General features: G+C 43.5%; 1 protein-coding gene, 1 long non-coding RNA gene and 2 pseudogenes across 2 annotated transcripts in view; 3 read left to right on the top strand and 1 right to left on the bottom strand.

Moving 5' to 3' along the window:
* The first annotated feature begins 30,120 nt into the window (after positions 1 to 30,120).
* Positions 30,121 to 34,664, top strand: LOC115138639 (zinc finger protein 770-like). The gene is made up of 2 exons (XM_029675703.2): positions 30,121 to 30,261; positions 30,739 to 34,664. Exon 2 carries the CDS (start codon positions 30,808 to 30,810, stop codon positions 34,321 to 34,323), a length of 3,516 nt encoding a protein of 1,171 aa, XP_029531563.2. The 5' UTR covers positions 30,121 to 30,261; positions 30,739 to 30,807; the 3' UTR covers positions 34,324 to 34,664.
* Positions 34,665 to 45,369: 10,705 nt separating this feature from the next.
* Positions 45,370 to 129,281, top strand: LOC115138817 (RNA helicase aquarius-like; annotated as a pseudogene).
* On the bottom strand, positions 104,769 to 105,578 carry LOC115138637 (voltage-dependent anion-selective channel protein 2-like; annotated as a pseudogene).
* A 13,964-nt stretch (positions 129,282 to 143,245) lies between the features above and the next one.
* The window catches only part of LOC115139002 (uncharacterized), a 4,414-nt gene continuing 3,480 nt past the window's right edge, over positions 143,246 to 144,179 (top strand). Inside the window, exon 1 of the long non-coding RNA XR_003865051.2 lies at positions 143,246 to 143,478. This is a non-coding gene — a long non-coding RNA (uncharacterized LOC115139002). The remainder of the gene's footprint in view (positions 143,479 to 144,179) is intronic.

The following is a 144,179-nucleotide window of genomic DNA, read 5'->3' as shown; positions in this document are numbered from 1 at the left end:
GACAAGTTTGGCAGGAAAAACAAAGTCTGGAAGTTTAGGTTTGTCAGAATATCTGCAGTAACCTGCCAGAGGCTAGTGTACCGTAGCTTAGCGTCGCATTAACATCGACGGTCTCTGTCGTCTCGTTGGGTACGGAACGGTACCTTAGCCCCATGGGCCAACAGGATGGCCTTTAAGCTTGGTTAAGCAGGGCTCTTGTCCCCTTTACCACCCCATCCCTCCCCCTCCCAGAGCATAGAGTACTGACAAGTGTAGGCCTGGGCCCCTCCAGGAGAATACTTAGCCGTGCGCTAAATACTAATCTAACATTCATCAAAGCAGAGGCCATGTATTTGTATTCTGTCCCACCACTCAACACCACACAGGTCTGCCCTGTCTGATACACTCTTCTGTTGTCTGCTGCTGTTGTTATTATACACCATCACCACTAGCTAGGCCACTCTCCAAGGCAAGAGGTTGGTTGTTGATACACAATCAGGCCTTAGCTAAAGTTTAATCTGGAGGTAAGTGGGGCGGGCGTTTGTGTAGCTGGCGGATTGGGCTGCGGCGGGTTCGTCCGTCGGGTGGACAAAGAGGCCGCTCATCTGCACTCGTCAAAGATTTTTGTGTGAGTGAATTTCAAAATAAAGTGTATGTAACCTGTTATTATTCTGCACTTACGAAGTGGGGTGTAAGTGGATGAAAATTGATCCAGCAAATTGAAAAGAGGGTTAAGTGTTTTTGCCCTATCGACTCCAGCCAAAATGAATGTTGTATAAAACACTCATTTCTCACCCATTAGCAGATGAGGGTCGCAGCCAAGTATTATCAGAGGGCTACATTGAGCTGGAAGAAGACATTTTGTAGCTGATAATGGCACACTGACACCGTCTGGAGGGGGAAAACAGATTTTAACTCTGAAGATTTAATCATTTGTAGCCATCATGGCAGTTTTCTGCTAAATGTGTGTGGGGTGATTGGTGAAAGTGTGAAATCGCCACAACATGTCTGGAATCATGATATTCTTTGAAACGGTGAAAAAGGATTCTCTGAAAGAAGCGGTCATGTGATCAGATAAACGTCAAACACTTTATACAGTATGTGCTATTGTTGATGGACTGCTGTGTAGGCAGCATTTATTTATTTGGACAGTGAAGCTAAAACGTTTCATTTGGCTCTATACTCCAGCATTTTTGGATTTGAGATCAAATGTTTTATATGAGGCGAATGAACAGAATATCACCTTTTATTTCAGGGTATTTTCATACATATCTGTTTTACCATTTAGAAATGTATGCACATAAAATATCTATATATACACTTATAGTGAGTAACATTTTGTAAAAATATTAGTATTCGGTCCCATATTCCTAACACAATGACTACATCAAGTTTGTGACCCTACAAACTTGGATACAGTTGCAGTTTATTTTAGTTGTGTTTCAGATGATTTTGTGTCCAATAGAAATGAATGGCAAATAATGTACTGTGTCATTTTGGAGTCACTTTTATTGTAAATAAAGTGCATCCATGGCAATTCCCCTCCATACCTCAAAGAACTGCTCATATCCCATACACCCACCTGCAACCTCAGATCGAGCAACAGTCTGCTCCTCCATGTCCCCAGGACCAAGCTTTACTCCATGGGGGATCAGGCTATCTGACATGCCATACTATTTTTGGCCAGACATCATTAGATACATGGATTTCACATACATGTCCTCTGCCTCATCGACGATGGCAGTATTATTAGCAGCATCTGTCTTTTTACTGAAGACATGCGTTAATTTAGAGAGCCCTCACTGCAGCTCGATAATCCTATTTTTCCAACTCAATTGAGGACAATAAGAACAATCCAAAATTTATTTTTGATACTGTGGCAAAGCTAACTAAAAAGCAGCATTCCCCAAGAGAGGATTGCTTTCACTTCAGCAGGAATAAATTCATGAACTTCTTTGAGGAAAAGATCATGATCATTAGAAAGCAAATTACGGACTCCTCTTTAAATCTGCGTATTCCTCCAAAACTCAGTTGTCCTGAGTCTACATAACTCTGCCAGGACCTAGGATCAAGAGAGACACTCAAGTGTTTTAGTACTATATCTCTTGAAACAATGATGAAAATAATCATGGCCTCTAAACCTTCAAGCTGCATACTGGACCCTATTCCAACTAAACTATTGAAAGAGCTGCTTCCTGTGCTTGGCCCTCCTATGTGGAACATAATAAACGGCTCTCTATCCACCGGATGTGTACCAAACTCACTAAAAGTGGCAGTAATAAAGCCTCTCTTGAAAAAGCCAAAACTTGACCCAGAAAATATAAAAAACTGTCAGCCTATATCAAATCTTCCATTCCTCTCAAAATAAATTGAAAAATCTGTTGCGCAGCAACTCACTGCCTTCCTGAAGACAAACAATGTATACGAAATGCTTCAGTCTGGTTTTAGATCCCATCATAGCACTGAGACGGTGGAAAATTACTTTTTAATGGCGTCAGACCGAGGCTCTGCATCTGTCCTCGTTCTCCTAGACCTTAGTGCTGCTTTTGATACCATCGATCACCACATTCTTTTGGAGAGATTGGAAACCCAAATTAGTCTACACGGATAAGCTCTGGCCTGGTTAAGATCTTATCTGTCGGAAAGATATCAGTTTGTCTTTGTGAATGTTTTGTCCTCTGACAAATCAACTGTAAATTTCGGTGTTCCTCAGAACTGTTTTAGGACCACTATTGTTTTCACTATATATTTTACCTCTTGGGGATGTCATTCGAAAACATAATGTCACTGCTATGCGGATGACACACAGCTGTACATTTCAATGAAACATGGTGAAGCTCCAAAATTGCCCTCGCTTAGAAGCCTGTGTTTCAGACATAAGGAAGTGGATGGCTGCAAACGTTCTACTTTTAAACTCAGACAAAACAGAGATGCTTGTTCTAGGTCTCAAGAAACAAAGAGATCTTCTGTTGAATCTGGCAATTAATCTTGATGGTTGTACAGTCGTCTCAAATAAAACTGTGGACCTCGGCGTTACTCTGGACCCTGATCTCTCTTTTGACGAACATATCAAGACTGTTTCAAGGACAGCTTTTTTCCATCTATATAACATTGCAAAATTCAGAAACTTTCTGTCCAAAAAATTATGCAGAAAAAATTAATCCATGCTTTTGTTACTTCTAGGTTTGTAATGATAGGAAGAGTAGTCAAGATTGGACCAAAATGCAGCGTGGTACGTGTCCATGTTAAATTTATTACAACTGAACACTGAATAGAAAATAACAAAAGTGAAACAACGAAAGTCGAAACAGTCCTGCAAGGTGACAACACAAAACAGGAAACAACTACCCACAAACACAGGTGGGAACAGGCTACCTAAGTATGGTTCTCAATCAGAGACAACGAGAGACAGCTTCCTCTGATTGGGAACCATACCAGGCCAAACACAGAAATACAAAACATAGAAAAAATAACATAGAATGCCCAACTTAGTCACACCCTGGCCTAACCAAAATAGAGAATAAAAAGCCTCTCTATGGCCAGGTGTGACAAGGTTAGACTACTGCAATGCTCTACTTTCCGGCTACCCGGATAGAGCATTAAATAAACTTCAGTTCGTGCTAAATACGGCTGCTAGAATCCTGACTAGAACCAACATTTTTTATCATATTACTCCAGTGCTAGCCTCCCTACACTGGCTTACTGTTAAGGCAAGGGCTGGTTTCAAGGTTTTACTGCTAACCTACAAAGCATTCTGCCTATCTTTCCGATTTGGTCCTGCCGTACATACCTACACTTACACTACGGTCACAAGACGCAGGCCTCCAAATTGTCCCTAGAATTTCTAAGCAAACAGCTGGAGGCAGGGCTTTCTCCTATAGAGCTCATTTTTTATGGAATGGTCTGCCTACCCATGTGAGAGATGCAGACTCGGGCTCAACCTTTAAGTCTTTACTGAAGACTCATCTCTTCAGTGGGTCTTATGATTGAGTTTAGTCTGGCCCAGGAGTGTGAAGGTGAACGGAAAGGCTCTGGAGCAATGAACAGCCCTTGCTGTCTCTGCCTGGCCGGTTCCCCTCTCTCCACTGGGATTCTCTGCCTCTAACCCTATGACAGGGGCTGAGTCACTGGCTTACTGGTGCTCTTCATGCCGTCTCTAGGAGGGGTGCGTCACTTGAGTGGGTTGAGTCACTGACGTGATCTTCTTGTCTGGGTTGGCGCATCTCCTTGGGTTGTGCCGTGGCGGAGATCTTTGTGGGCTATACTCGGGCCTTGTCTCAGGATGGTAAGTTGGTGGTTGAAGATATCCCTCTAGTTGTGTGGGGGCTGTGCTTTGGCAAAGTGGATGGGGTTATATCCTGCCTGTTTGGCCCTGTCCGGGGGTATCATCGGATGGGGCCACAGTGTCTCCTGACCCCTCCTGTCTCAGCCTCCAGTATTTATCCTGCAGTAGTTTATGTGTCGGGGGGCTAGGTTCAGTCTGTTATATCTGGAGTACTTCTCCTGTCTTATCCGGTGTCCTGTGTGAATTTAAGTATGCTCTCTCTAATTCTCACTTTCTTTCTTTCTCTCTCTCTCTGAGGACCTGAGCCCTAGGACCATGCCTCGGGACTACCTGGCATGATGACTCCTTGCTGTCCCCAGTCCATCTGGCCGTGTTGCTGCTCCAGTTTCAACTGTTCTGCCTGCGGCTATGGAACCCTGACCTGTTCACCGGACGTGCTACCTGTCCCAGACCTGCTGTTTTCAACTCTCTAGAGACAGCAGGAGCGGCAGAGATACTCTTAATGATCGGCTATGAAAATCCAACTGACATTTACTCCTGAGGTGCTGACTTGCTGCACCCTAGACAACTACTGTGATTATTATTATTTGACCATGCTGGTCATTTATGAACATTTGAAGATATTGGCCATGTTCTGTTATAATCTCCACCCGGCATAGCCAGAAGAGGACTGGCCACCCCTCATAGCCTGGTTCCTGTCTAGTTTTCTTCCTAGGTTTTGGCCTTTCTAGGGGTTTTTCTTAGCCACCGTGCTTCTACACCTGCATTGCTTGCTGTTTGGGGTTTTAGGCTGGGTTTCTGTACAGCACTTTGAGATATCAGCTGATGTAAGAAGGGTTATATAAATACATTTGATTTGAACGTAGGTATTTTCTCTGCCCAGCTGAAAGCACCTCATTGCTGCAGTTTGCAATTATATCACATCAAACAATGCACGGGAACTCTGTCAGGGTGGAATAGTCCATTACTATGAACCAGTCCATGGGTGATTAATGACACTTGTTGCTAATATTATGAACAAACATATCTGGGGTGGCATATTTTGTATATATTTTTTATCCAGTTGAATAAACACTCCAAACAGCCTACCTGACCGCTCGGAGGCGTCCACATGGTCCTAAAGCACACCGTTGCCTCGTTTTGTATCACATTCCAATGATAAATCTGGGGGGGACAAAAACGCAATTTCAGAACGTGAAAATTGCGCCCATGGATTATATTAATATTCATATTAGTGTATAAAACAATTAGGAACACCTGCTCTTTCCATGACATATACTGACCAGGTGAATCCAGATGAAATCTATGATCCCTTATTGATGCCACCTGGTAAATCCACTTCAAACACTGTAGATGAAGGGGAGGAGACAGGTTAAAGGAGGATTTTTAAGCCTTGATACAATTGAGACATGGATTGTGTATGTGTGTCATTTAGAGTGTGAATTGGCAAGACAAAATATTTAAGTACCTTTGAACAGAGTATGCTAGTAGGTGCCAGGCGCACCAGTTTGAGTGTGTCAATAACTGCAACGCTGCAGGGTTTTTCACACTTAACAGTTTCCCGTGTGTATCAAGAATGATCCACCACCCAAAGGACATCCAGCCAACTTTACACAAATGTTGGAAGTATTGTAGTCAACATGGGCCAGCATCCCTTTAGTACGATTTCAACACATTTTAGGAAGGTGCTCCTAATGTTTTGTACACTCAGTGTATGTAGATGTTTTAGGAATTGTGTTCGGTTGTATGGGTATGGGGTCGGGGGTGGGGGCTTCGAGCAGAGCATAGGTCTCAAGCTGAGAAATGATAAAAAACGAATTACTAGTATTATTATTTGGTATTATGCCCAGCTCACGAGGCTTTGATGGTATGAGGCCTGAGACAATGGCCTCTTCTGCCTTATGGTATGCCCAACGCTGATTCTGTACTGGCGCCTCATATGAAACATTTGATCTCAAATCCAAAATGCTGTCCAAATAAATACAGTTGAAGTCGAAAGTTTACATACACCTTAGCCAAATACATTTAAACTCAGTTTTTCACAATTCCTGACATTTAATCCTAATAAAAATCCCCTGTCTTAGGTCAGTTCGGATCAGCACTTTATTTTAAGAATGTGAAATGTCAGAATAATTGTAGAGAGAAGAATTTATTATTAATTTCTGCTTTTTCTTCTTTCATCACATTCTCAATGGGTCAGAAGTTTACATACACTTAATTAGTATTTGGTAGCATTGCCTTTAAATTGTTTACCTTGGGTCAAACGTTTCGGGTAGCCTTCCACAAGCTTCCCACAATAAGTTGGGTGAATTTTGTCCCATTCCTCCTGACAGAGCTGGTGTAACTGAGTCAGGTTTGTAGACCTCCTTGCTCGCACAAGCTTTTTCAGTTCTGCCCACAAATGTTCTATAGGATTGAGGTCAGGGCTTTCTGATGGCCACTCCAATACCTTGACTTTGTTGTCCTTAGGCCATTTTGCCACAACTTTGGAAGTATGCGTGGGGTCATTGTCCGTTTGGAAGACCCATTTGCAACCAAGCTTTAACTTGTGTAAAGTTAAAGCCATTTTGCCACAACTAACTGATGTCTTGAAATATTGCTTCAATATATTCACATAATTTTCCTTCCTCATGACGCCATCTATTTTCTGAAGTGCACCAGTCCCTCCTGCAGCAAAGAACCCCCACATAATGATGCTGCCACCCCCATGCTTCGCGGTTGGGATGGTTTTCTTCGGCTTGCAAGCCTCCCCATTTTTTCATCATTGAACTGGAATCTGTTACCTTTCGTCAGCACGCACAGCCCCAGCCATGACCTGGGAGAGGGCCTGTGGCCAGGCAGCCTTCATGGGTCACAGCCCTAGCTCCCCTCCTAATGCCTCCTAAAAGTCAAAGGAGGAAAAGTAACACCTCTGGCACTATCTGTCACAGCCACAAACTGCCACTGTCGGAGCGCAGCGCAAAGCCAGTGACGAATTTGACTGCACACCTCCCACCAAGAGTCACTAGCGTTGAGCTTCATGCTGATAGACAGACATATGCTCCAGATGGAACCTTTTACATGTTGTCTCAAGGTATTACTTACGTTAGGCAGACTCAACAACTCCACATATGCCCTACATTTGTCAGATGATTTGCACTTGTAATGAAATGACTTGTCTACTATTTCAGAATATTTTAGTTCCGCAAAAAATAGGAAAATAATTACATTATTCCCTCCAAGAATTATGGTGAAAGACATGAATTGTTTTATTTAGAGAATAATAATAAAAAAGAGAAATCCCCTTTTCAATCAAACACCCAAAATGGCCACCGTCTGACTGGGACTGGGTGACACTGCTATAACAGGCCACTGTTTGTAGACTAGAGCCCCTCTTCCCTCTCGTCTTAGTGGGACATCTTCCCTTCACTAAAGAGGAGCCTGGCTGCACCCGCTTGGCCTCTCGGCCACGGTGTTCACTCACCTCAGCCGAAAATAACAGTTTTCAATTACGTCCTCGTTTAGCGGTTAATTTGAATCATTTTGGGATGCAGTGTAGCACATCTAAAAACCATGGACGCAGCTTTGGGCTATCTCTCTCCCCTGCTTAAAAGCCCTGCAAGTCCAGCAGGCATTGGCAATTTCACACAAAACACCCCTCTTTTCTCTCTCTCTCGCTGTGTCCCACCATAACTCTAATAATCTCTCAGCTATCCACGCATGTATATATGCATGATTTATGCATTGATTGTTAAAACTAAGAAAGGTGATGCTAATCGTTAATATGGTTGGCATTAATGATAGACCATTTTTGCTTGTGAAAACATAGAGATTTAATGTAAGCACACAGGTGTTTTTTTACCCCATGTGTTGGATGTGAAGCAGAATAATGGCCGGTACCCTGGGGTAGATGGTTTAGTTCCAACCCATTGCTAATGTGATTGCTTTTAGGTTCCTGCTTAATGGCCTCCATTCACTGTGCCTCACAACCAGGCTCCCACTTTGCTGGGGGGGTGGGGGGTTTCATAACACTAGAACCGCTGGGCCTCAAGGGACCCCCGTCACGCTAATGAGCAGTCATTCTGACTGCAACATCTAACAGTGTAATTAATACATTTTATCGCAAAAATAATAATTTGGTTGTGTTTATGAAAGTCTTAGAATACAAATATTTTTTTATTTTTGTATAACACAATTGCATTTTCATTAGATTATGTTACTGTCGGCTCAGTGACGTCCCATCATTCAGGGCAGGTGGGGCTTGCTTATTTTGGCATGATATATCAATGATATATATATCATTGAGTTAATAAAGCTGCATACAAACATGGTCTCTTTTTTGTTTTCTTGAGTAAGGCAGCGCCAAAATGCAGGTGTTTCTGCCTAGCTCAGTGCTTTCTGTGGTGGTAGGGCAAGCCAGCAGAAAATACCGAGCGTTGTCCCATGATTGGCTCAGTGTTCTGTCACTTATGGGGACACTACGTCACCGCCAGGTCTAAGGGTAGACTTAGAAAATTCTAGCCCCTTGGGTGCTGCCATAGAGTTACATTAGAAGTGCCCATGCAAGAAGGCTCAAGGTTATTGGCCACAGATAAAATGACGTCAAAACATGTTATATGTACAGTAGCTTTGATTGAACTGATCATGTCAACATCATACTTTCACAAGTTGGAAATCTCAAATTCAACAATGAGTGACAGTGGCTTTGTGGTCCAAAATCTGGAATTAAGGGTCTCTTTTCCAAGTTAAAAAAGGATAAACATTAGCCATGATGTCAATGAAGCATGAATTGTGCCATGCTCAAAAGAACTGGAAACTCGGGAACTGTGAAAACTTGACTTCAGTGAGTTCAAGATAACTGGTAAGTCGGGAATAAATGAGCTATGACTGGGAAAATACATTTTGAACGGTCATTCAAATGCGGAATTGTAAATCAGGCCTCTTTCTAACGCTACGACCTGAAGATGAATGACGTCATCATGATTGGACCTTGTTTTCTTTCCCGAATTCCCAGTTGTTTTGAAGGCACCATAAATCCAGAGAATGCCAGATTTTGATGACAAAATTTGCCCACGAAGGACCGCCGTGAGACCTTCCTGTACAAGTGAGCACGCACAAAAAGGTCCAAAAATATATTGTATGCTACTACATAAAATATGTAATATGCCAGGGAGATAAGTATACCTTAGCTAAGAAAGTAATACTAAGTGTATGTCGTGTAGTAAGATGTTAGTAGCCCATATGCCTCACCATAATAATTTGGTCTATTTACCCCTCTTAATTTCACCTACTGTTCTGACTTGGTGGTAAACATGTAGCCTATAACCTGTTTTAGAGAAATGTAATCACTGAATATTGTAAGAGCTTTCATTGTCTGCTTACATGCCCCCTTTATTTATTCTACAATTCTGACTTGGTTTACAGGGAGAACACTGTAAGAATGGCCCATGTTCTGAATTCTGTCGCTGTACCTTTCAAAAGTGCTGAACAAATAGTTACAGTATATCAACAACGTCCGTCCTAGCTTGCTCATTAATGTCTTAATCGAAATTACAGATTGCTTGTCGTCCGTCCCCTTATGCCATAGTTTGTACATCTCAATTGTCATAAGAAACCACATTTGGTTAAGCAAGTCAGCCATAACAGCTACATTTTTTTAAAGGCAGTAGATGAGGCTGAATGAACTGTTTTGCTGCCAGACAAGGCTCAGCTGATAGCCAGGTGTAGCGGTGGTAAGATGTTGGGACTGCTGTTGGGACAGCTTTATGTAGGCCCAACAGTTTGTGGGCACCGTTTGTTACCGTTATAGTGCAACTAATGTATTGTTTAGTGTTGTGTTGTGGCTTTGCTGGCATGCATCACACGCATTTAATTTTTCCCCACCAAGATGTGCATGCTAAAATTGCGACTGCGTAGAAAATATGTAAAAACAAAACAATCAAGTGTTCAATCAAAGTTTTTGTGGAGTGCCTTGGTTACAACTATGACACATATTTACATGTTTTTATAACAACATTTTGTTTTGTTTAATACCCCAACCACCAAGATACGGTCAGCAAGACATGCGGTCAAATTATGAAAACAGTAGCCTAAACATCATTAAAGCGCCAACTGTGCTTGATAAATAGTAGAAGTCAGCACAAAAGCAATAATGGCATTATAATGAATGTATCGCTATGACAGCAGTCAACAAAGTCAATTACTGTCAGCTTGTGCTACATGGTATAGCTTTTTGTGCTTTGGCCTAGGAGAAGGTGAGGTGTAGGTTCAGGCTGAGGCTCAGAATCAGATGAATAATCATGAAAGATGTAATGATTCATTTCTTTCCCACCATCTGATTAACGCAGGATGTGCATCCATTCGTCTTGGTCTTCTTGCCATTGTAAATTACGCTGTCATGTATTGTCATGTTATGTCTTGTTCCTGTTCTTTCTCTTCACTTCGTTTCCCCCTGCTGGTCGTATTAGGTTACCTTCTCTCCCTTTCCTTCCCCCAGCTGTTCCTCATCTCCTCTAACTACCTCGTTTACTCTCTCCCACCTGTTCCCTTTTTTCCCTCTGATTAGGTCTCTATTTCTCTCTCTGTTTCTGCTTCTGTCTTTGTCAGATTCTCGTTTGCTTCACCCTTGTCCCGTCCTGTCGTAATCTGCCTCTTCATCAGATGCTACGTGTGATTTGCCGCTAACCCTGCTATTCTCCTCTGCTGCTAGAAGGGGACTCTCCTGTAAAGATCAGAGGACTTTATGATTTATTTGTCGCCCTCTCTGCGGGTTGTCTATTTTGTCAACCGATACATCTGAAGAGGATTTATGTCTTCCCTGTGTTTGGACATTAAAAGACTCTGTTTCTGTTAAACCGCTTTTGGGTCCTCACTCACCTGCATAACATACGCACGCTCTCACTGTGTACTCCAAGTAGGCCTAGTGTAGACTGACAGGACAGCTTTGATTCAGTGGACTGATATAGGGTACACTGTTTTGAGATTATAATTAGAATAGATTAATATAATACAATGGCCCACCCTGTTCTTCATTCACAATTCATTCCCCTTACTCATCAACTCACCCATTCTCCCCCATCATACTATTCTTCATCTTTTAAATCTGTTGTCATATGTGTGAAATTAGTTTCGGTATAGTTTAGGTTCAGTATCAAGGCAATTATCAGGGTGATTATGAACTGAGCATGGCACCTTCAACTGCCGGTATATTTTTTGTAAAAAAAAATGTATGAGCAGTCCAAACGACTGCTTTAGCAGTTCTTGTGTTAAGGGTCTCTGAGGTTGAGAGACAGCAGCATCTGGCAAAGGGATTTCTTACAGCACGCACAGGCACACAAATGGATGGTCACTCCATATCACATTCATCCCTCTCCCTGGTCCCAGTCATACAGAGATGAAGATGCCTGCCCTGTGAGCTCAAAGACTAAAACGTCCTGACATGAAACAAGCCTTGTTTCAGAGGTGTGATGAAGGCTGCCCAAATATCAAAAGCAATATGTAACATTTTCAAATATTCTGCTTAGTTACTGTTCATCTAAGGAAATTAGTCAATTGAAATAAATTAATTAGGCACTAAAGGATTTCACGACTGGGAATACAGATATGCATCTGTTGGTCACAGATACACTACATGACCAAAAGTATGTGGACATCTGCTTGTCGAACATCTCATTCCAGAAGCATGGGAATTAATATGGAGTTGGTCCCACTTTGCTGCTATAACAACTGTAACGCTCGTCTGATGAAGAAGGAGTGGACCAAAGCGCAGCGTGGTAAGTGTTCATGATTTATTATCAAAACACTTGAACATAACAAAGAGCAAAACGACAACGAACAGTTCTGTCAGGTGCAGAAACACGAAACAGAAAATAGCTACCCACAAAACACAGGTGGGAAAAGCTGACTAAGTATGATTCTCAATCAGGGACAACGATTGACAGCTGCCTCTGATTGAGAACCACACCCGGCCAAACACAAAGAAATAGAAAACATAGAAATAAAGAAACTAGATTGCCCACCATAGTCACACCCTGGCCTAACCAAAATAGAGAATAAAAACCTCTCTATGGCCAGGGCGTGACAACAGCCTCCACTCTTCCAGGAAGGCTTTCCACTAGATGTTGGAATATTGCTGCAGGGACTTGCTTCCATTGAGCCACAAGAGCATTAGCAAGGTTGGGCACCACATATTGGGAGATTAGGCCTGGCTCTCAGTCTGCATTTCAATTCATCCCAAAGGAGGTCAGGGCTCTGTGCAGGCTAGTCAAGTTCTTCCACACCAATCTCAACAAACCATTTCGGTATGGACCTCACTTTGTGTACTGGGGCATTGTCATGCAGAAACAGAAAAAGACCTTCCCCAATTTGTTGCCACCAAGTTGGAAACACAGAATCGTCTAGAATATCACTGTATGCTGTAGCATTAAAGATTTCCCTTCACTGGAACTAAGGGGCCTAACCCGAACCATAAAAAAACAGCCACAGACCATTATTCCTCCTCCACCAAACTTTACTGTTGGCACTATACACTACGGTGTATGGTAGTAGGTGCCAGGCGCACCGGTTTGTGTCAAGAACTGCAACGCTGCTCTGTTTTTCACACCCAACAGTTTCCTGTGTGTATCAAGAATGGTCCACCACCCAAATGCACATCCAGATAATTTGACACAACTGTGGGAAGCATTGGAGTCAACATGGGACAGCATCCCTGTGGAATGCTTTCGACACCTTGTAGAGTCCATTCCCCTGACGAATTGAGGCTGTTCTGAGGGCAATAGACTAAATATTATGAAGGTGTTCCAAATGTTTGGTATACTCAGTGTATATGTGGTCCATTAAGGACTCAAACCCACATCCAAGCACCGTACTCCTACCAAGATTGACTCTTACCGCACCGGCTTGGATGCTCGTCGGATGTGGCAGGGCTTGCAAACCATTACAGACTACAAAGGGAAGCACAGCCGAGAGCTGCCAAGAGACACGAGTCTACCAGAAGAGTGAAACTACTTATATGCTCGCTTCGAGGCAAATAACACTGAAACAAGCATGAGAGCACCAGCTGTTCCGGAAGACAGTGTGATCACGCTCTAAACAGCCGATGTGAGTAAGACCTTTAAACATGTCATCATTACCAGGACGTGTAATGCGAGCAGCGCTGACCAACAGACAAGTGTCTCCACTGACATGTTCAAACTCTCCCTGTCCGAGTCTGTAATACCAACATGTTTTAATTAGACCATCATAGTCCCTGTGCCCAAGAATACTAAGGTAACCTGCCTAAATGACTACAGACCCGTAGCACTCACGTCTGTAGCCATGAAGTGCTTTGAAAATCTGGTCATGGCTCACATCAATACCATCATCCCAGAAACCATGGACCCACTCCAATTTACATACTGCCCCAACAGATCCACAGATAATGCAATCTCTATTGGACTCCACACTGCCCTTTCCCACCCGGACAAAAGGAACACCTACGTGAGAATGCTATTCATTGACTACAGCTCAGCGTTCAACACCATAGTGCGCTCAAAGCTCATCACTAAGCTAAGGACCGTGGGACTATGGGACTAAACACCTGCCTCTGCAACTGGATCCTGACAGGCCGCCCCCAGGTGGTAAGGGTAGGTAACAACACATCCGCCACACTGATCCTCAACACAGGGGCCCCTCAGGGGTGCGTGCTCAGTCCCATCCTGTACTCCCTGTTCACTTAAGATTGTACGGCCAAGCACGACTCCAACACCATCATTAAATTTGTAGATGACACAACAGTGGTAGGCCGACAACAACAAGACAGCCTATAGGGAGGAGATCAGAGACATGGCTGTGTGGTGCCAGGACAACAACCTCTCTCTCAATGTGATCAAGACAAAGGAGATGACTGTGGACTACAAGAAAAAGAGGACAGAGCACGCCCACATTCTCATCGACGCGGCTGCAGTGTCGCAGGTTGAGAGCTTCAAGTTCCTTGGTGTCCACATCACCAACAAACTAACATGGTCCATGCAAACCAAGACAGTTGTGAAGAGGGCAAGACAAAACCTATTCCCCCTCAGGAGACTGAAAAGATTTGTCATGGGTCCTCAGATTCTCAAAAGGTTCTACAGCTGCACCATCGAGAGCATTGGTTGCATCACTGGCTTGTATGGCAACTGTTCGGCCTCCGACCGCAAGGCACTACAGAGGGTAGTGTGAACGGCTCAGTACATCACTGGGGCCAAGCTTTCTGCCACCCAGGACCTCTATACCAGGCGGTGTCAGAGGAAGGCCCTAAAAATTGTCAAGGACTCCAGCCACCCTAGTCATAGACTCTTCTCTCTGCTACCGCACGGCAAGCGGTACCGGAGCGCCAGGTCTAGGTCCAAGAGGCTTCTAAACAGCTTCTTACCCCAAGCCATAAGACTCCTGAACTTCTAGTAAAATGGCTACCGAGACTATTTGCAGTGCCCCCCCCCCCCCAATCTATGCATAGTCACTTTAATAACTCTGCCTACATGTACTGTACATACTACCTCACCTAACCAGTGCCCCCGCAGACTGATTCTGTATCGGTACCACCCTGTATATAGTCTCTGTATTGTTTTTTAAATTTTATTATTCTTATCCATATTTTTTTGAAACTGCATTGTTAGTTAGGGGGCCCCGTAAGTAAGCATTTCACTGTAAGGTCTACACCTGTTGTATTTGGCGCATGTGACTAATAAAATTTTATTTTATTTGAACGGAAACATTGGTTCCAAACTACTGATGCTCTAGTAGCTACCACATCCGACAACATATCACATGCCAGTGACCACACCATGACACACTGACCACATTGTTAGACCTATGGAACTAACAAGCCCACATCAGCCAACCATGATCGGCCAGGGGAACACTTGTGACCAATTAGAGGCTGAGGAGCAGGAGTGGACGTGGCGAAATCATCCCACTGGGCTGCTGCTAAATGGACAGGCTGTCAGCAAGGAGACGGCCAGAGACACTCAATGAATTCTCACACTGTAGTACACACACACGTTTACACACACACACCCACCCTCTTGAACAATCTCTGAGCTCCACTCAAGCGGAGAGTGGACCGTCCCAACACAGCTTCCTTACATCCCAACACGACAGGGGGCACAGGATCTATTCCAATGGATCCCACCACAACAAGCTGGTGCTCATTTGTCCAAAAGGGTTTGGACATTGGTTTAAGTGTGTGTGGGGAGTTGGGGGGGGTTGTGTGTGTGTGAGTGTATGCTTGTGTGTCCGTAAGTGTGTGTGTTAGTGTCCCTGTGTGTATTATGTGTGTGTTAAGAAGGGGGTGTATGGTTTCAGTAGCTTAGAGTCCAGCCCTTGCTGACCATATGTCTGCACTGCAGGGAGTTGAATGGGGGGCTATACAATCTGCCAGGGAATTGAGAATGTCAATACTCAGTGAATAGGCCTATGTTCCGTGGTCGAAGGGTTAAGTGCAGCCTCTGTCCTGGGGCAGCCCCACCGGGACGGACATCTTAGAGCCTCGTGCCTGATCCTGAGGTACAAGCAACTTTACAGCTTTTCAATGGGGAAGTCCGATAATATTCCCTATTTTTTCTCTCTCTCTTACTCCCCTGCCTCTCTCCCTCACCTAATCCCCCCCACTCTCTCTCTCTCAGGACTTGAGGAATGTTGAAGTACCACTCTAGGCTAGGCCAGTCTATCTGTTGCCAAATCTCATTTCAGGGTTTTGCTTGTTGACTTTTCTTCTGCCTTCAACACAATCCACCCTTAGATTCTGGCACAGAGACTCATTAGGGACTTCTCCTTAGATGGGGGGCTGGTTTTGTGGCTGTTAGACACCCTGAGCCAGAGGTCACAGCGGGTTAAAGTAGGTCCCCACGTGTGGGACATACACACCACCAACACAGGCTATCCTCAGGGATGTGTTTTCTCCCCACTCCTGTACATCTTGTACAATAATAGTTGTACTAGTTCCCATCCTGACAGACACCTCGGTAAGTTCGCTGATGACACTGCCTTGATAACCATGTTACATGATGACGAGGAACACCATGGCCTGGTCCCAAATGACTTTGTAGAATGGTGTGACAAATCACACTTGGTCCTCAATACCAACAAGACCAAAGAGATGTGCATAGACTTCAGGAAGCGTACAACACCTACCTCTACAACAGCTATCAGAGGTCAGAACTAGAGGTCAACTGATTATGATTTTTCAACGCCGATACCGATACCGATTATTGGAGGACAAAAAAAGCCGATACTGATTAATCGGACGATTTTGTTAATGTATTTGTAATAATACAACAAAACTGAATGAACACTTATTTTAAAAAATCAATTTAGCCTCAAATAAATAATGAAACGTTCAATTTGGTTTAAATAATGCAAAAACAAAGTGTTTCGGAAGAAAGTAAAAGTGCAATATGTGCCATGTAAGAAAGCTAATGTTTAAGTTCCTTGCTCAGAACATGAGAACATATGAAAGCTGGTGGTTCCTTTTTACATGAGTCTTCAATATTCCCAGGTAAGAAGTTTTAGGTTGTAGTTATTATAGGAATTATAGGACTATTTCTCTCTATACCATTTGTATTTCATTAACCTTTGACTATTGGATGTTCTTATAGGCACTTTAGTATTGCCAGTGTAACAGTATAGCTTCCGTCCCTCTCCTCGCTCCTCCCTGGGCTCGAACCAGGAACACAACGACAACAGCCACCCTCGAAGCAGCGTTACCCATGCAGAGCAAGGGCAACAACCACTCCAAGTCTCAGAGCGAGTGACGTTTGAAACGCTATTCGCGCGCACCCCGCTAACTACCTAACCATTTCACATCACATCGTTACACCAGCCTAATCAGCCTGCTGCTGCCTACCATCGCTGTCAGACTGCTCTATCAAATCATAGACTTAATTATAACATAATAACATACAGAAATGCGAGCCTTAGGTCATTAATATGGTCTAATCCGGAAACTATCATCTCGAAAACAAGACGATTATTCTTTCAGTGAAATACGGAACCATTCCGTATTTTATCTATCGGGTGGCATCCATCAGTCTAAATATTCCTGTTACACTGCACAATCTTCAATGTTATGTCATAATTACGTAAAAATCGTGTGACGAAGGTGTTTGTTTAATTTTTGTATTGTCTAGGGTTTTTTGTATGTCTAGGGGTTTTTGTGTATCTAGGTGTTTATATGTCTATGGTTGCCTAGATTGGTTCTCAATCAAAGAATTATCGTTGTCTCTGATTGGGGACCATATTTAGGTAGCCATATTCCTTGGGTATTATGTGGGTTGTTAGTCTATGTTTAGTTGCCTGTTTTGCACTTCTCATATTAGCTTCACGGTTCATTTTGTTGTTTTGTATAGTTTGTTCAGTGTTCTCTCTTTCATCAAATCAAATCAAATCAAATCAAATTTATTTATATAGCCCTTCGTACATCAGCTGATATCTCAAAGTGCTGTACAGAAACCCAGCCTAAAACCCCAAACAGCAAACAATGCAGGTGTAAAAGCACGGTGGCTAGGAAAAACTCCCTAGAAAGGCCAAAACCTTCTGGCTGTGCCGGGTAGAGATTATAACAGAACATGACCAAGATGTTCAAATGTTCATAAATGACCAGCATGGTCGAATAATAATAAGGCAGAACAGTTGAAACTGGAGCAGCAGCACAGTCAGGTGGACTGGGGACAGCAAGGAGTCATCATGTCAGGTAGTCCTGGGGCACGGTCCTAGGGCTCAGGTCCTCCGAGAGAGAGAAAGAAAGAGAGAATTAGAGAGAGCATATGTGGGGTGGCCAGTCCTCTTCTGGCTGTGCCGGGTGGAGATTATAACAGAACGTGGCCAAGATGTTCAAATGTTCATAAATGACCAGCATGGTTGAATAATAGTAAGGCAGAACAGTTGAAACTGGAGCAGCAGCATGGCCAGGTGGACTGGGGACTGCAAGGAGTCATCATGTCAGGTAGTCCTGGGACATGGTCCTAGGGCCCAGGCCAGTTGAAACTGGAGCAGCAGCATGGCCAGGTGGACTGGGGACAGCAAGGAGTCATCATGTCAGGTAGTCCTGGGGCATGGTCCTAGGGCTCAGGTCCTCCGAGAGAGAGAAAGAAAGAGAGAAGGAGAGAATTAGAGAACGCACACTTAGATTCACACAGGACACCGAATAGGACAGGAGAAGTACTCCAGATATAACAAACTGACCCTAAAAGAAGATGTACGCTTACCACGCTGCGCCCTGGTCTCCTCTATATGACGACTGTGACCAATTACAATTTAGCAATTAAACACTGGAGTGATAGATGTGCAGAAGATGAATGTGCAGGTAGAGATACTGATGTGCAAAGGAGCAAAAATAATAATAATAATAATAACATTATGGGGATGAGGTAGATGGATGGGCTATTTACAGATGGGCTATGTACAGGTGCAATGATCTGTGAGCTGCTCTGACAGCTGTTGCTTAAAGTTAGTGAGGGAGATATGAATCTCAAGCTTCAGTGATTTTCACAATTCGTTCCAGTCATTGGCAGCAGAGAACTGGAAGGAAAGGCGGCCAAAGGAGGAATAGGCTTTATGGGTGACCTGTGAAATTTACATGCTGGAGCACGTGCTACGGGTGGGTGCTGCTATGGTGAGCAGTGAACCGAGATAAGGTGGGGCTTTACCTAGCAAAGACTTATAGATGACCTGGAGCCAGTGGGTTTGGCGACGAATATAAGGCGAGGGCCAGCCAACGAGAGTATACAGGTCTCAGTGGTGGGTAGTATATGGGGCTTTGGTGACAAAACGGATGGCACTGTGATAAACCGCATCCAATTTGCTAAGTAGAGTGTTGAAGGCTATTTTGTAAATGGCATCGCCGAAGTCAAGTATTGGTAGGATAGTCAGTTTTACGAGGGTATGTTTGGCAGCATGAGTGAAGGGTGCATTGTTGAGAAATAGGAAGCCGATTCTAGAATTAATTTTGGATTGGAGATGCTTAATGTGAGTCTGGAAGGAGAGTTTACAGTCTAACCAGACACCTAGGTATTTGTAATTGTCCACATATTCTAGGTCAGTACCGTCCAGAGTAGTGATGCTGTACGGGCAGGCAGGTGCGGGCAGCGATCGGTTGAAGAGCATGCATTTAGTTTTACTTGCATTTAAGAGCAGTTGGAGTCCACGGAAGGAGAGTTGTATGGCATTGAAGCTCGTCTGGAGGTTTGTTAACACAGTGTCCAAAGAAGGGCCAGAAGTATACAGAGTGGTGTCATCTGCATAGAGGTGGATTAGAGAATCACCAGCAGCAAGAGCGACATCATCAATGTCATTGATGTATACAGAGAAAAGAGTCGGCCCGAGAACCCTGTGGCACCCCAATAGAGACTGCCAGAGGTCCAGACAACAGGCCCTCGGTTTTGACAAACTGAACTCTGTCTGAGAAGTAGTTGGTGAACCAGGCGAGGCAGTCATTTGAGAAACCAAGTCTGTTGAGTCTGCCGATAAGAATGTGGTGATTGACAGAGTCGAAAGCCTTGGCCAGGCCAATGAATACAGCTGCACAGTATTGTCTTTTATCGATGGCGGTTATAATATTGCTTATGACCTTGAGTGTGGCTGAGGTAAATCCATGACCAGCTCGGAAACCAGATTGCATAGTGGAGAAGGTACGGTGGGATTCGAAATGGTCGGTGATCTGTTTGTTAGCTTGGCTTTTGAAGACCTTAGAAAGGCAGGGTAGGATAGATATAGGTCTGTAACAGTTTGGGTCTAGAGTGTCTCCCCCTTTGAAGAGGGGTGTCACGACTCTGACCGAAGGACACTCCCCTTCCCGTTCGGGTGGCGCTCGGCGGTCGTCGTCGCCGGCCTACTAGCTGCTACTGATTATTTCCTCCCCCTCCTTATGTGTTGATTGAATGCACCTGTGATGAGTTAGGTAGTAAGGCTTTATTAGTCAGCAGGCCCGCAGGGTTCCTTGTGCGGGATTAATTATTGTGATCGTCTGTTTGGTGTACTTGTGAGCACGTCTACGGGTTTTGTGTTTTCCCATTTTGTGGGTTTCTTCCTGGACAGTTTAAGCCCCCCTGTTTGGGGCATATGTTTGTTCAGTACGCCCTATGTTTTTGTGAGGGTTGGCTTATGTTCAGCGTTTCTCAGTGCATTAAAATAGCACTCCCCTGAACTCTCTGCTTCCTGCGCCTGACTCCTCACCCACTACACTCAGACCATTACAAGGGGGATGACCACGGCAGCTTTCCAATCTTTGGGGATCTCAGACGATACGAAAGAGGTTGAACAGGCTAGTAATAGTGGATGCAAAAATTACGGCGGATAATTTTAGAAAGAGAGGGTCCAGATTGTCTAGCCCAGCTGATTTGTAGGGTCCAGATTTTGCAACTCTTTCAAAACATCAGCTATCTAGAATTGGGTGAAGGAGAAATGGGGGGGGGGGGGGGGGTTGGGCGAGTTTCTGTGGGAGGTGCATGGCTGTTGACTGGGGTAGGGGTTGCCAGGTGGAAAGCATGGCCAGCCGTAGAAAAATGCTTGTTGAAATTCTCAATTATCGTGGATTTATCGGTGGTGACAGTGGGGGGCTATTCGATGCTAATGCAGTACGTCACATGATGTTTTTGTGCTGGTCAAGGGCAGTAAGGTCTGGAGTGAACCAAGGGCTATATCTGTTCCTGGTTATACATTTTTTGAATGGGGCGTGCTTATTTAAGATGGTGAGGAACCACTTTTAAAGAATAACCAGGCATCCTCTACTGACGGAATGAGGTCAATATCCTTCTAGGATCCCCGGGCCCGGTCGATTAGAAAGACCTGCTCGCTGAAGTGTTTAAGGGAGCATAGAGATTGTAGAGGAATACAAATATCTGGGTGTCCTCTTGGACAATAAACTTCAGTGGAGTAAATGTACAGACCTGATCTACAAAAAGAGTCAACAGAGACTGTACTTTCTCAAAAAGCTGGGATCTTTTCATTTTAATTGTACTATACTGACTCTGTTTTACAAATATTACATTGAGACTATATTTACTTTTTGTATTGTTTGTTGGTTTGGCAATGCCACTGTCAGCCAGAGAAATATGCTGAGAAGGATTATCACCACAGCAAACAGACAGGCTTGGATAAGATTTTTAATGTCAGGGCCCTTCGCAAGGCTCACAAAATAATCTTAGACCCAAGCCACCCCCTATATCCGGACTTAAACTACTCCCTCTGGTTGCAGGTATAGGGCACCCCTCGGCAGGAAAAACAGAACTAGACAATAATTTTTGCCAGGTGTGATATCCCTCCTAAATAGCTCAGGCTAATGTTCATATCGACCCATTAAGGCCAGCAGGCTAGTCTCCTTTTATTGGTATGCAACTGTTAAGAAAGTTGTACTGTCACTTTGTTTTGTTTTGTATTTAAACACCACCTTAAGTGTGTACATGACACTGCAACAAAATTTCACCATGGGGACAATAAAGTCAGTAAAGTAAAATAAAGTTAGTTCCTGTCCTGGACTTGCCTGACTCTGCTGGCCATCCACTTGTTCTGCTGGCTCAGTCTGTAGAGAGAGAGACCTATCTGGAAAAGAGAAACTACTCTCTCCCATCCACTGCATGGAGCTACAACTCCAGAACAATGCTGAAGGAAGGTCCATCCTGGGATCAGTTAGATCCACGCAGAAAAGAAGAGGAACTTGACTGTTCATACAGACTACATCTGGACGCACACCAACCCTTTAGTTGATGGCTTTACTATTTATCATTGTGTGTTGTGTGAATGTGCTGATGTAGTACATTTCTGTAAATATGTGTATAATTGTGTACATGAGTATGGGGGCTTCCTCAAGACACCAGGCCAGTAATCCACTGTATCCTCCACCCAAGCCTTCCAGCAGCTGTCACTCTGAAACAGAGAGCGCCTTTATGAGACAAATCTACTGTTCAGTACAGGACAGTACAGCCCACATGCCAGAGCACCAGGGCCCATTAAAGACCAGCAGTCAGTGTATCCCAGACTGCAAGCTAAGAGCTACTATATATCCATGGATCTCCTGCGGTTAGCGATAGAGTTATGCTTAGCACGCTAACACCCATAATAAAAGCTTTGTGTGACAGAAAAGCTATACATTGATTTGTTTTTAGGGTGTTATGTTTTGTTTTTCTCCCTCATGCTTGGCGGGCCAGAAACGTGTTATTATTGTGTAATAGGCAATCAGAACCAAGCACCTGAAAAGATGAAGCCTCTTTACGTTGCCCATCGATTCTAACTCAGTCTGGTTAATAGGAGATGGTCGTTTCCCTAGCCTACACAGCTGCAGTGCAGGTGTCCACACAGAGAGAGTGTGTGTGTGTTTGATGGGTCTGGCAACAAGTCTATATCTGGTGTTTGTGTGTGTGGCGTGTGAAGAAAACCATGCCATGGTTTTGCTCCAGGAACATTTATTTTCTCAAAGATCTTGAACCATATTGAAGAGCTCAATTGGAATGCATCTTTACTCAAGCTCTATTCTCTCTGTTGTGTTTGTGATGGAGGGAGCAGAGTGGGCTATTGATCTCAACCCATCTATCTGTGGTTTTCATTGCGCTTATCAAAAATTTGACAATAGAAGCAAACGACAGATCCTGAAGGTCCCAAAAACAAACAAGCAATTATCTATGAGGCTGAGCAAAACAACACACCAATAAAATAGTCTACATGTTAAGATTAACCATGTGGGTTTAGCCTACCTAACGGAAATGCAAGGGCACAAATGTGGAATAACAGCAGCACTCAGTTTAGAAATGTGTAATAAGATCCTTACTAAAATGCTGAACACATGTTAGAAGTTTTGACTCTTCTCAGTTTATTTTTTAACTGTGAGTCCAAAGCATTCCTGTGCCTTACTGAAATACCAAGCAGATCTTTGGGTAGGCACCCCGAGGTAGGAATCTTGTGGTCTGTACAATCCTACATCTTTTTTTTAATACACCCTTTAATCTGAATGTGGTAGGCCTACGGGGGATGGTGTCAGCATTTCAGAATGCCCCAGCCACAACATTTGGTGCCACACACAGACAGACTTTGTGCCACACACAGACAGGCAGACAGACTTGTCGATCACCACAGAAAACAATTATGTCTCAGACATGCAGACAGACAAGCAGAGACATCAGACATGTTGTCACTTCCCTGGACATGGCTGTACACATCTGTAAGGGCTACAGTTCGGGCTGCAAATTTCCAGGAACTTTCAATAAATGCAAATCAAATCAAATCAAAGTTTATTTGTCGCGTGCGCCGAATACAACAGGTGTGGACCTTACAGTGAAATGCTTACTTACAGGCTCTAACAAATGGTGCGGGGAAAAATGTGTGTGTGTGTGTGTGTGTGTGTGTAGGTAAGTAAAGAAATAAAACAACAGTAAACAGACATTTGAAAAAAGACTACCAAGGCTATATACAGACACCTGTTAGTCAGGCTTATTGAGGTAGTATGTACATGTAGGTATCGTTAAAGTGACTATGCATATATGATGAACAGAGAGTAGCAGAAGCGTAAAAAGAGGGGTTGGCGGGTGGTGGGACACAATGCAGATAGCCCGGTTAGCATTGGTTGGTCGGGCCAATTTAGGTAGTATGTAAATGAATGTATAGTTAAAGTGACTATGCATATAAGATAAAAAAGAGAGTAACAGCAGCGTAAAAGAGGGGTTGGGGGGCGGCACACAATGCAAATAGTCCGGGTAACCATTTGATTACCTGTTCAGGAGTCTTATGGCTTGGGGGTAAAAACTGTTGGGAAGCCTTTTTGTCCTAGACTTGGCACTGCGGTAGTAGAGAGAACAGTCTATGACTGGGGTGGATGGGGTTTTTGATAATTTTTAGGGCCTTCCTCTGACACTGCCTGGTGTAGAGGTCCAGCTTTGCCCCAGGGATGTACTGGGCCGTACGCACTACCCTCTGAAGTACCTTGCGGTCGGAGGCCGAGCAATTGCCGTACCAGGCAGTGATGCAAACGGTCAGGATGCTCTCGATGTTGCAGCTGTAGAACCTTTTGCGGATCTCAAGACCCATGCCAAATCTTTTTAGTTTCTTGAGGGGCAATAGGCTTTGCAGTGCCCGCTTCACGACTGTCTTGGTGTGTTTGGACCAATCTAGTTTGTTGTTGATGTGGACACCAAGGCATTTGTAGCTCTCAACCTGCTCCACTACAGCCCCGTCGATGAGAATGGGGACGTGCTCGGTGCTCCTTTTCCTGTTGTCCACAATCATCTCCTTAGTCTTGGTTACTTTGAGGGATAAATTGTTATTCTGGCACCACCCGGCCAGGACTCTGACCTCCTCCATATAGGCTGTCTCGTCGTTGACGGTGATCAGGCCTACCACTGTTGTGTCGTCAGCAAACTTAATTATGGTGTTGGAGTCGTGCCTGGCCATGCAGTCGTGGGTGAACAGGGAACACAGGAGGGGACTGAGCACGCACCCCTGGGGAGCGCCAGTGTTGAGGATCAGCGTGGCAGATGTGTTGCTACCAACCCTCACCACCTGGGGGCGGCCTGTCAGGAAGTCCAGGATCCAGTTGCAGAGGGAGGTGTTTAGTCCCAGGGTCCTTAGCTTGGTGATGAGCTTTGAGGGTACTATGGTGTTGAACGCTGAGCTGTAGTCAATGAACAGCATTCTCACATTGGTGTTCCTTTTGTCCAGGTGGGAAAGGGCAGTGTGGAGTGCAATAGAGATGGCATCATCTGTGGATCTGTTTGGGCGGTATGCAAATTGGAGTGGGTCTAGGGTTTCTGGGATAATGGTGTTGATGTGAGCCATTACCAGCCTTTCAAAGCACTTCATGGCTACGGACGTGAGTGCTACGGGTCTGTAGTCATTTAGGCTGGTTGCCTTTGTGTTCTTGGGCACAGGGACTATGGTGGTCTACTTGAAGCATGTTGGTATTACAGACTCAATCAGGGACATGTTGAAAATGTCAATGGAGACACCTGCCAGTTGGTCAGCACATGACCGGAGCACACATCCCGGTAATCCGTCTGGCCCCCAGCCTTGTGTATGTTGACCTGTTTAAATTCCCTGGTTTTCCATAAATCCTGGTTGGACAAATCTGGATTTCCTGCTTATTCCCTCCTGATCCGGGCTACGTCCAACCGGGATTTTGGGAAAACCAGGGAATTTAGTAAAAGTTCCTGTAATTTTGCAACCTTATCTACAGACTGTGGTGTTTGTCGAAGTTAACTGCTCAAAGTTATTACCATTGTATCTTCAGAAAAATGTATAAAGACATGGTGACATTTTATTTTTTTATGTAAAAAAAAAAAACATCCTCTACTCAAGAAACCTGCAGCCAGCCCACACAAACTAGTAGTTGTTGTGGCTAACATTGTCCTTTGTGTGCAGTGTACCACCCTGCGGCCCTTGTCATTGTGGCCAGGCACATGGACTTTGACTGTGTGCTAGCTCCTTCAGGCTACCCAGGCTGGCTTCGCAGTTTTCCTTCCCCCTGGCAGTTTTATACAGTGGGGGAGACCGTGTTAGGATGTCTCTGGGGCTTCCGTCACTGTGGCCTCTAGTTTAAAATCCATGGGGGCTGATACGATTGTCATGTTTTGAATCTTTTTGAAAGTGTTCTTATTTGTGTTTCTTCAAGAAAAGGTTTTATTTTATTTTTTACAACTGTGAATACCAGCAACCATCATATCAGACATGTATCACTGACATGTTGGTGCTTCCATGTATTCCTTTATGTAGCCTCTACGACTCTGAGAATGGAATACTTCTCTCTGGTTTTTAACATGTAGGCTCACTTTTTGTGAACAGTCCCATCACAAGTCAGACTGTTGAATAAACGTTGAACGTACTTTAGCTGTTGTCTGCTGATTTTGTTCTTATATGTATCCACAGATAATTGTTTATTAACCCGACCTTCAGTACACTGGTTGTATTTTCAATGCTAACGCAAGCAACTTGCGTATGTCAACAATGGCCGAGTTTAACCGAAGCACAGACCAAACTTTGTCCAATGCAATCAGCTGGAAAATTTCACAAGCACTGCCATCTGATTGCAAGGGGGTGCACTTTGGTCACAACATTCGGTTACATTCGGCTATTGTTTAGATATTGTGTGTCACGTGTAATGCGTCAGGAGATGGAAACCAATGCTCCAGCACATTGGCTAACCGGGCTATCTGCATTGTGTCCCGCCACCCACCACCCACCACCCCTCTTTTAAGCTACTGCTACTCTCTGTTCATCATATATGCATAGTCACTTTAACCATATCTACATGCACATACTACCTCAATCAGCATGACTAACCGGTGTCTTTATGTAGCCTCGCTACTTTTATAGCCTCACTACTGTATATAGCCTCGCTACTTTTATAGCCTCACTACTGTATATAGCCTGTCTTTTTACTGTTGTTTTATTTCTTTACTTACCTATTGTTCACCTAATACCTTTTTTTTTGACTATTGGTTAGAGCCTGTAAGTAAGCATTTCACTGTAAGGTCTACCTACACCTGTTGTATTTGGCGCAAGTGACAAATAAACTTTGATTTGATTTGAATACAAGCAACAGAACCTACCGTTACCGTAAAAAGTTGAGTAAGCAACACTTTCCTGTGGTTACCCTATCTCCACTTCGCTTGTAGAGACTATTGCATATTTTTTTACAGTGACTTCTTTCAGACTGATATCATGGAGTAACCATGGCAACAGTCTGATTTATAGACAATGCTTTATAAGGCTTCATGATGAAGCAGGTTATTGTGTGGTGTATGCAGCCCTCTTATGGCTGATTGTATGAATTGCAGCCAAATAGCAGCTCTACTAGAGCTCACTGGAGGCCTTCTTGTTAATTCCATTAAAAGTTTGTTTGTTCATTCTTTTGTGTATTTTTGCATCTCTTAAAGTATTTAGTCAAACATCTAATCCGAGGGTGACTGAGTACAGGCAGTAAACAGTAAGCTTCTAGAAAGCTCCAGCGCTAGAAAGCCACTAGGTTAATTTGTTAATCTTTAATTACACTACAGGATATGAGACATCTAAGTTGAGGCTGAGGCAGGAACAGACTGGTCCATTTTTAGCCCAGTAGGCCTGTCTAACTTGGGGGTTTTGTGCAAAATAATAATTACCTGGCTAATAATAGGGCCCTCAAGGAACAGGTAAACATATACTTCTATAATTGTATTTCCAATAAAACTTAGCAACCCTTTCTCCGTTTCTGACTAACTATACCTCTGACAGACATGTATTTTTATACATGTTTCACCTTTATTTCAACAGGGAGCCTTGCATTTGACAATTGACACATTTGATAGAATACAAGCAACAGTTAGAATACACAAAAATCTGAAATACAATCATTGATAAATTCTACATCTCTCAGCTACCAGGTCTTCAATCAATACCTTACACTGCCTGAGCGGTACCAGAACATCCCATTTCAACGAGATCTGCAGATTGTTCCAGCAGTGGGCCGCATCAAAACTAAAAGCGGATCTACACAATTCGGTGGAGTCCCTAGGAACCTCAAGACTTAACCTACCCTGTCAACGTGTTTAGTAACTCATGTCTTTATACTTAAACAACGAAGTGAGGTATGTTGGAAGCTTGTCCAGTAGAGCTTTGTAACAAAGGTAAATAAGTAACAATGTGACCAACGGGACTTTAATAAGAACCAGCCAACCTTTTTATACTGGATGCAGTGATGCATATTAAAACTATCACCAGAGATAGGGCACTATGATAGACAGCATACAAAGGTTTAAGAGTAGTGGCTGCTGCATTCCGATAAATGGTGTCGCCATATTCAAGAACTGGCAGGGAAATTGTCAAAGACCCCAGTCACCTGAGTGGCTCCAGAGTGACGTAGCGGTCTAAGGCACTGCATCTCAGTGCAAGAGGCATCACTACAGTCCCTGTTTCAAATCCAGACTGTATCACATTCGGCCGTGATTGGGAGTCATATAGGGTGGCGCACAATTGGCCCAGCGTCGCCTGAGTTTGGCTGGGGTAAGCCGTCAATGTAAATAAGAATTTGTTCTTAACTGACATGCCTAGTTAAATTTAAAAAAATATAAAAAACACTGTTCTCTTTGCTACCGCACGGCAAGCAGTACCGGAGCGCCAAGTCTAAGACCAAAAGGTTCCTAACAGTTCCTACACCCAAGCCATAAAACAGCTGAACAATTCATCAAATGGCAACCCGGATTATTTACATTGACCCCCCCCCCTCCCACCCACCTTTTGTTTTTACCAATGCTACTACTCGCTGTTTATTATCTATGCATAGACACTTTAACCCTACCGAATGTACAAATGATCTCGATTAACCTGTACCCCTGCACATGGACTCGGTACCGGTACCACCGACGTATACCCTCGTTATTGTGATTTTATTGTGTTACTTTAATTTGTAAAATTACTTTAGTTTATTTAGTAAATATTTTCTGAACTCTATTTCTTGAACTGCATTGTTGGTTAAGGGCTTGTAAGTAAGCGTTTCACAGTAAGGTCTACACTTCTTGTATTTGGGACATTTGGGCTCCAGGATGGCACTGCATCTCAGTGCTAGAGGCGTCACACCAGACCCTGGTTCGATCCTGGACTGTATCACAACCGGCCGTGATTGGGAGTCCCATAGGGCAGCTCACAATTGGCCCAGTGTCATCCGGGTTAGGGAAGGGTTTGGCCAGGGTATGCTGTCATTGTAAAATAAGAATTTGTTCTTAACTGACTTGCCTAGTTAAATAAATGTGACTGTACAATCTGCTTCCTGCTACTTAGGGAGAGGCAAGTTATATTTAAAAAAAAAAACAAGACACTTGAAATTTTTGCGTTTCAACAAGCTCATCCATATGTTTTTTAAAGAATAAGTCTTTGTCAATCCAAATGCCCAGATATTTGTAGGTGGGAATCCAATCAATGGGGGAACCATCCAATGAATAAATATGTAATTAATCTTAAATATTATTGTGTGAACTAGAGAACAACACGTATTTAGTCTTGCCTGCATTGAGTACAAGTTTTAAACAAACCAGGGCTTTTTTGGTAAATGAACAAGGTCAGATTGCAGCTCTAACGCATATGGCTGATTATGTCCTGATGTACAGGTTAGTTCAATGAGTTCGGAGGAGATTTGGATTGTGAATCTTAAATTTGCACTAAAATTAAGCCCAGAGATGAGGCAGTATAATTAGAGTTCGTGTCACAATTGGCGTGCTAAGCCAACCATAATCATATTACAAATAACATCGTCAAAGAGTGTTTCTTGTGCTAAGCCAACCATAATCATATTACAAATAACATCTTCAAAGAGTGTTTCTTGGGTTTTCAAATGTGAATCCATGTCCAAACAAATGGATTTGATGGATGTGTCTGAATGTCCCCACTAACTGGGTCTGTGAATGAAAATACCGGAAGAGTTTGGAAGCTGTTCCTGCACATTTGGTTATCCTTTTATACAAAAATGACTTTCTAGGCTGTAAGTAATTGGCCTACTATATTAGCACATATACATGAAATACATAATCACATCATCTATTTTTTATTTTTTTATTTCACCTTTATTTAACCAGGTAGGCTAGTTGAGAACAAGTTCTCATTTGCAACTGTGACCTGGCCAAGATAAAGCATAGCAGTGTGAACAGACAACATAGAGTTACACATGGAGTAACACTTTTAATTTTGAAAACGTTTTTAGGTATTCAAAACTAATATAAACAATTTGCTGTGCACTTCATTGACTACAATACACCACAAACTGGGGGAGGAATTCCGCAAAGTTTATTTATGTATGTATTTATTTTACTAGCGCCTAGGATAAAACTCATAGATAGATACTGCCACTGCGGTAGATGTCAGAACAGCAGTGTAGGAACCTTAAATAAGTAATACTGATTCCATCCGAGCGTTATTGAGAGACGGACACAGTTGTTGTTTATTTTGAAAATTGTTTTCACGTAATCTACATTTTTCGTCGTTTTTGTACCGCACTAGCATCAATTTTACTTGTATTTCTTATTCTTGAGAATTACCATCAACTGGACTCGTGCATGGTAACTATTTTAAACATTTATCCTGGTGAAACTGGCAAATTAAACATTATGTAAGGTTAGCTAGCTAAGCTAGCTAGTAGCGCTATCCTTTTCAGTTTGCCATTCTAGCTTGAATGTTACGTTAGCTAGCTAACTCAGTCCTAATATGTGTTGACTGCAAGTTAGGCCTAGTTTATGTTACATAGGAGTTTGATGTATATATAGCTATGAATGTAACGTTAGCTAGCTATCCCGTAATATGTAGCTAGCTACGTCTCAACAGGCCTATTTTATGTTACTTACTGTAAGGGAGTTTTATTAATCAGGTGAAATATTTTATTACGAAATCGCGCTAAAAGAGCCATGAATGGATTTGCAATATTTTTTTGTTGTTGCTCATGCTAGGTTGAAGAATGCCGTTGTTTTTGATTCAATCAATTATACATTGCACCTTTTCTATGTGTATTTACCCACATCATATTTGATATTTTTTCCTAGATTGCTCAATGAAGGAGAATCATCAAGCATTTGTCGAACATCACAGGAACGAAGAAGACGACGACGACAATGCATCAGTGCAGCGTTTGTTGTAAAGGTTTCCCGAGTGCCTCTAAACTCCAGAGACACTATCTCATACACACAGGCCAAAAGCCATTTACCTGTTTGGTTTGTGGCAAAGCCTTTAGACAATCTGTACATTTAAAAAAGCACTCCGAGACCCACACAGCGAATTACCACAATTGGAGTCCACCCACAGACAGTTTGCAACATACTATACCAGTACCTTTAAACCCTGATCCATCTCTTGAGAAATCTGGACATGATTTAATTACAGATACCCCACTGTTGCCTGCAGCATATTTTCAAAGAGATGGGACCATGGAGAGGACACCACCAGAGCTGTACACTACAGCCTCAGAGATCAAACCGCAACTTGAACTTATCTCACCTGCTGATAATGGTTTATTTAGCAGCCAACAAAACACCCAGCCAGGAGGCCATTTCTTCACAGATTTGCTGCATGATAACATGATTGTCTCTGATGGAATGGAGAACAGTGCATGGCACACAGATGATGTCTACACATGTACAGTGTGCCTGATGTGTTTTAGTTCCCCTCACCAGCTTCAGAGGCACTTACCAGTTCACAGTCAGCCAAAACCTTTTGAGTGTAACATTTGTGGGAAGGCTTTCAGACTAAGGGCCCATTTGAAAATGCACTCTCAAATACATGAACGCAGGCCTACTGGGTTTTCTAAGACTATCCCCATTCTAGGGTCTCAGCAAAGCTCTTTCAGAGGTAGAATGAGGGTGAACCACGAATGTCCAACCTGCTCAAAGACATTCTGTTCTCCATCCAAACTAAAGCGTCATTTTCTTACTCACACTGGCCAGAAGCCTTTTTCCTGTGAGGACTGCGGGAAAACATTCAGGCAGGTGTCACACCTGAAAACCCACCTATATGCCTCGCATAATAAATCAAATCTCCAAAATGTGTGTACCAAACAAAAAGAAAAGCGAATAGATGCTAGGAACACAAATGTAGATATGGAACTACAGTGTGAAATAAGCGTCGGTGCCCCGCAGCACCTGGACAAGTTAGAAAAGTCTTCGCTTCCTGTCAAAGTAGAGCCGAATGCTAGTGGTACCAGTCAATTTGAGTGTAGCATTTGCTCAAAAACATTCAGCAGTTCAATTAGACACAGGCAGCATTACATGATGCATAAAGAAGTAAGACCCTTTCAGTGCCGTGTCTGCGGCAGAACCTTCCGTCTTTCGACCCATTTAAAGAGGCACCAAGTCAGTCATAAGAACCAAGATGAATCTCAGAACACAAGTCAGGTGGATGATCCAAGGGGTGCCGTGTCTGTGTCGAAGACTGAACATGCTTACCAAAATTCAGACAAAGGTATGACTTCTCCAGAGCCTAATGAATCGAAAGCTCTTGAACTCAATATTATTGTTAAACCAGAGCACTGGAAGCTGAATGTGAAAGATGATAAAGACATTCCAGTTTCCACTCTGCAGGAATCTGAATCAACTGCAAAATCTCACCTGAAGACGGCGGTATTTGGTCAAACCAGCAGCCAATGTAAGATCAGCCAGAAAGCAAAGAATCAGCAACTGAACCATCAGTGTCTTGCATGCCTTAAATGTTTCCCTTCTCCATCCAAACTGCAGAGGCATATGTTGACCCATACTGGTCAAAGACCCTTTGGGTGCCACACGTGTGGGAAGCGATTTCGCCAGCCAACACATTTGAGGATCCACTCCCACACTCATCTGTGGTCCAAAAATGGAAAGCAAAGATATGCTCCACGTTCTAGACCTCCATCACTTCGAATTACTGAACACCGAGAGTCTCCAGTGGGTGTCCAATTTCAGGAAAAGCTTCCTGAAAAGCACAATTCTGATAGGAACGTTCACCTCAAGTCCCCTACAGAGAAACAGCCAGGTCAAGGCAGTACTTTTGCTTGTGGACACAGTGAAAGCAATAAAACAATGCATTGGTTTCAGCATTCAACATCCTCCCTATCCAAGCCTCAGCTCCCTCTCCAAATGCCACCAGAAACAACACTGAGTCAAAGTGGCCAGTTGCAATTGAAAAATCAAGCAATGCCTTCAACGGGTAAAGTAAGTGATGCCCCTTTCCTGAGTACAGGTCCAGAATTGGCTTTGAAAGGCGCTGACGCCATCTCTGTGGGGAGTACAAGCCAGACGAAACACCAGTGTTTGCTATGTTTCAAATATTTCCCATCTGCCTCTAAACTACAAAGACATAACCTTGTACACACTGGCTTGAGACCATTCCAATGCCTGGCATGTGGAAAAACATTCAGACAGGCCACACACCTGAAAGTCCACGAGGGAACTCACAAGTGGAGACCCTTCAGACCTGCCTCTCGACAGGGAAATAGAATGAAAGTAAGAAGGCCGCAACAACTTCAGTACCCTAAAGTCTGTGTTCAAGTTCCTGTAACGAGTTCTATGAAAGCAGAGACATTCCATTCTAATGGTGTGAATGAATGGAGACCATTCCAGGACAATTTTGAGGATACCTGTAGTAATCAACCAAAGGCACAACAGGACAACAACATTAACAGCACTTCTAAACAGTCCATACCAAACAAGGTGACCTGTGCTAAAAGAAAAGCACACCTGTGCACGATTTGTCAGAAGGGCTTTGACACGCCATCAAAACTATCTAGACACTTTCTCATACACACTGGGATAAGACCATTCAAATGCAGTTTATGCACTAAAACTTTCAGACAGCCTTGCCACTTGAGAAGTCATGAACGACGAACACATGAGATTAAAACATGTAGTGATGTCCAGGATAACAGCACATTTAGGGACCCTGACCATGAAACTCTTGCCTCTGCTCACGGAAATAAACTGAGAGACATGCCACAGTCCTACGAAGACAGTTCTGATCACTGCTCAGTCACTGATGAGGATTTAGGTCATTCTTCAGAGGCAAGAGACCCAAGCTTTGTGGCAATACAAGACATAAGCCTACCAAATGATATGGAATCTGGGAGTAGACAAAGCGAGGACTATTGGTGCACTGAGTGTCACAGTAATTTCTTGTCCCCATCTGAACTTGCTACTCATCTTATTGTTCACAGACATGCCCTAAACAATGAGATGACAGGTCATAATTCATTGCAACAGGAAATGGGGGGTCACATGCATTCTATGCAAATGGAATTTCAAACCAATCAAGTCATAGCAGATGCAGACAGTCATAATGTTATCCAAAATGAGAGGCTTGATCATTACTGGCGTGAACCAATTCACATGTCATTTCAGTGTGATAAATGCATCACATCTTTTGAAACAGAAAGGGATCTTCAGCTCCATAAATGTGCCTCAAGAAATCAAATTGAGGTTACTCAGTCAAGCACATATCGGTGTGCAATTTGTTTCAAGGATTTCAAGACTCCTTCCAAACTCCAGAGACATTATGTCACCCACACAGGCGAGAGGCCATTCCAGTGTAAAGTGTGTGAGAAGACCTTCACACAAGCGTCTCATCTAAAAACCCACCAGCGCACACACAAATCAGACATGGACTAAACATATATTTCTGTTTTTATTGACCTATATCTAATATGATTTCTTTCTCATCTTTTCTCCGTTTAGTTTAATATGCCCACATCACTATTCAGAAAGGACTAAATTACCATATTAATGATTTAATAATTATTTATTTAACTGCCTTGTGTTGTAATTGAAATTATTGTGAAATTACTGTTGTGAAGCCAAGCCATTTGTGGAATCGTATAACGGTGTGCTTGTTATTTATTGGTTATTTATCACCTGTATACCTGCCATAATTTGCTGTTATTAATTCAAGTTTTAGATGACATATTCAGAACAAATAAATGTGTAAATAAAAGTATTTCTCTGCGATTTTATCTTGATTAGTCAATTGAGTTATGCAGAATTCTACTTGACATCATAACTGGTTACTTAATCATTAACATGCTATCTTGATACACTCTAAAAAGTAGGGGTTCAACAAGGGTTCTTATTTGAAGAACCTTAGGGTTCTTGGCACTGAAAATGGCACCCAAAGGTAGGTGGGGTTCTTAAACCCCATAGGTGGGGTTCTTCGAGGAACCTCCTTAGTTGGTGGGGGTTCGTGCAGGAACCTAACTCCCCAACTGAAACATTTGGATTTGAAAGGGTAGCAGGTGCAGGCACTTAACTGAACAATCTAAAGATCTCAATTTAAGGGAAGGTTTGTCCCTTGTATGATCTAAATTGATATTGTTTTATGACGATCTATCTTTTCATATTTATGCAAATCTTTCTAAAAACAGAAAAGGGACACAATTCAATGGATATCAATCAACAAAGAGTTAAGAATATGTTGAAGGCTTGGGTGCAGATGACTGAACTGCTCACTTTTGTGTCTGCAGGTATACCGAAAATGAGGCATACAAAGGTATGTCAATCGGTATTGGTATGTTATGCAGATCACATTACCTCGTCAATGAATATCCCATAGGCATCTATATTATGGACAAGGTATGTGTATGAAAACAATTATCAAAACATTTTTTTTCATTCACATTCACCACAAAAACCAAGGTACGAATACCGTCAGGTGCATGTTTTGTTAACCATCTGTACAATTACTATTTTTGGGATTCAGACTTCCCCCTCCCTGTACCGCTGATGAATATAACAGGAAACCTGTTCGATCACCATGCACTGCAAAATCATTCTGCTATGGATACAGAGATCAACACATTAGCATCAACACGCCAGAGGATATGCCCTAATCAGTTATTGTCAAACCACAAACAAACCACAAACAAACTCAGCATACTTTTACAACCTTTGTTTTGAGTAGAAATTCCAGTTTTGATTTGATAGAAATACATCATTTCAAATATTGCATTTAAAGATGAAGAAATCTAATTCAGTGATTGTCTCATAAAAAAGTGAAAATAGGCTTTTATTTGCAATAACATTAAAGAAATGTTATATATGAAGTTAGACAATGTTTACATAAAGTTGTACAATGTTTACAATCAAAAAATTGTTTGCCAAATCAATGTTTGCATTTTTAGTGCAACAGTTCCACATTTTAAAGTAGTTACAAGACACAACAGTCCTTTATTTATACACCTCTAATTTAACAGCAAAGAGGCCCCTTCCAATCATTTTCTATTTTGGCTTTGTTGAAGTGCTTCATCCCCAGACAAGCTGAATGGGATCTTTGGCACACAAAGCATTCTATCTACAATATTAAAAACATAAAACAGGGTTATGTTTATTTACATGTAAATTACAGTTCTGAAATACCCACATTCTGTTACATGCTTTTGAAATTAGGAACATTTCCAAATTGAATTGGATTTTTGTTCAATTGCTAAATTGACTTTAAATGACATGCATTTGACCACAACTCTGACAGAAGCACACAACTGAGGTGTTCATCATCGTTGAGTATTCAGGCAATATAAATCGTATAGTAATAAAGGCATGCATTTGCAAAAAACGTATGTGTTGATAAAAAAAGATATCACACATCAATTTTGTTATATCAAACATTACAATAATGGCAGTTTTTGAAATCCAAATCAGTTTAATCGTCACTTGTGCCAGATACGTGTGCACCTATTACAGTGAATTGCTGTCATAGTATGTACAGTTGAAGTCGGAAGTTTACATACAGTCGTGGCTAAAAGTTTTGAGAATGACACAAATATTAATTTCCACAAAGTTTGCTGCTTCAGTGTCTAGATATTTTTATCAGATGTTACTATGGAATATTGAAGTATAATTACAAGCATTTCATAAGTGTCAAAGGCTTTTATTGACAATTGCATGAAGTTGATGCAAAGAGTCAATATTTGCAGTGTTGACCCTTCTTTTTCAAGACCTCTGCAATCCGCCCTGACATGCTGTCAATTAACTTCTGGGCCACATCCTGGCTGATGGCAGCCCATTCTTGCATTATCAATGCTTGGAGTTTGTCAGAATTTGTGGGTTTTTGTTTGTCCACCCGCCTCTTGAGGATTGACCACAAGTTCTTAATGGGATTAAGGTCTGGGGAGTTTCCTGGCCATAAATATTGATTTTTTAAAATTTTGTTCCCCGAGCCACATAGTTATTACTTTTGCCTTATGGCAAGGTGCTCCATCATGCTGGAAAAGGCATTGTTCGTTACCAAACTGTTCCTGGATGGTTGTGAGAAGTTGCTCTCGGAGGATGTGTTGGTACAATTCTTTATTCATGGTGGTGTTCTTAGGAAAAATTGTGAGTGAGCCCACTCCCTTGGCTGAGAAGCAACCCCACACATGAATGGTCTCAGGATGCTTTACTGTTGGCATGACACAGGACTGATGGTAGCTCTCACCGTGTCTTCTCCGGACAAGCTTTTTTCCGGATGCCCCAAACAATCAGAAAGGGGATTCATCAGAGAAAATGACTTTACCCCAGTCCTCAGCAGTCCAATCCCTGTACCTTTTGCAGAATATCAGTCTGTTCCTGATATTTTTCCTGGAGAGAAGTGGCTTCTTTGCTGCCCTTCTTGACACCAGATGCACTCACACCTGCCTGCTGCCAATCCTGAGCAAGCTCTGTACTGATGGTGCCCTGATCCCGCAGCTGAATCAACTTTATGAGACGGTCCTTGCGCTTGCCGGACCTTCTTGGGCGCCCTGAAGCCTTCTTCACAACAATTGAACCGCTCTCCTTGAAGTTCTTGATAATCCAATAAATGGTTGATTTAGGTGCAATCTTACTGGCAGCAATATCCTTGCCTGTTAAGCCCTTTTTGTGCAAAGCAATGATAACGTCACATGTTTCCTTGCAGGTAAACATGATTGACAGAGGAATAACAATGATTCCAAGCACCACCCTCTTTTTGAAGCTTCAAGTCTGTTATTTGAATTCAATCAGCATGACAGAGTGATCTCCAGTCTTGTGCATGCTTTAGTGTCTAATAAGCCAAGACCACTGGACTTGGTGTATGTAGGAGCAATTTATTTTCGTGAATAGGGTGGTGAACCTAATAAAGTAGCAAATTAGTGTAGATATCACAAACAACTCCTTTTGAGCAGTGTCTATCTTTTATACTGGTATAATGGTAAATCTGATCCCCAAGGTCCTCATAGGCTCACTTGGTTATATAGAGTTGGAGGTAAAGAAACAAATATGTAACTAGGACATTAAAACAATGGCAGAATTCATTCACATCCATTCACATAAAATATGTATTTTAAAGTATAAATACCCTTCTAAGACAACTGTCTTTCTGGACGTTATAAAATGTTTGCAAATTGTTCTTTCTGCAAGGAATATGAACTGAAAAGGATTTGGTAATACCTATGTAGGTGACGTAGTTTCTACACTGGTGTAATTAGTATAATGTGTGGTAGTTGCACACCTCCCTGCTGAATTATGTAGAGCTGATTTGGGACAGTTGATATTTATTTTCATGATCTTTTGTGGAAAAAACACATAGGCTTTGTGCTAGCAGTTTAAGAGAGCATATAGCATAGGGACAGCCTGGTTGAAGTCCTAGTTTTTAATGGTTAGTGCCAGTAGATTGCAGAGGAGTTCACATACAGTTCAGAGGCAAATCATAATGTATACATTCAGCCCAAAAACCAAACATGTACCATCTACTTCTTATATTAGTGCTTTTTTATGTTCACCCTCTGGTATCGTTCAATACCCATGCTAATATATGGTTATGGATATGGTTCACTCTTAGTTTTCTTTATCTCCACTGTGGAATGTTGTCCATGTTGATCTTCTTGGTTACCTTGGTTTCTCTTGATCCATCCACCTGTCTTCTTTGTTAGTCAGGCCTGACCCCTTCATCACTTAGTTTTTTTCTGTCATCTAATTTAATATGACTGAAGATGCAAGATTTTTACCAGGCCCCTTCTAATAGGGTATAACAGACTCATCAGAACTTTGACCACGCCCTCTAGACCGACTACATGCCCTCTATCAAATCAAAACTGGAATTTTTCCTCAAAACAAAGGTTGTAAAGGTATGCTAGACATGTATAGAATAAATCATACATAGTTTGATGTTTCTGTGACAAACAGTGCATTAGTTATTGATTTATAGCACTTTAAATGGCATTTAATAGATTTTATGAAGTCAAATCTGGAATTTCTACTCAAAAAAGGTTGTAAATGCTAGACATTTATAGAATAAATCATATCTAGCTTGATTCTGTGACAAACGGTGAATCAGTTATTGATTTTTACATTTTTAAGAATTCGGTCAGGGGGGACATTTTCTGCACATCTGTCCGGCACTGCTATCATCCTCTTTTACCACTTCAACAAATATTTTCCAAACATTACTTTTCTGACCCTTCCTTCTCTTTATTTTCAACTCTCTTTCGCAGCTTTTGTCTTATTGAATTATACTTCGACAATATCACTTTTTCCTCCGTGGATTGAGAATTTTTTCTGCGGATTGTCTGTATGCTATTTGGCGCGCGTACAGTTAAGCCCTACAATTTAGGCTAATGCAGTAATACCAGATAGCCTACAGCAATGAAAGAAGAACCTCAATGTAGCCCATATAATTTTCTGAATAATAATACATTTATGGATTGTTAAGGTATTGTGTATCTTTATTCAACCCGCCCTTGAGCCACACAATGTTTAATGACCTTAACCCCGTCCTTGGGTTATCGGTCAACCTGCGCATTACTAGTAGGAGCCATTACGTTTACACCCCTTGTTTCACTAGGAATCTAAACATGGCGAACCCGGAAATGTGTCGCACATAACGTGTTTCCTTGTGTACATGCGTAGCGGGAATCACACAGATGTTGTGAAACACCAAGTTTGGTTTCCACAATTATTTCGCCTTGTTGATAGCCAGTTACAAAAAAAATCAAGCCATTTGTTTTATTAGCTAATATTAGTTGATACCATAGCCAGCTAGTTGGCTACTACTATAGCTGACGTTACTTGGCTGTACTTTGAAGTCAACTTCAGTTGCCACTTTGCCAATGTAGCTAACATGCTGGTGTGTTAAAAGGAGCAATGTTAGTGGGATATGTAGTTTTCCATCGTATTGTTAACATACTGCTACCATTTTTAATTAGGAAAGTAAGCTAGCCAACTATAGACAGACATGGAGAATCAAACCTATGCGAGGTAAATCAACGCAGAATATGTAACACAGGTAACTAAACAAAAAATAAACGTCATCGCACTGTCAACTGCGTTTATTTTCAGAAAACTTAACATGTGTAAATATTTGTATGAATTTAACAAGTAGCCTAATGGTTAGAGCGTTGGACTAGTAACCGAAAGGTTGCAAGATCGAATCCCAGAGCTGACAAGGTAAAAATCTGTCATTCTGCCCCTGAACAAGGCAGTTAACCCACTGTTCATAGGCTGTCATTGAATATAAACATTTGTTCTTAACTGACTTGCCTAGTTCAATAAAGGTTCAAATATTTTTCTTAAACTGAACAAGTTCCACAGACGTGACTAACAAAAATTGAATAATGTGTCCCTGAACAAGGGGGGGTCAACATCAAAAGTACATTTACATTTACATTTAAGTCATTTAGCAGACGCTCTTATCCAGAGCGACTTACAAATTGGTGCTTTCACCTTATGACATCCAGTGGAACAGCCACTTTACAATAGTGCATCTAGGTCTTTTAATTGCTGTGAGATGTTACCCCACTCTTCCACCAAGGCACCTGCAACTTCCCGGACATTTCTCACCCTCTGATCCAACAGGTCCCAGAAGTGCTCAATGGGATTGAGATCCGGGCTCTTTGCTGGCCATGGCAGAACACGTCTTGCAGGAAATCATGCAGTATGGGTGGTGGCATTGTCATGCTGGAGGGTCATGTCAGGATGAGCCTGCAGGAAGGGTACCACATGAGGGAGGAGGATGTCTCCCCTGTAACACACAGCGTTGAGATTGCCTGCAATGACAACAAGCTCAGTCCGATGATGCTGTGACACACCGCCCCAGACCATGACTGACCCTCCAGGGTACAGGCCTCGGTGTAACGCTCATTCCTTCGATGATAAACGCGAATCCGACCATCATCCCTGGTGAGACAAAACCGTGACTCGTCAGTGAAGAGCACTTTTTGCCAGTCCTGTCTGGTCCAGCGACGGTGGGTTTATGCCCATAGGCGACGTTGTTGCCGGTGTTGTCTGGTGAGGACCTGCCTTACAACAGGCCAAAAGCCCTCAGTCCAGCCTCTCTCAGCCTATTGCGGACAGTCTGAGCACTGATGGAGAGATTGTGCGTTCCTGGTTTAACTCGGGCAGTTGTTGTTGCCATCCTGTACCTGTCCCGCAGGTGTGATGTTCGGATGTACCGATCCTGTTTAGGTGTTGTTACATGTGGTCTGCCACTGTGAGGATGATCAGCTGTTCGTCCTGTCTCCCTGTAGCGCTGTCTTAGGCGTCTCACAGTACGGACATTACAATTTATTGCCCTGGCCACATCTGCAGTCCTCATGCTTAAGGCACATTCACGCAGATGAGCAGGGATCCTGGGCGTCTTTCTTTTGGTGTTTTTCAGAGTCAGTGGAAAGGCCTCTTTAGTGTCCTAAGTTTTCATAACTGTGACCTTAATTGCCTACCGTCTGTAAGCTGTTAGTGTCTTAACGACCGTTCCACAGGTGCATGTTCAGTAATTGTTTATGATTCATTGAACAAGCATGGGAAACAGTGTTTAAACCCTTCACAATGAAGATCTGTGAAGTTATTTGGATTTTTACAAATTATCTTTGAAAGACAGGATTCTGAAAAAGGGACATTTCTTTTTTTGCTGAGTTTATAAGAAAATTATATTTCTTATTGCTTTATATGAGTGCCTCAAGCGATAGATCTGGAAGCACTCTGAATCCATTCCAGCCATCCTGCACTCTCAGAGTTTGATCTTGTTCAGAACAGCCAACTTGTACCGCCTTTCAATGAAAAAGAGGTGGATGTATATTTTACTGGGTTTGAAACGGATTGCTAACATTTCATCCCTAAAATGGCTGTGAGATATTTGGTAACTGCTCCACCAAAGTGGTGTTATGGGAAATGCTCAAGAAGTGTAGGCAGCTTTATCTCTTGACCAGAGTTCAGATTATGACACTTAAAGCTTCTTGCTGGGGAACGTAACAAATTGGGACTCGTTCGGGTTCTTGTTTACCATGAGTATGGTAATTACTCTAATCACCTACTCTAAAGCTCTGCTGTGTCTAGATATTTGAGTGTTCATAAGACAATTCTGTGGTAGAGTTTCTGTCATTGATATCCACCTGAAAGTCTAAGCTTGGGGGAATCATTTTGAGAGTTTCATAAACACACAGGCTAATAAAAGAAAGCCATGGACTTAGATGCATCTGTGTTAAATCTTACATGGGATATGCTAGATAAAAGTACAATGGCAAATCTGCTCATCGCAAAGCATTATGACATCAAGGTGATATCTGGCAATCCAAAAGCAGAAGTCAAAGGAGGAAATCCTTCTGGAGAGGGAGGTTGATGAAAAGGCTCCTGTGGGTTGTAGGGTGAGTCCTGTAGATGTGCAACTGCGAGAGGTAGAACTAAAGGCAAAATGGGAACAGAAGTTAGAACTTGAGCAGCAGGAAGAGGAAAGAGAAAGTGAGGAGAGATTGGAGCAACAGAAACTAGACCTTGAGCACAAGGAAAGGGAACAGGAATGTGAGCATGCCATTCCATGAAGAGCGATAGATCTGGAAGCACTCTGAATCCAGTCCAGCCATCCTACACCCTCAGTTTGATCTTGGTTAGAACAGCCAACTTGTACCGCCTTTCAATTAACAATTGTTTGGATGTATATTTTACTCTGTTTGAGCGGATCACTACATCCCTAAAATGGCTGTGAGATATTTGGTCACTGCTCCTCCAAAGTGGTGTTATGGGAAAGGCTCAATAATTGTAGGGAGCTTTATCTCTTGACCAGAGTTCAGATTATGACACTTAAAGCTTCTATCCTTTTGGCTTACGAGTTGGTCCCAGAGGCATACAGACAACATTTCTGTAAATTACAAAAGACAGAATCACAAAGGCATGTTGAGTTTGCAAGGGAACAGCATGTCTTTTTGAGCAGTGGTGTGGTTCTCAAGAGATCAAGGACCTTGAAGATTTAAAGACACTAATAATTCTCGAGCAGTTCAAGAATTGCCTTCACAAAAGGGTTGCTACCTACATTTATGAGCACATGGATCTCACTCTTGAGAAGGCTGCAGTTGTTGCAGATGAGTTTGGGTTGACACATAAATCTACCTTCACAAACATAGCACCTAGTAGTTATCCCTATGAAAAAGTCACCACCTACTGCAAGGTTTGTCCATTTCTACAGTGCCCAAAGATAAAGATCGGCTGAACAGATTTTTCATATCCGTCAGCTTGTCATTACTGCCATGAGAAAGGACACATTTTCTCTGTTGAAACAAACATTTGAGAGATAAAAGGAGTTTTTTTTGTGTGGGAGCACTCAAATCAAATGTATTTATATAGCCCTTCTTACATCAGCTGATATCTCAAAGTGCTGTACAGAAACCCAGCCTAAAGCCCCAAACAGCAAGCAATGCAGGGGTAGAAGCACGGTGGCTAGGAAAAACTCCCTAGAAAGGTCAGAACCTAGGAAGAAACCTAGAGAGGAACCAGGCTATGAGGGGTGGCCAGTCCTCTTCTGGTGGAGATTATAACAGAACATGGCCAAGATGTTCAAATGTTCATAAATGACCAGCATGGTCAAATAATAATAATCACAGTAGTTGTCGAGGGTGCAACAGGTCAGCACCTCAGGAGTAAATGTCAGTTGGCTTTTCATAGCCGATCATTAAGAGTATCTCTACCGCCCCAGCTGTCTCTAGAGAGTTGAAAACAGCAGGTCTGGGACAGGTAGCAAGTCCGGTGAACAGGTCAGGGTTCCATAGCCGCAGGCAGAACAGTTGAAACTGGAGCAGCAGCACGGCCAGGTGGACTGGGGACAGCAAGGAGTCATCATACCAGGTAGTCCTGAGGCATGGTCCTAGGGCTCAGGTCCTCCGGGAGAGAGAAAGAAAGAGAGAATTAGAGAGAGCATACTTAAATTCACACAGGACACTGGATAAGACAGGAGAAGTACTCCAGATATAACAAACTGACCCTAGCCCCCCGACACATAAACTACTGCAGGATAAATACTGGAGGCTGAGACAGGAGGGGTCAGGAGACACTGTGGCCCCATCCGATGATACCCCCGGACAGGGCCAAACAAGAAGGATATAACCCCACCCACTTTGCCAAAGCACAGCCCCCACACCACTAAAGGGATATCTTCAACCACCAACTTACTATCATGAGACAAGGCCGAGTATAGCCCACAAAGATCTCCGCCACGGCACAACCCATGGGGGGGGGGCAACCCAGACAGGAAGATCACGTCGGTGACTCAACCCACTCAAGTGACGCACCCCTCCTAGGGACGGCATGAAAGAGCACCAGTAACCCAGTGACTCAGCCCCTGTCATAGGGTTAGAGGCAGAGAATCCCAGTGGAGAGAGGGGAACCGGCCAGGCAGAGACAGCAAAGGCAGTTCGTTGCTCCAGAGCCTTTCCGTTCACCTTCACACTCCATGGCCAGACTACACTCAATCATATGACCTACTGAAGAGATGAGTCTTCAGTAAAGACTTAAAGGTTGGGCCCGAGTCTGCGTCTCTCATATGGGTAGGCAGACCATTCCATAAAAATGGAGCTCTATAGGAGAAAGCCCTGCCTCCAGCTGTTTGCTTAGAAATTCTAGGGACAATTAGCCCATTAAGTCTCTGGTTGGGATTGGTGTATCTCCTAAACAAGATTTTAGATCAGATGTGTATGAACCCTTTGTTTCATACAGGTTTTTGTCTCTGCAGAGTGGCGATGCTGTTAAGCAGCCGATGAAGATAATGCGAGACACTGGGGCAGCCCAGTCCTTCATTTTGTTTTTCCTTTGTCTAACATTTCAGCAACTGATTACAGTGTGTTAGTACAAGGCGTAACAAGCACAGAGAATTTAACCAACCTTATCGATGCAGTCTTCGTTCTTGATTCGGGGAAACAGGAGTCTCGTAAAATGTCCATGCCCAGTTGCAGGGGGTCGGTTTCAATTTTAAAAAATGCTCCTTCATAACATTCTTGTTGAATACCCAGTTCTCTTGAGTTAACTTTAAATAGTGTATACTCCCCTGTATTTTTGAATTTGACAAACATTATTTTGATATCTAATTGTCTAGTATCTGTTTGAAACTACAGAGCCCTGTACAGTTTATATAAATATCTTCTGCGAATCCATAAGGGCAGACAAATTTCAAAGATTGATTGAAAATATCCATATTTTTTTCTGGTGGTTCTACATCAGGGCAATTGAACCCGGTTCATGAAGAAATACCGTCCTCTAAGTTTTCATGCCAACTCTAATCTAGAACACCTGATTCTAATAATTAGCATGTTGATAAGCCGAACCAGTGTAACCGATGTGAAATGGCTAGCTAGTTAGCGGGGTTGCGCGCTAATAGCGTTTCAATCGGTGACGTCACTCGCTCTGAGACCTTGAAGTAATTGTTCCCCATGCTCTTCAAGGGCCACGACGTTTGTGGAGCGGTGGGTAACGATGCTTCGAGGGTGGCTGTTGTCGATGTGTGCAGAGGGTCCCTGGTTCGAGCCCAGGTAGGGGTGAGGAGAGGGACGGAAGCTATACTGTTACACCAGGTTAGTTACACCAGGATAGTTACTACTGGGGTTGGAGTGAAAACCTACAGGAGGGTAGCTCTCCAGGAACAGTGCATTCGGAAAGTATTAAGACCCCTTGACTTTGTCCACATTTTGTCATGTTACAGCCTTAATCTACAGTAGTTTCCTCTGACACATTGATGCTGCTGGTTTCCGGGTTAGGCTGGCGGGTGTTAAGGAGTGTGGTTAGGCGGGTCATGTTTCAGAGGATGTATGACTCCACCTTCGCCTCTCCCGAGCCCGTTGGGGAGTTGTAGCGATGACACAAGATTGAAAATAGGTGTAAATACAATATATATATATATATATATATTGATAAGTCACCTAGTCCTAGAGAGATTTACATGGTTATCAATACGTCATGCCAGGGTAAGCCTACACCAAACACAGCCCTTATTTGAAGTGTTTTAAAACATCTATTGGAACTATTTCCTTGTTTAACCGCTAGGTGTTATGGCTCATACTGTGGTACTCTATTCTACAGGTGTGCGTTTTTTACATCACTGATTAGTTGAACGAATTCACAATTTGGCGGGGTGTCCAGTCACCGGGGTATACCTGTGGTGCGTTTGCAAGGTTGCGTGACGGTTTGTGCTGAACAACACGTTTTTGGTGCAGACGGTTCTTAAACAGCCTTTGAGGTACGTTAGCCAGCAGGTCCGACCCGCTTGCTTACAATTGCAATGGGATAGGAAGGCTTCCTGTGTTGATTAACACACAGCAGAGGTGTTGTGAGATATGGCTTGGAAATTGTCCTGCAATCCCAGGATGAGAAATGCGTTGTACCCAAATTGTTCCATTATCCCAACTGTTACACCAAGAAGTTTTATAGACTACTAGTTTAAGTTGACTGCCGTTTTCATCCTCATGCTAGCTAGCAGTAGCCACAGCAGCCATTATGGAATGGCATTTCTCATTTCTGGATTGAGGTACATTTTCTGAGCCATATCTCGCGCCAGCTATGCAGTGTCTAAATCTACAGACTGAAGGCTGTCCGACCCTAGTGCAGCTGTTAGCAAGCGGGTCGGATCTGCTGGCTAGAGGTACATTTGGTGGGTGTGGCCTGATCAATATGGATGTGACGATCTGAAATCGCAAAACTTGTGCAGCACACCAGGTCATCGCCCTCTGGGCCACCATAGTCACGATGTTTTCCAACTGGTTTTTCAGTACAGTTTTCTTTCACTGTTGGAGCTAGAAACAAGCATTTTGCTGCACCTGCGATAACCTCTGCAAATATGTGTATGCAACCAGTGAACTTTTATTTTATTTGAGTTCCATTTCTGTTGAATTCCACATTGCACACCGTTCTGTTGTACTGAATGCAACCCTGGCTGGCATCTTCTGAATTCCGGGAGGGGTTCATTTCCCCCATTTGACTTGGCCAAGATGATTTCAGAGGAGCTGGTGTTCTCTACCAAAGCAAATCCCTCCTGGTTCCTCCACTCACTCTGGGTCAGACATCTTACCATCACTCCCAGAAACAAATCCAGTGCACTCACACATTTGCTTATGGGATGCCGAGATTATAGTTTTTGTTATAATAACCTCTCTCACTTTCTTTTTCAAGTTGGCTAATAGATACTGGGTGCCCCAAGAATAATTTACCATTCGACCCAAAGGTTAGCCTCCTACTTAGATATATCATTGATTTATGAATATAGTGGAGACGGTCTGCTTGCTCTAACAAACGGTATTTGTCACCCACTCAGGTCTTGGAGGATCTATGAGAAAGTGATTCTAAAGTCTGTGTGAGTGAACTCAACTCTTGAATAGCATCAGTATTTTGTAATGTTAAATCTTCTTACCACAAGTCGAATAAATGGTTTAACCAAGTCCTCCATGTCTGCTATTTTATCTTCAGGCCATTAGGAAGATCATGTTACTGGAGTTCAGGTGGATTTTTGACCCTTTTTAATGTGGCCTCAATACATTATCAATGATAATAATTTATCATCAGAGAGAATGTCCCTGCCTGTGAGGTAAGAATGAATACCCTGGCCTGTCAAACAGAAATGTTCATCCTTGGTTGTAGATTTTTGGTTCACATAGCAAATGCTTAGCTGTGTTAACAATCAGTGAGTGTGTTGTTGTACATGCTATATTGTTGTGAATGTGGGTGTTGTGTGTTGGCTGTACATGGACAGCCCCAGCAATACATCTACTTAGGGCAAATGTCTCCAGCGAGCATTGATCAATGTCTTCTATATCAATGTCCTCTAATGTTGTTTTTAACCCTTGGTTTATTATGTGTATCCAGGTGTTTAAGAAGGTGCCAAGCCACTTCCCCTACTTATTTAAGTGTGTGATGGAGGACGTGTCTCTGAAGGAACAGACTGTACTGTTTGTCTTCCTCCACCACTGCTTGGTACAGCCTGGTACAGCCTGGTATGTCACACACCAACCAATTTCTACCACTCTGGAAATGGGGAATTTGTTATTGGCTGAATCACCACATATTATATATAAGCATCTTGGGTATAGGAGGTTGTTTTATAGCAGAAAGTATGTTGGTAAAAACCATGAATGAAGAGTCCCTTCCCTCTTCCCTTGTTCACTCCCCTTCTTGGACCTGATGGAACTGTACCGGTGGAAGCAATATAGCTGAAGTATACAGTACCAGTCAAGTGTGGACACACCTACTCATTCCAGGATTTTTCATTATTTTTACTTTTTTTCTACATTATAGAATAATAGTGACGACATCACAACTATGACATAACACACATGTAATCATGTAGTAACCAAAAAAGTGTTAAACAAATCAAAATATATTTTATATTGTTTATATTGATTCTTCAAAGTAGCCACCCTTTGCCTTGATGACAGCTTTGCACAATCTTGTCATTCTCTCAACCAGCTTCATGAGGTAGTCACCTGAAATGCATTTTAATTAACAGGTGTGCCTTAAATGTTAATTTGTGGAATTCAAGAACTTTGAAAGTTTCTTCAAGTGGAGCCGCAAAAAAACATCAAGTGCTATGATGAAACTGGCTCTCATGAGGACCGCCACAGGAAAGGAAGACCCAGAGTTACCTCTGCTGCAGAGGATAAGTTCATTAGAGTTAACTGCACCTCAGAAATTGCAGCCCAAATAAATGCTTCAGAGTTCAAGTAACAGACACATCTCAACTGTGTTGAGACTGTGTTAATCAGGCCTTCATGGTCGGATTGCTGAAAAGAAACCACTACTAAAGGACAACAATAAGAAGAAGAGACTTACTTGGGCCAAGAAACATGAGCAATGGACAATAGACCGGTGGAAATCTGTCCTTATTTGAGATTTTTGTTATCAACCTCCTTGTCTATGTGAGACGCAATAGGTGAACGGATGTCTCCACTTGTGTCGTTCCCACCGTGAAGCATGGAGGAGGAGATGTGATTGTGTGAGGGCGCTTTGCTGGTGACACTGTCAGTGATTTATTTACAATTCAATGCACACTAAACCAGCATGGCTACCATAGCATTCTGCAGCGATTTGCCATCCCATCTAGTTTGCGCTTAGTGGGACTATCATTTGTTTTTCAACAGGACAATGACCAACACACCTCCAAGCTGTGTAAGGGCTATTTGACCAAGAAGAAGAGTGATGGAGTGCTGCATCAGATGACCTGGCCTCAACAATCACCCAACTTCAACCCAATTGAGATGGTTTGTGATGAGTTGGACCGCAGAGTGAAGGAAAAGCAACAAGTGCTCAGCATATGTGGGAACTCCTTCAAGAATGTTGGAAAAGCATTCCAGGTGAAGCAGGTTGAGAGAATGCCATGGGTGTGTAAAGCTGTCAAGGCAAAGTGTCGCTACTTTGAAGAATATAAAATATATTTTGATTTGTTTAACACTTTTTTGGTTACTACATGATTCCATGTGTGTTATTTCATAGTTATGATGTCTTCACCATTATTCTACAATGTAGAAAATATACAAAAATTAAGAAAAACCCTTGAATGAGTAGGTGTGTCCAAACTTTTGACTGGTACTGTAGATAGAGCTACTGGCCATGCCTACCCAGTAGTCTCAGTCGTCTCAGATAGGGCTGTTACGGTGACCGTATTACTACCACACCGGCGGTCACGACTGCAGTCAAATTCCACGTGACTGTTTAGTCACAGTAATTAGGCTTCTCCAAGCTCTGATGCTGCTGATGGTCATTAATAGCCTACCAAACTTGCTAACTGCCTGCTACTCAGTACTCTATTGTCCCTCTAATCACTCTGACATAAATGCAAATGTTATCAAAAATCAAACACTTCATGAGAGCCCATGAGCTCATGTTGCAGCAACATTTCTATAGGCTATGCAGTTATGTTAGAAAACAGAGTTTTGATGGCCTCTAATTAAAAGAGGATCCTATCAGCTTTATGTCAGTTAGGCCACATTTATATATAGTATATTTAACGACAAGATTAAATGAAGAATAGTCTGATGGGTAACAATATTAACCAATCACTTGTGAATGATGCTCAGCTTGTGCAGTAAGGCAAGAAACAGCGCATGCAATTTATCATAGTCGCACACCTCATGTATCCTAGCCCATAGGTCTATATTTGTTTTGCAACTGAAGTGGCCAAATAACTTCTTAAAATTCAGCACATTCATCTGCTTTACAAATGGTGTGGAGCCTAACTGGCATAAATCGTCAGCGTGTTAGTTTCAAGATTGGGGAAGGTAATTTTCACCATTTAAAAATGCACCTTTCTAATAAAGCAGTTTTTTTTAGGGGTCATTACATTCACACAAGGGGATGCCGCTGTGAAATTCATATTATAAAATAATGTCACAGAATTCTAATCAAATCTTGTCTGCTAAGGCAACTAGTGTAGCCCACAGCCATACTTTTATGTCATAGCCAGATCAGGACCTAACATAAGGACTCTTCAGAATATGTTATTCTGAAATAGACTACATTTTCATCATATCATGTTTCTTTAGACCTGTCTAAAATAAATCATGGATATATTGTGATGGTGTAGGCTATATTACATGGATTTATTAGACTTTTTAAAATGTAGACATTCCAAAGGGCTGCATCAGTGCCTTGTAGGCCAAGTGTGGATGCCAGGAGATGCTAAATGTTTGTGTTCATTTACGGTCAATTACAGTGAGACCAGCAGTTATTGCTTGACAATCAGCGGCTGACAAAATTCCATGACCGCCACAGCCCTAGTCTCAGATCCACAAAGCTGAGCGGACAAGAGCAGAAGTCAGGGAAAAACATCCTGGATGTGGTTTCCATGAAAGTAGTTTGGTTTAGCTTCCACTAGGTGGCAGTATTACACTTCAAAACACTTTATACTCAGGTGCCGCCCAAGCATATCTGTATTCCCCAGTCCTGCTCAAAACAATGGGTAGCCACTGCACCAGTCTCACTCTGAAATTCGATTGTTATCCCTCTGATTCTACTGAAGCGTATGCAATGGTTAGAATCTATTTGGTGCAATGCAATTATTCTACCAACTCTCAAATATCCTTATGTCCCTCTCTGACCCTCTCTCCCATTTTCTCTCTGTCTTTCTCTCTGCTCTCCCTCTGCTCCTGTCTGTTTGTCTGTCTCTCAGGAGGTGGATTTGATCAGAGAGCAGGTGCAGCAGCTCATCTTACTGCCCAGGTGGATGTGTCTCTTACCAGTAAGAGCTCCTCTCTCCCTTATCCTGCAGTGCTCCTTTCTTTAGAACTGTCACACTGTTAGATATGCATAATGTTTAAGATTATGCCAAAATATTTTTTACATTACTGAATAGGGATTTATTATGTAGAAAAGGGTCCAAAGACAAACTGTCTCAATGTTTTGCTATTTTTTTTATAGCGTCATTAGACTCACTGTCTGTCATCTGTACAGTCTTGACTCCAACACGAGTTGACGAATGTTCGCAAGCTCCAAAAGTTTTTCAATCTGATCAAGAACATTTTGACAAGCTGGATGGCAAAGCTTCAAAGCTTCTGGATGGCAAAGCTTCTGCCATGTGCCTGCACCAGCTGTAGAAACAGTCCCATCCGAAATCTAATGGTCCCTCCAAAGTATAATAGCCCTGTCCAAATGATAATAGTCCCATCTGAAATATAGTAGTCTCATTCGAAATATAGTACTCATCCGAAATATAGTAGTCTCATCCGAAATATAGTAGTCTCATCCGAAATATAGTAGTCCCATCGGAAATATAGTAGTCTCATCCGAAATATAGTAGTCCCATCGGAAATATAGTAGTCCCATCGGAAATAAAGTAGTCTCACCCGAAATATAGTAGTCCCATCGGAAATATAGTACTCTCATCCGAAATATAGTAGTCCCATCGGAAATATAGTAGTCCCATCGGAAATAAAGTAGTCTCACCCGAAATATAGTAGTCCCATCGGAAATATAGTAGTCTCATCCGAAATATAGTAGTCTCATCCGAAATATAGTAGTCCCATCGGAAATATAGTAGTCCCATCGGAAATAAAGTAGTCTCACCCGAAATATAGTAGTCCCATCGGAAATATAGTAGTCTCATCCGAAATATAGTAGTCCCATCGGAAATATAGTAGTCCCATCGGAAATATAGTAGTCTCACCCGAAATATAGTAGTCCTCATCCGAAATATAGTAGTTCTATCAAAAAAATATAATAGTCCCATCCAAAATCGACATTTTTGTTTTGTCCATAGTCCCATCAAAAGTATAATAGTCCCCTCAGAAGTTAGAATAGTTCCATCAAAGGCACAGCGTTGTGTTGCGTGTCGCTAATTATTATTTCCTGCCTTCTATTTCCAGAGGCAAGATGGAGAGGACATTCCTTTCTGAGCTCATTAAGAAGTTTTTGGTGGTTTTGATGTCCGTCTCCCCAGCAGGTAAACATTTAGCAACACAGCTGTGATTTATGAACAATGCAGCTTTGTTGTATTCCCGTAAGCAGCTGGACATCGCAGCGGGGAGGCCACATTTACTGGAGGAGAAAGATTAGATTTTCAAGGCTTAAAATGGTGCTCAACGACATTTTCCTCATGCTGAAAAGTTTTCACAACTTATTGTGCCAATTTAAAAATACTCTGCTGTTTATTTTAAGCTTTAGCAGAGAAACAGACATCTTACTTGGGTAACTAGGACACCCCATGCACATGCCTTTACCTCCTAGTCTTTATACGTGACATTTCTACAGTCCAAAAGTCCCTCATTACTGGTGTGAGATGCACCATTTCCAACCTTTTATCAGTCCCAAAGTTCATCCTTTCCTCCTGACTTGACCCCCACTCTGAAAGAGCAGCCCTGTCCAGCTGCCCCCCGCCACGCCCACAGTGACAGTCTGTGTGGTGATGTAATGTAAGGCGACACACAGACCCCCCCCCCCCCCCCACCCCACACGCCCAACCTGTGTGCTCAGAATAGCATCTCTCCCAACATGTAGCTGGGTGGTGGTAGTCCTGCTGAGACCCAGACTCTAATCCTCCCTGTCAGAGCATTGGTACACAGCACAGGGATGTACACACACACACGGTGGTATGTAGCACAATGGACATGTGCTACTGCACACACACACACCTACCTCCCCTAATGATGGCTGATCTCCCAGCATACATTGCAGTGCCCCAGAGGAGAGACAAACATACCGGGGTCTTCGTGCACGGCCAGGCCACTTCCTGGCCCCAGCACTCTCTCTTTCTCTCTCTCTCCCTCTCCCTCCCTCTCTCTCTCTCTCTCACACACACACACACACACACACACACACACACACACACACACACACACGCCATGGTGTCGTCCACAGTTGTTTGCTGAAAACCCTCCTTCATCTCCCATATCCCCCTCTGTGTTTGAGTGTGTATGATGGTGGTCATGTGTGTTGTGTATGTTATTACCTGAACTGAATGTCTCCCTGTGTTGTCTCTCTCAGGCCCTTGGGGGGAAGGTCCACTCCTGCGCGAGGTTCACCGAGCTCATGATTCACCTGGAGGTAAGAAACACACTATTTATAAGGGAATCTATGGTGGTGTTGTGTAGCATATGTATGAAGTGTGCTAGGCATCCATTTATATAGAATCAACTGAATATCTGCATTCACTGAGCATGCAAAGACACGTTTGAGGTTGCTGTACCTACCTATACCTGTACTCCTATTTTTATCTTGATATGTGTAGAGTATGCAACCTTGAATGATTGTTTTTTGATGACGTTGAGAAAATACAGGTTATTTCTAGCGTAGAAAATTTGAGTTTTAACGTCATGGTGTAGTGTGCTTTCTTCTCTGTGGTCTGGTTTGGTTTCATCATGACACGCAGAGAGGATGTCACATAGTCAAGATGTTTCCTTCCCTCTCTGGGCTGCGTGGCCACGGTTCTCCTGTTCCCCCCGAGGGAGGATGGGATGGATTGATTTTCCCCCTATCCGATGACATGCTATCCTTTTCCTGGCACTGGCAAGGCAAGCTGCCTCCGGAGAAGTCCTTTCCTCCTCAGCAGTATCCTTTTACAAAGGGATGGCTGAAATCTCATGCTTCCCTCTGGGATGACGTGATAAGACCCTGTGAATCTCTGTATGGAAAAAGAGATCCTACATTTTGTGTGTCTGTTAGGTTGAGCCGTCTGTGACAGGTCTGTGGAGATCAAAGCTGTGGCAGTACATAAAGCTTGTCTGTCTTGTTGCGGGAGTAGTATCATCTGCAGAGAGGTGAACTCAGTAGAAGACATGGCATTTTTTCTATTCATTTTTGTTGTTCTTTTTGTGAGTAGAGGTCACTGTGTAGGATTCTTGTCATTGTTTTTCTCCTTTCCACTTTTTGAAATTTGACTTCCAACCCTCATCTATGAAATGCAAAAAATAGTCCAAACCACCCTGCTGAAATAGACTGAATCAATAGGGCCCTATTTATTCTCTGGGCCTCAATGCTGGGAATTCTGGTTTGTAGATGGATTGATCTGATTGACCCCAATTGAACCCAAATTATGCTTTTTCTAGTTATAGGTAGATGCGTGAATATTTATTTAAAAAACAACATTTTAAGATCATATTTATTGAGCCTATAGTCTTGTATAAAGGCAGTGGTTTCATTGTTTTACCATGATGTGTAATGTGTGGTTCCCTTCTATGTCTGTCCCCAGGCCCTGATCCTAACACGTTGCTGGTTCAACACGGTGCTGGATGACTCCCACCTGGTGGTGATGACTCCCACCTGGTTGTGATGACTCCCACCTGGTGGTGATGACTCCCACCTGGTGGTGATGACTCCCACCTGGTGGTGATGACTCCCACCTGGTGGTGATGACTCCCACCTGGTGGTGATGACTCCCACTGGGTGTCCAGCCTCATGCAGAGAGAGGAGGAGGGACACCTCTTCTGCCAGTTACTGGACATGCTGTTCTGCACAGGCTTTGGGATCAACGACCAGACAGGCAACGCCCTGACAGAGAAGGAGATGACCACGCTCCACTACGACAGAATCGCATCACTGCAGGTACTTGTATACAGTACTACCCAGGATGGATGGATGAGTTACTCTGTTTTGTTTGGTTGTTTACTTGACCTGTCCACATCACAAATGATTCTAGAATTTTCAAATCGTTGATAGGCATCAGTTTTGAACATCATTTGCACATTTAAGCGTTAAAGATAGGAAAAAGTTTACCTAAGTGTACTGTGTGCACCTGGGAGACATAACCCATGCTGTGAGTTGTACATGTATGAATATGGAACATTCATAATTTACTGACAGCTTCCATATGTCATTTACAAGAAAGAATATCAAGTCAAAGTCAGTCCTAGAGAGAATTCTCAATATTTTAGATTTCAGTCTTACATGCATTTTTACCTCTCAACTTGATACGATCAAATTAATTTAAAGAGAAATATGCATGTAAGACTGGTTCATCTGTTCATCCTAATATTCTCTCCATCTGTCCATCTCTCGCTCTTTCCCCTACCTCTCTCTAGCCCCACACAGATGTTGGATTAGTACATTAGGGAAATGAAAAAGGTGCCTGACATCACATGGTCTCTGGGGTGTGTGGGTAAGGAGTTGTTTCCTTATGATCTCTAAATGTTTGCTGTGTCTTGCCTTTCAGAAGGCAGCCTTTGCCCATTTCCCAGAGCTGCAGGACTTTGCCCTGTCCAATGTGGGAGCCGTGGACACACAGGAATCCCTCACCAAACAGTTTGACCATCTCAGGTAGTGTGTGGGTGGGGAGGGGAATCATATCTGGGATTGTGAACCCCAAAAAACATCCATACACACCCTAACCTTTATGCTACCATGATGACAAATGCTGAATTGTCACTGTCGTATCGCTAACATCCCAACCGCTGCCCCCCTGACCGCAAATGGCAGGCAGCATGTGAGTCCTTGAATGTGCAGAGTAGTGTGGCACCAGCAAGAGAGAGAGACTCGCCTCATTAATTTCAGCAATTTGCAGGGGCTTGAGAATAAACTCTTTGAACAGCTGTATTTGTCAGATCATATTAGCAAGTGGCCTTGCCAAACCCCCCCTCCATCGCTTTCATGGGGCTGGGCCTTGTTAGTGTGTGTGTGCTTCCTATCCTTTCCTCCTTTCCTTCTGACCCTGGTCCTAGGTGCTGCTGAGACTCTTTCCCCTCTGTGTTATTGTCTCATGGATAAAGCCAGGCTCTGCATTGTCACCGAGCCCCCCCCGGCTTTAAAGGCTTCCATCACTTTTAACAAGGTGCTTTTTACCCACAAAACCCTCTTATTATTGCCAGCTATTCCAGCTGTGCTACCCAGAAGCTAAACTGCCCCTCATCCATTATTCCAGATAGATTCGCTAAGTCCCCAAAACACACATGGGCAGCAGGGTTTCCGTTAGCCGGTAATAACCGGCTTTTAGCCGAAAAAAGAACAAAGAACAAAGCCGATAAATAAAATTGCCACCAACTGATTGTCTTGGAAAAAAATTCCTTTGCGAAATAATGCTTTTTAGCCTATTCATTGATGGAAATACCAGTTGATGGAAATATATTTTTCTGGTAACGCTTATCGGTCTATAGGTTCATTTGCATAATTTTGTGGAATATATTGTACAGCTTATTCGTTATGTATCTTATCACATGCATACAGCATACAGAGCCTTTGAGCGGAAAATATGTCAAAGACAGTGCGAGAACTGCTTCTACAGCATCTCAAACAGCAAATTTGAGATGCAAAAGCTCCAGGTGGTATCCGATTTTAAGTACCTTGGCATCATACTTGATTCCAACCTCTCTTTTAAAAAGCATGTGAAAAAGGTAATTCAAATAACTAAATTCAATCTAGCTAATTTCCGATTTATACGAAATTGTTTGACTACAGAGGTAGCAAAACTGTACTTCAAAACTATGATACTCCCCCACTTAACATACAGCTTGACTAGTTGGGCCCAAGCTTGCTGTACAACATTAAAACCTATTCAGTCTGTCTACAAACAGGCTCTCAAAGTGCTTGATAGGAAGCCCAATAGCCATCATCATTGTCACATCCTTAGAAAGCATGAGCTCTTGAGTTGGGAAAATCTTGTGCAATACACCGACGCATGTCTTGTATTCAAGATCCTTAATGGCCTGGCTCCCCCTCCACTCAATATTTTTGTTAAACAGAAAACCCAGACATATGGCAGCAGATCCACAAGGTCTGCCATGAGAGGTGACTGTATAGTTCCCCTAAGGAAAAGCACCTTTAGTAAATCTGCATTCTCTGTGAGAGCTTCCCATGTCTGGAATACACTGCCATCAGACACACATAACTGCACCACATATCACATTTTCACAAAATGCTTGAAGACCTGGCTGAAGGTCAATCAGATTTGTGAACATGGTCCCTAGCTGTGTGTTGCCGCTTTCCATGTTGTCTGTTGTCTGTAGCTTGTGAAGTGTGGAAACACTTTGTTGCTTTTATGAATTTTGTCTTGCTGCTTTTTGTTCTATGTTGCTCTGTCTGTATGCTATGTCTTGCTTGTCCTATGTTGCTATGTCTTGCTTGTTCTATGGTGCTATTGTCTATATTGTAATTGTTTTTAATAACCTGCCCAGGGACTGCGGTTGAAAATTAGCCGGCTGGCTAAAACCGGCACTTTTACTGAAACGTTGATTAATGTGCACTGTCCCTGTAAAAATAAATTGAACTAAACTAAACTAAATGTATAGGCAACGGAAGGCAGGCCTCATCAGCACATCACACACCACTTTGCAATGAGCTGGAGGCAGTATGCATTTTGAAAACATACTTAAATTGTTTGAAACCTGATCTTTTACAACTTTTATTATGAGGCATGTCTTACCTTGCTTCAAAGTAGCCTAGCCAAAGTCAGACCACAGCCTAGGAGGCAATTATTTTATATCAACTTTCTTTCATAGTCCAGTAGCCAAAGGCACAATCCTAGTCATATTAGCAACCAATGCTAGTTGTTGCATATTAGATCTCCCCTCTTCCTAAATTTCTAGCTGATATTTTCATCTGTCAAATGAAACCGCTAGCATGTGCTTTGACAATGGTGTTTTCCCGTTAATTGCATTATGGGACAAACTTTCGTGCCTAGCCTACTGCTTTGTGCACATTGCTGCATTTACAGTGCCTTTGGAAAGTATTCAGACCTCTTGACTTTTTCTACATTTTGTGACATTACAGCATTATTCTAAAATTAATTCAATAGTTTTTTTTCCTTCATCGATCTACACACAATACCCCATAATACCCCATAATGACAAAGGTTTTTAGAAATGTTAGTTTTTTATTTGTAATAAATTTGCTATCACAATTACATAAGCATTTACTCAGTACTTTGTTGAAGCACCTTTTGGCAGTGATTACAGCCTCGGGTCTTCTTGGGTATGACGCTACGAGCTTGGCACACCTGTGTTTGAGGAGTTTCTCCCATTTTTCTCTGCAAATACTCTCAGGCTCTGTCAGGTTGGATGGGGAGCGTCGCTGCACAGCTATTTTCAGTTCTCTCCAGAGACATTAGATTAGGGTTCAAGTCCGGGCTCTGACTGGGCCACTCAAGGACATTCAGAGACTTGTTCCGAAGCCACTCCTGCGTTGTCTTGGCTGTGTGCTTATGGTCATTGTCCTGTTGAATAGTGAACCCTCACCTCAGAGGTCCTGACTGATCTGGAGCAGGTTTTCTCTCTGTACTTTTCTTCATTCACCTTTCCCAGTTAAGAGCAAATTCTTATTTTCAATGATGGCCTAGGAACAGTGGGTTAACTGCCTTGTTCAGTTGCAGAACAACAGATATTTACCTTGTCAGCTCGGGGAGTTGATCTTGCAACATTTCGGTTACTCGTCCAATGCTATAACCACTAGGCTACCTGCCGCCCCACCATGCTTCACCATAGGGATGGTGCCAGGTTTCTTCCAGATGTGACGCTTGGCATTTAGGCCAAAGAGTTCATTCTTGGTTTCATCAGACCAGAGAATCTTGTTTCTCATGGTCTGAGAGTCCTTTGGGTAGCCTTTTGTCAAACTCCAAGCGAGCTGTCATGTGCGTTTTACTGAGGACTGGCTTCATTTGGCCACTTTATCATAAAGGCCTGATTGGTGGGGTGCTACAGCGATGGTTGTCCTTCTGGAAGGTTCTCCCATCTCCACAGAGGCACTCTGGAGCTCTGTCAGAGTGACCATCGGGTTCTTGGTCACCTCCCTACTCCCCCGATTACTCAGTTTGGCCGAGCGGCGAGCTCTAGGAAGAGTCTTGGCGGTTCCAAACTTCTTCCATTTAAGAACGATTGAGGGCACTGTGTTCTTAGGGACCTTCAGTGCTGCAGATATTTTTTTATACCCTTCCCCAGATCTGTGCCTCGACACAATACTGTCTCTGAGCTCTATGGACAATTCCTTCGACTTCATGGCTTGGTTCTGCTCTGACATCCACTGTTAACGGTGGGACCTTATAGACAGATATAGACAGGTGTGTGCCTTTCCAAATCATGTTTGATCAATGCGAATTTACCACAGATGGACTCCAAGTTGTAAAAACATCTTGCATGATCATTGAGAAACAGGATGCACCTGAGCTCAATTTCCAGTCTCATAGCAAAATATCTGAATACTTATAAGGTATTTCTGTTTTTTACTTGTAATAAATTTGCAAACAATTCTTAACTTGGTTTTGCTTTGTCATTATGGAGTATTGTGTGTAGATTGATGAGGAAATAGTTGTATTTACTCCATTTTAGAACAAGGCTGTAACGTAGAATAATGTGAAAAGGTTAAGGGTCTGAGTACTTTCTGAATGCACTGTGTAATGTGAAGAAATAATAGTTTATCAACATTTCCAGCGATGCGTTCTGATTTGTTGCGTCAGACTCATTGATTTATTTTTTTATGTAGCCTAGGCCTATTGGTTTTATGCATTTGGGATCTATCGTCCCACAACTGTCCCAGTGTCAGTTTAAATAGACCATTTATTTCTTGACAAGCTAACCAATAAAGTAGTTAAACTTTTCTGCTATGGGGGATAGAAGATTGACAGACTAGTGATTTTGCTGTTCATTACTAGTCATGTTGGCTGAGGAAAAGTACGTGTGGACAGTTATTCTAACTTCTTCAAAGTGGGCATCGGTAATTCGGTAAGAAGGACAGCATATCCGTGTATCCTCAAATGGCATGTTCTGTGAGCTCTGTCATTCTGAGCACCATGGGTGGACCCCTAATCAGGTTATGAACCCAATGCATATGGGTCCAGTAAATGTATAAAATGTCCAGTAAATTTAAATGCTGCCGGTCAAATGTCCGGCACCACATTTTCCTAACGGAAACCCTCACAAGCAGGGTGTTACACACACACAGTATTTTTCTCTTTCATTTTTAAGAACTCCTCATTGCGTGTCGTCTGGCTAGAGATTTGGTGGAGATAAAATTACAATTAGGCAGGCTAGTGGGCTCATGGCCCTAACAAAAAGTAACAGCTCTCAGATCTGTCCTGCATCCAGCCTCATCTCCCTAATGACTCAATGGAAGCAGCTATTTTAGCTTTGTCCTGGAGTACAGTACAGCAACGTGACCCATTCCAGTCCCTAGACAGACCAACTGCAGGGTCAGCAAAACCCCAGACCCATGTGGTCAAACTAAACATGGCATCATGGCCACATGTCCCGGTCTGTCTGAATAGGACTCTGTCACAGACAGTGTCTCTCTCTATACCAACCCCTGTCTGTGTCATGGTGGCACATGTCACATCTGTCTGATTAAAACAGCCTTCTATTCAGACAGCAGCCTCTCAACCCTCTGCTTCAGCTCTGAGAAATAGAGATGCGGTTGGATGTTCATAATCCCGTCGCATTGATGCGGCCCCAGCCCCTGTACACACCATGCTGACAGTGCAGGACTGCAGTGGCCTTAGTTAGCAGGGCAGAGTAGGAAAACACGAGGACTAGTGTACAGTACATCGCAATGCTTACAAGCACAGGACGTAAGAAAATATCTGTGTCTTAGGTGAATGGGACACATTTCATATTGTCAGATGAAAGGTAGCGACTTTGAAATAGGATCATTTTCCTCAGAAAAACATAATCTGCATGGTAATATATTCTCTTGAATGTGCGTTTCTACCCTTGGGTCTTCATTTCATATATTTATGTCAATAGAAAAGTGTTGCAAAAAATATAGAAAATACACATGAATTGGAAGTTCATAGTTCATAATGTAAAATATGCTGAAGTCGTTTTTTCTCTCTACAGTCCCAACACTCTCCACCGGGTGGCCTCGTACCTATGTCTGTTACCAGAGCTGGCAGAGGGACAGGACACCACCATTGAGAAAGAGGTCCTTTTGGAGCTGCTGGTCGGTGCTGTTTCGAAACGGGGAGATGTTGTCCCTAACCGCTGATAGGGGATCAGATATGTATTTCATCGTTCTAATGCTTAAAATGTGGGAATTGGGGAAGTTTCATCTGATCCTAGATCTATGGTTAGGGATGATGGGAAGGAGACAAGGAGAGGATGCTAAGATAATGAATATTTACATGCCCCCCAAGATGCGCTTAAGAATGAGAGAAACCCTCCTCTATTTACGGCTTGGCTAAACCGAAGCGACGTATATGTTGGCTTGCGGAACAATAACCGCCCAGAGAGCATAGCATCATAATAGGGTTGGAGTGGCTGGTTTAAAATACATTCATTTATGCTTTTGGAGTACATACAGTATGCAATCCCCCCCACACACTCCTCTCCGCCCTTGAATTTGCCTTTGAATCCAATTAGGGCTCAACATTGGTGATAGAGATGGAGTGGATGAAGTGGAGGAGAGGGAGGTAGAGAGAGACTAATGAGGAAAGAGCACTAAGGTTTCTCTTATCCTAGGAAAAAACACCACTGTTGATCTGATTTGCTCTCCAAACCCACCCACCCTTAGTCCCTCCTATAAACAGGCATACAGTGTGTTGTTAACAAGTCTCATCCCCATAACCCTCCATCACCATGCGACCAGTCCATCCACTGACCTGCTCTGTCCCTACTGCTGTAATTACCCACTTCAAGTCTTCTCTAGTCCTCCTCTCCTCTGCCCGCCACTGAAGAGAAGCTTTTCAATAATTAGCTGATTAGATTGTTCCCAGAGCCATTGTCAGGGGACTCATTTGCGTGGCTCCTGGTTGCCCTGAGCATCCGAAAATCTCCAGATTCCACTTTGGTATTATGCATTATTTGTTTGGTCGCCGGTGCCAGAGGCTTGTAGAGATGTGCTGTGTAGAGATGTGCCGTGTAGAGATGTGCCGTGTAGAGATGTGCCGTGTAGAGATGTGCTGTGTAGAGATGTGCTGTGTAGAGCTGTGCTGTGTAGAGATGTGCTGTGTAGAGATGTGTGTAGAGCTGTGCCGTAGAGCTGTGCTGTGTAGAGATGTGCCGTGTAGAGCTGTGCAGTGTAGAGCTGTGCCGTGTAGAGATGTGCCGTGTAGAGATGTGCCGTGTAGAGATGTGCCGTGTAGAGATGTGCCGTGTAGAGATGTGCCGTGTAGAGATGTGCCGTGTAGAGATGTGCCGTGTAGAGATGTGCCGTGTAGAGATGTGCCGTGTAGAGATGTGCCGTTTAGAGATGTGCCGTTTAGAGATGTGCCGTGTAGAGATGTGCCGTGTAGAGATGTGCCGTTTAGAGATGTGCTGTGTAGAGATGTGCTGTGTAGAGATGTGCTATGCAGGATGGAGCAGAGCAGGTCCCACAGACACACTGCAGAGAAAGTCTGCAATTAAACCTGGGGAATGAGAGGATGAGCTGGTCAGAGTGCTACTGAGCTTCTAGCTATCACTGTTCTTGGGGTTATTTACATAATTCCTCAAAGCCATGAGCCACCCACTCTTGAAATAATAATTTCCTATTTAGATTACCGACATTGCAGTGGATTCTTTATCCATCATTATGGAATTTTTGCTTCGTTTTGCAATAACTGTCCGAGATGGGCTCGATGGGTATTAGTCTCAATCAGGGTTCTACAGTCTTTAGATCTATGTACCTCTCTACCAGTCCCGGATGGATGACTAAGACAAAACCCTGGGTTAGATAGTAACTGGCAGGGAACACGGCGGTGTAACAAGTTGGACGACTGTGACAAAACCCTGGGTTAGGTAGTAACTGGCAGGGAACACGGCGGTGTAACAAGATGGACGACTGTGACAAAACCCTGGGTTAGGTAGTAACTGGCAGGGAACACGCAGTATAACAGGATTAGTTTAGCATGGCGGCTAGTGACTGACTGATCACATATTAAACACAGGGATTATATAGACTTCTGCATTATATTTGGCACACAACCATCAGGGATGCTACTACATTTAGGCCCCTGACCTAAAATAAAACAGCCTGCAGGCTCACTGAAGAGATACAAGCCAAACTGTATGAGAGAGATGGTTTCTAATGAAGGGGTTGTCATGACAGACGGTGAAGTAGTGTGATGCATCTGACATGATTATTTTTATAAAACTTTGTTTTTAATACCACTGTCAAGTGAGTGAGGGGAGGGTAAGAGTGGGGGGATGGTGCATTCACCCAATGTCTTTCTTTCTCTCTCTCTCCAGCTCTCTTTCTGTCTCTCTTTCTTCCCTCTCTCACACTAACAGGTGTCTCGTCATGAGAGACGAATCTCCCAGATCGAGCAACTTAACCAGATGCCTCTTTAGCCAACGTAGGAGATTATCTGGATGAGAACATAGTCCCGAATGAGTACTATTCTGGTGAAGGTGTGTGTCTGTCTACTGTGTCTCTGCGCAAACTCGTCTCGCACACACACCCTGCTGTGTTATCCCACACCACAGAGGCAGTGAGCTGGCACCCTCTTAATGGCCAATCCTCTTTAGGCTAGCAGGGGCACCTTCACAGGCTAAGATGCCTACAAGCCCTGTAATCCCATTGAAATCCATGAGCCTATCGACGTCTATAAGGCTATCTTAGCTGTTTTAGCCTTCCAAGAGATTACAGGTGTAAATTAGCATTCTAGTCTACTCTGCAGCTGTTATATCGAAGGGATTGTCCCTGTCACATAGCTACCGAGTTGTTCCTGGTCAGGGAAAACTCGAGGTCCTATTTATGTTACACTGAAATAGGTAGGTAATAGATCTATACCAATGACATCAATTAAAGAGGATTTTTTTGTCATGTCTCTCTGTTTAATCCTTGTGTTCCAGTTTGTCTGGCTCTTCCTAAACGGAACCTGCAGTTCCTGACCCTCCACGACTGCCTGCTGAGAAACTTCAACCTGTTCCGTCTGGAGTCCACCTACGAGATCAGACATGACGTGGAGGATGTTGTGACTCGCATGAAACCATGGTGAGCAGAGAACACACACCTATAACTGATGGTAAGAAAATGTTCCCACATTTATGTTTACTTAGAATTGATCATTTTTGCCTCACTCATAACTCAATTTCTATGACATTTTCAGGCGCTCATAGTATGATAGTGTGCTGTTTGTGGGTTGACCTGCTGTCTTGTCATCCGTTAGGCAGTCAGAGTGTGGTGTTTGGGGGCCAGCCAGGAAGTTTCAGACATCACAGCCTTCTCCATCGTGGAGTTGGCTAAGCCATCGCTGTCAACCTCAACGTACGAGACCACATCAAACACGAGTGGGAAGGCACATGGCTGTGCCATCTCTCAATCCCCTGCTCTCCCTCCCTCTTCTCTACCTTTCAGCATTCCCTCTATATACCGTCTAGTTTTCTGTCTTTTGTTCTTTCTGTCTTTCTCATGCACTCTGTCTCCCTCCCTCTCTCTTCGTGGATCCCACTCCCTCCCAGTAATAAAGCCTGTACAGTGGGGCAAAAAAATATTTAGTCAGCCACCAATTGTGCAAGTTCTCCCACTTAAAAAGATGAGAGAGGCCTGTAATTTTCATCATAGGTACACTTCAACTATGACAGACAAAATGAGAAAAAAAATCCAGAAAATCACATTAGTGGATTGATTATTTTTGAAATCTGTAGATTTACTAAAGGAGTCTGCTCTTCAACACATAGCGAACCTCCGAGTGCAGGAGGATGTCAGGATAGGCTAGTGCTACCAGAATCACCCTCCCTTTCTCTCCCACCTCCATACCTCTTTTACGGGTTCACATTCTCCTTCTTTTTGTCTTTCAATTGAGAGGTGTGTGATGTGATTCTCCCTGTCTGCCTCCCTCATCACCCCTCCCCATTGTATAATTACAGCTTCATGTTTTAAAGATCAGCCGAGCGCTGACAGGGAGTTTTCGCTCTCCTTCTCCCAGGGCTGCGGAAGCACGACGTTTGCTTTCTGGTCACGGTGTGGCCCAATCTGCCCTTCGGCACGCGCCTCGACCGGCGCCAGCCCTTTGTGGAGCAGACAGGCCTGGCCTACGTGAGTGGCTGCGAGGTGCAGGGTATGCTGGACGACAAGGACCGCGTCATCGAGGAAGGTAGGCTGGTACACACGTGGACATCTGTACACACACAGGCGTACACACACACACACAAAGTGTATGCATATACATACATTTCCCACCGTCACACACAGACACCCACACCCCGCCTATACACACTCACAAACTCATGTCACACACCATTCTCCTCATCCTCCTCCGACCACTTAACCTCCAGCCCTTGAGGTCTAGTGGGGTTGTCATGGTGACACTCAGAGACCTGACCTGTTCTCGTTAACGTTCCATTAACCTTAGGGAAACCCATCACACCTGAATGCCTCTCAGTGTTTTATTTATTTGATTTTACTGTGGTAGAAGGGCATGACGGGCATCTCTAGACTCCAGAATACCTTGACAGCCATAGTCTCAAATTCATCCTATTGAAGCTGTGAATGGGCTTGCCATGGTTATGGCAAATCCCACCGTACCTTATCCGCTATGTAATCTGGTTTCCGAGCTGGTCATGGGTGCACCTCAGCCACGCTCAATGTCCTAAACAATATCATAACTGCCACCGATAAAAGTACTGTGCAGCTGTATTCATTGACCTGGCCAAGGCTTTCGACTCTGTCAATCACCGCATTCTTATCGGCAGACTCAACAGCCTTGTTTCTCAAATGACTGTCTCGCCTGGTTCACCAACTACTTCTCAGATAGAGTTCAGTGTATCAAATCGGAGGGCCTGTTGTCTGGACCTCTTGCAGTCTCTATGGTGGTGCCACAGGGTTCAATTCTCGGGCCGTCTCTTTTCTCTGTATATATCAATGATGTCGCTCTTACTGCTGGTGATTCTCTGATCCACCTCTACGCAGACGACACCATTCTGTATACTTCTGGCCATACAACTCTCCTTCCGTTGCCTCCAACTGCTCTTAAATGCAAGTAAAACTAAATGCATGCTTTTCAACCAATCGCTGCCCGCGCCCACCCGCCCGCCTAGCACCACTACTCTGGACGGTTCTGACTTAGAATATGTGGACAACTACAAATACCTAGGTGTCTGGTTAGACTGTAAACTCTCCATCTGTAAATAGCCCACCCAAATACCTCATTCCTATATTGTTATTTTTTTTTTTACTCCTTTGCACCCCAGTATCTCTACTTACACATATATCACTCCAGTGTTAATGCTAAATTGTAATTATTTCACCACTATGGCCTATTTATTGCCTTAACCCCCACTACATTTGCACACACTGTATTTAGACTTTTCTATTGTGTTATTGACTGTACGTTTGTTTATCCCATGTGTAACTCTGTGTTTGTGTCTCACTGCTTTGCTTTATCTTGGCCATTTCGCAGTTCAAAATTTGAGAACTTGGTCTCAACTGGCCTACCTAGTTAAATAAAGGTGAAATAAAAAAATAATATCCCCTGTGGTTTGGCTTTCAAATGAGACTTTCAGTCATGATAACGCTCAATGTGGATCCCAAGGTCAGTGGGTTAGCTGGTCCTAGATCTGTAGGTGGGTTAGCTGGTCCTAGATCTGTAGGTGGGTTAGCTGGTCCTACTGTAGATCTGTATGGGTTAGCTGGTAGGGGGGGGTCAGCTGGTCCTAGATCTGTATGGGTTAGCTGGTCCTAGATCGGTAGGTGGGTTAGCAAGTCTTAGATCTGTAGGGGGGTCAGCTGGTCCTAGATCGGTAGGTGGGTTAGCAAGTCTTAGATCTGTAGGTGGGTTAGCAAGTCTTAGATCTGTAGGTGGGTCAGCTGGCCCTAGATCTGTAGGTGGGTCAGCTGGTCCTAGATCTGTAGGTGGGTTAGCTGGTCCTTGATTTGTAGGTGGGTTAGCTGGTCCTAGATATGTTGATGGGTTAGCTGGTCCTGGATCTGTAGGTGGGTTAGCTGGTCCTGGATCTGTAGGTGGGTTAGCTGGTTCTAGATCTGTAAGTGGGTTAGCTGGTCCTACATCTTTAGGGGGGCTAGCTTCCACCAGCAGAGCTCAGAGACGTTTATTGGCATGGATATAATATCAGGTTAACCTCCAGACATGGTATACTAAGTGTTCCTTCCCCCTGTGTGAACATGTGGCAGTGTGTACCTCTACCAAAGCACTATGTCCCCTCGCTTCTCCTCTCCATATTCCCACTTTATTAAAAATGTAGCGAGTGGTGCTAACTGGACCAGGGTGTATGTAGTAATGAATCTAACTCTGTTGTCTAGCGCTGTTTAAACTTTGATGCCCACAGGGCCGAGCCAGAGACGATCATGTCACCTGTATCGCCAGGCGCTTTGTGTGAAGTGGCACCATCATTTCGATGTATTTATTCATCCTCCATTTACTCAGCAACCCCATTAAGATGTAAAAGCTATTATATAAGGTTTTATTTTGGCCTGGCCAAACTTGTTATAAGCTGTGAAACTAGATAAAGTAAAGCTGGAATGAGCTCAAAGAAACAAACACCTCAATCTGATTTTGACTACTTTTCTCTACTGGTTACCTGCCTGGCTACCTGCATGCCTGACTATCTGCCTCGCTACCTGCCTACTTGCCTGCCTGGCTACCTGCCTGGCTACCTACCCAGCTGCCTCACTACCTGCCTACTTGCCTGCCTGGCTACCTGCCTGGCTACCTACCTGCTTAGCTCTTCACAGACAGCTGTCCTCAGCCCTTTATCCCAGTGGGTTTAGTGCCCTTCTTCAACCCACTCATCTGTCAATCGCACCACACTCGTTTTAGTAGAGCAGATTTAACGGAAATGCATGGGACAGGAGCCACCTGGCTTGAGTTTCCAATGGGAATCAGTCTAAAGCCTCTGGCCTGTGTGTGTGAGAGGCATGAGAATGTAATGCGTCTTGGTGCTGAGATGGGAGATGCGTTGTCTGGACCAGGATTTGAGAGGTTAGCTGTCTTGGGGACCATGGAAGATGCCCTATGATTTATGAAATTAGAGGCATACAATGTTGTCTAAAATGGGCTGGCTTTTGGGGGGGGGGAGATCTGGCCAATGTAGCTAATGTTTCTCTCATTTATTTTGTCTCTCTTGCTCCCTCTTTTGCACTCCTCTATCACTCTCTGTATGTTCGTGTCCTTGGTTGTTACATAAGCAATGAACATTCCCAGACTCATATACCCACCACACATCTTTAGTATCTACTAGTGGTCTATTGGGTAGTATACACTATTCTTGAGAATGAATTCAACCTCATTGTATTTATATCATTCCGTTAGTTGAGTTGCATGTCACATGATCACTAACGGACATAATCCTTTTGACACGTACATTTGGATAAGCACGCTTGCTTCATGTTGGTGCTAGCAAGCAGGCTAGGTAGTGCTATATATCAAATACAATTTTATTTGTCACATACACATGGTTAGCAGATGTTAATGCAAGGGTAGAGAAATGCTTGTGCTTCTAGTTCCGACCATGTAGTAATATCTAACAAGTAATCAAACAATTTCACCACAACTACCTTATACACACACACGTATAAAGGAATGAATAAGAATATGTACATACAAATATATATGGATGAGCGATGGCAGAATGGCATAGGCAAGATGCAGTAGATGGTATAGAGTACAGTATATACATATAAGATGAGTAATGTAGGGTATGTAAACATTATATAAAGTGGCATGGTGTTTAAAGTGACTAGTGATACATTTATAACATCCCATTTTTTATTATTAAAGTGGCTAGAGATTGAGTCAGTATGTTGGCAGCAGCAACTCAATGTTAGTGATGGCTGTTTAACAGTCTCATGGCCTTGAGATAGCAGCTGTTTTTCAGTCTCTCAGTCCCGCTTTGATGCGCTATGGAGATAGCGGGGTGAACAGGCAGTGGCTCGGGTGGTTGTTGTCCTTGATGATCTTTTTGGCCTTCCTGTGACATCGGGTGGTGTAGGTGTCCTGGAGGGCAGGTAGTTTGCCCCCGGTGATGTGTTGTGCAGACCTCACTACCCTCTGGAGAGCCTTATGGTTATGGGCGGACCAGTTGCCGTACCAGGCGGTGATGCAGCCCGACAGGATGCTCTCGATTGTGCATCTGTAAAAGTTTGAGTGTTTTTGGTGAAAATGCGAATTTCTTCAGCCTCCTGAGGTTGACGAGGTGCTGCTGCGCCTTCTTCACCACGCTGTCTGTGTGGGTGGACCATTTCAGTTTTTCTGTGATGTGTAAGCCAAGGAACTTAAAACTTTCCACCTTCTCCACTACTGTCCCGTCGATGTGGATAGGGGGGTGCTCCCTCTGCTGTTTCCTGAAGTCCACAATCATCTCATCTGATTTGTTGGCATTGAGTGGGAGGTTATTTTCCTGACACCACACTCCGAGGGCCCTCACCTCCTCCCTGTAGGCCGTCTCGTCGTTGTTGGTAATCAAGCCTACCACTGTAGTGTTGTCTGCAAACTTCATGATTGAGTTGGAGGCGTGCATGGCCACTCAGTCCTGGGTGAACAGGGAATACAGGAGAGGGCTGAGAACGCACAATTGTGGGGCCCCAGTGTTGAGGATCAGCGGGGTGGAGATGTTGTTTCCTACCCTCACCATTTAGCTGCAGCCCGTCAGGAAGTCCAGAACCCAGTTGTACAGGGTGGGGTCGAGACCCAGAGTCTCGAGCTTAATGATGAGTGTGGAGGGTACTATGGTGTTAAATGCTGAGCTGCAGTTGATGAACAGCATCCTTACATAGGTATTCCTTTTGTCCATATCCCAGTCCAGGGCAGTGTGAAGTGTGATTTAAAAAAAAAAGTTTTATTTACCTTTATTTAACTAGGCAAGTCAGTTAAGAACTCATTCTTATTTTCAATGACGGCCTAGGAACAGTGGTTTAACTGCCTGTTCAGGGGCAGAACGACCGATGTGTACCTTGTCAGCTCGGGGATTTGAACTTGCAACCTTTCGGTTACTAGTCCAACGTTCTAACCATTGCGTCGTCTGTGGACCTATTGGGGCGGTATGCAAATTGGAGTGAGTCTAGGGTGTCAGGTAGGGTGGAGGTGATATGGTCCTTGACTTGTCTCTAAAAGCACTTTGTGATGACTGAAGTGACTGCTACAAGGCGATAGTCATTTAGCTTAGTTACCTTAGCTTTCTTGGGAACAGGAACAATGGTGGCCATCTTGAAGCATGTGGGAACAGCAGAATGGGATAAGGATTGATTGAATATGTCCATAAACACACCAGCCAGCTGGTGTGTGCATGCTCTGAGGACTCTAGGGATGCTGCCTGGGGCCGGCAGCCTTGCGAGGGTTAACACGTTTAAATGTTTTACTCACGTTGGCTGCAGTGAAGGAGAGCCTGCATGTTTTGGTAGCGGACCGTGTTGGTGGCACTGTATTGTCCTCAAAGCGAGTAAAGAAGTTGTTTAGTTTGTCTGTGAGCAAAACTTTGTGATCCGCGATGGGGCTGGTTTTCTTTTTGTAATCCCTGATTGACTTTAGACCCTGCAACATAACTCTCTTGTCTGAGCCGTTGATTTGTGACTCTACTTTGCTGAGGGTATAGCTACACTGTTTGTATTCGGTCCTGTTCCCGGTCGCCTTGCCCTGATTTAAAAGCAGTGGTTCGCGCTTTCAGTTTTGCGTGAATGCTGCCATCAATCCAAGCTTTCTGGTTGGAAGGTTTTAATAGTCGCTGTGGGTACAACATCACTGATGCACTTGCTAATAAACTCGCTCACCGAATCAGCGTATTCATCAATGTTATTGTCCGACGCTATGCGGAACAGATCCCAGTCCACATGATCGAAGCAATCTTGAAACAGGGAATCCGATTGGTCGGACCAGCGCTGAACAGACCTGAGCACGGGCGTTTCCTGTTTTAGTTTCTGTCTATAGGCTGGGAGCAACAGAATGGAGTCGTGGTCAGATTTTCCGAAAGGAGGGTGTGGGAGGGCTTTGTATGCATTGCAGAAGTTAGAATAACAATGATCCAAAGTTTTGCCAGTCCGGGTCGTGCATTCGATATGCTGATAACATTTAGGGATCCTTGTTTTCAGATTAGCCTTGTTAAAATCCCCAGCTACAATAAATGCATCCTCAGGATATGTGGTTTCCAGTTTACATAGAGTCCAATGAAGTTCTTTCAGGGCCGTCGATGTGTCTGCTTATGGTGGGATATACACGACTCTGATTATAATCGAAGAGAATTCTCTTGGTAGGTAATGCGGTCGGCATTTGATTGTAAGGAATTCTAGGTCAGATGAACAAAGGACTTGAGTTCCTGTATGTTGTTATGAACACACCACGTCTCGTTAATCATAAGGCATACACCCCCGCCCTTCTTACCAGAGAAATGTTTGTTTCTGTTGCCGCGATGCGTGAAGAACCAGGTGGCTGTACTGACTCTGATAACGTATCCCGAGTGAGCCATGTTTCCATGAAACAAAGAATGTTACAATCTCCGATGTCTTTCTGGAAGGCAACCCTTGCTCGGATTTCGTCTACCTTGTTGTCACGAGACTCGACCTTGGCGAGTAGTATGCTCAGGAGCGCTGCGCGATATGCCCGTCTACGGAGCATGACCCAAAGACCCCTTCTGCGGCGCCGTTGTTTTGGGTCGCCTGCTGGGATCCGATCCATTGTCCTGGGTGGTGGACCAAACAGAGGATCCGCTTCAGGAAAGTCGTATTCCTGGTCGAAATGTTGGTGAGTTGACATTGCTCTTATATCCAATAGTTCCTCCCGGCTGTATGTAATAAAACTTAAGATTTCCTGGGGTACCAGTGTAAGAAATAATACATTTAAAAAAACAAAATACTGCATAGTTTCCTGAGAACGCGAAGCGAGGCGGCCATCTCTGTCGGCACCGGAAGTGTATCAACAGCCAATCCAGTAGGGGCTGAAAACTATAGTGTGCTTCAATTTGGTCAATCACAACATGATGTCGCAGAGTATTGAATTAAGTTCAGCTTATTCCAACTTTGGTCCTTCCCTGTTCAAGTCCCTCACCCATGCTCGCATCGCCCAACGGTCCCCCCGCCCACTTTGCGTGCTTCATGACTGCACTTCCGTTGTTTCATCACCCCCAACATTCTATGTAGATCTCTTGTGGAAACTTAGCATAACAGATTCTGCTTTGCATTCCCCCCAAACCATATAACACTGGCTGACTGTAGATACCGAGAAATTATATACACGGAGTATGTAAAACCCCTTACTAATATTGAATTGCACCCCCTTTTGCCCTCAGAAAAGCCTCAATTCGTCGGGGCATAGACTACAAGGTGTTATAAGCATTCCAAAGGGGTGCTGGCCCATGCTTCCCGCAGATGTGTCAAGTTGGCTGGATGTCCTTTTGGGAGGTGAACCATTCTTGATCTCAACGGGAAACTGTTAAGTGTGAAAAACCCAGCTGTTTTGCTGGCACCTACTACCATAACCTGTTCAAAGGCACTTTGACAACAATATTTTGTTTTGCACATTCACTCTCTGAATGGCATACACGTACAATCCATGTCTCAAGGCTTGAAAATCCTTCAAAAAAAACGGTCTCCTCCCCTTCATCTACACTGATTTGAAGTGGATTTAACAGGTGACATCAATAAGGGATCATAGCATTCACCTGGTCAGTCTGTCAGGGCAGGTGTTCCTAATGTCTTGTACAGTCGGTGTAAGTAGTTCTTAAAAAATGCTTTAAAAAATAATTGAATGAGGACTAAAATCAATAGCTTCAAATATTAAACCTTTAAAATTAACAATCGTGTCATATTTTTGTTGAATACACTTATCTACTATCCTATTCCTGCTGGAAATGAAGAGGTACAATTTTTGCCTTTGCAATCTTTACCATAGTGTACTACAATCCAATTTAAATGTAGCCACTAACTATCTTGGTTTTATTTTTTGTTTCTCAAGTGTTTTAACCCCTTTAAAGAGCTTGAAAGAATGTGTGTTTTACATGTTGAGTGTAATTTCAGACCCTTGCCGTCGATTTCATGTGCAAACAAGCTAGGGCTGCACAATTTATTGAATGTACATTGGAATTGCGTTGAGTGTACAAAACATTAGGAACACTTTCTGTTTTTTGCTTTCAGAACAGCCTCAATTCATCAGGGCGTGGACTCTACAAGTTCCACAAGGCTGACTCCATTGCTTCATGTTGGCTGGATGTCCCTTGGTTGGTAGACCATTCTTGATACACACGGGAAACTGTTGAGAATGGAAAAACCCCCGCAGCGTTCTTGACACACTCAAACCAGTGCACCTGGCACCTACTACCATACCCCGCTCAAAGGCACTTCAATCTTTTGTTTTGCCCATTCACCCTCTGAATGGCACACACACAATCCATGTCTCAATTGTCTCAAGGCTTAAAAATCTGTCTTTAACCTGTCTCCTCCCCTTCATCTACACTGGTTGAAGTGGATTTAACAGGTTACATCAGTGAGGGATCAAAGCTTTCACCTTGTCAGTCTGTCATGGAAAAAACAGGTTTTCCTAATGTTTTGTACATTTGCTCTATGGGAAATATCCATATCGCAAGAGATCCATATTTTTACGATATTTTAAAACACGTGTAACGTCCGTTTTCATAGTTTACTCCTCGTGGCGTCTCTCTGCCTTTCTCCTACAGGCTGCTTCCCCACGCACACCAAGTCCCGCCCCCTGTCACTCATTCAAGCATGGCAGCGGTTATCACTGTAAATTCACTCTGCATACAATACATGTACAGTCAACTGTAAACAAGAACGATTCTACTTTCCACTTTGCTTCCTAATATAAATCAATGTTTTCTTTATTATACTATTATTTTATCTTGCTATCTGTAAAATGCGTGTTAGTCTTAGCAAGCTGCACATGTCCAAGAATGTTTGCATTAGCCACTAATGCTAACTAGCTAACTGAGAGGGCAAATCTGGCTAGCAAACTGTGTAGGTTGATGAGGGGGGGGAAAACAATTTAATCGATTTTAAAATAAGGCTGTAACGTAACAAAATGTGGAAAAAGTCAAGGGGTCTGAATACTTTCCGAATGCACTGTATATATCATGTTTGTACTATGGCATGTTCTGAATCAGAGAGGAATAACTAAGCATATTCTAAAGTTGTTGTCCTAATATAACACCTATTTAATTCTAGCTGTTGTGCCCCGGGAAACACAGACCAACATTTTGGTTCCTACCCTGTCACAACAAACTCCTCCCTGGCTTTTTAATCTGTTGGTATGCCAAACACTGTATTTCAACTATATCATTAGAATAATCATTCAATTTCTATTTTTCCACAGATCACCCAAGTGGTTTGAAAATATTGCAAATCACAATGGCAGTAAACACACAATTAGATGTTTTGCCCATATTGTGCAGTCCTAACACAAGCTCCTTACTGTCATTTCAAAATTACATCAATGCTTGAAGAAATATGTTTTGTTTTACATTTCACAAAATTAAATGAAAAGGAAGATGTTGCTCAAGAATTTGACACACAGGAAGGATATCACATAGTTCAACACTCATTAAAATGTGATTGACATGTAGGCAAGTCCCTCTTTTCACATTTGATCAGATTTTGGTACATTAAAACTTCTTAAGACTAGGGGGCAGTATTCAGAAGTTTGCGTGTCTGAGGTGCCCAAAGTAAACTGCCTGTTACTCAGGCCCAGAAGCTAGGATATGCATATGCTTGTAGTATTGGATAGAAAACACTCTAAAGTTTCTAAAAATGTTCAGCCCACCATTGATTCCTATGGCTGTCATTTTTAATATGAAATCAATTACCTCCCAGATTGCAGGTCCTAGGGCTTCCACTAGATATATATACAGTGCCTTGCGAAAGTATTCGGCCCCCTTGAACTTTGCAACCTTTTGCCACATTTCAGGCTTCAAACATAAAGATATAAAACTGTATTTTTTTGTGAAGAATCAACAACAAGTGGGACACAATCATGAAGTGGAACGACATTTATTGGATATTTCAAACTTTTTTAACAAATCAAAAACTGAAAAATTGGGCGTGCAAAATTATTCAGCCCCTTTACTTTCAGTGCAGCAAACTCTCTCCAGAAGTTCAGTGAGGATCTCTGAATGATCCAATGTTGACCTAAATGACTAATGATGATAAATACAATCCACCTGTGTGTAATCAAGTCTCCGTATAAATGCACCTGCACTGTGATAGTCTCAGAGGTCCGTTAAAAGCGCAGAGAGCATCATGAAGAACAAGGAACACACCAGGCAGGTCCGAGATACTGTTGTGAAGAAGTTTAAAGCCGGATTTGGATACAAAAAGATTTCCCAAACTTTAATCATCCCAAGGAGCACTGTGCAAGCGATAATATTGAAATGGAAGGAGTATCAGATCACTGCAAATCTACCAAGACCTGGCCGTCCCTCTAAACTTTCAGCTCATACAAGGAGAAGACTGATCAGAGATGCAGCCAAGAGGCCCATGATCACTCTGGATGAACTGCAGAGATCTACAGCTGAGGTGGGAGACTCTGTCCATAGGACAACAATCAGTCGTATATTGCACAAATCTGGCCTTTATGGAAGAGTGGCAAGAAGAAAGCCATTTCTTAAAGATATCCATAAAAAGTGTTGTTTAAAGTTTGCTACAAGCCACCTGGGAGACACGCCAAACATGTGGAAGAAGGTGCTCTGGTCAGATGAAACCAAAATGGAACTTTTTGCCAACAATGCAAAACGTTATGTTTGGCGTAAAAGCAACACAGCTCATTACCCTGAACACACCATCCCCACTGTCAAACATGGTGGTGGCAGCATCATGGTTTGGGCCTGCTTTTCTTCAGCAGGGACAGGGAAGATGGTTAAAATTTATGGGAAGATGGATGGAGCCAAATACAGGACCATTCTGGAAGAAAACCTGATGGAGTCTGCAAAAGACCTGAGACTGGGACGGAGATTTGTCTTCCAACAAGGCAATGATCCAAAACATAAAGCAAAATCTACAATGGAATGGTTCAAAAATAAACATATCCAGGTGTTAGAATGGCCAAGTCAAAGTCCAGACCTGAATCCAATCGAGAATCTGTGGAAAGAACTGAAAACTGCTGTTCACAAAAGCTCTCCATCCAACCTCACTGAGCTCGAGCTGTTTTGCAAGGAGGAATGGGAAAAAAATTCAGTCTCTCGATGTGCAAAACTGATAGAGACATACCCCAAGCGACTTACAGCTGTAATCACAGCAAAAGGTGGCGCTACGAAGTATTAATTTAAGGGGGCTGAATAATTTTGCACGCCCAATTTTTCAGTTTTTGATTTGTTAAAAAAGTTTGAAATATCCAATAAATGTCGTTCCACTTCATGATTGTGTCCCACTTGTTGTTGATTCTTCACAAAAAAATACAGTTTTATATCTTTATGTTTGAAGCCTGAAATGTGGCAAAAGGTTGCAAAGTTCAAGGGGGCCGAATACTTTCGCAAGGCACTGTATATATACATACAGTGGGGCAAAAAAGTATTTAGTCAGCCACCAATTGTGCAAGTTCTCCCACTTAAAAAGATGAGAGAAGCCTGTAATTTCGTCATAGGTACACTTCAACTATGAATGACAAAATGGGAAAAAGAAATCCAGAAAATCATATTGTAGGATTTTTAATGAATTTGTTTGCAAATTATGGTGGAAAATATGAATTTGGTCAATAACAAAAGTTTATCTCAATACTTTGTTATATACCCTTTGTTGGCAATGACAGAGGTCAAACGTTTTCTGTAAGTCTTCACAAGGTTTTCACACACTGTTGCTGGTATTTTGGCCCATTCCTCCATGCAGATCTCCTCTAGAGCAGTGATGTTTTGTTTATGTTGCTGGGCAACACGGACTTTCAACTCCCTCTAAAGGTTTTCTATGGGGTTGAGATCTTGAGACTGGCTAGGCCACTCCAGGACCTTAATGCTTCTGACGAAGCCACTCCTTTGTTGCCCGGGCAGTGTGTTTGGGATCATTGTCATGCTGAAAGACCCAGCCACGTTTCATCCTCAATGCCCTTGCTGATGGTAGGCTTTGTTACTTTGGTCCCAGCTCTCTGCAGGTCATTCACTAGGTCCCCCCGTGTGGTTCTGGGATTTTTGCTCATCGTTCTTGTGATCATTTTGACCCCACGGGGTGAGATCTTGCGTGGAGCCCCAGATCGAGGGAGATTATCAGTGGTCTTGTATGTCTTCCATTTCCTAATAATTGCTCCCACAGTTGATTTCTTCAAACCAAGCTGCTTACCTATTGCAGATACAGTCTTCCCAGCCTGGTGCAGGTCTTCAATTTTGTTTCTGGTGTCCTTTGACAGCTCTTGGGTCTTGGCCATAGTGGAGTTTGGAGTGTGACTGTTTGAGGTTGTGGACAGGTGTCTTTTATACTGATAACAAGTTCAAACAGGTGCCATTAATACAGGTAACGAGTGGAGGACAGAGGAGCCTCTTAAAGAAGAATTACAGGTCTGTGAGAGCCATAAATCTTGCTTGTTTGTAGGTGACCAAATACTTATTTTCCACCATAATTTGCAAATAAATTCATTAAAAATCATACAATGTGATTTTCCAGATTTTTTTTCCCTCATTTCGTCTGTCACAGTTGAAGTGTACCTATGATGAAAATTACAGGCCTCTCTCATCTTTTTAAGTGGGAGAACTTGCACAATTGGTGGCTGACTAAATACTTTTTTGCCCCACTGTATGTCTCCATGAAGTCTGTCGATCCAGACCATCTGTCCAAACCTGCTATACCTTGACCTGTGAACCCCCCCTCTAGCCTTGTGTCTGCCTGTAGACATGTTGTTTCCTACCAGCCCTGATCACTTAGCTTCAGTGTTTTATTTCCCATATATATAGACAGCCTCTTATATATATATATATATATATATATATATAAATGAACAAATACAGATTGATACTTGGAGTCAAAATATCGAAATATTGTTGAAAACAGCTCTTGTTTTGCTTCTCAAGCTTTCAACATGTTCCTTAAAATTCTCTAACCATGAGTGATAACTTTGTTTGTTTGAACAGAAATACCATCCAGTTTACACCAACTCAGATTGAGGCCATCCATGCTGGGATGCAGCCTGAACCCACTATGGTAAGAACATTTACTGTCTTATGTTTGTTTATCTCTTGTCTGCTACTTACATTTTTATACTAATACAATAAACTGAACTCATACTGGCCATAGAACCATTGACGATATTGATTTTCATAATTTAAGATGTGGTCAAGATCAAACATCTTGTCTGGTAAAAAAAACGTTTAATGTTTTTTGACTACTCATATCTAGCCACTTGAGTAAACCAAGGCACTAGACGGACAGCATTAAAAGTTTGAGCCACAGCTGAAGTCTCCTATCCATTGGCTCGTTAGTTATACTGTGCTTTTCAATCACTCATAGCCCAGAGTGGGTTGTTGGCTACCTATGACAGGTGTATTATTGGCCCTGGCTTCTTGAAGAGCTGAGGATTTGTAACTACTCTTTCTGACGCAGGGGACTGGCTAGGACCTTCCCTCAGACACTAGTAATGTGAAGTTATTTAGCATTCCATTCCTCCTCACTCCTGCAGATCTCAGTCAGGCCCTCTTAGTGAATTACTGCCCTGAAAGCCCCTCCACTAAATTAAATGGTGACGATGGAGCGCGAGCACACACACACACACACACACACATACAACTGCCTCGCAAACACACAGCCTCTCATCCACAGAAACACACACATTCACTAACACACACACAGCTGCCTTGCTTTGATGAAGCTCATTCCTGGCCTGGTGACTCGTAGCTGGCAGAGGGATCTGTCTGTTATTTATTGGGTGACTGCTGGGGAGTAAATATGGCAGCATGGCTATCAGCACAGTCGTAAAACAACTCTACACACACACACAAACAACTCACTGGCATGTGTCGGGACAATCGTTAGCAGCCAAGGCAGCCTCCCAGTCCCAGGCTTCTCCTATCGTCTTGAGCTAGTCTTGAGCTTGTGTTATTCTGTGTTTGGGTTTGTAGTGTATAAAGTGGACTGGCTTTTGAGACTTACCTGAGGTGTGACGTGGCTAAATGAATATACCATCAAGTAAACTCCATTCCAAGTTTTAGCCTCCACTAGTCTGTGAGCAACTTCTGCCCTGGAAAAGCACTGGTTTGAGTCTGAGTCAAAATGGTTTGAGTCTTTCCAACTTGTGTAGTGTTGTTTTTTCTAGACCACACCCAATGACCCCTACAGCCTTAACTAGACCCAATGACCCCTACAGCCTTAACTAGACCCAATGACCCCTCAGCCTTAACTAGACCCAATGACCCCTCAGCCTTAACTAGACCCAATGACTCCCACAGCCTTAACCAGACCCAATGACTCCCACAGCGTTAACTAGACCCAATGACCCCTACAGCCTTAACTAGACCCAATGACTCCCACAGCCTTAACTAGACCCAATGACCCCTCAGCCTTAACTAGACCCAATGACTCCCACAGCCTTAACCAGACCCAATGACTCCCACAGCTTTAACTAGACCCAATGACCCCTACAGCCTTAACTAGACCCAATGACCCCTACAGCCTTAACTAGACTCAATGACCCCTACAGCCTTAACTAGACCCAATGACCCCTACAGCCTTAACTAGACCCAATGACCCCCACAGCCTTAACTAGACCCAATGACCCCGACAGCCTTAACTAGACCCAATGACCCCGACAGCCTTAACTAGACCCAATGACCCCGACAGCCTTAACTAGACCCAATGACCCCGACAGCCTTAACTAGACCCAATGACCCCGACAGCCTTAACTAGACCCAATGACCCCGACAGCCTTAACTAGACCCAATGACCCCTACAGCCTTAACTAGACCCAATGACCCCTACAGCCTTACCTAGACTCAATGACCCCGACAGCCTTAACTAGACCCAATGACCCCGACAGCCTTAACTAGACCCAATGACCCCGACAGCCTTAACTAGACCCAATGACCCCTACAGCCTTAACTAGACCCAATGACCCCTACAGCCTTAACCAGACCCAATGACTCCCACAGCGTTAACTAGACCCAATGACCCCTACAGCCTTAACTAGACCCAATGACCCCCACAGCCTTAACTAGACCCAATGACTCCCACAGCGTTAACTAGACCCAATGACCCCTACAGCCTTAACTAGACCCAATGACCCCCACAGCCTTAACTAGACCCAATGACCCCGACAGCCTTAACTAGACCCAATGACCCCGACAGCCTTAACTAGACCAAATGACCCCGACAGCCTTAACTAGACCCAATGACCCCTACAGCCTTAACTAGACCCAATGACCCCTACAGCCTTAACTAGACCCAATGACCCCTACAGCCTTAACTAGACCCAATGACCCCTACAGCCTTAACTAGACCCAATGACCCCTACAGCCTTAACTAGACCCAATGACCCCTACAGCCTTAACTAGACCCAATGACTCCTACAGCCTTAACTAGACCCAATGACCCCTACAGCCTTAACTAGACCCAATGACTCCTACAGCCTTAACTAGACCCAATGACCCCCACAGCCTTAACTAGACCCAATGACCCCTACAGCCTTAACTAGACCCAATGACCCCCACAGCCTTAACTAGACCCAATGACCCCCACAGCCTTAACTAGACCCAATGACTCCTACAGCCTTAACTAGACCCAATGATCTCTCCAGCATTAATTGCTGGTGACACTGTCTGTGATTTATTTAGAATTCAATCACACTTAACCAGCATGGCTACCACAGCATTCGCAGCAATACACCATCCCATCTGGTTTGCGCTTAGTGGAACTATCATTTGTTTTACCCAACACACCTCCAGGCTGTGTAACGCTATTTGACCAAGAAGGAGTATGCTTTATCAGATGATCTGGCCTCTACAATCACCCGATCTCAACCCAATTGAGATGGTTTGGGATGAGTTGGACCGCAGAGTGAAGGAAAAGCAGCCAACAAGTGCTCAGCATATGTGGGAACTCCTTCAAGGCTTTTGGAAAAGCATTCCAGGAGAAGCAGGTTGAGAGAATACCAAGAGTGTGCAAAGTTGTCATTAAGGCAAAGGGTGGCTACTTTGAAAAATCTAAAATATATTCTTACACTTTTTTGGTTACTGCATTATTCCATGTTTTATTTCATAGTTCTGATGTCTTGTAGAAAATAGTAAAACAAAGAAAAACCCTTGAATGACTAGGTATGTCCGAAACCTTTGACTGGAACTGTATATACAAAGGTATGTGGAAACCCCTTCAAATTAGTGGGTTCGGCTATTTCAGCCACTTCTGTCGCTGACAGGTGTATAACTCTGTAGCCAAACATTGGCAGTAGAATGGCCTTACTGAAGATCTCATGACTTTCATTGTGGCACCGTAATATGATGCCACCAACAAGTCAGTGCGTCAAATTTCTGCCTCGCTAGAGCTGCCACGGTCAACTGTAAGTGATGATATTGTGAAGTGAAAACGTCTAGGAGCAACGACGGCTCAGCCGGGAAGTGGTAGCAAGCTCACAGAATGTGACCGCCGGGTGCTGATGCACGTAGCACAAATATTGTCCTCGGTTGCAACACTCACTACCGAGTTCCAAAATGCCTCTGGAAGCAACGTCAGCACAAGAACTGTACGTTGGGAGGTTCATGAAATGGGTTTCCATGGCCAAGCAGCTGCGCACAAGCCTAAGATCGCCATGCGCAATGACAGGCGTCGGCTGGAGTGGTATGAAGCTCGCCGCCATTGGACTCTGAAGTAGTGGAAACGCGTTCTCTGGAGTGATGAATCATTTTTCACCATTTCGTAGTCCGACGGACAAATCTGTGTTTGGCAGATGCCAGGATAACACTACCTGCCCCAATGCATAGTGCCAACTGTAAAGTTTGGTGGATGAGTAATAATGGTCTGGTGCTGTTTTTCATGGTTCGGGCTAGGCCCCTTAGTTCCAGTGAAGGGAAATCTTTGAATTGGAACGCCGACTGCAAGCCAGGCATAATCACCCAACATCTTTGCCCGACCTCACTAATGCTGTTGGTGCTGAATGGAGGCAAGTCCCCGCAACAAAGTTCCAACATCTAGTGGTAAGCCTTTCCAGAGGAGTGGAGGCTGTTATAGCAGCAAAGTTCCAACATCTAGGGAGGGGTAAGCCTTTCCAGAGGAGTGGAGGCTGTTATAGCAGCAAAGTTCCAACATCTAGGGGTAAGCCTTTCCAGAGGAGTGGAGGCTGTTATAGCAGCAAAGTTCCAACATCTAGGGGTAAGCCTTTCCAGAGGAGTGGAGGCTGTTATAGCAGCAAAGGGGGACTAACTCCAAATTTTATTGCCCATGATTTTGGAATGATATGTTAAAAATATGTAGAGTTATATAATATAACTTGTGCTATTTTTTTCATGACTTTATGAACCACCTCAAATGTGTTATTTATTATTGTCAGTCTGCGTTAAAGACCAAAATAGACCCCTTGGTCTAAAATAGTTCCAACTTCATTAAATATTTATTCAGTGCTCATGCAGCAGCCGTTTTCACTAGCTCTGATCTTGCTGTCAGAATAACTAACTATAGCTTTGAGACCCAGGCTATATAAGTACAAATCTCAGTTAAAACAGAACTAAAGGCTTGCGTAAGTGGTCAGATGCTTGATTAAGTTCTTGGTCCATAAGTGTTAAGAGAAGAGAGAGAACGAGGATCGGAACCGTAACGAAGAACTCCACACTTTCTCTTTGCGGTCTATGGGACAAATTTCCCCTCCCATCCGCAATTCTAAAGATACGTGCAAAATCATGATTTGTGCATATAACCAGTGATGGAAAAACCCAAGAACCGGAGCTAATGCTGCCCGTTATCTCACGCATACCGCATCTATGGTACCATTTATGAAGTCTGTCAATGAGAGATTATATCAGTATGAATAGCCTCAGGCCATACGTCAGAGCAGGAGTCTTCAGATACGTATTCTTTAGCCACTGGTAACCATCTTAGCTCAAAGAATGTCAATGGAAACCACAACAAATAGGCCTAGTGATACAAAATATACAGTACATGGGTAGATTCAGTTGTGTTGATTAAATGGGCAGATATTGCTGTAAAAACCTTGATTCTGGCCCTACCTACGCTTAGCTCACTGAAGGATTCAGATATGGTCATCTTCTGTTTAAAAACAGACCAGTTTTCTCCTGTTTCGTGCCGACGGAACACAGGCCCTTGTTGCGTAGAGCAGAGCCAGTGAGAATGGCGTGAGTTTGAAGTATGAGGAGTGGATGTGACGGCTCTGGAATAGCACAATTGCATTCTGCAGATCAGCTAAAGCTAGCTACAGTACCAGGACGAGAGGCTGTCTACAACATGCACGCTGACTGAATCAACATTCACCCCTTTCTTCCTTCCTTCCGGTCCAATGACGAGGAAGGAGAAACCTGGGGAAAGTAATTAACACTGTACTGTATAGGCAATAGGATGAACAATTATTATCTTTTCTCAATGGTCAACCAAGGGTAGTTTACAGTGACATTAATATACATTGCCTTTTAATAAATAAATAAAAAATTATATAAACCTCCCCCTTAATTAGATATTGAAATACTGTGTATATGAAGGACAGAGGAATATAGAGCGCTTTTGTGGAAGTTGAAAGCACTTTATGACTAAATGGGTCAGTTCTGTCTCTGTCTCTTTGGCAGTCTCCTGGGACGGGAGAGCAGAGGGCTGCTTTTGTGATGAGGGAAACAAGTTCACCACTTTTTAATTTGATCGTCATCAACAGGTGTAGTTCTGTTTACGAATCATCTGCTGTGAGGCTTAGCAAGAGATCTATTTAAGAGTTAAAGTTTCACTCTGACACGCGCACACAGCACAACAGTGTCTGGGTGACATGGATGATAGCATGGCCAGGTGCCACTGCCACCCACAAATCGTCTTTCTGGCCCCCCAATGGTGGAACAAACTCCCCCACGACGCCAGGACAGCGGAGTCAATCACCACCTTCCGGAGACACCTGAAACCCCACCTCTTTAAGGAATACCTAGGATAGGATAAAGTAATCCTTCTCACCCCCCTTAAAAGACTTAGATGCACTATTGTAAAGTGGCTGTTCCACTGGATGTCATAAGGTGAAAGCACCAATTTGTAAGTCGCTCTGGATAAGAGCGTCTGCTAAATGACTTAAATGTAAATGTTAAATGTGGTGGCACACAGGGATGCCTGACTAGACAAAAGATGGCTCGGATTTCTGTATTTTTGTCTCTTTTTTTTGAAAAGCAAACTATTGTGTTTATTTTACACTCTTTGTTTGACAATGTAATTTGTGAGCTTTGTATTTATTCAATATCAAACATTGTAACAAGTGTAGGTAACTTATGTCTTGTTTAAAACTATGGAAATTAAATATTTTTTTGTATGTGAATATTTTAAGCCATTGAAACTGACAACTTTATATTGACCAATGCAGCTCCAATTCCTGTTATACCTTGTCAATGTTATTACATGTATTAGAGAAGACTGCAATTTGGTCCTTCTGGCTATTAGCTTCCATCGTCTCAGCAACCAAAACTATTAATAGCCAGCTTTGAGTTTGGGTTCTTAAACTTTACATTTGATTATTCACTTCAAGCCTACTGGCTTGTTGCTTGCAGCTGATACTGATTTGTGCATGAAGGGTTTGAAACTATTTCCCTAGACTGTGATGTCACAGGTTTAGGCTTCAGTTCTCCTCGCAACATTAACATTTCTCCTCGGAATGACTTGATATGACCCTCAGATCACGACACTGATCTTATCTGGCTATGGACAGGCAGGCAATGTTCAGGGAAGGTTGAGGCTATTATCATCGTAGGAATATGGCATAACAGTGTTTGTATAGGGTGGTTGTTACTAGTTTGATACTGTACCAGGCCTCCGGGTACGATGAGAGAATGGTTGGTTGTTGGAATGAGTTCCAGGAATATAACCACTCTTCTATGGTCCAATTCAACTGACTGAAATGGACCTGATACTGTTTGCTTTCTCAAGGTAAACTATGGATGGATGTGGTATATGGTGTGTTCTGATATGGGCGTGTGAACGACGTACTGACCAGGAGGCTGGAGCTGCTCAGAGAGGTGGGCAGTCTGCAAGAGAGTCTGGACCTCCACCTGTGAGACCGACAGACACCTCTACCAGGTCAGTACAGGAGGGGGTGGGGGGGTGTTTGGGGATAATAGATGTGAATGTGTGTGACATTAGACTAAAGGTAAGGCCTTTTCCAGATGAATTAGTCATTGCTGATATCCCGACCTGCAAAAGTTGGTAATAAAATGTGTCACTAAAATAAAAATGATGCTGCCGATCTCATCCCAGTGCAATAAGTGTCAGTATCTTCCTTCCGCTTCAAATCCTCTTCGATGGCAAATACCAAAATATTATACCATATCCTCCATTTATTTCTGTCACCTAATTACCAAAAGAAATGCCACAACAGACAGTTCTGGATCAAGTCAAATGTTATTGGTCACATGCAGATGTTAATGCTAGTGTAGTGAAATGCTTGTGCTTCTAGTTCCGACCATGCAGTAATATCTAACAAGTAACCTAACAATTTCACAACAACTACCTTTTACACACAAGTGTAAAGGAAAAAGGAATGAATAAGAATATGTACATATAAATATATGGATGCGCGATGGCCGTGCGGCATAGGCAAGATGCAGTAGATGGTATAGAGTACAGTATATACATATGAGATGAGTAATGTAGGGTATGTAAACATGATATAAAGTGGCATTGTTTAAAGTGACTAGTGAGAGCTAGTGGCTAGAGATTTGAGTCAGTATGTTGGCAGCAGCCACTCAATTTTAGGGATGGATGTTTAACAGTCTGATGGCCTTGAGATAGAAACTGTTTTTTTAGTCCCTCGGTCCCAGCTTTGATGCACCGGTACTGACCTCGCCTTCTGGATGATAGCGGGGTGAACAGGCAGTGGCTCAAGGTGGTTGATGACCGTGATGATCTTTTTGGCCTTCCTGTGACATCGGGTGGTGTAGGTGGCCTGGAGGGCAGGTAGTTTGCCCCCGGTGATGCGTTGTGCAGACCTCACTACCCTCTGGAGAGCCTTACGGTTGTGGGCGGAGCAGTTGCCGTACCAGGCGGTGATACAGCCCGACAGGATGCATCTCGATTGTGGCAGCATGCATCAGCAGAAAGGCCCAGAATAAACAACAGAGCCTTTTTAACAAAGAGGAGACAACCCAAGGCAACTGTCATCTTAAGAGGACCTGAGAGAGCTCATAAAATAGCCCAGATCTAAAATCAAGAAGAGTGGAGTGGATATCTCACTGAGGCGGCATCCTGTCAGTGAGAGGAGACTGGAAGACACAGCAGAGAGGCTGGCAGTAGGGTGTAGAGGGGATACAGAAGGGGGAAGCTGGCAGTAGGGTGTAGAGGGGATACAGAAGGGGGAAGCTGGCAGTAGGGTGTAGAGGGGATACAGAAGGGGGAAACTGGCAGTAGGGTGTAGAGGGGATACAGAAGAGGGAAGCTGGCAGTGGGGTGTAAAGGGGAGAGTAGGGTTGAATATTGTATTTGACAAATGTTCAGTTTAAAACATATATAAATATGTCTGTATTTGGTAAGAGCTTTGATCGTCATTAAAATTCAAGCCTGATGCTACCTGAGCCTGATGACCTATACATTAAAGACATTTTATGAGCCCTACATTAAAGACCTTTAATGAGCCCGAGCCCAAGCCCAAAAAAGCCCAAATGATTGCGCCGTTATCCAATACATAGCCTATCATATATAAGCTACCGCACATTACACACGACAGAAAACATAAAAGCCCATAGATGTAGCTATGCTCTCTTGGGTAAATAAATTAAACTAGCTCCAGTAGGCTAATCTTTTTGTATGGACTGTATTACTGTCCTTTATTGTATTATACTGTATTATATGGACTGGAATTACACACCTCATTCAAACCATGAAGCTGGGAAAGAACGTGATGCTAGTGCAGGACATGCGGCCTACAAAGTTACAATTATAGACTTGCGAATTTGAGTTTAAATGAAATCAGTTTAGTTGTCCTCATGTTCATCATTGTAATGACATGCTTGAATAATATAGGACTAGAATAAGATGCAGACGGCTGTCATTTCTCTTCACGGATATTGAATGGTTATGAACAAATAACTGCCATAGCCTACCGCCATCGAGTTCTCTTTCAAACTCCCTGTGAGTTCAATTGGCTGCTGTATTTAACATGCTGCATTTAACATGCTGCACACAAGAGCTTGCATCCCTCTTCTGAATGATCTATTAGTATAAGAAACAACAAAAATGTAGAGCATGCTATTCTAGTATTTCTTTTCATGGGACTACACGAGCTATGGAAAGATATTTAAGGAGAGAGGCCAGTGGAGCGCAAGTCTGTATTGCGCAAGAGACAGAGGCTACAAGTAGAGGCTAATGCATAACCCATCATTCATTAGCTAAATATAAGACTAATACTGCATTGAATGTATTACCTGAAAGAGGTAGGCTAGGACATCTATCTACACATCAGTGTACAAAACATTAAGGAAACCTGCTCTTTCCATGACATAGACTGACAAGGTGAATCCAGGTGAAAGCAATGATCCCTTATTGTGTCACTTGTTAAATTCACTTCAATCAATGTAGATGAAGGGGAGGAGACCGGTTAAATAAGGATTTTTAAGCCTTGAGACATGTATTGTGTATGTATGCCATTCTCAGGGTGAATGAGCAAGACAAGATTTGAGTGCCTTTGAACGGGGTATGGTAGTAGATGTCAAGAATTGCACCGCTGTTGGGTTTTTCATGCTCAACAGTTTCCCCTGTGTATCAAAAATGGTCCACAACCCAAAGGACATCCAGGCAACTTGACACAACTGTGGGAAGCATTGGAGTCAATATGGGCCAGCATCCCTGTGGAAGGCTTTCGACACCTTGTAGAGTCCATGTCCTGACCAATTGAGGCTGTTCTGAGGGCAAAAGGAGGAGGGGTGCAACTCAATATTAGGAAGGTGTTCCTAATGTTGTGTGTGTGTGTGTGTGTGTGTGCATATGCAGTGGGGAGAACAAGTATTTGATACAATGCCGATTTTGCAGGTTTTCCTACTTACAAAGCATGTAGAGGTCTGTAATTTTTATCATAGGTACACTTCAACTGTGAGAGATGGAATCTAAAACAAAAATCCAGAAAATCACATTGTATGATTTTTAAGTAATTAATTTGATTTTATTGCATCTCAGTGTATACTGAACCAAAATATCAACACTTTACAAATATCTTTGTTTAGCCAACTTGGATCTATTTGCTAGCTTACAAGGTAGAACAGTTGAATAGTGGAGAATAGTTACAGGGGAGAGGAGGTGGATGAATGAGCCAATTGTAAACTGGGGATTATTTGGTGACTGTGATGGTTTAAGGGCCAGAATGGGAATTTAGCCAGGACACTGAGGTTAACACCCCTACTCTTACAATAAGTGCCATGGGATCTTTAATGACCTCAGAGAGTCAGGACACCCATTTAATGTCCCATCCGAAAGACAGCACCCTACATAGGGTGGTGTCCCCAATCATTGCCATGGGGACATTTTTTTTTAGACCAGAGGAAAGATTGCCTTCTGGCCCTCCAACCCCACTTCCAGCAGCATCTGGTCTCCCATCCAGGAACTGACCAGGACCAACCCTGCTTAGCTTCAGAAGCAAGCCAGCAGTGGTATGCAGGGTGGTATGCTGCTGGCATGCTAGCCTGTCAACTTGTTCAGATGTTTAAATCAAGTTCAATATCTTATATAATTGTTTAATGCATTTGGAATATCGAGCTAAAACAAATTAATTAAATATATCATCCAGTCCTACTTTGTATGTGACGCAACTGTGTTTGTCTTTGAGTGAGAATGCACGTGTGCGGCATACCAAAAAGAGCCAGACCTGTAACATCCAGGGGGGCTGTCTGCTGCTGTCCTCTCTCTCCCCGCTGCAGGTGATGTCTCACTGGGAAGAGTACATTTCCAAGGTCAGGTCTAAGCAGGGTGAAGGCCGAAGCCATGGCCACACACTTCCCCTTCCACAAGTACTTCTCCAACGTCCCCCAGCCTGTGTTCCACGGTCGCTCCTATGATGAAGACATGGACTTCGCTGAGGGTTGCTACCAACACATCAAGAAGAGATTTACCCAGCTGGAGGCAGGCCACACACACACACACACACACACACATCACATCACATGTTTACCTAGCTAAAGGGACATACACCATGAAGATCCTCACTCTGTCAGAGATAAACATGTCACAAACAAACAGGCTCTTGAACAAACACACACACATACCATATTCATCCCAGTCAGAGGTTAATTATGTCACACACACACACACACACACACACATGTCAGCAGTTCGGATGTTGCTCACGGGTCGTTAGCCATCTTTGTGTGTGTGGTGAAGTGGGAGTTGGAACGCTGAACACACGTGATTCTCTTTCCACAACTGATGCCATGACAGGTCTGCCCAGGCTCACGTGATTGTTTAGATTCTGACTCTCTCTCCCACTCCTACTGGAGAAGTAGCCACTGTGACATCGCACTGCATCACATTTCAACAGTTTTTTGTGTGTTTCTGTTGTGATATTAGGAGTTTGTAATATGATGGGGATATAGTGAGTTTCTTCCTTTTCATTCTTTTCCACCCTCTTTGTTAAATCTCTCTTTCACTCACTCACTCACTCACTCACTCACTCACTCACTCACTCACTCACTCACTCACTCACTCACTCACTCACTCACTCACTCACTCACTCACTCACTCACTCACTCACTCACTCACTCACTCATTCCCTCTGTTTGAGTGTGTTCTGTGAGACATTGGTTGGAATTACATGGTGATTTGGTGACATGTCACCCCGTGCCCCCTCCCCCTCCTCCCATGACCCCATTGTCAGTGACACAGGACCTGCTGTCTGTCTCCCCACATGCGGATGGAAGGTTATAGGGCCTTTCACTCACCCTGCACTCCCTACACATACATACCCTACACATAATTTACCGGACATTTGAGAAATTTACCGGACCCATATGCATTGGGTACGTAACCTGATCTGGGTGTCCACCCACTGAGCTCAGAATGACAGAAATCACATTTAGATTATGCTAATTCATATTAAAGAACATGTGCGGCTGGCTTCCGGGTTGGATTGCACGCTGTGTTAAGAAGCAGTGCGGCTTGGTTGGGTTGTGTATTGGAGGACGCATGACTTTCAACCTTCGTCTCTCCCGAGCCCGTACGGGAGTTGTAGAGATGAGACAAGATAGTAGCTACTAAAAACAATTGGATACCACGAAAAAGGGTTAAAATAAAAAAAATTAAACACTTTTAAAAATGTGGGCGGGTGTTAAGGAGCGCGGTTTGGCGGGTCATGTTTGGAGAACGCATGACTCGACCTTCGCCTTGATGGGTACTGAGTTCTTAACTTGAAATATGAAATATCCTTATTCATCATCAGAACTGAGGGAATTGAAATCTACTGAGTGAGAAAGTTTACATTCTGTCAGAACATGTTATTGTTAGATATCAGCTATTCTATGGAGAGGAGAAGGGCGACAGTCTGGTTCAAGTCAATAGGACAGCCGTGAGTTGGGGAGGTGTAAGATAAAGTGAGAGAGAACAGGCATCACTAAAGTCCTGTCTAGAACAGAGATGTATTGGCTGTCCAGATGTGTAAGGAGGAGACTCAGCATTAGGAGGAAGGTATAAATATATGTGCTTGTGTAATTATGTCTTTGTCTTTGCAGCTGTTTGACCCAGTGGGTGAATAAACTTGGTTGGAGCTTTTCGTAGTCGTCCGTTCGTTTTTTACTCTCTCTATTAAGAACCTGACAGCCTCTCCCAGGCCCGTTGAGGAGTTGCAGTGATGAAACAAGATCGTAATTGGATTTGACGAAATTCGGGAGAAAAAAGGGGTACATCTTTTTAAAAGACGGGAAATATAATATGCAACATCTAGCATGGGTTGCTAATATGACTAGGATTATGCCTTTGGCTACTGGACAATTAAATAATTTTTATATAAAATAATTGCCTCCACGGTAATGGTCTAATTTTGGCTAGGCTATGCCTCATAAGACATACCTCATAATATGTAGTAAACATTCAGGTTTCAAACAATTAAGTAAATCAAATCAAATGTGTTTTGTCACATACACATGCTTAGCAGATGTTAATGCAAGTGTAGCGAAGTACTTGTGCTTCTAATTCCGACAGTGCAGTAATATCTAACAAGTAATCGAACAGTTCCCCATCAACTACCTAATACACACAAATCTAAAGGGGTGAATGAGAATATGTACATGTAAGTATATGGATGAGCGATGGCCGAGCGCATAGTCTTGGTGCAATAGATGGTATAAAGTACAGTATATACATGTGACATGAGTAATGTAAGATATGTAAACATTATTAAAGTCACATTATTTAGAGTGCATTGTATAAAGTGACTAGTGATCCATTTATTAAAGTGGCCAGTGATTGGTTCTCAATGTAGGCAGCAGCCTCTCGGAGTTAGTGATTGCTGTTTAGCAGTCTGATGGCCTTGAGATAGAAGCTGTTTTTCAGTCTCTCGGTCCCAGCTTTGATGCACCTGTACTGACCTTGCCTTCTGGATGGTAACGGTGTGAACAGGCAGTGGCTCGGGTGGTTGATGTCCTTGATGATCTTTTTGGCCTTCCTGTGACATCAGGTGCTGTAGGTGTCATGGAGGGCAGATAGTTTGTCGCCGGTGATGCGTTATGCAGACCTCACCACCCTCTGGAGAGCCTTGCGGTTGAGGGCGGTGCAGCTACCGTACCAGGCGGTGATGCACCCCGACAGGATGCTCTTGAATGTGCATCTGTAAAAGTTTGTCAGGGTTTTGGGTGACAAGCCAAATTTTTTCAGCCTCCTGAGTTTGAAGAGGCGCTGTTGCGCCGCCTTCACCACATTGTCTGTGTATGTGGACCATTTCAGTTCGTCAATGATGTGTACACCGAAGAACTTAAAACTTTCCACCTTCTCCACTGATGTCCCTTCGATGTGGATATAGGAGTGCTCCCTCTGCTGTTTCCTGAAGTCCACGATCATCTCCTTTGTTTTGTTGACGTTGAGAGAGAGATTGTTTTCCTGACACCGCACTCCGAGTGCCCTCAACTCCTCCCTGTAGACTGTTTTGTCATTGTTGGTAATCAAGCTCACTACTGTTGTCATCTGCAAACTTGATGATTGAGTTGGAGGCTTGCATGGCCATGCAGTCGTGAGTGAGCAGGGAATACAGGAGGGGGCTGAGCATGAACCTTTGTGGGGCCCCAGTGTTGAGCGTCAGCGAAGTGGAGATGTTGTTTCCTACCTTCACCACCTGGGGGCGGCCCGTCAAAGTCCAGTACCCAATTGCACAGGGCGGGGTTGAGACCCAGGGCCTCCAGCTTGATGATGAGCTCGGATGGTACTATGGCGTTGAATGCTGAGCTGTAGTCAATGAACAGCATTCTTACATAGGTCTTCCTTTTGTCCAGATGGTATAGGGCAGTGTGATGGTGATTGTGTTGTCTGTGGACCTGTTGGGGCGGTATGCAAACTGAAGTGGGTCTAGGGTGGCAGGTACAGTGGGGGTCTCTCAAAGCACTTCATGATGACAGAAGTGAGTGCAACTGTAGTCATTTAGGTCAGTTATCTTTGCCTTCTTGGGTATAGGAACAATGGTAGCCATCTTGAAGCATGTGGGGACAACAGACTGGGATAGGGAGCAATTGAATATGTCCGTAAACACACCAGACAGCTGGTCTGCACATGCTTTGAGGACGTGGCTAGGGATGCCTTCTGTTCCAGCAGCATTGCGAGGGTTAACATGTTTAAATGTTTTACTCACGTCAGCTACGGAGAAGGGGGGGTGCGCAGTCCTTATTAGCGAGCCGTGATGGTGGCAGTGTATTATCCTCAAAGCGGGCAAAGAAGCTGCTTAGTTTGTCTGGATGCGTGACGTTGGTGTCCGTGACATGGCTGGATTTATTTTTGTAGTCCGTGATTTCCTGTAGACCCTGCCACATAAATCTTGTGTCTGAGCCGTGGAATTGCGACTCCACCTGGTCCCTGTACTGGCATTTCGCTTGTTTGATTGCCTTTGGGCGGGAATAGCTACACTGTTTATATTCAGACATATTCCCAGACCTCTTTCCATGGTTATATACGGTGGATCGCGCTTTCAGATTTGCACGAATAGCACCATCCATCCACGGTTTCTGGTTAATGTAAGTTTTAACAGTCACAGTGGGTACAACATCTTCTTAATAAACGTACTCACCGAGTCAGCGAATAAGTCAATGTTGTTCCCTGAGGCTGACCGGAACATATTCCAGTACTGGTGATCAAAACAATCACAAGTATATGTTTTCAAAATGCATACTGCCTCCAGCTCATTGCAAAGTGGTGTGTGATGTGCTGATGAGGCCTGCCTTCCGTTGCCTATACATTTTCTGTTTGAGATGCTGTAGCAGCAGCTCTCACACTGTCTGGCAGATTTTCCACTCAATGGCTCTGTTTCTATATGCTATAAGCATGTAATAAATTAGATGCATAATGAATAAAGTGTACATTTTCTAATTTAATTCAACATAATTATGCAAATTAACCAATAGACCGATGAGCATGACCAGTCAAATGTATTTACATCGATTGGTATTTCCATTAACGAATAGGCTTAAAAGCATTATTTCGCAATGGTATTTTTTCTTATTCTCCAGGACAATTGGCCGGCTGTGATTTTATTTATCAGCTTTTACATTTTTTAGCGGCCAAAAGCAGGCTATTACCGGCTAACGGAAACGCTGACATATAAGCACACTCGTATTCAGCCCCTCCTGGTTGCATCCAGTCTTTATATAGAGATAACAATAACATTAGAGATTTATGGGAGCCATACGAAGGCCTTGTAGAAGCAATCAAGAAGTTATTGAATGGAGGTAATATCCTAACATGTGTGGTCTTGATTTATCTGGCATCCCCCGTATCACTGGCTGCATCACATCAGACTGGAGCACTTTACTGTGTTACCTCAGCTCAGCCTCTTCCATTATGGTGCTGCAGAGATATGTCTGTCTCCCCCCGCTCAGAGATGTTAGACTCTCCCTCTAGAATCACAGGAGAAGGAAAGTGATCCGCCTCGGTGTCTGTTGCCTACAAGGACTGTTTAAAGATTAAGGTTGTGTTTATGAGATGCCATCTAAGCAGACGATGCCATCATACGCACGAACCCACGCATACACACGCACACGGTCAGTTTCCCTGAATGAACTCAGCATGTACAGACATCGACCACTTGGATTGCTCGACATCCATCCCTATGCCGTTTTTTCCTATTTTTTTCCTCCACTCTTTCGCTCCTTTCAGTCTGAGTGAATCTGCCCAGGGAGGGAAGAAATCCGGCTTCATTTCACCCTTCAACCGCTGAGGAACCACAGGCATTAAAACTAGAGCTAATTTAATATTGCATGTTTTGATTGGGTTTAATATTAATGTTAAAATAGTAAAGCATCGAATATGAGTATTCTCTAGTGCACTCAAAGGCTCCGCTTTTTCTTTCAGGAAAACGCCCCCAATCGTGCTTTTCCTATTCAGACCAGGCCTTGGAAGGGAATCTGTTGTGAAGTGCTTCGCTGCTCACTAAGCTTCTATTGAACAATAACCCATACCCTTTAAATTCTCACCCAGCCTGCCTCTGAGGCACCCACTCGGGCCTTATTGCTTAATTATACTACTCTTCACTTTTACGTCCAAGGATGATTGTCTTCCATCATGTATCATCTAATGACAAACATTTGCTCACTGTGGTGCAGCCCTTAGAACCAGTTGTCACTACCTGTCCATGCTGACAATTTAACCTCTAAACCTAACCCCAGACCTCTGAGCAGTCATCTTACTGGTGTGTGTGTGTGTGGGTGGTTGGTCCCGTCCCCCAATCAGGAGTTCTGTGCCTTTGAGCTGTTGATGAGCGGACTGGACTGTTCCAAGTACCTGCTGGTGTAGGAGGTGGGGCCTCTAAAATGTTATTTAAAATGCAGATACGCCCCCTGCCACCCCCACTAACTCCCTTTTTGATCCAGAATGAATCGAGTCAGAGGCAACTCGACAGTCAGAGGCAACTCGACAGTCAGAGGCAACTCGACAGTCAGAGGCAACTCGACAGTTACACTTCTTATCTTCTGTTTTCAATATGACAACATCCTGATGGAGGACACAGCTCAGATCCTGGCGATTGAGACCTTCATCCCTCCTGCTACAGGTAAATTACTACAGCCAGACCTGAAAACCCAACAGAGCTAAACCCCTTTATTCAGGCCTAAAGCCCATCTTCAGGTCTATACCTGAAAAGAGAATTCCCTGTCACTCAGGATGAATAGGTCCATCCAGTCTTTATAGAGCCCCACAGTGGAGGTGTCGTAATAGCCATAAAACCTTACGGTCAAACAGGGAAATGGTTCCATTCATTCTTCCCATGGGGGATATTAGAAACACTTAAAATAAGGGCTGTGTTTTTTGTAGGCTGACTCTGGTGTGATGTTTTGATAACCTTGTAAATCTCTCTCGGACAAGGGGACTTTTACCAATATACAGTGCATTCGGAAAGTATTCAGACCCCTTGACTTTTTCCATATTTTGTTCCAGCCTTATTCTAAAACATTTCCCCCCATCAATCTACACATATTGACAAAGCAAAAACGTTTTTTTTAGAAATGTTTGAAAATTTATTAAAATTAAGAAACTGAAATATTACATTTACATAAGTATCCAGACTCAGTACTTTGTTGAAGCACCTTTGGCAACGATTACAGCCTCGAGTCTTCCTGGGTATGATTCTACAAGCGTGGCAAACCTGTATCTGACGTGTTTCTCCCATTCTTCTCTGCAGATCCTCTCATTCTCTGTCCGTTCTCTGTTGGATGGGGAGCGTCGCTGCACAGCTTTTGTCAGGTCTTTTTTCAGGTCTTTTTTCAGAGATGTTAGATTGGGTTCAAGTCCGGGATCTGACTTGGCCACTCAAGGACATTCAGAGACTTGTCCTGAAGCCACTCCTGCATTGTCTTGGCTGTGTGCTTAGGGTCATTGTCCTGTTGGAAGGTGAGCCTTTGACCTAGTCTGAGCCCTCTGAAGCAGGTTTTCATCAAGGATCTCTCTGTTCAGCTTTCCCTTGATCTCCCAGTCGCTGCCACTGAAAAACATCCCCACAGCATGATGCTGCCACCACCATGCTTCACCGTAGGGATGATGCCAGGTTTCTTCCAGATGTGACGCTTGGTATTCAGGCCAAATGGTTAAATATTGGTTTCATCAGACCAGAGAATCTTGTTTCTCATGATGTGAGAGTACTTTAGGTGCCTTTTGGCAAACTCCAAGCGGGCTGTCGTGCATTTTACTGAGCTGTGGCTTCCGTCTGGCCACTACCATAAAGGCCTGATTGGTGGAGTGCTGCGGAGATGGATGTCCATTTGGAAGGTTCTCCCATCTCCACAGAAGAACTCTGGAGCTCCGTCAGAGTGACAATTGGGTTCTTGGTCATCTCTCTGACCAAAGCCCTTGTCCCCTGATTTCTCAGATTGGCCGGGCAGCCATCTCTAGGAAGAGTCTTGGTGGTTCCAAACTTCCTCCATTTAAGAATGATGGAGGCCACTGTTCTTTGGGACCTTCAATGCTTTTTTTTTTTTTACTTCTCCTGGTCTGTTCCTCAACACAATCCTGTCTCGGTGCTCTATGAACAATTTCTCAGATCTCATGGCTTGGATTTTGCTCTGACATGCACTGTCAACATGCACTGTCAACCTTATATAGACAAGTGTGTGCCTTTCCAATTCATGTCCAATCCATTGAATTTACCACAGGTGGACTCCAAGTTGTGGAAACATCTCAAGGATGATCAATAGAAACAGAATGCACCCGAGCTCAATTTCGAGTGTCATAGCAAAGGGTCTGAATACTTATGTAAATAAGGTATTTCTGTTTGTTATTTTTAATACATTTGTCATTATGGTGTATTGTGTGTAGATTGAGGAACATTTTTATATAATGCATTTTAAAAGAAGGCTGGAACGGAACAAAATGTGCATAAAGGGAAGGGGTCTGAATACTTTCGAATGCACTGTATTCTGCTCTATTTATCCTCATATTCGTAAATGCTAATTGGCATCAAAGTAGACATGAAAAACTACAAATCCCTTCAAACTCCTGCACATCAGCTCTAGCTGATACCTTTGCTAACAGGTATTGCGTCCATTTAAAACTTGCACAAGACAGTTCACAGAATTGTCCATGTTTCTGGCGCCGACAGAGATAGCCGCCTCGCTTCGCGTTCTCAGGAAACTATGCAGTATTTCGTTTTTTATGCATTATTTCCTACATTGTTACCCCGGGAAATCTTATGTTTTATTACATACAGCCGGGAGGAACTATCAGATATAAGAGCAACGTCAACTTAACCAACATTACGACCAGGAATACGCCTTTCCCGAAGCGGATCCTCTGTTTGGTCCACCACCCAGAACAATGGATCAGATCCCAGCCGGCGACCCAAAACAACGGCGCCGCAGGAGGGGCAGAAGAAGCGGTCTTCTGGTCAGGCTCCATAGACGGGCACATCGCATCTGCTCCCAAGTTTACTACTCACCAACGTCCAGTCTCTTGACAACAGAGATGAAATCAGAGAAAAGGTTGCCTTCCAGAGAGACATCAGAGACTGTAACGTTCTTTGTTTCACGGAAACATGGCTCACTGGAGAGACGCTATCGGACTCTGTACAGCCACCTGGTTTCTTCACGTATCGCGCCAACAGAAACAATCATCTCTCTGGTAAGAAGGGTGGGAGGGTATGCCTTATGATTAACGAGACTTGGTATGATCATAACATCATACAGGAACTCAGGAACCTGCTCACCTGACCTAGAATCCCTTACAATCAAATGTCGATCGCATTATCTACCAAGAGAATTCTCTTCAATTATAATCACAACCGTCTATATCCCCCCCAAGCAGACACATCGATGGCCCTGAATGAACTTCATTGAACTCTATGTAAACTGGAAACCACATATCCTGAGGCTGCATTCATTGTTGCTGGGGATTTTGACAAGGCTAATCTGAAAACAAGACTCCCAAAATTTTATCAGCATATCAAATGCGCTATGCGGGCAGAAAGAATCCTGGACCATTGTTACTCTAACTTCCGCCACGCATACAAAGCCCTGCCCCGCCCTCCTTTCGGAAAATCTGACCACGACTCCATTTTGTTGCTCCCAGCCTATAGACAGAAACTAAAACAGGAAACGCCCATGATCAGGTCTGTTCAACGCTGGTCCGACAAATCTGGTTCCACATTTCAAGATTGCTTCGATCACTTGAACTGGGATATGTTCCGCATAGCGTCGGACAATTACATTGATGAATACGCTGAATCGGTGAGCGAGTTTATTAGCAAGTGCATAGGTGATGTTGTACCCACAGCAACTATTAAAACCTTCTCCAACCAGAAACCGTGGATTGATGGCAGCATTCGTGCAAAACTGAAAGCGCGAACCACTGCTTTTAATCAGGGCAAGGCGACCGGAAACATGAACGAATACAAACAGTGTAGCTATTCCCTCATCAAGGCAATCAAACAAGCTAAGCATCAGTATAGAGGCAAGGTACTCAATTCAACGGCTCAGACATGAGAGGTATGTGGCAGGGTGTACAGTCAATCACGGAATACAAAAAGAAAACCAGCCCCATCGCGGACCACGATGTCCTGCTCCCAGACAAACTAAACAACTTCTTTGCTCGCTTTGAGGACAATACAGTGCCAACGACACGGTCCACTACCAAAACCTGCACCGCAGCCAATGTGAGAAAAGCATTTAAACGTGTTAATCCTCGTAAAGCTGCTGGCCCAGACGGCATCCTTAGCCGCGTCCTGAGAGCATGCGCAAACCAGCTGGTTTTTTCAATCCTTATCCCAGTCTGCTGTTCCCACATGCTTCAAGAGGGCCACCATTGTTCCAGCTCCAAAGAAAGCTAAGGCAACTGAGCTAAATGACTATCGCCCCGTAGCACTCACCTCCGTCGTCATGAGGGGCTTTAAGAGACTAGTCAAGGATCATATCACCTCCACCCTACCTGACACGCTAGACCCACTCCAATTTGCTTGCCGCCCCAATAGATCCACAGACGACGCAATCACACTGCACACTGCCCTAACCCATCTGGACAAGAGGAATACCTATGTAAGAATGCTGTTTATCGACTACAGCTCAACACTTAACACCATAGTACTCTCCAATCTCGTCATTAAGCTCGAGACTCTGGGTCTCGACCCCGCCCTGTGCAACTGGGTCCTGGACTTCCTGACGGGCTGCCCCCAGGTGGTGTGGGTAGGAAACAACATCTCCACCCCACTGATCCTCAACACTGGGGCCCCACAAGGGTGCGTCCTCAGCCCTCCTGTACTCCCTGTTCACCCATGAATGCGTGGCCATGTACGCCTCCAACTCAATCATCAATTTTGCAGACCACACTACAGTGGTAGGCTTGATTACCAACAATGACAAGACGGCCTACAGGGAGGAGGTGAGGGCCTTCGGAGTGTGATGTCAGGAAAATAACCTCACACTCAACGTCAACGTCAACAAAACAAAGGAGATGATCGTGGACTTCAGGAAACAACAGAGGAAGCACCCCACTATCCACCTCGACGGGACAGTAGTGGAGAAGGTGGAAAGTTTTAGGTTCCTCGGCGTACACATCACAGACAAACTGAAATGGTCCACCCACACAGACAGTGTGGTGAAGAAGGTGCAACAGTGCCTCTTCAACCTCAGGAGACTGAAGAAATTCGGCTTGTCACCAAAAACACTCACAAACTTTTACAGATGCACAATCGAGATGCATCCTGTCAGGCTGTATCACCGCCTGGTACGGCAACTGCTCCGCCCACAACCATAAGGTTCTCCAGAGGGTAGTGAGATCTGCACAACGCATCACCGCGGGCAAACTACGTGCCCTCCAGGACACCTACACCACCCGATGTCACAGGAAGGCTAAAAAGATCATCAAGTACAACAACCACCCGAGTCACTGCCTGTTCACCCCACTATCATCCAGAATGCGAGGTCAGTACAGGTGTATTAAAGTTGGGACCGAGAGACTGAAAAACAGCTTCTATCTCAAGGCCATCACTAACAGCCATCACTAACATTGAGTGGCTGCTGCCAACATACTGACTCAATCTCTAGACACATTAATAATTAAAATGTGGATGTAATAAATGTATCACTAGTCACTTTAAACTATGCCACTTTATATAATGTTTACATACCCTACACTACTCATCTCATATGTATATACTGAACTCTATACCATCTACTGCATCTTGCCTATGCCATTCGACCATCACTCATCCATGTATGTTTTTATGTACATCTTCTTATTCATTCCTTTACACTTGTGTGTATAAGGTAGTTGTTGTGAAATTGTTAGATTACTTGTTAGATATTACTACATGGTCGGATCTAGAAGCACAAGCATTTCGCTACACTCGCATTAACATCTGCTAACCATGTGTATGTGACAAATAAAATTAGATTTGATTAAAGAATTCTCGCCTATTTATAGAAGCTGCTACTAAAGGACATTACTACATTTAGCTAACATTAGATAGTTAATCCAGAGAATCTTACCTTTGCCTCGATTCGTCAGTCTTGTCCAGATCATCATGGTATTTGTAGTTCTTTTTGATAGCCACATTACCATTTCATTTTTGGGGGGTTAATACAGGCAAATATGTTGATCAGTCACCTTGTCCTAGAGATTTACACGGTTATCAAAACACAAAACACAGCCCTTATTTTATGTGTTTCTACAATCCCCTATGGGAAAAATGAATGGGGGGAAAAAAAGATTGCCACCATTTCCCTGTTTGACCTCAATGTTTTATGGGTATTATGACTCATACTGGGGTACTCTATTGGGATGTCAATGCTGGGGCATAATATCCTCAGATTACACAAGGGTCTGTTTAGAGGAGAACATTAAGTCACATCAACCTGACCAATGACCTCTTAGTCTCCTCTCGCTCTAACCAATGCTATAACATCCAGCCCATGATGCCTTCTGTTGTAGTATACGCTACGCATGGTAACGAGAATCCACCTTCCCCATATCCCCCCTCGTTTTCTTTCCATTGCATCCCTATCGGTGATTGAATCAGGTTTGACTTACAAGCCTTGGTAAGATTAAGTTTGTCTGGGGCAAGTATTATTAAACTCTCCCTCCTAATCAGCAGCAGCTGAGCTAACTCATCAGTCTCTATCCTACTCTCCTACATTCAGTGTACCAGGCAGATATATAGAGCACAATTTTTGGTACATTTTATTTTGTGTAAAAACCAGTCAAACGTTTTTGGACACCTACTTTTTCTTTATTTGTACTATTTTCTACATTGTATAATAATAGTAAAGACATCAAAACTATGAAATAACACACATGGAATCATGTAGTAACCAAAAAAGTGTGAAACAAGTCAAAATATATTTTATATTTGATTCTTCAAAGTAGCCACCATTTGCCTTGATGACAGCTTTGCACGCTCATAGTTCACGATTATTCTACAATGTTGCAAATATTAAAAATAAAGTAAAACCTTGGAATGAGTAGGTGTGTCCAAACTTTTGGCTGGTACTGTATATATTTTACTTGTTTAAGGACTTTATTGTAAAGGTAGACATACACAAGTGGACTTGGTTTCTGATCATTGTCCCAGTCATATAATTTATACACAGCTATGGGAAGGGGACCTGGAGGATGCACTCAGTTATAATAGGTAATCTTTTCCTTTCTAATCACACCCAGAAAATCGCATTTGGCGTTGTCGTGCAATTTATATTACCATGTTCAACCAGGAAGCAGGTTGGGTAGTCAAGATAGTACGGGTCTGCCAATGACTGCCAGGATATGTTAATATTTCAATAAGCATAATTAACATATCCTGAAGAATATTAGCTAAATATACTGAACAATGACTAGGCAGGGGTGCAGCTATGGGTGGTCCTGGGAGGGCATAGCCCCACCCACTGGGGAGCCAGACCCAGCCAATCAGAATGAGTTTTTCTCCACAAAAGGGCTTTATTACAGACAGAAATACTCCTCAGTTTCATCAACTGTCTGGGTGGCTGGTCTCAGAAAATGGATGGATGTGGAGGTTCAGGGCTGGCGTGGTTACACCTGTTCTGTGGTTGTGAGGCCGGTTAGATGTACTCTCAAATTCTCTTGAAGGTGGCTTATGGTAGAGAAATAAAACATTTTTTATCTGGCATTAGCTCTGGTAGAAAATCCTGCAGTCAGCATGCTAATTGCACTTTCCCTCAAAACTTGAGATATCTGTGGCATTGTGTTGTGTGACAAAACTGCACATTTTAGTGGCCTTTTATTGCCCCCAGCACAAGGTAAACCTGTGTAATGATCATGTTGTTTAATCGGCTTCTTGATATGCCACACAAAGGAGAAATGGCAAAGGAGAAATGCATTTCTGGGATCTTTTATTTCATGAAACATGGGACCAACACTTTACAGGTGGCGTTGAAATTTTTGTTCATATATATATCATCAACCAATAGAATAGATTGAGGTTTGAAGGTCTCTCTGATAAGCATTCTGAGTAGGAGCCGCCCTGACAACACGCAGTGCATTGCTAACCGAATGCTACTATATGTCCAAAGGAATCAAGCAAAGATGGGATATAAATAATACATGTAAAAAGCTACAATATAATTTGCTAGTAAGTGTGAAAAACAGCAACAGTTCGGGTTTGTCACATAATATAATGATAACATATATATATATATATTTAAATTGATGGATATACACTACATGACCAAAAGTATGTGGACCTGCTTGGTCGAACATTTATCATGACCATTAATATGGAGTTGGTAGCCCATTTGCTGCTATAGCAGCCTCCAATCTTCTGGGAAGGCTTTCCACTAGAAGATGGAACATTGCTCCGGGGATTTGCTTCCATTCAGCCACGAGCATAAGTGAGGTTGGGCGAGTAGGCATGGCTCGCAGTCGCCATTTAAATTAATCCCAAAGGTGTTCAATGGGGTTGAGGTCAGGGCTCTGTGCAGGCCAGTCTGGGTTCTTCCACACCGGTCTCGACAAACCATTTCTGTTCGGGCCTCGCTTTGTCCACGGGGACATTGTCATGCTGAAACAGGAACGGGCCGTCCCCAAACTGTTGCCACAAAGTTGGAAGCACAGAATCGTCTAGAATGTCATTGTATGCTGTAGTGTTAAGATTTCCCTCCAAGGAAACTAAGGGGCCTATCCGGAACCATGAAAAACCGCCCCAGACGTTTATTCCTCCTCCACCAAACTTTACAGTTGATACTATGCATTCGGCAGGTAGTGTTCTCCTGGCATCAGCCAAACCCACATTAATCCGTCAGACTGCCAGATGGTGAAGCATAATTCATCATTCCAGAGAATGCTTTTCCACTGTGCCAGAGTCCAATGGCATCAAGCTTTACACCACTCCAGCCAACACTTGGCTTTGCTCATGGGGCGGCAGGGTAGCCTAGTGGTTAGAGCATTGCAAGTTCAAACCCCCGAGCTGACAAGGTACAATTCTGTCGTTCTGCCCCTGAACAGGCAGTTAAGCCACTGTTCCTAGGCCATCATTGAAAATAAGAATTTGTTCTTAACTGACTTGCCTAGTTAAATAAAGGTAAAATAAAATTTTAAAAAAATGGTGATCTTAGGCTTATGTGTGGCTGCTCGGCTATGGAAATCCATCTCATGAAGCTCCGGATGACCAGTTCTTGTGCCGACATTGCTTCCAGAGGCAGTTTGTAACTCTAGTGAGTGTTGCAACCGAGGACAGACGATTTTTACGCGCTTCAGCACTCGGCGGTCCCGTTCTGTGAGCTTGTGTGACCTACAACTTTGCGACTGAACAGACAGTGCCACGTTCACAGTCACTGAGCTCTTCACTAAGGCCATTCTACTGCCAATGTTTTTTTATGGAGATTGCGTGGCGGTGTGCTTTGTACACCTGTCAGCAATGGGTGTGGCTGAAATAACCGAATCCACACATTTGAAGGGTTGTCCACATACATACTTGTGTGTATATGTAGTGTGTCTTCATGTAACCCTCTTCGTATTGCCCAATGAGTATTGTCCAATCCAATGAGCCAAACCACTAAAGCATATGTAAAAGATGCAGAAGGAATGCTCTATTTGAGGAGGATGTTTTTCACTAGTGGTACAACACAGTATAGGGCTACATGACTGAATAAATAGCAGACCTAGTAGTACTTGGCTACTGTAGAACACACAGGATGACTGACTACAAACCAACTGAAAGGAAATGACAGTGGCTAATGGTTTGGGGATCCATCTAACTGACAGAACTGAGGGCTATGTTATGTATGTTGTTGCTTTAGATTAGATTCATCCCTTTCCTTTGAGAGGGTTGTTTGGCTGGAAATAGATCAGGCCAGATTATTCTGCTATTCTGTCAAATATTAAATATGACGACTTCACTAGACAGGTTAGATAGATACTTATGCCTCTAGCTCCAGGCCCATTCCCAGTTTGTGGCCACCGGTGTTGATGTACTTGCCATCGACCATTGCAGACAGGGTGATTTTCATACCTGGCCGCAGTGTCTGGGTGTAGCTAACTCCTACGAACCTGTTAACTTTAGCGGATATGAGGCACTGGAGTCCAGCTGGTACTTGGCAGCGATGCCAAAGCAGATGCTGTTGCTGCCTGCTGTCCAGACAAGGTTCACAGCTGTCTCCAGCTTGTCATTCACCTTCTGGTAGATGGACTCTCCAAACTCTGTGCCATAGCTAACATTGGTGTGTAGCTGTTAGTCTCCTGTCTTGTAGCTGACAGCAACGTTGCTCTGGGTCATTTTGGACTTGGCTGTGTCGAAGGTCATCTGGTAGCCAGCCAGCCATCCCTCATACCCGGCCACCGCTGCCCCGTGTATGGCCGGGCCTGCAAAGTCAGTCTACATCCACTCCCAGGTTGACGTATTCACACTTATAGGCAGTTTTCACCTTCCCACTCTTCTTGCCAGAATTTAGTGAGAATTGTGTGTTGAACATAAGTTCCGGTCCTTTGGTTGCCTGATCTTCAATGGTGATCTCAGTCCCCAGAGTGTGGTCTGTGGTCCACTTCTCTTCTCGTATTCACCCCATTTGTCTCCAGGTTGCCATTGACTTTGCTTGTGTCAGTGTTGGACGAGCCAGAGGTTTTGAATTCTACTCCATTTGAAGACTTGGTCTTGACATCAAGTTTCACTTATCCAAAACCATATACTTTGTTGAAGATGTCCTTTGCAGATATGATGGAGGGACAGACATACTTCTGGAAGATTTGCAGGAATATTGTAACTTTGCTTCAGTTGCTTGGAGCTTTGCATTGGTGCAGATAGTTGTTTCCAGGTTGTATCTGACACCGCGACACGGTCCTGTGTCCTGTCCAGCTGGAGGGCGATGAAGGAGCGCAGAGTTCACCACTCAGTTAACAGGCAGAGAGGGGTGAGAAGGGAGAGAACGAAAGCAGGTGAAGAACAGATGTAAAAAGAGGTGACGAGGTGATGAGGGGTGTTTGAAATGCAAGGCAGGCCGAATGAATGTTTTCGCTCCTTGTGAAAAGAGAAAGAAAGTAGGGATAAGGAAACAGGGAGAGAAGGCGTACAGCTATTCTCCAGGGGTCTGTGCTTTTGTGAGGCAGCAGACAAATGCAAAGAACGTCAGCACCCAACACATGTTCATCACCAACACACACTAATGCTGCAATATGTCTCCCCTTGAACACCAGTCTATGAGCTGTCCTAGTGGAACGCTTGTACACTGTGGGAGGGAGCGCTAAACTAAAGCAACACTGACACAGAGATTAACTAGCTAATCACCACCATACAATCAGATCTAATCATTCTAAAGAAAGACATGTCCATAATTAAAGATGCACTATGCATAAATCACTCTGCCATTTCCTGGTTGCTAAAATTCTAATAGTTTGCCTAATTTCAGTTTGAGACAAAACAAGCAGGTGTAGTGTTGAGAATCATTGTACCATCTAAATCGCTGTGAAATATATTTTCCATAACCAAAAGTATTGTATTTTCAGCTGTTTGAATCTGGTGTACAAAACCGAATGGAAGACTCAAAAACAAAGCACAGAAAGCATAGCAATGGGGCACATAGAACAGATCTACTGCTTGGTCGGGTCGCCCAAAAATGTACATATTGCAGCTTTAAGCAAACCTTTCTTTTACAATCAAAAAGTTGTTTGTTTTTTAACTGGTAATGCATGGGCAGTCATTTTCCCTCAAACACTCTATGGCCTCTGTGGAGAAGAACTGAACTGGCCTTGAACCTTGACACTGACCTACAATATATTTCCTCTCTAGAACCCAGAAGACGGTTACAGCAGGTTGGAAGCGTTGGATCATGATAGGAGACCACCAGCAGCTGCCCCCTATCATTAAGATCAGTTCACCCGCTTCATACACCTGGGGGTACCCACCGTTGACCTGGATGACCAGGGACGTGCCCGTGCCAGGTGGGTTAGGCGCACTGGGGAAATAACAGTGAATATGGTTAAAACAGAAATGCTCACTACATATTGCATTGCATTGCTTGCTGTTTGGGGTTTTAGGCTGGGTTTCTTTTTAAGCACTTTGACATTTGCTTATGTAAAAAGGGATTTATAAATAAAAACATTTGATTTTATATTTTTTTATTATCTATAATCAAACAAACATGTCTGAACATGTACAAAATCATTTTGAAATGTGAAAATACTTTATCATGCTGTTTTTGATCATCAAACATTAGTGCAAAAATATCAACACAATATTTGGTTAGTGGGTATGACGTCTTTTAATCCTTTTAAACACAAGACGAGACGAAAATAACTAGTCTGTTAGCCAATTAAAAAACCCTTGCTACGTCCATGATCCAATAGTTGCTAAATACCAGTTGATACACGCGAATATGTTCATGTCTCCCTGGCTAATTGTCTAGTCAGTTGAGTGGATAGTCACTTGAGTTTATATTACCTCTGGTGCCCTCTATGTATACTAACTAACATGGACGCTAAGCTAAAGTGGTGAATAGTGAATCTCTTTAATGCTAATACTATGTTGGCTCTCCCTAACCATAGGAATGAATGGTGAATCTTTCTCTGATGCTAATGCTAGCATGGTTCTCCATCTCTCCTCCAGTCTGTGTAATCTATATAACTGCCGCAATAAGCAGCTGGAGAACCTGCCCCACGTACAGCTGCTGCCCCAGTTCCAGGCCCCTAACCCTGGCCTGACCTTCAACTTCCAGCTCCTCAACATGGAGGACTTCAATGGAGTGGGAGAGTCAGAGCCCAACCCTTATTTCTACCAGGTTAATAACACATACACACAGAAACACACACGTATAAACAGGAACACATGCACAGTACCAACAGGGTTGGGTAGGTTACTTTCTAAATGTGATTCGTTACAGTTACTAGTTACCTGTCCCAAATTGTAATCAGTAACTTTTGGATTATCCATACTCAGTAACGTAATCTGATTACGTTCAGTTACTTTTAGATTACTTTGCCCTTAATTAAGGGGCATTAGAAGAAGACAAAAATGTATGTTACCAATTGACTGACATATTTTGCAGTATAAATCAATATTAAAGTTTACATAGCTGGCCATATATGGATGTTCAATTTTACTTCATGGGTTGGTTATGTAGGCTTCTTCTAACCCATCACTTTCTACTACATATAATAATACAATTAAATTAAATTATATCCATATCTCCTATCACTATATGATTCCGTATGTGTTATTTCATAGTTTTGATGTCTTCACTATTATTCTACAATGTAGAAAATAGTAAAAGTAAAGAAAAACCCTCCAATGAGTAGATGAGTTCAAACTTTTGACTGGTACTATACACAGCAACACATGCACACGTACACAGCAACACACGCACACGTACACAGCAACACACGCACACGTACACAGCAACACACGCACACATACACAGCAACACGCGCACACGTACACAGCAACACACGCACGCGTACACAGCAACACACGCACGCGTACACAGCAACACACGCACACGTACACAGCAACACACGCACACGTACACAGCAACACACGCATACATACACAGGAACACACACAAGTACACAGGAACACACACACAATCATTCCACATACACACTCACTCCGCAGAGTAGCAGAGGATATTGTTCAATGGTTCATTCATTTAAACCATAATGGATCCAGGGCCAGTCCAGTTGATATATTCATTACCTAGCGCACCGCTAACACTGGATTCACTCAGGACAGGCTAGTGATTTGTCCTCTGGACTAGCAGCCAGATTGTCTTTCCTTATAGTGTGGCTCACTCAGGAGTGTCCTGAAGTTGCTCATTGTTGGTTAAATAAGGACCATGTCTCTTGGTCTGGACATGTTAATGAGGAGCATGTATCTCTCGGTCTGGACATGTTAATGAGGAGCACGTGTGTCTCGGTCTGGACATGTTAAATGAGGAGCACGTGTGTCTCGGTCTGGACATGTTAATGAGGAGCACGTGTGTCTCGGTCTGGACATGTTAAATGAGGAGCACTTGTGTCTCGGTCTGGACATGTTAAATGAGGAGCATGTGTCTCGGTCTGGACATGTTAAATGAGGAGCACGTGTCTCGGTCTGGACATGTTAAATGAGGAGCATGTGTCTCGGTCTGGACATGTTAAATGAGGAGCATGTGTCTCGGTCTGGACATGTTAAATGAGGAGCACGTGTCTCGGTCTGGACATGTTAAATGAGGAGCATGTATCTCTCGGTCTGAACATGTTAAATGAGGAGCATGTATCTCGGTCTGGACATGTTAAATGAGGAGCATGTGTCTCAGTCTGGACATGTTAAATGAGGAGCATGTATCTCTCGGTCTGGACATGTTAAATGAGGAGCATGTGTCTCAGTCTGGACATGTTAAATGAGGAGCACGTGTCTCGGTCTGGACATGTTAAATGAGGAGCACGTGTCTCGGTCTGGACATGTTAAATGAGGAGCATGTGTCTCGGTCTGGACATGTTAAATGAGGAGCACGTGTCTCGGTCTGGACATGTTAAATGAGGAGCACGTGTCTCGGTCTGGACATGTTAAATGAGGAGCATGTGTCTCGGTCTGGACATGTTAAATGAGGAGCATGTGTCTCGGTCTGGACATGTTAAATGAGGAGCACGTCTCTCGGTCTGGACATGTTAATGAGGAGCGTGTATCTCGGTCTGGACATGTTAAATGAGGAGCTTGTGTCTCGGTCTGGACATGTTAAATGAGGAGCATGTGTCTCGGTCTGGACATGTAAAATGAGGAGCACGTCTCTCGGTCTGGACATGTTAATGAGGAGCGTGTATCTCGGTCTGGACATGTTAAATGAGGAGCTTGTGTCTCGGTCTGGACATGTTAATGAGGAGCATGTATCTCGGTCTGGACATGTTAAATGAGGAGCATGTGTCTCGGTCTGGACATGTTAAATGAGGAGCACGTGTCTCGGTCTGGACATGTTAAATGAGGAGCACGTGTCTCGGTCTGGACATGTTAAATGAGGAGCACGTGTCTCGGTCTGGACATGTTAAATGAGGAGCACGTGTCTCGGTCTGGACATGTTAAATGAGGAGCACGTGTCTCGGTCTGGACATGTTAAATGAGGAGCACGTGTCTCGGTCTGGACATGTTAAATGAGGAGCATGTATTTCTCGGTCTGGACATGTTAAATGAGGAGCATGTATCTCTCGGTCTGGACATGTTAAATGAGGAGCATGTATCTCTCGGTCTGGACATGTTAAATGAGGAGCATGTATCTCTCGGTCTGGACATGTTAAATGAGGAGCATGTATCTCTCGGTCTGGACATGTTAAATGAGGAGCATGTATCTCTCGGTCTGGACATGTTAAATGAGGACCATGTCTCTCGGTCTGGACATGTTAATGAGGAGCATGTATCTCTCGGTCTGGACATGTTAAATGAGGAGCATGTGTCTCGGTCTGGACATGTTAATGAGGAGCATGTGTCTCGGTCTGGACATGTTAAATGAGGATCACGTCTCTCGGTCTGGACATGTTAAATGAGGAGCATGTATCTCGGTCTGGACATGTTAAATGAGGAGCATGGATGTCTCGGTCTGGACATGTTAAATGAGGAGCATGTGTCTCGGTCTGGACATGTTAAATGAGGAGCATGTATCTCGGTCTGGATATGTTAAATGAGGATCACGTCTCTCGGTCTGGACATGTTAATGAGGAGCGTGTATCTCGGTCTGGACATGTTAAATGAGGAGCTTGTGTCTCGGTCTGGACCTGTTAATGAGGAGCATGTATCTCGGTCTGGACATGTTAAATGAGGAGCATGTGTCTCGGTCTGGACATGTTAAATGAGGAGCATGTGTCTCGGTCTGGACATGTTAAATGAGGAGCACGTGTCTCGGTCTGGACATGTTAAATGATGAGCACGTGTCTCGGTCTGGACATGTTAAATGAGGAGCACGTGTCTCGGTCTGGACATGTTAATGAGGAGCATGTGTCTCGGTCTGGACATGTTAAATGAGGAGCATGGATGTCTCGGTCTGGACATGTTAAATGAGGAGCATGTGTCTCGGTCTGGACATGTTAAATGAGGAGCATGTGTCTCGGTCTGGACATGTTAATGAGGAGCATGTGTCTCGGTCTGGACATGTTAAATGAGGAGCGTGTATCTCGGTCTGGACATGTTAAATGAGGAGCATGTGTCTCGGTCTGGACATGTTAAATGAGGAGCATGTGTTTCGGTCTGGACATGTTAAATGAGGAGCATGTGTCTCGGTCTGGATATGTTAATGAGGAGCATGTATCTCGGTCTGGACATGTTAAATGAGGAGCATGTGTCTCGGTCTGGACATGTTAATGAGGAGCATGTATCTCGGTCTGGACATGTTAAATGAGGAGCATGTGTGTCTCGGTTTCTCCTCTCCGTTTGGCTGTTGCCATTTTCAGACGCCTCAAGGGAAGTGACCACAACTCTCTCAAATCTCAGCCCCTTACACACACTTGTCCCGAGACCAGAGGGGTAAAGTGGCCGCCACCACATACCCTCCTCTACACACACACACACACACACTTGATCAGAGGGGTGAATTGGACACTGGAGAGGCGATAGTGCCAGTGTTTGGTGAATACCTGTCACAGCAGTACACAAACGGCCATCTTTCCCCCGTGCCACAAGCACACACTCCAGCTCAAGGCACTCCATTGAGCACTAGCAACATGAGACCTAGCCAGCAGCAATCTATCGCCCTTTCTCTTTGGCATGGCTCATTTGCTAAAGTACATGTGCGTTAATACTCCAACCCCTCAAGCTCATTGTTGGTGCCCCTGCTCTGCACTTGCACTGTTCTGAAATGAGTCATAAAGGAAAATGTTTTCTCTTATTTATCCACATCTCGGATAGTTGGAAAATGACGTGCGTCACATCATACACGTTGTATGGTTGGGATGTGAAGTAGACGCCCTTAATTTAAGCAACAAAGCCCGAGGGGGTGTGGTAATTTGACCATTATAGACTGGGTGATTTGAGCCCTGACTGCTGATTGGCTAAAAGCCATGGAATATCAGACCGTATACCACGGGTATGACTAAACATTTATTTTTACTTTTCTAATTACGTTGGTAACCCGTTTATAATAGCAATAAGGCACCTCAGGGGTTTGTGGTATATAGCCAATATACCAAGGCCTAAGGGCTGTATCCAGGCACTCAGTGTTGCGTTGTGCTTAAGTACAGCCCTTAGCTATATTGGCCGTATACCACAAATGATAATATTATAATATTGTTATTATAAACTGGTTACCAACATAAATGTAACAGTAAACAGGTATTTCTGTGTCATACCCATGGTATAGTTAAGTGATAGTGCCCGAGAAGCCGGTGTATGGAGGATATATTCGTAGAGGGCCGGCAAACTGATAATAAATCCTCCAAACAGCCGCTTCGAGGGCATTAACACTTTTATACAACGGGTTACCAACATACTCAAATAATGATTGACATATTTTTATCAACGTTATTTTGATGAATTTATTCATACTATATCATCCTTCCACAAGAAATAGTCCCGAAACAAATCTAGTATTGCTAACCAAGCCAGCTGGTCGTTCATTCTGTTGATTCGGTTGCCAGAGACGCAACCAGTCATTCAGTCTTTTTGTTCTGTTTCTATATAAGCAATCCAGTCTTTCGTTCTAAATGTTCCATTGCCATACACTCGGGGCTCCGGTTGTGATTCAGCCTGGAATCGAACCAGGATCTGTAGTGACGCCTCTAGCACTGAGATGCAGTGCCTTAGACCGCTGCACCACTCGGGAGCCCATTGATGAGACAGGCTGATGGAACAGACTAAATAGGCATTTTAACGTCGTAGATTTAGCTGGTGGTAACTTGTGGAACAGACACTGGCCGGAATGCACTTTTAACCAGTCAGCATTCAGGATTAGAACCAGCCCAGGCTGATATACTGTACACATGGCTGAAATGCTGTTCGAGCCAATCAGCATCCAGGACCCCAACTACCTGGTTTATAATATTCAGTAGATCACTGATGGGACCCAGGGGAAGATTGAAATCACTGGTCATTTGAAAAGGTTAACATTAGATGGATTATGTTAGCATGTGTGTATTTACCAGTACATTACATTCTCAGTATGTTTCACTCAGCCCTGATTCTACAGTAGCTCAACTGAGGTCTTAACGCTCATTTTCCTTTTAGGGCTAGTGTGCCACAGCCGCACGCTCTTTCACTCCTTCCCCAATTGTATTCCCTCTTTACTTCACATCTCCCTCATTTTACTCAGCCACGTGCCAGTCCTGGGCCGTTACACTCAACCTGAGGCAATGGGCTGAGGCAGCTGTTGCAGCTGTTGCCATGGTTACTGAGTTCTCTTGCATTTGGGCACATAAGATCACATTTGTATCAAGCAGAGACATGAGAGAGACAAGCATACTGGAGACATCACACACACACCAGGGTTTCCATTAGTCTGCAATTCCCCTCCCCCCCCCATTTTAAATAAAACGACCGGTGAAGACAAATTTTTTTTTTGTTTTTATTCATTGATGGAAATGACATTTGACAGTCATGCTTATCTGTCTATGGGTTCATTTTCAATTTTAATGTAATTCAATTGGCCTGTGTATATTTTCCTTAGTCATTATGTATCTTATTTATCCAGCACAATTATGCACAGCATACAGAGCCTATTTTAATTGGGATTTCTCCTGCAGCTCCTCAGTTGGTTTCTGCTGTAGTAAAATGTGCTTTTATAAGCCCATTCATTGTGAAACCATTCTAAAGGCAAACGCATTTCCAAAAAAGTTTTGGGGCACGATTTGAAGAGTTACTATATTTATTTCTCAACTGGTAATTTAAGGCGCTCCTCCCATTCACCATTCAGATGCAGGCAACAGGCTATCAGCGCGTCATCCACCACTTTACAATGTAAGCTGAAGGCACTATGCATTTTGAAAATATACTTAATTGTTCGAAACCTGAGTGTTGTATTTCATATTGTGATGCATATTTGACCTTGCTTTAAAGTAGTCTACAGGCAAAATCCCACCATGGAAACGTGGAGGCAATTATTTTATAAAGACTTCAAAGGCGGCGTTTGGGTTTCAAGTTTGGGGAAGCTTTACAATTTATCCTACCATTCTGCGAGCCAGTTATAATTTTCATATGATCATTTTCGTGGAACAGTTTAATTTTAATAATAACTTTTTAATTTCTCAAAATTATTGTCACCTGTTTAATCATAAAAATGTGAATTAAGAACAAAAATCTCAAATTTAAAGGTCAACTAATGTGAGATCACCAACCTCTGCCATATGGACACATTGATACACCGTGATCCATTGGCAGCTAAAGAAGTTAGTGCATGGAACTCATAGCCTATAGACCAATGCAGCAGTAGGCCTATTGGTGACATACTTTTATATATAGTTTATGTGGACACCCCTTGAACCTAGTGGATTTGGCTATTTCAGCCGCACCCATTGCTGACAGGTGTTTAAAATCGAGCACACAGCCATGCAATCTCCATAGACAAACTTTGGCAGTAGAATGGCCTTACTGAAGATCTCAGTGACTTTCATTGTGGCACCGTAATAGGATGCCACCTTTCCAATAAGTCAGTTCATCAAATTGTTGCCCTGCTAGAGCTGCCATGGTCAACTGTAAGTGCAGTTATTGTGAAGTGAAAACGTCTAGGAGCAACAACGGCTCAGGCCACACAAGCTCACAGAACAGGACCACCGGGTGCTAAAGCACACAGTGTGTAAAAATGGTCTGTCCTCGGTTGCAACAGTCACTAACGAGTTCCAAACTGAATCTGGAAGCAACATCAGCACAATAACTGTTCGGCAGGAGCTTCATGAAATGGGTTTCCATGGCCGAGCAGCCGCACACAAGCCTTGCGCAATGCCAAGCGTCAGCTGGAGTGGTGTAAAGCTCTCCGCCATTGGACTCTGGGGCAGTGGAAACACATTCTCTGGAGTGATGAATCACGCTTCACCATCTGGCAGTCCGAAGGACGAATCTGGGTTTGGCGGATGCCTGGAGTACACTACCTGCCCCAATTCATAGTGCCAACTGTAAAGTTTTGTGGAGGAGGAATAATGGTCTGGGGCTGTTTATCATGGTTCGGGCTAGGCCCCTTGATTCCAGTGAAGGGAAATCTTAACACTACAGTATACAATGTAAGTGAGTGCATGGAACCCTTAATTCTAGATGATTCTGTGCTTCCAACTTTGTGGCAACAGTTTGGAGAAGGCCCTGTCCTGTTTCAGAATGGCAATGCCCCCGTGCACAAAGCGAGGTCCATACAGAAATGGTTTGTCGAGATCGGTGTGGAAGAACTTGACTGGCCTGCACAGAGCCCTGACCTCAACCCCATTGAAAACCTTTGGGATGAGTTGGAACACCAACTGTGTGTCATGCCTAATCGCCCAAAATCAGTGCCCGACTTCACTAACGCAGCAATGTTCCATGCTCCAACATCTATTGGAAAGCCTTCCCAGAGGAGTGGAGGCTGTCAAAGCAGCAAAGGGGAACCTACTCCATATTGCCATGATTTTGGAATGAGATGTTCGACGAGCAGGTGTCTACATACTTTTGGTCATATAGTGTATGTAATGGGGAGTTGATTTAAAAAAAATACAAAAAAGGGAAAATAATTCACACAATGAAACAATGAATGTGCTAAGTTTGGCGGGAGACAGCTGAGCAATTCTGGAGAGACTCATCTATATCTTCGCCACACACCCTTCCCTTTCTTGTCTCAATGTTTAAAATTATAGTCCTACTCAAGACATCTTCACACATATTTTAGATGTTCTCGCTGACAGCCGCAACTCAATAATGTGTTATGCATCTGGGTCCGGTAAATTTCTCAAATGGCTGGTAAATTAAAATCTTCCAGGTCACATTGTCCGGTATCACATTTTCCTAACGCAAACCCTAGCGCGCGCGCACACAGATGTCTGCTCTGGTGGGTGGATGTGTGTGTCCATTGGTGCTTATGTGTGTCTTACAGCATGTCTGTGTGTCACGGGGCTACAACTTGGGGCCCAGAGTGTTTCCTGGTCAGATCACATGGTCAGGAATATCTGGCGTTAGTCATATTAACAGGGTCCGTATCATTTGAGCCAGGTCAGGGGAACAGAAACAGACGTGGTGCAGTGTTTTGATGGGATTCCATGGCTGGTTGTCGAGCAAAGGTCCAGGCTGTGTGAGTTATTCCACCCCACACTGCTCTGTTATTCCACCCTGTTATTCCACCGTGCTCAGCCTTAATTGAAACTTGATGAATAATGCATACTGTTGGAAATTTGTAATTTCATTTTGGCGACATTTGGAGGGCAGATCATTCTCCGTTGTGGAAGCACTGCCTCCAGGGTGCGTTTCAGTGTGTGTATGCGTGCGTATCTCAGTCTCCGTGTGTGTGTGTGTGCGTCTCCGTGTGCTTGTGGTATATTATAGCCTTTCAGCCCTGGTTAAAAGTCACTGAAACCGATAACAATTTGGTAATAGTGAGACGGGTAAGTGTTTTATCAAATCTATCCAGTCCCCTTTAATAGTGGTCTTAATCTGAAAACAGCGGATTAACTGAAATGCTTCTGGTCGCTAATTAGAACATAGATGGTGAGAATCAGTGATAGTAAGGCCACTGCAGCTTGAGGCTGCAAATGTATACAAAAAAAGACATATATAACTGCCTTTTGAGTTTTTATAGAGATGTCTACGTATTAATGAGTGTGGGGGAGGGATCAAACACTTGGATGGAGAAAGAGATGAAGGCAGAAAGAGATGAAGGAAAAGAGGGTGAGCGAGAGAGAAAGGGAGCGAGAGTCGGAGAGAGGGGGATGGAGAGAGAGGCTGGCCAGCTGCTGTTGAACAGCTGTGACCTGTCTGTATTTGGGAGGAGAAAGAGAAGCGTGATGTTCTACTTTTGTCATGATCCTCCAAACCCCCTTTGTTCACTGCACTGCAGACAGAATCGAGGCACTGAGAGGCCAGCTGACTGCACATTGTGTGTGTGTGTATGCATTGGCGTGCACGTGTGTGTGCGTGCCTGTCCATGTGTATTTGTGGGTCGTATGTAAGATGGTGTCTGCCTTTTTTTTATCATGCGTGCAACTTTACGTGCATTTCTTTGTGTATCTGTAAGTGAACATCTGTGTGCATGAGGCCTGCCACCCGATCCTGTGTTTTAGTTTAGTGGGAGGGAAAGTAAAGCATATCCCAGTCCCAGTCTGGTTCAGCAGCAGGCCAATGAACTTGAGCCTCACACCCCGTCATGCCGCCTACCAGCCTGGCGGGACATAAACCCCAGCCAGCCTAACCTTACCCCCATCAGACCCCTCTCTGCGTGGCACACCAACCAGCACAGGGGCACGGGCAAAGATTTCATGTATTAAAACAAACACACTCACACATACTGGTTTACAGTGCCCTCTTGGTACTAAAAGAGCTTGGAATTAGTGTGGAAATGTGTATTAAAAACATGAAGACTTTTGCAATCATCTCGCTTATTGTCAAACGAGTAGGGAAAACATTCTAATACACTGGGAAATTCGTTTTTGTATCTGTTTTAATAATAGTTTTTGTTTGATTTCCCCTGTGTGCAAACCTTTTTGTTGTCTTACCTGCCCTCTCTTTCTCTCACCCCCCTCAACACCCCCACCTCCCTCTCTCTCAACCCTTCCTCCCTCTCTCTCTGTTGAAGCTGGGTGAGGCAGAGTACTGTGTGGCTCTGTTCATGTACATGCTTCTGCTGGGTTACCCTGCCGACAGGATCAGCATCCTCACCACCTACAATAGACAGAAACACCTCATAAGAGATGTCATCAACCAGCGCTGTGCTGGGAACCCCTTCGTTGGACAGCCCGACAAGGTAAGGACATACACCACTATATAAACTGCACACAAGCAGAAACCCTACCCTTTGCTATCCAAAAATGATAGACGCATACCTCATCAATCTACACATAATACTTCATAATGAGAATGCGAAAACAGATTTTTTGCAAATGTTTAAAAAAACAAATCTGAAATGTCTTATTTACGTAAGTATTCAGACCCTTTGCTATGAGACTCGAAATTGGGCTCAAGTGCATCCTGTTTCCATTGATCATCCTTGAGATGTTTTCTAACTTGATTGGACATGACCTGTGTACCTGTGTATAGGTTGACAGTGCATGGTATACACTACCAAAAATCCAGAAAATCACATTGTATGATTTTTAAGTAATTCATTTGCATTTAATTGCATGACATAAGTATTTAATCACCTACCAACCAGTAAGAATTACGGCTCTTACAGAACTGTTAGTTTTTCTTTAAGAAGCCCTCCTGTTCTCCACTCATTACCTGTATTAACTGCACCTGTTTGAACTCGTTACCTGTATAAAAGACACCTGTCCACACACTCAATCAAACAGACTCCAACCTCTCCACAATGGCCAAGACCAGACAGCTGTGTAAGGACATCAGGGATAAAATTGTAGACCTGCACAAGGCTGGGATGGGCTACAGGACAACAGGCAATCAGCTTGGTGAGAAGGCAACAACTGTCGGTGCAATTATTAGAAAATGGATGAAGTTCAAGGTCCCCCTGCTCAAGCCAGCGCATGCCAGACCCGTCTGAAGTTTGCCAATGACCATCTGGATGATCCAGAGGAGAAATGTGAGAAGGTCATATGGTCTGATGAGTCAAAAATAGAGGTTTTTGGTCTAAACTCCACTCGCCGTGTTTGGAGTATGAAGAAGGATGAGTACAACCCCAAGAACACTATCCCAACTGTGAAGCATGGTGGTGGAAACATCATTCTTTGGGGATGCTTTTCTGCAAAGGGGACAGGATGACTGCACCGTATTAAGGGGAGGATGGATGGGGCCATGTATCGCGAGATCTTGGCCAACGACCTCCTTGCCTCAGTAAGAGCATTGAAGATGGGTCGTGGCTGGGTCTTCCAGCATGACAACAACCCGAAACACACAGCCAGGACAACTAAGGAGTTGCTCCGTAAGAAGCATCTCAAGGTCCTGGAGTGGCCTAGCCAGTCTCCAGACCTGAACCCAAATCTTTGGAGGGAGCTGAAAGTCTGTATTGCCCAGCGACAGCCCCGAAACCTGAAGGATCTGGAGAAGGTCTGTATGGAGGAGTGGGCCAAAATCCCTGCTGCAGTGTTTGCAAACCTGGTCAAGAACTACAGGAAACGTATGATCTCTGTAATTGCAAACAAAGGTTTCTTTACCAAATATTAAGTTCTGCTTTTTTGATGTATCAAATACTTATGTCATGCAATAAAATGCAAATTCATTACTTAAAAATCATACAATGTGATTTTCTGAAATTTTGTTTTAGATTCCGTCTCTCACAGTTGAAGTGTACCTATGATAAACGTTACAGACCTCTACATGCTTTGTAAGTAGGAAAACCTGCAAAATCGGCAGTGTATCAAATACTTGTTCTCCCCACTGTATATATATTTTTTTGTGCCTCAGCACAATCCTGTCTTAGAGCTCTATGGACAATTCCTTCGACCTTGGTTATTGCTCTGACATGCACTGTCAACTGTGAGACCTTATATAGACAGGTTGTGCTTTTCCAAATCATGTCCAATCAAATGAATTGACCACAGGTGGACTCCAATCAAGTTGTAGAAACATCTCAAGGATGATCAATGGAAACAGGATGCACCCAAGCTCAATTTAGAGTCTTATAGCAAAGGGTCTGAATACTTAAGTAAATAAGATATTTCTGTTTTTTATTTGTTAATACATTTGGAAAAAAAATTGAAAACATGTTTTCGCTTTGTCATTATCAGGTATTGTGTGGAGATTGATGATTTTATTTCAATTTGATCAATGTTAGAATAAGGCTGTAATGTAACAAAATGGCTTCTGAATACTTTTTTTTTTTGCACTGTACAAGTACAAAAAAATGGTATTCACAGTTTGCTGCACGCACAAAACAAATATTAGACAGCAAGGCTTGATCCAGGAGGGGATTCTCTGCTGTTACCAAGTGAAGCTTGATTTTGGAAGAAGGTAACCACTTAGCTAGATAGCTTAGCTATCCAAATGCACAACTCCAGAGCATTTAGCACATTTAGACAGTTATATAATAGTTCTAAGCTATCTAGCTCACAAACATTTAACTCGATCACCTGGCTCGTGCTGCACAACATTGAGTGACTTACAAGGTTCCGGTCTTGTGTGCTTGTAAACAAACACCATGTGACTGGGGACAACCGGTAAACTTCATAATGAAACCTCATTTGTCCAGTGAAATGAAGAACGCAGTCCTCTATCTCCTAACATATTTCACAAGTTGACTGCAGGTACTTACTTAAAAAGTAGGCACAAATATTCAAATAGTTTTGACGGTATTGAAAAAACATCCCGTGGTTATTTCCAGATACCCCGATATGCGGTATATTGTCCAAGCCTACTTCTCTGCCTCTTCAACAACGTTTGAAGGTAGACACACACACACTCGCACCTCCAAATTTTCACAACCTGTCAGGGTCAGGTGGCTTCTCAGCTCCCAATAACTAAACACCTATTTGCTGTTATGTTTACTCTTCAGCTGTACTTGACTTTAACACCCTCCACATGCACTTCACACTCTGTTAGCTTTTATCACCAAGTCCCTCTGCAACCTGTAGTCCTTAACTATCTGCTGTGAGCATCACAGCACGCTCTCGCCCTGTCTCGCTCTCTCTTTCTCTCGCTCTCCTCTCTCTCTAAAATTCAAAGGCGCTTTATTGGCATGGGAAACGTATGTTTACTTTGCCAAAGCAAGTGAAATACATACAAAAGTGAAATAAGCAATCAGAAATGTAAAAAATAAGCATAAAAAATATATAGACATCTCAAATGTTATATTATTATCTATTTACAGTAGTGTAACATTGTGCAACTAGGTATTGTGTGAATGGCAAGGGAAGATAAATAAACAGATACATTTGGATTGTATTTACAAAGGTGTTTATGTTACACCGTTGCCCTTTTCTTTCTCGCTCTCTCTGGCTCTCTCGCTCTCTCTGGCTCTGTCTCGCTCTCTGGCTCTGTCTCGCTCTCTCTGGCTCTGTCTCGCTCTCTCTAGCTCTGTCTCGCTCCCTCTGGCTCTCTCCCTCTCTCTGGCTCTGTCTCGCTCTCTCTGGCTCTGTCTTGCTCTCTCTGGCTCTCTCGCTCTCTCTGGCTCTGTCTCGCTCTCTCTGGCTCTCTCTCGCTCTCTCTGGCTCTCTCTCGCTCTCTCAGGCTCTCTCTCGCTCTCTCTGGCTCTGTCTCACTCTCTCTGGCTCTGTCTCGCTCTCTCTGGCTCTGTCTCGCTCTCTCTGGCTCTCTCTCGCTCTCGCAGGCTCTCTCTCGCTCTCTCTGGCTCTGTCTCGCTCTCTCTAGCTCTGTCTCGCTCCCTCTGGCGCTCTCCCTCTCTGGCTCTCTGGCTCTGTCTCGCTCTCTCTAGCTCTGTCTCGCTCCCTCTGGCTCTCTCCCTCTCTGGCTCTCTGGCTCTGTCTCGCTCCCTCTGGCTCTCTCCCTCTCTCTGGCTCTCTGGCTCTGTCTCGCTCTCTCTGGCTCTTTCTCGCTCTCTCTGGCTCACCTACTCATTCAAGGGTTTTTCTTTATTTTTGCTATTTTCTGTAGTGTAGAATAATAGTGAAGGCATCAAAACTATGACATAACATATATGGAATCATGTAGTAACCAAAAATGTGTTAAACAAATCTAAATATATTTTATATTTGAGATTCTTCAAAGTAGCCACCCTTTGCCTCGATGACATCTTTGCACACTCTTGCCACTCAACCAGCTTCACCTGGAATGCTTTTCCAACTGTCTTGAAGGAGTTTCCACATATGCTGAGCACTTGTTGGCTGTGCTCAGCATATAAGCCTTCCAGTGTCGGGTTCAACTAGGGGTCATGATAAGGGTTGTGTCAAGGTGTGTATAAAGGCGAAGTCAGGTGCAGGAGAGTGTCACGTCCTGACCTTAGTTCCTTTTTTTATGTCTCTATTTTAGGTTGGTCAGGGCGTGAGTTGGGGTGGGCATTCTATGTTTTGTTCTATGTTTGTATTTCTTTGTGTATGGCCTGGTATGGTTCCCAATCAGAGGCAGCTGTCAATCGTCTCTGATTGAGAGCCATACTTAGGCAGCCTGGTTTCACCCTTGAGTTGTGGGTAGTTGTTTTCTGTTTTGTGTGTATCACCTGACAGAACTGTTTTGTTCTCGTTATTCCTCGTTGTTATTTTGTTTCGTGTTCAGTTTTGATTAAATTTACAACATGAACACTTACCACACTGCACCTTGGTCCTCTCCTTCTTCCACCAACGAAAACCGTTACAGAGAGCAGAGTGTGATAAATAAAGCTCACTTTATTATAGTTCCAAACCGGGAGTACAACAAAACAAACGCGCTCAAAAACATAAAGTAAAGCGCTAAAGAACATCACTTGACATGAAAACAAATACACACACAACAAAAATTAGCATTATGATATTATCTTTAATTAAATCATTCAAAAAACGTTATTAATGCAATTGCAAACAGAAGTTGACAACAGGAACATAACGCATGTTTCCGAGTAAGTTCTGCATCAAATAAAAAGTCCCAAGTTATTTATTAAACCCGAAGTCCAGCTCTGGTGATGTCACTGCCTACGCCATTATCTTTTACTCATGAGACCAAAACCATCCCTACTCTACACTAAAACTCTTGTTTATATAGCTATCTAAAAGCTTAGCAGTAAATGTCCAAGTTGATTTATAGTGGGATGTCTGACTAATCTCTTATCTCTTACTCTCACCTGCAGAGTTCTGTCTTCACAGTCACATATTTCTCAGTGGGGTCTCTTTATAAGAGGCAAAGAGACCAGAAAATAACCGTGGAACAATACTAAACCTTTATAATGAATATATATTGTGAATCTGTAGTCTAGGACCATATAAATGTTAGGAGGGTGGGGTCTTATAACCCCTCCCCTTCTATTAATACAACATAAGCATAATCATTTATTATAATACATCAAACATTTGGTACAGGCCCTATCATGACCCTAGGGGAGCCCCCTTCACTGGCCCACGGTGTCCAGAGAATTCTCTCTTCTCTCTGCATCTCTATCAGTGTAGGCTAGCTCTGTGACTCTCTGGTGCTATCTCTCAGTCTTTAGCACTATTACTGGGAGCTCATCCCTTCCAGCTTTTCTTTATTTTTTCATTCTCTCCTTCTCTCTCTCTCATTAGGTGTGCCTCTCAGATGGAGAGCTGACCTCTCTGGAGTGACAAACTGCAGGGAGGGGAGAGAGAGAATAATAGAGGAAGGAGAAATGAAATAATTACTGTCTATGGGGAAACTGCTGAGCCGCTGGAAAGGTCAAGTCGGCAGGTCTGCGTTTTGGCCAGAGTGAGAGTGTTGACATGTCATAATGGCTAAAACGCACCAAATGTCACCAGCAGCCCTCCAGTTCAGTCCATTGTCTAATTAGACACACAGTACTTAAGCTACATAGGGTGGCAGGTAGCCTATCGGTGAAGAGCGTTGGTGTCACGGGTGTCGTTGGAAGTAGACCAAAGTGCAGTATTATGAGCATATATTTGATTTTATTTTAAAATGTCGTCAACAAAACAACAAACGGAAGAAACAACCGTGAAGCTTACAGGGCTAAATGCCACAAACAAAGTTAACTACCCACAATGAAAGGAGGGAAAGGGCTACCTAAGTATGATTCCCAATCAGAGACAACGATAGACAGCTGTCTTGATTGAGAAGCATACCCGGCCAAAATATAGAAATAAAGAAACCTAGAAAACAAAACATAGAATGCCCACCCACATCACACCCTGACCTAACCAAATAGAGAAATAAAACGTCTCTCTAAGGTCAGGGCGTGACAGTTGGGCCAGTAACCTAAAGGGCGCTGATTCTAATCCCCAAGCCGGCAAGGTGGAAAAGTCTGCCGTTATGCTCTTGAGCAAGGCAGTTAACCCCCAACAACAACAGCCCTCCGCACCTCTCTGATTGAGGGGTTGGGTTAAATGCGAAAGACACATTTCGGTTGAATGCATTCAGTTGTGCAACTGACTAGGTGTCCCCTTTCCCTACTTCGTACCAACTAGACTAAATAAACCCAGGACACCAGAGAAAGTCAATCACATCCACACCTCCGGGTCATGCATTCGCTTTCCTGCTTTTCCTTTCTCCCTGATAGATAATTGATATACACTCCGTGGCCAGTTTATTAGGTACACCCATCTAGTATCAGGGCATGGATTCTACAAGGTGTGACATTCAAACGTGGCTCAATTGGTATCAAGGGACCTAACGTGGGCCAGGGAAACATTCCCCACACCATTACACCACCGCCACCAGCCTGTACAGTTGACACCAGGCAGTATGGGGCCATGGACTAATGCTGCTTAGTGCTTAGGCCAAATCCTGACTCTGCCATCAGCGTGACGCAACAGGAACTGGGATTTGTAGGACCAGGTGATGTTTTTCCTCTCCTCAATTGTCCAGTGTTGGTGTTCGCGTGCCCACTGGAGCCACTTCTTCTTGTTTTTAACTGATAGGAGTAGAACCCAGTGAGGTCGTCTGCTGCAATAGCCCATCCATGACAAGGACCGAAGAGTTGTGCATTCCTAGATGCCGTTCTGCACAACGCTGTTGTACTGCGCCGTTATTTTCCTGTTTGTGGCCTGCCTGTTAGCTTGCACAATTCTTGCCATTTTCCTTCAACCTCTTATCAACAAGCTGTTTTCATCCAAACGACTGCCGCTGACTGGAGGTTTTTGTTTGTAGACCATTCTCTGTAAACCCCAGGAGACTGACGTTTCTGAGATACTGGAACCGGTGCACCTGGCACCGACGATCAAACCACGCTCAGTCGCTTAGGTCATTTGTTTTTCCCATTCTAGCGTTCAATCAAACTGTAACTGAATGCCTCGATGCCTGTCTGCTTTATGTAGCAGGCCACGTGACTCACTGTCTGTAGGAGCAAATAAACTGACTACTTAGTGTATAACTGTCACTGATTGGCCAGGTATATTTCTTAATTCCTTTACTTTTTGGGGATTTGCGTGTATTACTGCACTGTTGGAGCTAGGAACAGAAGCATTTCCCTACACCCGCCATAACGTTTGCAAAATATGTGTACGCGACCAATAACATTTGTTTTATTGTGTCCCAAGTACCAACCAGGTGTCAAGCCGTCCCTTGTTAGAGGAGAAGGAAGGATGAAAACCAGCAGTGCCGTGCTAAACACCTCCAGTCCCTGGATTTGACTGTGGGTCACAGTACAGTGAATCTTAGGAACGGTTCACAGACCTCTGCACAGGGATCAAGTTTAACCAATCTCACATTTTTGGCTTACTATGCATTTTTAAGAAGGGGTTTTTGTAGTTAATGTGCAAATTATAAGTGTTGTTGGTGGTCTATCTTTAGAATGTAGACCAATCAATGTTTTTATAAACACAGAAGTAATTTACTACATTTAACCTACTACTTTAACTGAGTTAAGGGGTCATTTGATAAATGCACACAATCACATTCATGCAAACTGGATTTAGAGCGATGACACGCATGCGTGCACACACATACACAAGCAGGTCAGGGCTAAATTAGATTGACATTGATAGAATCCGTAGCCAAAGCAATAAGGTTAATCAGTCTTCACCATGTTTGTATTCACTGCAACACAGTGGTGTCACGGAGGAATGAAGCGAGAGAGAGAATTATGAAGGGAGGGGGACAGAGGGGATGGAAATCAATCTCTCTTTCTTTCCCATTTCCTGAGAACAGTGGTAGGACAGTCAATACAACATGAAATCAAAAGGAACCCTGCGACACACCGGGACACTTTTATAGATTGACTCAATGGCTTACTCATAGTCTGGAAGATAGTGTCCCCCACAAAATATTTGCATTCCCTACCACTGCCACCCTCCACTGGGTCGCCGACCTCTCACGACCCCAGCATAGCCCTGGGAACCCACTCAACACAGTGAAAGATCAGACAGTAAGGTGTTAGGTTCTAATTCTCAGAGTAAAAAACTCAACAAAGATCTCCACCCGTCTCCCCTAACACATTCCAGACCCATCTGGCTCCTACAGATAACCATTAACTTCTGACTGTAAAAACAAGTCTCTTTCACTCCTTATATACTATACTGCTGAGTATAACAATGTTCCAAGTTGAACCCAGAATCTAACAAAGGCATGCTGTCTTCAGGAGCTACCTACAGACTCATAAGTAAGAGGGAGAGAGCAGAGATACAGCAATGCATATTTCAATCAGGTGACCATCGCTGAGATCCAGTATGACAGTGATATAACAGGGAAAAAGAAGAGCATGTGTGTGAGTGGGCGATCGGGCGTGTGCGTACACACTACAGCAGATCCCACTGCCCATAGATGTGTGCCTGCCATGAAGTCCTGACCTCTGCAACTCCCTCCCTGGAAGATTTCACATACATAACTTAACACAATGCAAAATGCTAAGCCCCAGGGCTCTATAGAGCCCTCTCTCTCTCATTCTCTAAAAATAAAAGGCTTCTGCCGTGTTTTGCTCTGGAAAATAAGGTGGAACATTTTGGCTGAAATTGCACAGCATATTTGCCCCTTCAGTTTCCACTAGGCTATGCCATTGGGTGGGTGCATTTGAGCTGTGTTTGCCTGCGTATGTCCATGTCAGGGATGGGTGTTGGCTGTTGTGGGGTAGTAGTAGGCCACTAAGGGGGCGAGAGGTCCTGAAAGCGACTGGCCATAGTGTCTGAACAGACAGCTCTGGACATCTCACGTTGTTGTAAAAGCAACATATTGTTGCTTCTGATGCTGCACCTGTTCTATATAGCAGCAGGGTGACCTAAATAAATATTGGTCCGCTTCCTGGTTTTTCCAACCCTCTCTACCTCCTTCCCCTGCCTTCCCTTAGCCCATAAGGCGACTTGGAGGGGGTTTGGCTTGTGGGACTCAAGTCAATGAATAGTGCATTAGACCAAGGGGACTAGGCTAGATAGGATGATTTATTTAAAGCTGTCTCTATGGCGCTTCTCTTCCCTCTGGCCTATTCATCCACTCAGGAGAATCGAAGAAGCCAGTCTCTTAGTACTGGGATACATATCTGGCATGCTCCATCTCCTAGACCAGCTGTTCCCAAACTTGGGGTCGCAACCCCATGTGGGGTCGCCTGATATGAAAATGGGGTCGCTGGAGACTTTAAAAATATATTTGAGCAATGTCTTTTGTATCTCAATCATTGTAATGTGGTTAACCTTAAAAATCTAAATGATGAATGTGTATCCCCATATGGAGTCATGATATGATGCACCGAGAGGAACTGCCGGCAAAAGAGCTAAGCACAGAACTTGGAGATAGACCGCTGTGCCACTCGGGAGCCCTAAGGCACTGCATCTCAGTGCTAGAGGCGTCACTACAGACCCTGATTCAATTCCAGGCTGTATCACAACCGGCCGTGATTGGGAGTCCCATAAGGCGGCGCATAATTGGCCCATCGTCGTCCGGGTTTGGCCGGGGTAGGCCGTCATTGTAAATAAGAATTTGTTGACTTGCTGACTTGCCTAGATAAATAAAGGTTAAATAAATTTTAAAAATGTAAAACAATATATATATATACTGTGGCAGGTAACTTGGATTGTTACACTGCGTGCATGCCTGTTTGCAAAACTATATGGAGATATGGGATTAGACCTTGACAATGTTCTGTTTCACCCAGAACATTGTCAAGGTCTGGTGGTTATGGAGAGAGTGTTTTGGATAGATTTTTTGCATTGAGAGAGGAACTGTTGTCATTCATAATGGATGTAATAAAAAAATGCCACCTTGACAGTGTAACAGACATATTTGGGAATTACAAAATCAATCTACAGATGAGTGACCGAATCAGTGGATTCAGATGGAGAAAGTATTTTAAAAGTGAAACATACCCCCTTCCCTCAGCTGTGCACTGTAAGTGTCCCACACGAGTGACGACTGCTCACCTCCAATGCTTGGAAGAGCACTTTGGGACCTACTTCCCAATCCGTTTGACTGTGATCCTGGCTGAGTTGACATGCCGGAAAGTGAAACTGAACAGCTGATCCAGCTGACGTGACCGAATGCTGCAGCCAACGCATTCACGGGTCACTACAGATGAGTTTTGGTTCATGACTCATAGGGAACACCCTGCCATCTCCCTCTGAGATTTAATGCTGCGTTCAAAACAACTGCCAACTGGGGAAAAAAAGAAGCTCTGACTGGGAGAATTTTTTTGATAGGTCATCGAACTCGGAATTCCATCTCGGGAACTCGGTCCTCTTTCTAGAGCTCCAACTTTCCGACCTGAAGATCACTGATGTCATGAATTGACCACATGTTTTTCCAAGTTCCCAGTCTTGGAAGCACCATTAAACTCATGGTACCCTTTGCCAGCTCATATGTGTGAAGCTCGATTCAGTGCTTTTGTCTGCATTAAAACCAAATATTGATCCAGGTTGGATGTGACAGCAGAGATGAGGTGCGCACTGTCGACCACGTCCCCTGACTTTGAGAAACTCCGACATGACATGCATTGAGCACACCCATCTCATTAATGGTGGTGAGATAAGATGCATTATTGGTGCGTTCAAGACTACTGGAAACTCAAAAATACTAGGTCAAATCATAACGTCAGTGATCTTCAGGTCGGAAAGTCGGAGCTCTAGAAAGAGACCCGAGTTCCCAAGTTGGAATTCCGAGTCGTATGACCTTTCAAAACGATTTGTTCCTAGTCAAAGCTCAAGTTCTCAGTTGTCTGTAGTCAGATGTCGGAGATTTCCGAGTTCCCAGTTGTTTTGAACGTGGCAAATGTCAGACTAATTTGCAATTGACTGTCATAGTCCCACATTAAAGTATGTGATGATGAGTTAAGAAAATCCGAAATACTGTTAGAATGTTTTTAAATTGACTGCCATAGCCCCAAATAAAAAATGTACATTTACAAAGCATTGGATGAGGATGGATACTGGTATTTCAACTGAAGTCGTCACTTTAGTAGACAGCTCAACCTATTTCATACTGTATGCAACACTATTGCATAAGGTCAACAATAAAGCATCCCAAAATCAGCTCTTTTCTTCACTGCAAGGAAAATGAAGTCTTTGAAATGTGCTTCTTATAAGGGAAGGATTACCAGGAAATAAATCAACTTGCCTGACACGCGATTCCTCTGCTTCTGAAAGCCCAATCCATTTCTCTCCACTCTCCTCCATCTCTCTAAAAAAAAGCCCTAAATATAGTCTGTGTGTGTGTGGCCTGTGATGTGTGGTGGCCCTGAGTCAGTGAGGACCTGGTAAGTAGCCTGGGTACTCTAAGTAAATACCCTGGGCTGGGCCCCTCTAAGCCGTATTACACCCCCCTGCTTCTCCATGTGGCCCACCAGGATAACGGCAGGAACAACACCAAAGCCCCCTCCCTAAAGAGATCCACTGCCTTCTGAATTTCGAGGAAGCTCAAGAATCTCAGCTCAGTCTCACTCGTGAACGTTTTAACTAAATCCGTGTGTGTGTGTGTGTGTGTGTGTGTGTGTGTGTGTGTGTGTTAAACAATGTGTGCATTTGTCTCCAGGTGACAATGGTGGCTACATCATCCTCTCACTGGTCCGCACCAGGGCTGTCAGACACCTGAGTTAGGCACTTTACACACACACTAAATGGAAATACAGAACACCAAAAACAGTCTCTTTACCCCCAGAGAGCTCTTTTTAAGTATCTCTTTTTAGAGAGCCTCTTTGTGTGAATAAATGTGTACTGAAAAGGTTGCTGAAAAGTTGGTCTTTACAGACTTATCCACCCATGTCACGCACAGGGTGGATAAAGTCAACTTTTGAGGACTAGGTGGAAAATAATAACTACATATTTTTTGTGAAGTTCAGCTGCAGCATTGTGTAAAGATTATTGGGGTGAGAGTTTCGAAAAAAGCATATTCACCATCAGAGTTTTTGTAAAACAAGATTTAGAGAGGCCTCTTGGAAACCACTCGCCTGGGTTAAGTTTGAGGTCTTTCCCTCTCTCAATCTCTTACCCTTTTTAAAATCTTTTTCTCTCTCTCTCTCTTTCTCCCCTGCTCTTTCACTCTCATTTTCTTTCCTACTTTTACGATTCTCTTTTTCTCTATTACTCGTTCTGTTTCTCTCTCTTCTTCTCGATCTCCCTTTCCCTCCCTCACTCCCCTTTCTGAATTGATGCCTAGTGAAAATACCTTGAATTTCCAGGCTGAATTGCGAAACTCACGAGCCCCTATTCTGTAATTTTCTGCGAAATGAACACCAGACAACCCTAACCCCTCTTCCTTAATATGCTGTATATTAAACACCAGACAACCCTAACCCCTCTTCCTTAATATGCTGTATATTAAACACCAAGTAACCCTAACCCCTCTTCCTTAATATGCTGTATATTAAACATCAAGTAACCCTAACCCCTCTTCCATAATACTCTGCAAAATAAACACCAGACAAGCCTAACCCCTCTTCCATAATATGCTGTATATTTTAAACACCAAGTAACCCTAACCCCTCTTCCTTAATATGCTGTATATTAAACACCAAGTAACCCTAACCCCTCTTCCATAATACTCTGCAAAATAAACACCAGACAAGCCTAACCCCTCTTCCTTAATATGCTGCGTACAGTGCCTTCAGAAAGTATTCAGACCCCTTGACTTTTTCCACATTTTGTTACATTACAACCTTATTCTAGAATGTATTAAATACATGTTTTCCTCAGCAATCTACACACAATACCCCATAATTACAAAGCGAAAAATGTTTTTTTATTTTTTATGTTAGCATGTGTTAAAAATAAAATAAAAAATACCTTATTTACATAAGTATTCAGATCCTTTGCTATGACACTCGAAATTGAGCTCTGGTGCATCCTATTTCCATTTGTCATCCTTGAGATGTTTCTACAACTTGATTGGAGTCCACCTGTGGTAAATTCAATTCATTGGACATGATTTGGAAACACACAGACAAGTCTAATAAGGTCCCCAGTTGATAGTGCATGTCATATTAAACCAAGCCATGAGGTCGAAGGAATTGTCCGTAACGCCCAAGACAGGATTCACAGATTTGGGGAAGGGTACCAAAAAATGTCTGCAGCATTGAAGGTCCCCAAGAACACAGTGGCCTCCATCATTAAATGGAAGAAGTATGGAACCACCAAGACTATTCCTGAGCAAGATGGTCACTGACAGAGCTCTAGAGTTCCTCTGTGGAGTACAACCATATCTGCAGCACTCCACCAGATGAAAGCCACTTCTAAGTAAAAGGCACATGACAGCCGCTTGGTGGTAGCATCATCATGCTATGGGGATGTTTTTCAGCGGCAGGGACTGGGAGAATAGTCAGGATTCAGGCAAGATGAATGGAGCAAAGTACAGAGAGATAAAAACCTGCTCCAGGTACGCCAGGACCTCTTCCTTAATATGCTGGTTCATTCCAACAGTACAATAACGCTAAGCACACAGCCAATAAAATGCAGGAGGGACTTTGGGACAAGTCTCTGAATGTCCTTGAGTGGCCCAGCCAGAGCCCGGACTTGAACCCGATCTAACATCTCTAGAAAGACCTGAAAAGGCACCCCATCCAACCTGACAGCACTTGAGAGGATCTTCCTTAATATGTGCCTAGCTTTAAACACCAAGTAACCTAGGCTGTAATCGCTGCCAAATGGTGCTTCAACAAAGTAATGTACTGAGTACTTATGTAAATGTTTATTTTATTTTATGTATAAATTAGCAAACATTGTTGCTTCAGTAGATTGATCAGGGGGTGCAACTTTAGTTTTCCCTCAAAGAAAATACACTGAACAAAAATATAAATGTAACATGCAATAATTTCAAAGGCATTAATGAGTTACAGTTCATATAAGGAAATCAGTCAATTGAAACAAAATCATTAGGCCCTAATCTATGGATTTCACATGACTGGCAATACAGATATGCATCTGTTAGTCACGGAGACTGTACCTTCAGAAAAAGGTAGGTGCGTGGATCAGAAAACCAGTCAGTATCTGTTATGACCAGTATTTGCCACATGCAGCACGATGCATCTCTTCCTCATAGAGTTGATCAGGCTGTTGATTGTGGCCTGTGGAATGTTGTCACACTCCCCTTCAATGGCTGTGTGAAGTTGCTTGATATTGGCGGAAACTGAAGCACGCTGTCGTACACGTCGATCGAAAGCATCCCAAACGTGCTCAATGGGTGACATTTCTGGCGAGTGTGTAGGCCATGGAAGAATTATGTACAGATCCTTGCAACGTGGGGTCGTGCATTATCATGCCGAAACATGCTGTAATGACGGCGGATGAATTGCACGGTATCTCTGTGCTTTCAAATTGCGTTCAATAATTTGCAACTGTGTTCCTTGTCCGTAGCTTATGCCTGTCCATAACCCAACCGCCACCATAGGGCACTCTGTTCAAAACATTGACATCAGCAAACTGCTTGCCCACACACGCTAATGGTTTCTGACAGTTTGTGCAGAAATGATTTGCTTGTGCAAACCCACAGTTTCATCAGCTGTCCGGGTGGCTGGTCTGAGACAATCCCGCAGGTGAAGAAGCCGGGTGTGGAGGTCATGGGCTGGTGTGGTTACACGTGGTCTGAAGTTGTGAGGCCGGTTGGACGTACTGCCAAATTCTGTAAAACAATGTTGGAGGCTGCTTATTGTAGAGAAATTAACATTCAATTCTCTGGCAACAGCTCTGGTAGACATTCCTGCAGTCAGCATGCCAATTGCACGCTCCCTCAACTTGAGACATCTGTGGCATTATGCTTTGTTACAAAACTGCACATTTTTGTGACCTTTTTTTGTCCCCTGTACAAGGTGCACCTGTGTAATGGCCCCTCTTCCTCAATATGCTGCATATTAAACACCAGGCAAAACACTGCTACAGCATTTTAGCTCTCTGTACCAGGACACGTGCACACACACTGACCCGCCGTGTGATCTATTATGATGGCTGCGCTGGTGTAACATGTTTTTGCAGATAGGCCTATACCCCATTAGAACCGCAACGCGGCTGACTAAAATTGAAGTCTACAAATGGAGCTTTGGCTGGAGGAATAAGTCATCCTCTGCTTTGAAGCCTCTTCTAGCTTAGCGGTTTAACCAGGGCCCAAAAACACGTCAACTCCCTTTACTCTGTGTTTCATAAAGGAGAGGATTGATGGGCTGGCAGTGAAGTGGTGCGGAGGGGCCAGGGAGAGTCGCACGTTTATCTTGTTGTCAGCACCCTGGCCTGCCCTCGTCTCGCCTATCGCCCATTTAATCTCACACAGGAGATTACACCCTTCTGCCTAATTCACATTACATTTTCTCTCGCTCTTTATACGTGAAGTGGGTTTTAAAACAAGAGTCTGTGATTCACTGAATGGGAAAGGAGATACTGTATTGTAACTGCACTGAAAGACATGAGTGTTTTATAAATGGTTTCACATTGTAAGTTTTATTTTTGAATGGCTGTGTTACTTTATAATATGATAGACATTAAACCGCTGTTGAACTGTTGGCCAAGTCAATAACAACACTTTCTACTTGTGTGTTTTGAGCATAGAAATGCATCAAGCTAGAGGGGATCTCCATGCGAGTAAATGTGACTATTCTAACTTCATAAACATCTTGGTTGCCTTTCTGGATGGGTGGGAAAGCAGTGGTTTGTGGGAAATTACCCTGCTGTCCATCTCACACTGATCTCTCTCTCGCTCCCGTACAGCGGTTTTACCTCGTTACATTCCACTCCGCTAATAGCAACCCGCTACCGTGCATCTGACCATATGACGGGCTGACCCCTCCCTGACGGGCTGACCCCTCCCTGACGGCTGACCTCTCAATCTGACAGCCTAGCAGAAGGCCTCCCACTGAGAGACACACAGGGAGGGACACATACAGAGACATACACACTGTGACAGGAGCACACACACGGGGTCACACTCAGACGCAGACACACTCTGACAGGCGCACAACCACACACGTGCTGGTATACAGTAACGTTAACACACACACCAAAGTGAAGACATTCAGGGAGACACAGACACACCCTGACAGGCACACACACACACGCACACTGCCCCTCTACATGGCTCCTCATGTTAGGAAACAACGCAGGTGGATGTCCCCTACCCCTACACACAGAGCTGTTTCCCCAGGGAAAGACTGCTTCTGATTGGCTTCTCTTTTGTCAGGCTCTTTGCTGATTGGAGGACTCCTCTTGTGGTTTGTTTCTGTGGCAGTGATGTGTTTTTAGGTGGCTTTTCCATTGTCCAAAATCTTGTGACTTGTTAATTGAATATGTACTAAATACACACAACACTAGTACGCTCACACACGCCTACACACAGTTTATTTGTCTATTTCACATTCCACATCTTGTCTGTGTATGAATGTAGCAAAATATTTCAAATCAAATTTTGTACATGGTAAGCAGATGTTAATGCTAGTGTAGTGAAATGCTTGTGCTTCTAGTTCCGACCGTGCAGTAATATCTAACAAGTAATCTAACAATTTCACAACAACTACCTTATACACACAAATGTAAAGTGATGAATAAGAATGTGTACATACATGGATGAGTGATGGCCGTGCGGCATAGGCAAGATGCAGTAGATGGTATAGAGTACAGTACATACATATGAGATGAGTAATGTAGGGTATGTAAATATTATTAAAGTGGCGTTATTTAAAGTGACAAGTGATACATTTATTAAACCCATTTATTTAAGTTGGCAGAGATTTGAGTCTGTATGTTGGCAGCAGCCTCTCTATGTTAGTGATGGCTGTTTAACAGTCTGATGGCCTTGAGATAGAAGCTGTTTTTCGGTCCCAGCTTTGATGCACCTGTACTGACCTCGCCTTCTGGATGGTAGAGGGGTGAACAGGCAGTGGTGGTTGTTGTCCTTGATGATATTTTTGTCCTTCCTGTGACATCGGGTGGTGTAGGTGTCCTGGAGGGCAGGTAGTTGGCGATTGCTCTTGAGATTTTCTGGGCTAACAATGTAAGAAATAAAACATAAGAAACAAATAACTGCATAGTTTTTTAAGGAGCTGAAGCGAGGCGACCATCTCTGTCAGCCTCATGTTTTGTTGTGAGTAAAATGGTCGCACTGTAGAGCCCTATACACTTATTTTTACTCTACTCCAGATGAACCAATTCCTTCTTCCACTTGCCTCATCCATTTTTTGCGGTAATGATGCAATCATTAGGTTGTCATTTTGGGTAGAGAGGACATTTCCATATATTTTTGTTAGCTGCATGTGTGACATGACTCCCCCAGTCCCATTTATGATGTCATTAACAAAGATTATACCGAGAATTATCATCAAAAATGTTCTTCTTTTTTTACATTTATATTTCAGTTTAACCGGAATACTTGTTCTGTCTTTTCTGATTTGTTAAACAAACATTTAACCAGCTTTCTATGGCTAGCTTTAAAAATAGGGATATTTTGGAGATGATTAGATTTTCAAATAACCAAAAGTGAGAGATTGTAATCTGAATAAATGGAAAAAGGCTATTCTTGAACATAGGGTGAGCCATTCTTACTAATTTGCTGGAGAACCCGTTTGGATTTAAGTATAACTTTTGTATGACTGAGAGGTTCAATGAATATGAACCCCCTCGGAGTTCATATTCATTATATAAATAGGCCTGTTTAATTTTGTCTGGCTTGCCATTCCTAATAATAATAATAAAACAACGCCAGTATCTAGGTAATGACGGGATGTATTGATGACATCTCTTTTTAATCCATTTTCAATTCTGTCTGTAACAAAAAATGTGGAATAAGTCAAGGGATGTGAATACTTTCTGATGGCACTGTCTCTCTCTCTCTTTCTCTCCCACTCTTCTTTGTCACCCCTCTCTCTCTCTCTTTCTCTCCCACTCTTCTTTGTCACCTCTCTCTCTTCTCTCTTTCTCTTTCCCTCCCACTCTTCTTTGTCACCTCTCTCTCTTTCTTTCTCTCCCACTCTTCTTTGTCACCCCTCTCTTTCTCTCCCATTCTTCTTTGTCACCCCTCTCTCTCTCTATTTCTCTCTTCTTTGTCACCACTCTTCTATGTCACCCCTCTGTCTCTTTCTCTTTCCCCACTCTTCTTTGTCACCCTCTCTTTCTCTTTCTTTGTCTCCTCTCTCTTTTCTCTTCTTCTGTCACCCCTCTCTCTCTTTCTCTCCACTCTTCTTTGTCACCACTCTCTCTCTCTCTTCTTTGTCTCTCCACTCTCCCCATTCTCTTTGTCACCCCTCTCTCTCTTTCTCTTTCTCACCCACTCTTCTTTGTCACCCCTCTCTCTTTCTCTCCCATTCTTCTTTGTCACCCCTCTCTCTCTCTCTTTCTCTCCCACTCTTCTTTGTCACCTCTCTCTCTTTCTCTTTCTCTCCCACTCTTCTTTGTCACCCCTCTCTCTCTCTTTTTCTCTCCTCTCCATCCACCGCTCCCTCTAGTTTTGGATTTCTTCCTCACGTTTGCTGCTTTCTCTAGTCTCTTGTCTCTTGTTCTCTCATCTCTGTCCCCTTCTCTGCTTTCCAATTTCTTTACCAATTATCCCTATTTTTCTCGCCCACTCTCGACTCTTGCTTTGGTATTGAAAGGGGTGTGTAGATTGTGTATGAACTTGTGATTTAGAGGCAATATATGCCAACTGCCAATGCTGGTGCTCTTTTTTTGACACAATGAAGTGGTCTGAAATGTAATATTTATCTCTTTCTCCACGGGGATGTGAGGCGGTTAGTGGTACCCAGGTCCAGGCTGGGCCTTCAAACAGCTCACTGCCAGACCCGTCCTATCCCTACCTCTCTCTCCCCTTTCATCTTTCTCTCCCCCTTCCTATCCCTACCTATCTCTCTCTCCCCTTCCTATCCCTGTCTCTCTCTCTCCCCCTTCCTATCCCTACCTCTCTCTCCCCCTTCCTATCCCTACCTCTCTCTCCCCCGTCCTATCCCTACCTCTCTCTCCCCCTTCCTATCCCTACCTCTCTCTCCCCCTTCCTATCCCTACCTCTCTCTCCCCCTTCCTATCCCTACCTCTCTCTCCCCTTCCTATCCCTACCTCTCTGTCCCCCTTCCTATCCCTACCTCTCTCTCCCCCTTCCTATCCCTACCTACCTCTCCCCCCTTCCTATACATACCTCTCTCTCCCCTTCCTATCCATACCTCTCTCTCCCCTTCCTATCCCTACCTCTCTCTCCCCCCCTTCCTATCCCTACCTCTCTCTCCCCTTCCTATCCATACCTCTCTCTCCCCGTCCTATCCCTACCTCTCTCCCCCGTCCTATCCCTACCTCTCTCTCCCTTCCTATCCCTACCTCTCTCTCCCCCTTCCTATCCCTACCTATCTCTCTCTCCCTTCCTATCCCTGTCTCTCTCTCTCCCCCTTCCTATCCCTGTCTCTCTCTCTCCCCCTTCCTATCCCCGTCTCTCTCTCCCCCTTCCTATCCCTATCCCTGTCTCTCTCTCTCTCTCCCCCTTCCTATCCCTACCTCTCTCTCCCCTTCCTATCCCTACCTCTCTCTCCCCCTTCCTATCCCTGTCTCTCTCTCCCCCTTTCTATCCCTGTCTCTCTCTCTCTCTCTCTCTCTCCTTCCTATCCCTGCCCCTCTCTCTCCCCCTTCCTATCCCTGTCTCTCTCTCTCTTTCTCTCTCTCTCCCCTTCCTATCCCTGTCTCTCTCTCTCTCTCTCTCTCTCTTCTTTCTCTCTCTCTCCCTTCCTATCCCTGTCTCTCTCTCTCTCTCTCTCTCGCCCCTTCCTATCCATGTCCCTCTCTCTCCCCCTTCCTATCCCTGTCTTTCTCTCTCTCTCCCCCTTCCTATCCCTGTCTCTCTCTCTCTTTCTCTCTCTCTCCCTTTCTATCTCTCTCTCTCTCTCTCTTTCTCTCTCCCTTCCTATCCCTCTCTCTCTCTCTCTCTCTCTCTTTCTCTCTCTCTCCCTTCCTATCCCTGTCTCTCTCTCCCCCTTCCTATCCCTACCTCTCTCTTGCCTCCTCCTTCCTATCCCTGTCTCTCTCGCAATTCAATTAAATTCAATTGACTTTATTGACATGGCAAGTTCATTATTACTTACATTGTCAAAGTATACATATCGAAAAATAAAATAAGTATATATATATAAAATATAAAAAATATAAAATATATATATATTTATATATGAATAAATGATGGGGCCAACAGCAGTAATAATAGTAGTAGTGGACATGGGTTTACCATGAACAACAACTACAACAACAATATTAATGAGAATAACAATACATTAAAGCAATAGTAGTAGACCAGTGTCTACATGACTGAGAAGACACATGACGTGGTATGAAAGACAATACAAAACAAGATGGGAAATATTATCGACATTACTTTGCACTTTTCACTGGCTGTCCCTCAGGTTGTGGCAGGAGGACACATATTTGGCTGCCAAAACTGCACATTTGGGCTTTTCACCCAATAAATATTGGATTTTTTCTTCATCTTTTATAGTTTCAAATTCTTTATATTGAATTATAATTTTGGGAAAGAAATATTCTCTTTGGTATTTGTCACAGTGTAGTAGGAAATGCAGCTCTGTCTCTACCTCTCCCCTGGAGCAGAGTGAGCACAGCCTGTCCTCTCAGCCAGGTTTGTCTGTGACAACCGGTCTCTATAGCCAGACTGTGTTCACTGAGTCTGTACCTAGTCAATGTTTTCCTCAGTTTTCTATCAGTCACAGTGGTCAGATAGTCTGCCACCATGTACTGTCTGTTTAGAGCCAAATAGCATTGAAGTTTACTTAGATTTTTTGTGGTGTCTTTCCAATAGGTGATATATTTGTATTTTTGTTTTGTGATGATTTGGTTGGGCCAGATTTTCTGAATGCTGTCCTGAGGCTCTATGGGGTTGGTTTGGGTTGGTGAACTGAGCCTCAGAACCAGCTGGCTGAAGGGACTCGTCTCGTTTTTCATCTCTTGGCATTGTAGAGCTGTGTGATGGAATGTTTTGGGGTGACTTGTTTGTAGGTGGTTGTAAAATTTGATGGCTCTTTTTTTCTATTCGAATGAGGAGGGGGTATTGGCCCAATTCTGCTCTACAATACAGTCTTGCAAAACTCTGCATGCAGTATTTCGATTGGATGTTTGTCCCATTTGGTAAATTCATTATTAGAGATCGGACCCCATACCTCACTGCCATATAGAGCAATTGGTTCTATAACTGATTGAAAGAGTTTGAGACAGATTCTAATTGGAATTTCGATGTTGATGTTCCTTTTAATGGCATAGAATGCTCTTCTTGCTTTATCTCTCAGCTCATTCACCGCCATGTGAAAGCTACCTGTGTGAAATCTCTCTCTCTCTCTCTCTCTCTCTCTCTCTCTCTCTCTATGATATTAACAAATCACAAAAAAAGCCATTGTTGCTTATGTTGGGCATCATTCACAAGTGATAATATATAGCCGGAAAACCTGTCATCTATGCACTTAAATAGCGAATGGAGGACGCTTTTCCCCGTGGTTTATTTTCAGGTAGGCTATACTCCTGTTATAAATATTAGCATTGTGCTTAATATTAGTAAAGTTGAGAAATAAATATAGTAGGCCTAGCTGATAGAAAGCTGATGGAATCCTCCTCTTTTTTTAGAGGCCATCACCCACAATTGCATAGCCTATAGAAATGTTGCCCAACATGAGCTCATGGGCTCTCATAAAGTGTTTGATTAGATTTTCAAATACATTTGCATTGATGTCAGAGTGCTGAGTACCAGGCAGTTAGCAAGTTTGGTAGGCTACTAATGACCAGCATCAGAGCTTGCAGAAGCCTAATTACCATGGCTAAATGGCCATGTGGAATTTGACTGCCTTCATGACTCGTGACCGCCGGTATGGTCTAGCTGTTACACACTGGGATATGTCAATCTGATTGGCTTACCCAATAGCAGTTGGAAGAGCTGCTGCTAAGCTGCATTTATATGTCAGTCACCCTGCACATGAAGCCATGTTGGGAGAGGAGCCGGTACTTCAGATAAACTACTACACGTCCCCACTCTATAACAAAGTGTCCATATCAGTGTTTGGAAACAAAGGTACGCAGTGACACAGTTCACGGAGATTGTGGTTGTGGATCGGAGCCTACCCTGACCTGACTCCCATGGGTAGCCTCATTGGTCCTGGTAGCATGTAGAGGCCACAGTCTGCAGGCTAACAACACACACTGGGAATTTAGGCATTATCATGCACCAGAGGTTAACTAGCTGTTACATACGCCAGGCTATGCCATTACCCTCCCCCACACTACAACCCCACTGTCTGAGAGGAGAGGTCGCATCCACAGCTGCTCAAGGACAAGCCACAGTACAGTCGTGGTGATTCAACAGACATGTATGGAGCCTAGCTAGAGAACCAGTATGGTTTGGAATCAGGGAAATGGCTATTATTGAGAGCAATATGTTGCACAAGTATACAGTTAAGACATGGGGGGGGGACTATGAAATTAGCAGATAGAATTGAAGTCTATCAAATAACATTAACCCCAATTGAAATGGTTTGGGAGGAGTTAGACAGCAGAGTGAAGGAAAAGCATTTAAGAAGTGCCCAGCATATGTGGGAACTCCTTCAAGACTGTTGGAAAAGCATTCCTGATGAAGCTGGTTAAGAAAATGCCAAGAGTGTGCAAAGCTGTCATCAAGGCAAAGGGTGGCTACTTTGAATGATCTAAAATGTCAAATATATTTTGATTTGTTTAACACTTTTTTTGGGGTGACTACATGATTCCATATGTGTCATTTCATAGTTTTGATGTCTTCACTATTATTCTACAATGTAGAAAATAGTTTTTTTTTAAATAAAGAAAAAAGCTGGAGTGAGTAGGTGTGTCAACTTTTGAATTGTACTGTGCAGTATATACAGTGCTTTCGGGAAGTATTCATACCCCTTGAATTTTTCCACATTTTGTTACCTTACAGCCTTATTCTAAAATTGATGTTTTTTCACCCTCAATCTACACACAATGCCCCATAATTGCAAAGCAAAAACGGAAATATCACATTTACATAAATATTCAGATCCTTTACTCTGTACTTTGTTGAAGCACCTTTGGCAGCGATTACAACCAAGTCTTCATGGGTATGATGCTACAAAAATAGCACACCTGTATTTAAAAGTTTCTCCCATTCTTCTCTGAAGCTCTGTCAGGTTGGATGGGGAGCGTCGCTGCACAGCTATTTTCAGGTCTCTCTAGAAATGTTCGATCAGGTTCAAGTCTGGGCTCTGGCTGGGCCACTCAAGGAGATTCTGAAGATACTCCAGCATTGTCTTGGCTGTGTGCTTAGGGTCATTGACATGTTGGAAGCTGTACCTTTGCCCCAGTCTGAGGTATTTTGTTAATTGCTTGTGTGACATACAGTAACTACATGACCAAAAGTCAAACATCTCATTGCAAAATCATGGGCATTAATATGGAGTTGGTCCCCCCTTTTCTGCTACAACAGCCTCCAATCTTCTGGGAAGGCATTCCACTATATGTTGGAACATTGCTGCAGGGACTTGCTTCCTTTCAGCCACAAGCATTAGTGAGGTCGTGCAATGATGTTGGACGATTAGGCATGGCTCGCAGTTGGTGTTCCAATTCATCCTAAAGGTATTCAATGGAGTTGAGGTCAGGGGTCTGTGTAGGCCAGTCAAGTTCTTCCACACCGATCTCGAGAACCCATTTTTGCATGGATCTTGCTTTGTGCACGGGGGCATTGTCATGCTAAAACGGGACAGGGCCTTCTCCAAACTGTCGCCACAAAGTTGGAAGCACAGAATCGTCTACAATGTTATTGTATGCTGTATGTTAAGATTTCCCTTCATTGAACTAAGGGGCCTAGCCTGAACCTGACCATTATTCCCCACCTCATGGGGCGGCAGGGGTTGGACTAGTAACCGAAAGGTTGCAGGTTCATATCCCCGAGCTGACAAGGTACAAATCGTTCTGCCCCTGAACAGGCAGTTAACCCACTGTTCCTAGGCCTTCATTGAAAATAAGAATGTGTTCTTAACTGACTTGCCTAGTTAAATAAAGGTAAAATAAAATAAATCCACCAAACTACACAGTTGGCACTATGCATTGGGGCAGGTAGCGTTCTCCTGGCATCTACCAAACCCAGATTGGTCCTTCGGACTGCTAGATGGTGAAGTGTGATTCATCCCTCCAGAGAACGTGTTTCCACTGTTCCAGAGTCCAGTTGCAGCTAGCTTTACACCACTCCAGAGAACGTGTTTCCACTGTTCCAGAGTCCAGTTGCAGCTAGCTTTACACCACTCCAGAGAACGTGTTTCCACTGTTCCAGAGTCCAGTTGCAGCTAGCTTTACACCACTCCAGAGAACGTGTTTCCACTGTTCCAGAGTCCAGTTGCAGCTAGCTTTACACCACTCCAGCCGATGCTTGGCTGGAATGGTGCACATGGTGCACATGGTGATCTTGCCATGGAAACCCATTTCATGAAGCTCCCGATGAACAGGTCTTGTGCTGGCGTTGCTTCCAGAGGCCGTTTGGAACTCGGTGGTGAATGTTACAACCGAAGACACCTTTTACACGCTTCAGCACATGGCGGTCCTGTAATATGAGCTTGTGTGGCCTACCACTTCGCGGCTGAGCCGTTGATGCTCCTAAACGTTTCCACTATACAATAACAGCACTTAGTGTTCACTGAGGCAGCTCTAGCAGGGGAAAATTGATGAACTTACTTGTTGCAAAGGTGGCATCCTATGACTGTGCCATATTGAAAGTCACTGAGCTCTTCAGTAAGGCCATTCTACTGCCAATGTTGGGTCTATGGAGATTGCATGGTTGTGTGCTCAATTGTATACACCTGTCAGCAACGGGTGTGGCTGAAATAGCCAAATCCACTAAATTGAAGGAGTGTCCACATACTTTTGTATACCTATTGTCATTTTACCTTCCTTATACATTTCCTCCAAGAAAATGGGTCTTTCCTCTATCAGTATTTTTGCCATATTATTTGCTGTACTATTTCTTCTGCCTCTTCTGGAGGATGAAATTGAAATTGTAACCAACTCTTTTAAAAAGGAGTCTACTTTAAACAGGGATCCATTGTCAATCCACTGGAAGTGGTTGGTTGTAATCTGTAAAAATGTTTGTTTGTTTTCAAAGCCTCTGCGACATCAAAGCTAAAGCAGATGTACTCTACTCAGCTTAAAGTAGATACTGTATGTATATTTTGTGTCAGTTATAAGTCATAACCCAGGACGTAATGCATTTTACAAACAATCCCTTAAAACTGTAGACTTGGATTGTAAATCCCCAGATTCTTCTCTATAATGCTTCTCTGCATGTTCAACAAACTGTTGTTAAACCTACAACAACCATGTTTGTTTTTTATTGAGCGGTACACATTGTGTAATATCCTCCCTGTAGAAAACCCTCCACAAATGACCAACTATCTGTACGTTCAGCTGTCCTCCCTGGCATGCAGTTTACCCTAGTAGAGACTGCCTTGTTGCAGCAAATTAGCGTTAACTGGGTGGAGGAGGCCACTCATACAGACTGACTTGGGTTTGGCAGCTCCAAGCAGGAACTAAACTGAGACTGAAGGGGATATCCATTCCACGGGCGAAAAGGAGAAACAGGCTCTCACTTTCTCAAATAATTCAAACTTGCTACATCTGAAGGTGAACATGTCTTTTATATTCACTCGACTGGTACTCTCCCCAATATGGGTTTACATAGCTCTCTACTTTGCTTTAACTTCCTCCTAACCGTTACATGTGTTGATGTGTCACTAGCTCTAACTACATGTAGTATAACTATAACTGTTTTCCTTTTCGTATATCATGTGCAAAGGAAGTATTATAACTGCATTTTATCTCCACATCTTTTAAGGGTCTTTGTAAGAAGTTGTTCTCTCTTGTTTTATCCTCTGCATGTTGTTTTTTGTCAAACAAATTATGTTGCTTCAATGTGTGAAAGTATTTTTTTTTATTGCGTACTTTTCTCTTTTAAATCCAAATATTTAATGGATCCAGGGGAAAAGTAGTAGAGTATTTCTGAATGCTAGTATTGTCTCGTGTAAGGGGCGTTCCCTGAAGCACGAGAGAACCTCGAGTGCAGCTGATCTCATCACACAGTTTGCCCCATCACAACAGGATATTACACAGAACAGACCGGGAAGTGGGCGGGAATGTGTGCAATACCTCGGTTGTATCACGTAATGAAATTCTGCACCGATATTGAAGTCTAAAAACCTGTTAGGCTAATTGAAGTGCCTTTAAATATAGACCACATGGAGAATTCAATAAATCTAAAAAAATATATATATGATTAAAGACTTGCTAAAGTGTGAAAATGGATCATTTTGGCATGTCCCTCCGTG

Source organism: Oncorhynchus nerka, linkage group LG12 (assembly GCF_034236695.1).
Source record: "Oncorhynchus nerka isolate Pitt River linkage group LG12, Oner_Uvic_2.0, whole genome shotgun sequence".
In the NCBI taxonomy this organism is placed as follows: domain Eukaryota; kingdom Metazoa; phylum Chordata; class Actinopteri; order Salmoniformes; family Salmonidae; genus Oncorhynchus; species Oncorhynchus nerka.
Note: the sequence above shows the minus strand (reverse complement) of the source record. Positions and strands in the feature narration are given on the sequence as shown.

Excerpts from the sequence above, each read along its gene's own strand:
- LOC115138639 (XM_029675703.2), top strand. The coding sequence starts at position 30,808 with ATGCATCAGTGCAGCGTTTGTTGTAAAGGTTTCCCGAGTGCCTCTAAA.